The 144179-nt window shown below is 31.6% G+C and overlaps 3 protein-coding genes and 2 long non-coding RNA genes across 7 annotated transcripts; 4 read left to right on the top strand and 1 right to left on the bottom strand.

Moving 5' to 3' along the window:
* The first annotated feature begins 41475 nt into the window (after positions 1-41475).
* LOC143042422 (uncharacterized) lies at positions 41476-88868 on the top strand. The gene is made up of 3 exons (XR_012967983.1): positions 41476-42214; positions 86695-86809; positions 87300-88868. It is a non-coding gene; the product is annotated as an uncharacterized LOC143042422 (long non-coding RNA).
* Positions 61202-72490, top strand: LOC143043484 (heat shock 70 kDa protein 12A-like). Of its 3 annotated transcripts, none has more exons than XM_076215766.1 (10): positions 61202-61293; positions 62861-62948; positions 63576-63647; positions 64488-64580; positions 65683-65787; positions 66030-66137; positions 66829-67134; positions 69835-70062; positions 71276-71429; positions 71837-72490. In XM_076215766.1, the coding sequence occupies exons 2-10, from the start codon at positions 62931-62933 to the stop codon at positions 72433-72435; spliced, it is 1683 nt and encodes a 560-aa protein (XP_076071881.1). In that variant the 5' UTR covers positions 61202-61293; positions 62861-62930; the 3' UTR covers positions 72436-72490. The 3 variants fall into 3 exon arrangements, with proteins under 3 accessions (XP_076071881.1, XP_076071880.1, XP_076071883.1); XM_076215765.1 differs by having other exon boundaries at positions 64485-64580; XM_076215768.1 differs by lacking the exon at positions 64488-64580.
* Positions 88869-108474: 19606 nt separating the features above from the next.
* LOC143042421 (uncharacterized) lies at positions 108475-111081 on the bottom strand. The gene is made up of 2 exons (XR_012967982.1): positions 110866-111081; positions 108475-109362 (listed from the first exon to the last, which is right to left on the bottom strand). It is a non-coding gene; the product is annotated as an uncharacterized LOC143042421 (long non-coding RNA).
* Positions 111078-121074, top strand: LOC143042420 (heat shock 70 kDa protein 12A-like). The gene is made up of 10 exons (XM_076214706.1): positions 111078-111191; positions 111940-112016; positions 113660-113747; positions 114372-114410; positions 115094-115198; positions 115439-115543; positions 116270-116575; positions 117208-117435; positions 119719-119872; positions 120444-121074. Exons 3-10 carry the CDS (start codon positions 113730-113732, stop codon positions 121040-121042), a joined length of 1554 nt encoding a protein of 517 aa, XP_076070821.1. The 5' UTR covers positions 111078-111191; positions 111940-112016; positions 113660-113729; the 3' UTR covers positions 121043-121074.
* A 5726-nt stretch (positions 121075-126800) lies between these two features.
* On the top strand, positions 126801-141031 carry LOC143043483 (uncharacterized). Its single transcript, XM_076215764.1, has 16 exons — positions 126801-126883; positions 128891-128938; positions 129427-129509; positions 130400-130471; positions 130801-130930; positions 131361-131443; positions 131725-131796; positions 133272-133401; positions 134479-134601; positions 135251-135370; positions 136438-136557; positions 137235-137360; positions 138055-138170; positions 138471-138567; positions 139335-139499; positions 140787-141031. The coding sequence occupies exons 1-16, from the start codon at positions 126841-126843 to the stop codon at positions 141014-141016; spliced, it is 1758 nt and encodes a 585-aa protein (XP_076071879.1). The 5' UTR covers positions 126801-126840; the 3' UTR covers positions 141017-141031.
* Positions 141032-144179: the final 3148 nt, after the last annotated feature.

The following is a 144179-nucleotide window of genomic DNA, read 5'->3' as shown; positions in this document are numbered from 1 at the left end:
CACATATTCCAGTAGGTTTTAACAACGCTACTTTGTCCCGAGACATGACAAAAGGGAGGCTTCTCCACATGAGACTTAAGCATAGCTATAACAAATCTGCACGTTGGGCCTCATGGACTTCCTGTGTAGTGAATCCTTGTATTTGAATACTAGAAACTTTAGGATATCTAGAGAGGGCATCAGCATTCTGATGGTGGACCCCATGCCTGTATTCAAATTGAATATCATAGCTTGCTAAAAGTTTTATCCACCTAGCTACCTGACCATGAGGTTCTTTAAAGTTTCGCAACCAGGTAAGTGATTCATTGTCAGTTCTAACGATAAATATTTTACCATATAGATAATGCTTAAAATGTTTAATGGACTTAATCACAGCAAGTAGTTTCTTACGAGTTGTACTATAATTAATCTCTTGGGTTGTGCTATAAAATGCAACCACTCGCTCTAACCCATCCTCACAAAGCTGAGATAGAACTGCCCCCACTGCAGTGTCACTAGTATCAGTGTCTAAAACAAAGGGTTTAGAAAAATCTGGGTAGTTCAGAGCAGCTGAATCTATCAAACAATGCTTTAACTGATCAAAAGCAATCTGACATGTTTCATCCCAAAGAAATCTGCTATTCTTTTTGGTCAAATTAAAAAGAGAAGCAGCAATTTTTGAAAAATCTTTAATAAATCTCCTGTAATATGATGCCAACCCCCAAAATTACCGGACTTCCCTCAATCTCTTTGGAACAGGCCAATCCTGAACTTTAGCTACCTTTTTAGGGTCACACTTTTTCCCATCCCGAGAAACATAATGTCCCAAATATTTTACCTCGGACTGAAACAAGTGACACTTTTGAGGTTTTAATTTCAGACCAGCCTTTTGAAATTTATCAAATACACTATCTAAATCCTGAACATGCTTATCAAATGATTTTGAAAGAATAATGACATCGTGCAGGTAGATTAGGCAAATGCCCACTGTAAACCCGCTAGGATCTTTTCCATTAGGCTCTGAAAGAAACTAGGAGCATTTGTCAGCCCAAATGGCAAGGTATTAAATTCATACAGACCTTTGCCTGTACTAAAAGCAGTTTTCTCTCTACTATCTGGGTGTAACTCGGCTTGCCAGTAACCACTAGCCATATCAACGGTACTCATATACAAGGAACCGGACAATGCATCTATACTATCGTCTATTCGAGCAATCGGGTAGCTGTCGCCTTTTGTCACATCGTTCAATTGACGATAATCAATAACGAAGCGATAGGAGTAATCTGGGTTCATGTTTAGTAGTATGGTAAAGCTATAGGGGCTGTTAGAAGGACTGATTACCCATTGCTTCAACATATCTTGGACTTGTCTTTCAATTTCATCCTTTTTATAAATGGGAAGACGATAAGGTCTCAATTTTATAGGGGGAGAGTCTCCAGTATCAATTTCATGTTGTAATATATCAGTGTGGCCCAATTTGCCATCCTTATCAAGAAAAATGTCAGAATACTTTTTGTTTCTGTTCATCATCTATATTATAGATCTGTATGGGTTGGAGTGAAACTAAAACATTTCTAATAAACCTGGAGGTAAACCATAAATAAAGGGGCAGACGGACCGACGGACCAAATGTAAATAGCCCGACCCAACAGGTGTGATAGTTTCAAGTATGACACCACAAATATAACAGACTTTTCAAGCAAAACTAGTTAGAGAGCCGTGGTGTAGTGGTTAGTGCATCGGACTACTAACACAAAGGTTCCTGGTTCGATTCCCGCTTGGGATGAATATTTCAGGAACTCAATTTTCGGCTCTCCCTTGACACCATCTGCCAGTATGGTCTTGAGGAAACGATGATAGTCCGTCGGAAGGGGACGATAAATGGTTGACCCGTGTTAAGAGAGAGCCATATCTCTAGCACGTTTAAGACACCCTTGTAGATTTCGAAAAAGAGTAGGCTAGTGCCGCTACAAGGCAGCACCAGCACCCGCAAAGTGGAAAGGTATTAATATAAGTTGCAAAACTTGTTTCCCAATCCCCTATAAATAAATATGTTTAAATTAAAACTAGTTCAGGATTTCCAAACACGTAATTAGATTTATATACCAAATAGACAAGCAATAAAACCAGAAAATAAACACGTAAAGAGAATCTTAAACAACATAAGACTCGTTCTGTCCTGAATATGCTTTTACTTAAATAGTCTGTAATCAGGAAACCATGAAACGCAGACTCACGGGAGGGTCAAAATCTAGGTTGTTACCAATACCAAGGGAAGTAATCAGGATGAGTTTTAATCGAAGCATCAATTCAGGCCAGGGACAAGGCGTTTCTCTGTAATAAAACAATTCAGTAAGATACAACTTTTATTAAACACGCATATATGAATCAGCTGCACATTTAATTAGTTACAGTTTTGCGAGTCAATGGTCTATTTTTGCAGTCTATAACAAGATTTCTTAGACCAAACTAAATTCTTTCAGTATCGAACTTTCTTTAACGACCTACTCTGCCGTTCTGATCAGGGCTTGCATATGGATTTCGCTTGTTAACGCTTTAATATTTAAATTTAATTACCATTCTTAAGTTCAATTCATAGATTTGAGCATTCACGTGAATGTCAACAAATAATGACTCCAAACTTTTACTTGCTTTAACCCGCAAGTTATAAATAACTTTAACCTTATCAACAACTGACCCGCTGAACAGTTAACCGAATCTCGTTATTCGCCAACTGACAACTTTTATTCAGTTCAAAGAACTTTTCAAAAACTCAACTCATAATTTAACAAGCGAACCGCTTTCTAAATACATTAGGCCTCAACACGGATTCAAAGTTTCCCGCTAAATCTCCAATGCAAACCGTGATAAAAAAAACAGCCAGTTTTAGTCACTCAAAATATATACATGAAAATCATAGGAGGGGACACTTCATACCTAAAAAATGCTGTACAACACATTTTCTTCAATACACTAATTATAGTATATAAAATAGCGCGTGATTCCTACCGAGACCACTTCCAAAATATCGCGCACATGGTTGAAAATTCCCTTTTTACCTTACATCTATACACCTGGAAGTCTGGGCTAAGAATGATTTCTAGCAGACAATATCTGCACGAGTTAAATTTTCCCCGCGAATTCAATCGAGCTCGCTGATTGGTTGAGAAGGGAAAAATCTTTGTAATGCTAATGCGAGGTTCGTTACGTCACTAAAATTTAATGAATGAAAAAAAATCAGAAAGTAATAAAATAATAATAAGCAATCTTTCTAGGAAAATAATAAAGAATAGTAATAATGAAATAAATAAATGAACCAAATAAAGTGACCCACAAACGTTACATTATCTCTGATAACATGGAACAGATAATTCCTAAGAAGTTATCAAAGGTACCAGGATTATAATTTGATAGGCCTTTCGTTTACATAAGACTCATCAGTGACGGTCAGATCAAAATGAGCCAAAGAACCCAAAACTCCAAAACCTTGTGCCAAATACGGCTATGGTTATCTATTTATTGGATAAAAAATCCTTAAGTTTTTTTAGAAAATTCAAAGTTTTGTAGCAGGAAAATTAGAAAAAATTACCATATAATTGATATTCATGTCAACACCAAAGTGCTGACTACTGGGCTGGTGATACTCTTGGGACGAAACGTCCACCAGCAGTGGTGTAAGTAGTTATCAAAGGTACCAAGATTATAATCTAATCCGCCAATCGCGCGTTTTGTCTACAGACTCATCAGTGACGCTCAGTTCAAAATAGTTATAAAGCAAAACAAGTACAAAGTTGAAGAGCATTCCTAAAACAGGAAACGGAAATGGGATTTAATTTAGATTTTTGTGGTCAATATATCTCAAAATAATGTTTTTTTGTAATTACTCATAACAAACAATATGAATGATGCATTTCTGTTTTTGTTTCCATTTTGAAAAAAAACCATACTGAATTATCCAAAACTGGAAAGGTTCATTGAAATTATATCGAAATCTTTCGAAACATAGGAACAGTAAAGAAAAAGGATGGTGAAAAAACGTTTATATTTATACGAACTACTACATTTTGACATTTTAAGATGTATATATGCGCGGCAATGGCCATGTATCATTGCATTTTGTTTTCAATTTCTGACATGCATGAGTGCCCAACAGTTAATAAAATTATATGAACGAGTGAGCAACTTTTACACATAAACATCTTTTGAACTGCTTTATAAACCTTGCAAATGAAAAATAAGGGTCATTTGTAGCGCAGACATGTTTCTCTCGATGAGTTAATAGCATCGTGACCGCATTTTCACAGAACGACTAGATAATAAACGAGAGCGTTAGATTGTTATGAAAAACGATACTGATCACTTCGAATAAAATATATGTTTAAAAAATGTCCTTCGTCAGGAAGCGCAGCTTGATGTGCACATGTTTGTTTTATAGCTAAAATATACTTGAAAACCTGGATCCAAAAGTTTTTTCCAAGGGCCCTGTATGAATTTTTTTAGGCGCTACCAGGTTTTTTTGTTACGACAGGTACATATATACTTTAAAATAGTCTTTATGATCTTATAAAGCCAATTCTATATGTTTGAAATACTTTATACATGTAGCTTGTTTCTGATTATGATTGGAAATTAAAGTAAAGGAATTGATAAACAAATCGAGTTTTTCAGAATTAAAATCCATTTAACGATGTCTTTTTCAGACTGGTTAGCTTATATTTGTAATATTATGAAAAAAAATATAAAAAAAACCAGCCCCCTTTTCCATACCCCTAGATGTAGAGTATTAAAGTATTATCAGTTTCACCTCAAGAAATTATTAATTTTTCATGAATAAATCTTAGCAGTTAATTAAAATGAAATTCTTACAGTCTATTAATTACACTGGAATGTAACTGTTTTCTGTTAAGAGGTTTCCTGAATTTTCCGGCAAAAAAAGCACATGGCTTTCATCAATTGTAAACAAAGTATTCACGTTGTGATCATGGATTACAGCTTGAAATAATTTGATTTGGATATAGATATTCAACTTAAGGTACAGTCAAGCGAAGTTTTTACTTTCTTCTGGATTAAAACTAGTTTGAAAGATCAGTTTAAAAAATAAAATAATCTTTGACATCAAAACAACAGACGATATAAAATATATTGTGAATATTCAGTGACCTATATATATTTATTTTTTATCTCTGTTACTGAGGTCAAAGTTACATCATTTTTCAAACCAATGATGTGTATTCTCTGTTAAAACTAATCAACTGCGTTTTATATAAATATTTCAATAAAGTAACGATGTCAAACATACGATTTCAAAACGTAAAATTTATACTGCAAAAGGTTTACTTTTTGATTTTTCACGGAAAAAATATTTGGAAGCTGTGTCAGGCTGTAATATTTATCATTAAAACAATTTGAACTCCCGATTTCTATTATATAATCAAAGTCTTGAATGTTGTTCTATCTAATTAACGTGGTTGTTAAATCAAAGCGTTGCATCTAGTTATGATCAATAAATTATTAATTATCAGTCCAGTGAGTTTGAAACACCTGTAGAGTTTTGATATTTGTCACTTCACATTATAAGATAATAAAAATTGCACACATAGCGGGATGCATTGTGGCTATGATAAACGCATGGCGGCCGAATTATATGTGTAGCCGTACTGCAATGCAGGAAGAGCCTAGGGAAATACTATGTTAGTATCATAATTTGAAAGTACATCATTTGTTTTGTTTTTAAGTACCAGCTTTAAACATAATTTCTGCGTTAAATCAATATAGATGGAACTTTTTTAATACTATAATTTTCATGAAAATATTACTGTAAGTGGAATAATTTCAAAGCACTGAAGTTGTGCAAAATACTTTACTTACATGAAATGTTCAACATATAAAAAAGCTACAACAATTCAATGTTCAAACCCAGCACTGTCAAATTAGAATCAATGGTACACTAATTTTGAAGTACTGATATAAAACTACGTCCAAAACAATACGTTTTAATCACTTAGGAATTGTAGTATTTACATATAGTCACGACACAGTAGTTCTGTGGCGAGACAAATAGCATATTATATATTTATATCGGGTGAAATCTTTTGTTTTTAAATCAGTACACGATTAAAATTTCTTGCGGAAATCAAATCATAAAAGTCTTGCTCAAAATTACTTGCTTCGAATATTGAAAGTCCGGAGTTCGATGATCTTACATTAAGGATTTCTGAATCCTGAATGCTTTTCAACTTTGTGCTTTATATGCAATTAATATATGATAAACTCTTTTTTATTCCGAGCCTCATTAACGAGTCTTTTGTAGACGAAACGCGCCTCAGGCGTAGAAAATGTTTGTCCTGGTATTTATGATGAGGTTAGTAACACTGTTAAAGTACAAATTAATGTGTAGTTTAAGTGTCGAAGGGTTTTATTTTAATGAAATGGTCATTCAATACTTGCTACTTGACGTTAATTGCCATCATTCAATATACCATAATTATTAAGGAATAACATACCTTTTTTCAAAGCACAATAAACAATATATTTAGGACATTTAAGAATAAAGCTCTTTTTCCGTTTTTGCTCGCCTGGCCCGAAGGGCCAAGTGAGCTTTTCTCATCACTTGGCGTCCGTCGTCTGTCGTCCGTCGTCGTCGTGCGTCGTCGTCGTTTACTTTTTACATTTTGAACTTCTTCTAGAGAACCACTGATTGGAATGGAACCAAACATGGCATTACTGTTCCTTATGAGGTGCTGACCAAGTTTTGTTACTTTAATTTGTAGCCGATCCATCATCCAAGATGACCGCGAGCGGGGGACTTAGTTTAACATTGGACCATATGCGAAATGCATACAAATGACTGCTTTTAGAGAACTGATGAATGGAATGAAACAAAACATAGCATGAATGTTTCTTATGAGGGGCTGACCAAGTGTTGTTACTTTGTAGCCGATCCTTCATCCAAGATGGCCGCCAGCAGGAGACTTAGTTTAACATAGGACGCTAAGGGAAATGCATACAAATGACTTCTTTTAGAGAACTACTACATGGATTGAAACCAAACATAGCATGAATGATCCTTATGAGGTGCTGACTAAGTGTTGCTACTTTGTAGCCGATCTATCATCCAAGATAGCCGCCAGTAGGGGACTAAGGTTATCAAAGGACCCTTAGGGAAATGCATACAAATGACTTCTTTTAGAGAACCACTGAATGGAATGAAAGCAAACATCACATGAATGTTCCTGATCAGGTGCTGACCATGTGTTGATACTTTGTTTCCGATCAAATATCCAAGATGGCCGCCAGTGGGGGGACTTAGTTTAACACTGGACTCTATGGAAAATGCATACAGATGAATTCTTTTAGAGAACCACTAAATGGAATGAAACCAAAGATAGCATTGATGTTCCTTATGAGGTGCTGACCCAGTGTTGTTACTTTGTAGCTGATTCATCATCCAAGATGGCCGCCAGAGAGGGACTTAGTTTAACATGGGACTCTAAGGGAAATACAAACAAATGTCTTATTTTAGAAAACCACTGAATGGAATGAAACCAAACTTAGCATGAATGTTCCTTATTATATGTCAAACAAGCGTTGTTACTTTTTATTTAGCCGATCCAACATCAAAGATGGCCCCCAGTAGGGGACTTAGTTTAAGATAGGACCCTTAGGGAAATCCATCCATATGACTTCTTTTAGAGAACCACTGAATGTAATGAAACCAAAGATAGCAAGAATGTTCCTCATGAGAGGCTGGCCAAGTGTTGTTACTATGTAACCGATCCATCATTCAAGATGGCAGCCAGCGAGGGACTTTGTTTAAGATGGGACCCTATGGGAAATACATAAAAATGTTTTCTTTTAGAGATCCACTGAATGTAATGAAACCAAACATAGCATGAATATTCCTTATGAGGTGCTGACCAAGTGTTGTTACTTTGTCGCCGATCCAACTTGCAAGATGGCCGCCAGTGGGGAGACTTAGTTTAACATTGGACCCTATCGGATATACACAATGTACATACAATTTTCTTCTTTTAGAGAACCACAGAATTGAATAAAATTAAACATGGCATGAATGTTCCTTATGAGATGCTGACTAAGTGTTGTTATATTTGTACTTTATAGTCGATCCATCATCCAAGGTGGCCGCCAGTTGGGGACTTAGTTTAACATATGTCCCAACAGGAAATGCATACATGAGTCTTCTTCTAGAGAACCACAGAATGGAATGCAATATTAAACCAAATTTTAACTCTTTTTATATAATTTCAAAAACCCAAGTAGAGTCAGGTGAGCGATACAGGCTCTTGAGAGCCTTTAGTTTAAAACAAATGTCGTTGTTTTCATTCAAACCTTAAATTGTGCACAGTGTATACATATGAGAAAATCAGGAATAAAAAATCTCTTGTCTTAATAGATTATTGTTCTACAGGTATGTTTGATACATATGCCGATTGGCGTAACCCTTTCCATGGAATCATTTCATGCCAAACTTAAGAAATGTGAAATGATGTTTATCATTTTTTCAGAATGAAAACAAAGACAAAAAGATATTTGCTGCTATAGACTTTGGAACAAGATATTCTAGATATGCTTGTGGATTTATTACAAAAGATGAGCTTGAAAGTAATACAGAAGATATCTCTAAATTACATTGGTTATCTGATACACATGAAAAAGAGTGGCTGTACAAGGCACCGATGTCTGTTTTATTCCGTCCAGATAAAACATTTCACAGTTTCGGATGTGAAGCCAATTATTATTATAGGAACAATTCTGGTGGAATTGACTTTAAAGATTGGTACTTCTTTGAACAGGTCCAAATAAAACTCGACACTCATAAGGTAATTGTATTAAACATGTGATAAATTAGACCCTTATCTAGAATGCAAAGGCCCTATAGTTTTTTGCACTTGACTACCCGTCCGTCCATCCATCTGTCTATATATCAAGCAAAGTAAGAGAGAAGAAAGATACCAAAATGATATTTACACTTGTGAATCGAAAACAAACTTCCAATGTCAAGGCAAAAAACTGAACAAACAAACAAAAGACATGTATTCAAACAATAGTAGTTTACTGCTGTTCAAAGCAACAAGGAAGTGACAAATCAAAGTTTACATACAAACAATGAGGGAATCGCACACAATTTGAAAGGAGAGAGACCGGATAAGCTTCTGCTACTCATTCATTATCCGCCATACAAATTCACACGCATTACAACAGTCTACACTATACAACATTGAAAACAAGACTGATAAATACCCCCTCCCATATACTATCATACCCTTGAAGACAGTGAGGATATCAGTTTATGTGGTAGACATTTTGTTAAAAATGTGGCACACATCTTTTTAAGAAGTAAGTAAAAATTCTGTAAATTTAAATTAAAGATAGGATTGTTAAACTGACATTGGAACACTTCTGTCTTCCTTTGTGCAACAAATATTTCTTAACTGTCAACCAACTCTTGTTGGCATCCCCAAAATATTCGAAGGATGATTACGACTTTAAAATTTGAAATACTTCCTTGAAGCCAACTTGTCATAGATTCTGATACTGAGATGATCGCATATATCAAATTCGAGTTTTAAGTTTTCAATTGAGGTGGAGGAAGCACGTTTGTTGTCACTTTAATTTCTAATTTTTGGGGCTATATAATAATGAAAGCAATCAGAAAAGTATTGATTGTTTATAGTATGAACATCATCAATATATCTGATTGTGAAATTTTATGATCAGGCTTCTTTATTTTTTTTGACAAATGTCTGATATGAAAAACAGAACAAGTTGACAAGGAGTTGCGTACAATTTGTTCCCATAGGAATACCGACAATTGGTTTAAAAAATTAAAAATACTCCGATTGCAATATTACCTGAAATTCATTCCTTTTTATGCCAAGCAATCCGATCTGAGGTATTAAAAGTACTCAAATATCAGGCCAGTTCAAGAATCTTAAAAAACTTTTTTGCAAATGATAAGTGAATGAATATATATTGCTTCACAAGTTATGGAATTTAGAATGGAAATAGGAGTTGTATTGTAGAGACAACAACCTAACCAGAGAGCAGACAACAACCGAAGGCCACCAATGGGTCTTCAACACAGCTTGAAAACCGGCATCCTATAAGGCGTGCTTTAGCTGGCCCCAAAACATGTATGTAACTAAGGTATTCAGTGCAGTGAAGGATGATCATATTCTTCAGTTTTGGCTGACATATCGAAGAAACATATAACAGATCTATAGTAACTCAAAGGTTTTCTCATGGGTAGATATTTTGCGGTAAACGTTGAGTTTAAAAGTGACTTGTTGGTCAAATGTTGTATCAAACAGTGAATGTAATGTGATTTAAACAAAAATGCGATATCGTTCGTTGCTTTATCTGAGGAGACAACAACACTCACACGTAGCCTATCACTGTTGGCATTCTTTTTTGGATGAATAAAGAATAAAATGGAATTGAATCAAGTAATCCTTGTAATCAGTAATCTTTTAAAAACATTCTGAACAAATCATCTTATATTTGTACAGCAAACAAATATATATATAGAGACTAAAATTAAAAAAAAACCCGAATAAAGGCGTTAAACGGGACCATACCCAATGCGACGGAGTTCTTCACATTAGTGTATGATTTCTGTGATATGTTACCTAGCGAGTTCCTTAGTGAAGCTCGTTGAAAATTGAGTGAACTTTCTATTTTACAAAATTGGCATACCTCAAAATGTAAACTGGAATAACATAAAAAAGAATATACCCTAACTATTTTATTTAAAATATTGAATTGGTTTCATTTTCGATTTCGAAAAGTCTAAATCAATAAATTGTTCGCTTATACATTTATAAACTTTATAGACACTAAGGTTTCACCCCGTATAACCCCGATACAAATGAATCCGGACGTTGACGCATTCGAAGCGATAATCAGGATAAAATTTGGGATGACAACAATTTCAAATGCCTCTCTAGAACTTATTTGAGTATATATAAATATATCAATGTGCATGTTAGTTTATTATACAATTATACAATTGTTGTTAGTTTTATATATTGCATAGAACGTTTGATGAAACTGCTAGATGCAAAAAGCACAGACATGGTGCAATTTCATACGTGTTATGAGATAAACAATGCTGAATATCTTTTCGTGCATACACCTCTGCGTATTAATACCTTAAGCAATAATAAATAACTACTTGTATACGTTGAATTACTACGTATCTTCAAATGTTTCCTAGAACTAAGAATAAGCGCAATATCATACTAAATAAGTTATCTCTTACTGTATTGTTCGCTCCACCAAATGTGTCGCGTCCAGATTTCCAAATTTCGTTGGGCGTTTTTAAATGATCACTGTACAGTTCGTTCACAAAAACCGTCACAAATCACTTTCTTGTCAAGGTATTCGAGATGATGTCGGCTACCCTTTTTTCTGTATTTTATTGTACATGTTTATCCGTTAACTTAGTCAAAGTAGTTGAACTTAAATCATCAGTCACCCAAAGCCAAAATTGCATTGTTTAACCTGCATACATCTGATAGGAATTATTCTATTGAAAATTGGGACTTTCAACGTTATTCCAGATAAAATGAACATTTAATTAATATATTCCAGAGGAAATAAAGTTTCAAAAAGTATAGAACAGTCATTAAAATATTAATGACTTCCTCTTCACAATTTGAGGCTCTTCAAATGCCGATGTTGGTCCTAATTCGCATAGACGAAAGCAGACATAGGAGCTCGTTGAACTTAGTTTGCCGAGTGCAGATGGCATTCCAACTGCTTTATCTTTGTTATAAAGCTTTTTAGATGTGGTGTGATGGCCAGTGATACAACTTTCCACAAAAGTTTAAATGAAGTGGGTGTATAAAGCAATTATTATAGTCCAATGTTCAACATTTAACATTGAAGAAAAACCTATACCATATAGTCGGCTATAAAAGACACAAATATAAAATAAAATGTGAAAAAAAGAGAAAACTAACAGTTATTTATGTATAACTTATGAATTATTTATCAAAGAAGAAAAAAAAATATGACAGATCTATATAACCTATGTACTTCAGGCCCATGACGTAGGACCAACACGAAAAAAATGCGACAGGATTAAACATGTAAGCCCCCAAGGCGCTCCTTAACCTGGAACACTGGTGTAACAGCACAACTTATATAAAAAAAAACCTGTACAGTTGCAATTGGCTCAACTTAAAATGTCGGTAAAAGGCACAAAATCCATATACATAACATATCGACAAAGGAGTAATTGTAGTAACTGATATTTATTTCAAAGTGAAATACAACTAAGTGGTAAACCATGTATCTAAAGTATTAGTCAGTGTATATACAACTGTTTTAGGTAAAGACATAATAAAACGCAATAACTTGTGAATGCCAATTATAAGGAACAATATCGAGAGGATGTACGAAGTGTGCATATATTGTAATAATGTTAAGTGATGTTTTGATTTACCAGGTACAACAAAACTTTCTACATTGTAGCCAATGTTCTTTTTTTTTATTTATGAAAGAATTTTGTAAAGGGTGACTGGGACATATACTATTAGATATGGTCACTTTGGTCTTTTTCCGACCGGCAGTGAAAACCTGACCGAAGTTGGCCACCCGTTTAGTTGTGTGGGATGTAAAAGTTCGCAGTCACGTCCAGTCCGAATGGGAATATACGATCCAATGTCTCGTGTAGAGAGGGCATCACGCTAGCTTCACTGTACGAACCCTTGAAAAACTTTTTGAGAGGTCCATAAATGGCCTGTTGAAAGGCAATATACCTCGTTTTATCCGGTGGCAGTCCAAACTTCCCTGACGTAATTCCGGAGGGCCTCCTTCCAGGACCTACATGTATTTTTGCACAAAATAGTGAACACAAAAATGTATATAACCACTGATTACAAGCTCCTGGCTTTAGACAGGCACATACAGAATATGGCGGGATTAAACATGTAAGCGGGCACCCAACCCACCCCTAACCGTACATTGACTGCTGTATGGTAAACATTTTCAAAAATGCTATCAAATTAGATATTCGGACGTGTGTATCTGAATGCTTAGTCATATTTGCATCTGTCGAGTTATTGTATTACTACCAATTCAACTTTCGTATACATAAGGATTTTTTTACATGTACAAAATACCTCCAAGAGTGTTTCGACCATTCAACGGATATTATAAGTTGCTGTCTGCATGTTATGGTGGTAAATTATTTATTTTTGAACAGGCATATTGGTTATAATCATATCAAAGCATTATTTCATACACGCAAAATTCATTGACAAACGCAGTATTGTGGCAACGAAGCGTACAGTATAAAAAGGTGTTATGACAACGAAGCGTACACAACATGGAAATAAGGACATTTTAAAACGTGTATTTTTGTTTTGTTTCTAGACACAACACAAACATACGATCTTTATAAGTTTGTTAATTTTAACTATGAAATTTTCAAAAATGTATGTTATAAAAACTATGAGGTACAAGAAACATTAAGTTTTGAATATTTAAAGATACCAAGCACGTTTTATCATTGATATCGTCGTGCGTTTTTTGATGTTTGTATATAAAAATTCCACATATTTGAAAAACCTTTTAGTAACTAATGTGTATTATGGCAAAGAACATATTGGTGCAAAATATCCGAAGAAAAGATATTGGATTTTCTTTAAAAGTATTAATTTCTTACTGTCTGAACTCAGTGTCACACGGTGTGTTCGATTCGAACGCGTCAACCTCCGATTTCATCTGTATCGGGGTTATACAGGGTGGGTTTAAGTCGAGTGTTTTGGTTGATACACCTTCATTACTGTCGAATATTCTGTCTCGAGCGTTCCTGACGAAAGAAATCAAGAAAAGAGTTTCGGATGCAATTGATGATAAAGTGCTGTTTTAATTTAAATAGGTTAAGAAGTAAGCAAAAACACATTTTGAATAGTTTTATTTCAATGACAATATCCAAGTGAGCACCGAATCTTGACACATAACCTTTGATATATGGCCCATTTTTTTTATTTGTGACTTGTGGAAGCTGTCTCAGTAAATTCGGTCCAACATATCTCTTTTCATATTGTCAACATTTTGTGTCGTTCATTATAATGTATGTGTAAGTTCGTATTAATCTTTCTTTTAAATCCGTAGACATACATTATGAAGTGATACAAAATAACGTCACAAATACCTCAGGCAGAGTCGATTTTAGATGAATTTGACTATTCTCCACAGGTCCATTTAAGTCGATAGCTAAAGTTTGGCATTGTACAATGTCATTTAATTCTCTAACGTGTGTATACTAAATCCATCGAATGTGTAATGATTGATATTGTAGTCTTAGATACATGATTTATTGTTATTTGTTGTTATTGACTTTGAAATAACTGTCAGTAACTGTAGGGTACTCTCAGATTTGTACTTAGTGTCTTTGTGTTGTTGTTTGGTGTATTTCTATGTGTATCCCTCTGATGAGTTAATCCTCTTCAGCAGATTTTCATAGTTTGTTCTTATATTGTATTGTTACACCACTGTCCCAGGTTAAGGACGGGAAGGTTGGGCGCCCACAAACATGTTTAAAGCCACCACATTATGTATGTGCCTGTCAGAAGTGTGTATTTCTATGGTTGTCGTTGGTTCATATATGTCTTATTCTTTTTTCTTGAAATTGTTTTGTTATAATTAGGCCGTTAGTTTTTCTCAATTGAATTGTCTCATATTCTTCATGTCAGGGCCTTTAATAGCCGACCATACAGTATGGGGTTTTCTCATTGATGAAGGCCATTCGGTTGCCTAAATACCGATTCAACTTCATTTTTACTTTGGTTTTTAGCTGTCTCATCAGCAACTTTACGACATTTCCGTATTTGTATATATGAATTCTAAATAATCTTTGTAATTAACGGTTTACGTTTGCATGAGCTTTCCTGATGGAGGTAAATCTAAAATAAATCTCCTCAGATAAATACAATACGTTATTTCAATATAAACTTTATTATATTGAATATATGAAAATGTTTCTGTCTTAAAGGATAAGCTAACGCATGAAACAATCATTGGAGATAGTAGAAAAAATGGAAGTTACATGAAAGCGTTGGATGTATTTGCTAGTATCATACATTACTTGAAATATCGTCTTCTTAACGTATTAAATAAAGGAAAAAACGACGAACAACAGCGTTATACAAACTTCGACATACATTGGGTGCTGACGCTTCCTGACATCTCGGATTTGAATACTAAAATTGTGATGAAAGATGCCGCAACTAAGGTATATTTAATTGCAATGTTGTGTTTTTCAAAGATACCATCGCTCCGAAACAATTTAATATCAATCAATTGTAATTTTTACAAATATGGTAAAATTATATGTTTACATTTGTAGCTACAATTTGAATTTATAGGCATAAATACACTTCTTCATTCATTGTTTTTGCCGATAATAATAATTAAAATCGAATGGTTTATAAGGTCAACAGTAGTTAACCGATGTTAAAATATCATTAATTCATTTATGGGCGTTTTTCAATAAAAGCGTAACTTTCAGACTTCTAAACACACATATTTTTGCAATTTTAAATGTTTCCTATAGACATTTCAGTTTGTTTACTTGATATACTAGAAAAATCTCATTTTTTTCTGAATTTGAGAACCATTTTTAATCGATAAAGATTAGACAGTACTTCACATATGAAGGTACAACTCATGTTACGTAGTGGACATTTTGATGCGTTTCGTAGTTGACAAAAAGTTTCGTAGTTGACATCAACCCTATTCTATGTTAATAAAAACATAATAAAAATAACATGAAACTAACCCTTATTATTTGTTTTGCACGAATATAATTGAAAAAAGAGTAAAAAAAGACTGCATGGTAGTGGTAGTGTCCACTACGAAACGTTTTTCTCCCATACTTGTTTCGTAGAAGACCGTTTCGTAGGGAACATATTTACATGTTTTATTTTGTTTCCCCACAATCCTTATATTGCAAAAGTAACAAGACTGATTGTATTCATCAAAGCATGTATTAAGCTGTACACCGATATTTATTTTTTTCATAATTTCAAAATCAGATACTGAAGGAGATTTGACCCGTTTCGTAGTGATCATTAACAAAAATACGGTATCACTCTGGTCCATTTAATGTGCTCAATTTTTCTTACCAACAATTTAATTGCCGTTATAAAAACATGACTTCTTTTGTAAGACCCTTATGTTTATATCTCTTGCAAACAAAAATTACATTGATTTTATAAAACTGTTTATTAGCAAATTTTAATGACTTTTCGTAGTGGACATTTTGTCAGGGACACACCTTCTGAAATTAAAATCCTATTTTTAAAGCTGTTTATTAAAATATGTTGGCTCTAAACATACTTTTGAACTATTAAAGAACTTATATTAAGTAAAAATAACATTTATTTCTACATTTGTTTACGATATTTTAGAGTATGAATGTTGAAACGGCGGTCTAGGGACATGCCATTTTGGTTGTTTTGGACCATTCAGGAATCAATATCTTATCAATCCTCCTACAAAATAACCTGTTTCTTTGCTTAGAATTTTTAAATTTAATTCAATGTACTGACTGCACAAAAATTTACTTGCAAAGATCAAACAATTCTTTTAAAAAGTGGCTTGGACAAGAAAGTACGTTTTTATTGAAAAACGCCCTTATAAGACGAATTAAAGCTAACGAACAAAAAACGTAGGGAATCGCACCATAATCAAAAGCTGTGAGATCGGTTGCATCAACGGGATATATGGGTCATTATAAAAAAACCTGTGCCAAACTATGCTATTTGGTCTTTGTAAATCACAGACATAAAAATATATCAAAATAACACTTGCATAGGTTATATATACATGTTTTGTGATACACTATATAGAGTTTACAGTATGCAATGTTATAAAAACATCCTTAATGTTTTCCTAAACCAATGATATAGCCAGAAGTAACTGTTACTTTTTACTATAAATCCTGTCAGACCTGAAATAGGATTAGTAATCATATTATTAGGATTTATCACTTTTTATCGCATTTTGATACATACAAACATTTTTTTTTATGATTTGGGAGTTGTATGTTGGTTTTATAATAACAAAATTACCAAAAGGAAAAGTCTCGCAGAAAGCTCGACATAGGGATAGTGATCCAGCGGCGGCGGCGTTACCTAACTTCTTAAAAGCTTTATATTTTAGAAGGTGCTTCATACTTTGTATATGAATGCCTCATGTTACGAAGTTTCCGTCAGTCACATGTCCAATGCCCTTGACCTCATTTCCATGGTTCAGTGACTACTTGGAAAAAAAAATCAGATTTTTTGAAATGTTAATTTCTCTCTTATTATAAATGTATAAGTAATATGATAACTATATTTGGTATGTGCGTACCTCGCAAGGTCATCCTGCCTGTCAGATAGTTTTCACTTGACCTTGAACTCATTTCATGGATCAGTGAACAAGGTTATGTTTTGGTGGTCAAGTCCATATCTGAGATACTATAAGCAATAGGTCTTGTATATCCTTGGTGTAGGGAAGTAGTGTAAGGTGTTACTGTACATGTCCAACTGGCAGGTGTCATCTGACCTTGACCTCATTTTCTTGTACTGTATGCAATAGGTCTACTATATTTGGTGTATGGAATGATTGTAAGGTGTAAGTGTCTACCTGACAGGTGTCATCTGACCTTGACTTCAATTTCATGGTAACAGTGGTCAAAGTTAAGTTTTTGAGTTTCAGTCTTTTTTTTTCTAATACTATATGCAATAGGTCAACTATATTTGGTGTATGGAAATATTTTATGATCTTTATTTCAGTCATGCAGGTTTATTTGACCTTGACCTCATTTTCATGGTTCATTGCTCAGTGTAAAGTGTTTGCGTTCTGGTCAGTTTTTTTTAAAACTAAAAGCAATAGGTCAACTATATTTGTTGTATAGATTTATAGAAAAATTGTTACCTGTACATGCCTACCTGGCATGGTTCAACTGACTCATTTCTTGGTTCATTGGTCAAAATTTAGTTTTTTCTTGGTTTATGTTAAGTTTATGTGACAGTTGTAATAAAGCTTTATATTTAAGAATATCAACATAATATCAATGATTAGTAAAGAAGGCGAGACATATCAGTGTGTGCACTCTTGTTTAAGTCAGTGGTGTTACCAAAAAGACAAATTGGTAGGGTAAGAGTGATCTTTCGCAAGATTTCAGCATTTACAATAGTTTCTCCCTGAGCAATGTTACCCATAAGCATGTCATGCAAAACAAATACAAACATTTATGTTGAAAATTTTGTGAAAAAATCCTAAAAGTAAGTAAAAGCTATATCGTAAATGGAAATAGTGTCCATGGTGTACCCTCATAAAAATCATTTTGTGTTTTTAAATTTCCTGAACGTTGAATAATGATATATATTGATTGTAGAAAGATGCACCAGGAACAACATATAAGATAGGAGAATGGTGCACTTATTTTGTAACTAAATCTTAAAATACACCTGTAAATCATTGGTGTTCATGTCAATAGTGAGATCACTATGATAAAATAACACTATTGACCAGTTTAGTAACACCACTGAATATATTATGACAATCAGTCATTTATATGCCCAACCTTCCCACCTACGATAGTAGAGGGGCATTATGTTTTCTGGCCTGTGCCTCCGTTCGTTCGTCCGTTCGTTCGTCCGTGCGTCCGTTCCGGTTCTGGTTAAAGTTTTTGGTCAAGGTAGTTTTTGATGGATGAAGTTGAAGTCCAATCAACTTGAAACTTAGTACATTTGTACACATGTTTCCCATGATGTGATCTTTCTAATTTTAATTCCAAATTAAAGTTTTGACCCCAATATAACGGTCCACTGAACATAGAAAATGATAGTTAGAAGTTCAGGTTAAAGTTTTGGTTGAAGTTTTTGGTCAATGTAGTTTTTGATGAAGTTGAAGTCACATCAACTTGAAACTTAGTACACATGTTCCCTATGATATGATCTTTCCAATTTTAATTCCGAATTCCGAATTGACCCCAATTTCACGGTTCACTGAACATGGAAAAGTATAGTGCAAGTGGAGCATCCGTGTACTATGGACACATCCTTGTTTGTGTTTCTTTCATGTTTAACAAGCGAAACATTATATTAATTACGAAAAACAGTACTTATTTAACAATATCATGTATTACTACATATACAAAGTTTCAAAAACTGGTGTATCATGTGTATGCTGGTGAGACCAATGACACTCTTTAGTAACACTATTAACGTTTTTAGTTATTGATGTTATGTTATATAATTTGAGATTGTTTAGTCTAAGAAATATTTTTTCTTCTTTTTCTTTTGCTCAGTTTTCTTCGTTTTGTGTTCAGTATAATGAAAGTAAAGTTTGAAATGTTCTGTTAATGGGGATACTTTTGTTTCGTTGGAGTTACTAAAGGGTCAATGGTGTTACTATATAAAAAAATTCAATAGTTTTTATTTGTATGCCTAACCTACGATAGAAGAGGGGCATTATGTTTTCTGGTCTGTGCGTCCGTACGTTCTTTCGTTCGTCTATCCCGCTTCAGGTTAAAGGTTTTGGTCCAGGTAGTTTTTGATGAAGCTGCAGTCCAATAAACTTGAAACTTATGTTTTCTGGTCTATGGGTTCGTTCGTTCGTCCGTCCTATCGTCGTACCGTTCGTCCGTCCGTTCGTCCCGCTTCAGGTTAAAGTTTTTGGTCAACTTAGTTTTTGATAATTTGAAGTCCAATCCTCATGAACCTTAGAACACATGTTCTCTATGATATCAACTTTCTAATTTCAATGCCAAATTAGATTTTTGACCCAATTTTTACGGTCCACTGAACATAGAAAATGGTGCGAGTGGGGCATCCGTGTACTTGGGACAAATTCTTGTTTACCACATTTCACGTTCCATTGAACATAGAAAAGGATAGTGAAAGTGAGGCATCCGTGTACTTTGGATACATTCTTGTTGTTTAACAAATGAAAGTGTTTTCAGGTCGTATACGGAGGATAGGCATTAGCTAATTAATTCAGTCTTCAACGTTTTATAAATATTCAGTTTAAGGGTATTTTTGAATATAAAAAACGGCAATAATTAGGACAGCTAACTTTTATACAACAATTTATTCTGAGATTTATGTTTAAATATATTGCATAGCTATATGAATATTGTCAATAAGTAGTAATTTAAACCTAAACAACAAATTGGAACAGCTTTTTGATATTTAACAATAATCTTTAGTACATAAATGCATGTTTTAAATTGGTAACACCATTGACACGTACGATTCTATCAAACGAACTTTTCATTTTTCCCATTGCATATTTCTGAATATAGTTGTTTCCATACTATAGAATAGAGGGACACATTCAAATATTTTAAACAATGACATCATTTTTCCAAATATTACTTCATCGAAATTTTGCGTGTTTTTTTATAATGACCCATATATCTCTTGTTTAATGTTACTATCGGGACCAATTTGATAGAATTGCAGACTAATCAGGTGAATCTTAATATTAAAATACTACAACATGTCGCGAGTGATTATATGAACCGTTTGTGTTGTGTAACATTGCTATGAATAATTTCCAAAGAAGTAAGATACGTTCAGCTTATTTACCTAACACCAAAGAGACGAATAGTAAATATTTGCACATGTCGACCGTCGACCATCTTGCATGCTTACTCTTTGAACTAAACTGCTGGTCTCTATTTTCTTAATTAAACGCATTAACAAATACATATATGAAATAATGAAATAATTTATAAATGTTTTTAACTACTGCGTATTTGAATGTCCACGCTCTATTTGTTTTCATTCTTTACAGAAACAGCTCATGAATATTACATTCATTTTGATATACGACAAATTTGAAAAAAAATGGAATTGAATAATTGAAAATCCTTTCTGTAAGCTTTTTTTTTATTAAAGCAGGCACGTATATTATATTTGAATTCCTCACCAAAGCTACTATAATTACTTACATAACAAATGATTTCAACCATAGGCAGGAATATCAGATGACCAACTGACATTTGCCTTAAAGCCTGATGCAGTATCATTGTATTGTCTAGAATATTTGTTATCATCAGAGACAACACAGACTGACAGAAAATGTTTTACAGCATTGCCGCAAGGATTTCAATTCATACTCTACGACCAAGGAGGTATATACTTTTTTGTATAAATTCCTAATGACTTGCTGAAAGAATCATATTATACTACTTTTTTATAAATATTTCACATATAAAAAGTATCATTTGGCTACTAGACGCTGATCTTTTCGATGCTTATACCACATTTTAGTGTTAATTAAAGACTACTTATGGAAATCAAATAGTTCTCTGCTCATAATTTTTTTTGAACAAAATCATATATCCGATCACATCTAATTCAGATAATTCAGATACGTTTTCATATGCAATGGAATCTCTGACCTATTTTAAATCTTAAATATGTTTTATTGTAGAAGACACAACAGATATCACTGTGCTTGAAGTTACTGGTAAAAAAGAACTTAGGAAAATTTACCAGGCTCGGGAAGGACATTTGGGTGGCAATTTAGTGAATTCAGAATTTTTACAGTTTCTGTCCACTCTCTTCAGTGGTCCTGTAGTACACGAGATATTCACAAAATATCCCTCAGATTATTCTCAAATCCTGACGACATTCGAAAACATACATATACCATTAGGCGCTCGTGATTCAACCATGTTGATAATACGAATTCCTGATGTATGGCTGCAGGTATTTGAAACCCTAACTGGTGGAACCTTGCAGGAGGTTGTTCCGTGTACATCATATCGGGGAAGCATCGTCATAAATAGAGACAGCCTATGTATAACGTATCGCATTTATTGCAGATTTTTTAACAATTTAACTGACAGCGTAGTTAAAGTTATTAATGGTCTGGTTAAAAATGTTAAAATACCATCGGTAGCCAATATAAATACATTGATTGCAGTAGGCAACTTTTCCAAATCTAATATTATAGCACGATCCATACGAAAGAAGTTTCCAAATGTTGCAGTTATAGTGCCAAGGAACGCAGAAATTGTGGTGTTAAAAGGTGCTATATTGTGTGGATTCCAACCCCATTCAACTGTTGAAAAGGTAAGTTCAAATATAATGTTATTAATTTAATATTAACAACGTCCCCTTGATACATTTTTGATAATGTTACACATTTCAACCACGCCCTTCATCACTTCCAATTTAAAATTTAACAAAAATTATTAATTAATCGAAATACATTTAGAAAAATGTTTCCATTTGCAAAATGGCTATTAACGTAACATCAAGCTAGATATAGAATTGTTAATATTTAAACATTAAAGTTGTGATTTGTTTCGTATGAGACGTTTTAGGGAAGGAATTTAGATAATGTACTGTTTTTAAATAACACTACTGGTACAACTAACAGGTGTCGAATATGCATTTAAGGTAAAGAAGCGTACATGTAATGTAGTATGGTTTACCTATGTGGCAAATACATTTACTGGACCACTCAACGTTCCCATTATAATTTGTTTTTGTTCCGCTTTTTGTTGATTCCTTTTGAGTGTTTCGTTCTGTCTGAATTTTATTCATTTCATCAGCGTTCATTTCATGTATCATTAATTTTCACTCCGTTCATAAATGAAATTTACCGATAGCAAGCAAGTGCTTTTGTAAACTTGTGAAACTTGCAATCACGTGTATACAAGGTAATTACAGCGTGTGAAAATAATACTCACAACTATCACACTAGTTATTGTCTTTTATTTAATACATCACAGGAACGTTAACCTTTTTACGAACCTGCTCGTGAATTTTAATAATTATCTAAGATACCAGGGACAATCTCATTTCACGAACGATTTCTATTCTTTACTTATAATTATACCTAAAACTTATTTACCCGATGAAGGTCTTTAAGTTCAGATTCAATTAAAAAAAGTTAATCGGGCATGACTAATTAGAAATATGCCGAAATAGGATCGGGAAAAAAACACCAAGCAATATACAATAATTTAAAAGTTTAGATTTTTTTTATATTCAAAGTGCTTTTGGTTGCATTATCACATTTAATAAAATGGTACTTTAGTGGAAATACTAACCTGTCCCAAACCGAGAGATGTTGGCTACAATAGGAATTTATTTACAAATGAGTTTATGTATCATTTACTTAGAGCGGCCATTATTTGTTGTAAATTCATGTTGTTTTGTTTTTGGCATTTGCCTATCGTCGAGAAAAAAGGGGGAAGAAGGGCTTATAGCTAAGCTGACTACTTGGATCATCGTTCTACTGTTTTCCATTTCGGCGTAAGTAATACCTCAAGCGAACACTTAAGATCTCGTCGTAAATATACATGACATATTTACCACTGGACATAAATGGAGCAATTAATAAATCAGCTTCATTCAGTGATGTATACTCATTTGTTTGCAGTTGACAATCGTCTCAAACAGTTCGAATTCTTATATATTTCATTACTATTTTCTTATGAATTTTTAAGGGTAGATCTTAGCATTTCTCAGATATTTATTTTTTGTTTGCATTTAATCTTTTATTCTAAAGATTTATTGTTTTGTTGTGTTAGTACACAAACGGGGTTATACACTTTCCAGCAAAACTAATAAGAGATGGGATAAGAACATAAAAACAATCCTGATTGTGTGTCAATTAATCATACATTGAACCGTAAAATGAGGACTGTCTCGTCTAGGTGACAGCATTTGCTGTTTTGAGTTCATGTATATTTCAGACTATTATAATAGTAATCATATAAACTAAAATGAATAAAATTTTTTGACAACAATGTATCTAAGAATTCAATTTATGTTGCGTGTTTTATATATTTATTTCTAAATATGTCTTGCTAATCGGTTTGGTTATAAAAAAAATCATTTACAATAGTCCTAGCAAAAGTCGCAAAACATGTGACTTATTTGAAAAGATTTAGCTGACCTTTCTTGTTGTTTACACATTTCAATCGTTCAACTCGTGCATATATCGCATTTCCCTCTTATGATTTTTTAAAATATAGATAGCGTAAAATTCTCACTAGATTAGTCATCGGATATGCGTTCCTATTTCGATTGGACAAAACTGCGTAGTTATATATCAAATAAGCCAAACCAACGCTCCCATTTCATCAATGGCATATTGTAGGAGATACAGATATGTCAATATTTCTATACCCAAGTGAATCATTTGATTTTGATTAAAAGGAAAATAATTAAGGTTTACATTAATGACACCAACACAAAGACACAGACAAATCAAAAACTTTCAGTTTTTTTATATAGAAATTTCCGTATACAGAAAAATAATCTCAAAACCGCCCAATTACTATATAATAGTCATACCGATTTAAATCAGTAATATTTACAGTCAAATATTGTTATTGTTATCAAATACTAGTAAGAAATTGAACCTGCGAATATATATCATGGGACGAGTGAAACATAGTTGATAATATAGATGTTACATTTATGCTTTTTAATACGATTTTATTCATTGAAATTACCAAGCATAGTGTATAAAAAAACAACAACAAAGCAAGAGTATTAATTAATTGGACTGAACAGACAACACTAACTATTTTGTATTTGCAAGTTGTGTAGAAAAATTACAAAACGAAAAAAAAAAGAATGAATATTTACATGATATATATTGTGGAAGACCTTAATTATGCATCTAGGTCTGTTCAATAGAAGTTCTGAACCAAGCTGTTTAAATAGCCTATTGTTGGAAGAGTTAACTTCCTGTTTTTAAGGTATGGTCTTTATGAATCTATTTCCTGATTACAGAGAGATTAAAAACATTAAATATATTTAACCAGAAGTTTTGGTGCAGAATATTCATTGGTCAGTGATAATTGAAGTATGTATAGGGTTTTAGTTGTCTGACTCTCATTACTTAAATAAAAAAAATTATTGCTTTGAAAAGTTGGATTCAAAACTATGAATATACCCTTCTAATTTTGTAAAACTATCATTTAGCGGATTTCACAGCCCAGGAATAACCACCAATTGGTGGATTATACCTCAATTGACGTATAATCCACCAATTGACATATAATGGTATAGACCAATTGACGTACACATGTATAATTCTTTGTTTTTCAAAGCAAATGATTCAACCAAATGGAGCATTGTTTTCTAAAAACCATATTGGGGTATGAAAACATGTCAAACATTTCTAGTTTAGTATAGTGACATAACATTTTGCATTTAATCATTAATTGTGTTTACAGTTTCTTCTATTGTTATCTTGTCAATTTTTGACTGGCAAATTTACCACTAATCACCCGTCAATGGACATCAATACTGTCTGCAGTCATGTGGTTACGAGCACAACCCCACTGGTGAATAGAGCTGTTTATACTTAACTTTCATAATTAAGGTGGTACTCAACACCTTCACTAAAATTTATTTGGCTAGTTTAATTTTCCTAAAATTTTGACAGTATTTACTTTGACCCTTTGACAAAAATATAAAAAAATCAGAAAATTTGAACCAACCATTTTATCAGAAAAATTACACTGGTTATATTGCAGTTTGACAAACACTAATTTTGATCATTGAGAAGCTTGATATTCGCTTAACAACACAACGTAATAAAAACGTTAAGCTGATTTTACAGAGTTATCTCCCTGTAGTGTTAGGAACCACCTTAAAAGTCAATCATGGTCAATAGTACCGATGTTTCAACAAAATAATTGTTGTACACGTGCATTCCCAAGAGATGCAGCAGGCTTCGACAAAACTGAAACTTTCGGAGGACTCAATAATGGTAAACAATAGGTTGCAAGACGCAAAATGAAGCTCCTATCTCACACTAGCATTTTATTACATAAAAACTTGCATTATACGTTAATTGGTCTATGTCAATTGGTGGATTATACGTCAACTGAGCCATAATCCACCAATTGGTGGTTATTCCTGACCTGTAAGGGGCCCGATCCCCTTCTTGGGCTACATATAAGATAAATGCATAGACGATTTGCAAGTATCACACCAAATGTTAGCTTGCCTTGGGCAGGGTCCCCCTTTTTCAAAACCTTGTTCCGCACCTCTAGAAACAGATGTGTTGGTTCCGATTGTGAACACACAAAATAAATGCACAAGTTTCATCTTAAGAGATAAATCGTTCTTGCCAAGTGAGTATATATCGTGTAACAAACAATTTTCTTAGCTCTAGATCTCTTTGTTGATATTGATCTGTCTTAGTTTCAAAATCAATTGGTACCTTTGATAACTTTTCAATATCATTTTCGGTGATAAAACAAAAGTCGATTCTGGAAAAGCCGGGTTTCCGTTATGCATATACGAGATACAAAAATGAAACTTAGTACAGTTTTCATTTCTTAATTTCTAAAATATACAATAACGAAATGAATAAACATTAAAAAAAGATGATTGTTTATCAATACATTATTGCTTAATTTAATCATATTAAAGTTAACTCTTTTTTCATTTTTATTTTGATATAAGAAGATAAAAATCTGACTTTAAGATATCAAGGATTTCAACGGTATATAGTATCTTGCTTGTGATAATATTGATGAAATGTAGTACTATATCTTAACTTTAAAAAAAACGTTGTTTTTGGGGTTTTGAATTAAGTTTAAATAAAATTATTTTTTGATATCCACAAAATGTTGAATAAAATATGAATAAAATATCAGTAAATAGTAAAACTATATTTTCTGTAAAACAATTTTTGCAGAATGTTTTGAGGATATTTAGAAAATATTTACTTTAAATGTGTAACAATATGAAATACCAATTGAAGAACATTTTTTTTATTATAAAATATCTACGGAATATTTCAGAACAATGTTTGAGAACATGAATAAGAGATATGAGCAAATAATATTTTGTTAATGTTTTAAAAACATTTGACTTAAATCTTAGAAATAAAACATTTCAAAAACAATGAAATAAACATTATTTTATATGTTTAAATAATATCTTATTGTAGTATTTTGTGAGAGACGTTCATATGACATTTAAAATTTTTTTTAAAATGTTGTGTGTTTGCTGGGGGTGTATCATATCCACTTGTGATCCAATGAATGAATCTGTCGTCTTAGAGTTTTCACTTGTTAAGACATACTGTTCAAATGATTACTTTTGTGACTGCATCTTATGGTCCTTAACGACGACAAATAATGTAGCTAATCAGTAATCATTCTTTCATCAAGCCTTATATATCATGTACTATGTTACAATCTTAGGATTCTTCTGACAATGACTAGGCCACCGAAAGATGAACTTTTAGCTTAGTCTAGTAGGCCGAGTGGCCTAGAGCGCTCGGCACAGTATAGGAGGTGTTGTCTCGATATTTCAGTAGCATGAGTTCAAATCCCGTCGAGGGAAGAACAAGAATATTCTGCGCAAATTTGCAGTTAAAAAAAAGTTTTTGTGCAAATATGTAGAGTAATTTTAAATGGCACAGCATCACAGCAATAATTGTAAATTCATGAACAAATATTAAATATTTCTGATAACTAAAATCCTTCATCAATAAAATGACAAGTGATTCTTATCTTGATATGTAATAATCAAACTGAAATAATAAATTTAATCGTTTTTCCTGATGTTCATATGATGAAATCATAATCTTTCAGTCAGTTTAATTGAAGTCTGGAGCTGGCATGTCAGTTAACTGCTAGAAGTCTGTTGTCATTTATGTATTATTGTCATTTTGTTTATTTTCTTTGGTTACATCTTCAGACATCAGACTCAGACTTCTCTTGAACTGAATTTTAATGTGCGTATTGTTATGCGTTTACTTTTCTACATTGGCTAGAGGTATAGGGGGAGGGTTGAGATCTCACAAACATGTTTAACCCCGCCGCATTTTTGCGCCTGTCCCAATTCAGGAGCCTCTGGCCTTTGTTAGTCTTGTATTATTTTAATTTTAGTTTCTTGTGTACAATTTGGAAATTAGTATGGCGTTCATTATCACTGAACTAGTATATATTTGTTTAGGGGCCAGTTGAAGGACGCCTCCGGGTGCGGGAAATGATCGCTACATTGAAGACCTGTTGGTGACCTTCTGCTGTTGTTTTTTTCTATGGTCGGGTTGTTGTCTCTTTGGCACATTCCCCATTTCCATTCTCAATTTTATTACAAATTATCACGATCTATTTGCTGGTAATTTTTGTCATAACTGTTGTTTGGGAAGAGGAATACATTCCTTAAAACTGTGATAGTCTTGAACTGAAGCCCGAGTTACCGGAAACAGATGATCGTAATATAAGGACAAATTCTATGTTTTTCATTATTAAATCTCCTAAACAAAGTTTGGAGACTTATTGTTTTTGCTCAGTTCTTATAATTATGGCACCCTCAACGGAGTTGGGGTGACATATTGTTATTGTTCGTTTCTTTTTTTTTCTTATTATGTCACCCGATCGACAATGTCGGGTGACATATTGCTTTTCTTATGTTTCTTTGTTATGGCACCTTCAACGGAGTTGGGGTGACATATTGTTATTCTACGTTTCTTTTTTTTTTATTGCACCCTCAACGGAGTTGGGGTGACATATTGTTGAAACTTTACAGAAATGGTAACTGGCTTGGGCAGAGGTGCATTTTGGAGTTGGAATTATTAAAAATGGCCGCCGTAACCACGGAAACAGCAAAAATGCAAAATTTCAAAATGCTCTGAACTTTTAATGAAACTTTACAAAAATGAAAATTCGCACGTGTAGATGCACTCTTTGACTTTGGAATTTTCAAAATGGCTGTCGCTCGCCTGGCAATGGAGGAACGAGGGTGCCATCCGTTATTGCTAGCAATTACAAATCTAGTTTTTTCTTATTATTATGTCACCCTGACGGAGGTCGGGTGACATATTGTTATTGTTCCATTCTTTTTTTTATTATGTCACCCGATCGACAATGTCGGGTGACATATTGCTTTTCCTCTGTTTCTTTTTCCCTATTCTTATTATTATTTTTCTTCCACCTACTTTTGTCCGGCAGTTTCAGAGCCACTGGAACCAATCTCAATGATAGTTCACTATAACAAGGACCACTAACTTTAGAGTTGCAGTGCAACTTTGGAACTATAAAATGGCTGCCGTTACCATGGAAACAGCAAAAATGTGAAAAAAAAATCAAAATTGCAAATCCATTCAATCTTTCATTATAAGACCCACCTGGACGAAACTTTATGGGAATGTAGCCTGGCATGCCAAGATGTGTTTTCCATATTTATAAATTCCAAAATGGCTGCCAGTACCATGAAAACTGGATACACATTTAGACCCTTCTCAAAAGTAGCATTTACTCACTTATAATGGTAGGTCAAATCAATTGAAACTTTTATGGTATGTTCCCTCCAATGTACCAATGTTGCATCTGTGATAAAAAATTTTGGAATAGTCAGTTTTACCATGGAAATCAGCAAAAATGTTGAAAATTTCAAAAATTTCAAAATGCTCCAAAATTGATGAAACGTAATAGGATTGATGACTGTCAAGTCTGCATGAGACTTTTGAAGTTGGAATTTCCAAAATGCCACCGTTGCCATGCAACTGCAAACATGTCAAATATTTTCAAAATGCTCCAAATTTAATGAAACTTGATATTATTGTTAACTGGCAAGTGAAGATGAGACTTTTGACTTTGAAATTTTCAAAATGGCTGCCGTTGCAAAAAACAGCAGAAATGTGAAACTTTTAAAAACGCTCTCTATCTAAAAGTTTTTGGAATGGCTGCCGCTTAGTGGCAATGGGTGGAAGGGTGACATCCGCTATTGCTTGTAATAGCAATTCTAGTTATGTCACCCGATCGACAATGTCGGGTGACATAATGCTTTTCTTATGTTTCTTTGTTTATTATTTCACCCGATCGACAATGTCGGGTGACATATTGCTTTTCCTCTGTTTCTTTGTTATTATTATTATGTCACCCGATCGACAATGTCGGGTGACATATTGCTTTTCCTCTATTATTATTATTTTTCTTCCACCTAATTTTGTCCGGCATTTTTCTCAGAGCCAAAAAATGGTGAAAAAATATAATTTTGGAGAAAGGTGAATTGTTTGAGAATGCTTTACCTTAAAATCTTTAGATTTTAATACAATGTAGGTGCCCACTATATACTGCTTTGGGATGATTTTGGCAATCATTGGAACTGCTATGTTGCCATGGATACTACACCAAAAATTTCCAAAATATGGAAATGCTCCAAATTTTATAAAACTTCACAGTAACGATGAGCAACATTGGTACAGGTGGAATTTGGCGTTGGAATTTCGAAAATGTCTGCCGTTACCATGGAAACAATGCAAAACAGGTCAAAATGGTCTAAAAACCTTAAAGTGGCATTTACTTTCTTAAAATGGTAGGTCAAATTGATCGAAACTGTGATGGTATGGTCCCTCCCATGTACCAATGTGGTATATGCCATTAAATTTTGGGAATGGTCTCTGTTGCCATAGGAACCATCACAAATGTCAAAAATTTCAAAAATTTCAAAATGCTTCAAAATTGATGAAACTTCATATGATTGTAGACTGTCAAGTCTGCATGAGACTTTTGAAGTTGGAATTTCCAAAATGGCTACCGTTGCCATGGACACTGGAAAAATGTCAAATATATTCGAAATGCTCCAAACTTAATATAACTTAATATTATTGTAAACTGGCATGTATATATGAGACTTTTGAATTTGAAACTTTCAAAATGGCTGCCGTTGCCATGGAAACAGTAAATAAAGGCAACAGTAACATGTCATGTTTTAAAAAGTGATCTAAATGTACTGAAAATTTACAGAAAAATGTATAGCCATGCAAATATGTGCATTCACTGATAACATTTTTTGAAATGGCTGTCGCTTAGTGGCAATGGGGGGAAGGGTGACATCCGCTATTGCTTGCAATGGCAATTCTAGTTATTATTATTCTTCCACCTTTTTTTGTCCGACAGGTTTTTTGGAGTAAAATGGAACCAATCTTAATGATAGTTCACTCTAAGGAGGAACACAAAATTTCGGGTTGCAGTAGGGTCTAAGACCATAAAAAATGGCTGCCGTTTCCATGGAAACGGAACAATTGTGAAAAATTCCAGTTTTTGGTTTTTGTGAATGATTTGGAGATGCTTAAACTCAGAATCATCATATTTTAATATAATGTAGGTGCCAGTCATATACTGGTTTTGGATGATTTTGGCAATCATTGGAACCATTATGTTGCCATGGAAACTAACCAAAAAATTTCAAAAATATCAATATGCTCCAAATTTTTTGAAACTTCATAGTAACGATGAGCAACTTTGGTAGATGTGAAATTTGGCGTTGGAAGTTCCAAAATGTCTGCCGTTACCATGGAAACAGTGTATAAGTGTCAAAATGCTCTAAAAACTTCAGGGTTCTGTGAAAATTTTGGTATGCTTGAACATAAAATCATCAATTATTTATACAATATAGTTGTCCGCTATATACAGGTTTTGAATAATTTTGACAAACATTGGAAATACTATGTTACCATGGATATAGGATCAAATATTTCAAAAATTTCAAAATGCTCCAAAATTGATGAAAATTAATATGATTTTTTACTGGATGAAACTTTTTACTTTGGAATTTCCAAAATGGCCACATCATGGAAACTGCAAAAAAGTCAAAATTGTCAAAATGCTTTGAACTTAATGAAACTTGATATTATTTTTAACTGGCAAGTAAAGACGAGATTTTTGACTTTGAAATTTTCAAAATGGCTGCCGTTGCCATGGAAACAGCAGAAATGTGATGTTTTTAAAAATGCTCTCAATGTACTGAAAATTTACAGAAAGATGTATTGCCATGCATATATGTGCATTCACTGTTAAACAATTTTGAAATGGCTGCCGCTTAGTGGCAATTGGGGGAAGGGTGACATCCTCTATTGCTTGCAATGGCAATTCTAGTTATTATTATTCTTCCACCTATTTTGTCCAGCAGTTTTCTCGGAGCCAATGGAACCAATCTTAAGGATAGTTAACTATGATATGGAACACAAAATTTCGGGTTGCAGTAGGTCGTTAGACCATAAAAATGGCTTCCGTTACCATGGAAACGGAATAATTGTGAAAAATTCCATTTTTTGGTTTTAATGATTTATTTGGAGTTGCTTTAACTTAGAATCTTTATATTTTGATACAAAGTAGGTGCCGGGCATATACTGGTTTTGGATGATTTCGGCAATCATTGGAACTTTTATGTTGCCATGGAAACTACATCAAACATTTCCAAAATATAAAAATGCTCCACAAAACTCCACAGTAACGATGAGCAACATTGGTAGATGTGCAATTTGGCATTGGAATTTAAAAAAATGTTTGCCGTTACCATGGAAACAAGTCAAAAATGGCAAAAATGCTTCAAAAACATTAAAGTGGCATTTACTTTCTTGAAATGGTAGGTCAAATCCATTGAAACATTGATGGTATGTTCCCTCCCATGTACCAGTGTGGTATCTGTCATTAGAAATTTGGAATGGTATCTGTAACCATAGAAACCAGCCAAAATGTCAAAAATTTCAAAAATTTCAAAATGCTCCAAAATTACTGTAACTTAATATATTTGTTCACTGTCAAGTCTGCATGAGACTTTTGAAGTTTGAAATTCCGAAATGGCCACCATTGCCATGGAAACTGCAGAAATGTCAAATATTTTCAAAATTCTCCAAACTTAATGAAACTTGATTTTATTGTTAACTGGCATGTGTAGAGACTTTTGACTTCGGATTTTTCAAAAAGGCTTCCGTTGCCATGGAAACAGAAGAAATGTGAAACTTTTGACAATGCTCAAAATGTACTGAAAATTTACAGAAAGATATATCGCAATGTGTTGATCTGCATTCAATGTTAAATTGTTTTCAAATGGTTGCCGCTTAGTGGCAATAGGGGAGGGTGACATCCGCTATTGCTTGCAATGACAATTCTAGTTTTTATATATTATTCATGCAATATGTCGCTAAACAAATTAGCTTCAGCGGGCGTGTGCATCTATCTAGTTGAAATCGGATGCATGACAAAAAATATCTTTGTAGCTTGTAGCTCGTGTAAAAGTTTAACATATTGATTGATGGTCAACATATTGATATATTGTAGGTTGAATCAGAATCCCTTTTGTCTAGACTACCAAAGATGAATATGAGTGATTTCAAGAACCTAATGTCTAAGGGCGATTATGCTTCCTACGAAAACCGGGTTTTTTTGGCAGGAGCTTGCAATGTTGGCAAGTCTTGTTTGGCTAGCATTTTGATAGGTGAAGAGATACCTAAAAAATGGTATTCTACCGACGGTCTTACTATCTACTTCGGAAGAAATGGAATTCATCTTCGAGACAGGAAAATGATACCATTGAACAAATGTATGAAAAAGTTAATTTATATTAAATTTGTTTCATTAAATACCATTTAACTTATGGTTCCCTTACATGTACATATATGCTATCACAGGTTTTAACTTTGTTTTAAATTTAGACTTGTTTATATTTTTTCGTTTGAGGTTGTTTTATATTTTCCCTCGGGTTTATGTGATCCGTTCATCCAATGTCGACTTTTAAAAATTCATGAGTTTATTCTAATTTGATGTGAATGTTTGCCTATTTTCGCGGATAGAACAAACTCGCCAAAAATAAACTCCTCCAATTTTAAAGTCAACATGCAACGATACAGATAACAGTTTTGAATCCGCCAAAAGCGGTAAAAATATTTCGAATACCTTATTCACTGAAATTCGCGAAACAACCACGAAAATAACCGACTATACGGTATACTATGACTTTACCGGTTTAAGTTTATATTCACCGAGCCGAAGCTGGGACGGTCACATTGTATACCCTTTTTTTAACCTGATTTACACATATATTACGGATTACCACTGCCTTAATCATGTTGATGTACTTTCTGCATACGAAGAGGATTACATGTATATAACTTGGTGTGTAAATAAGTCTTTCGTGTAGGCGACAATTTGTAAAAATATTTGGGATAATCATTAAGAATTTGAGGTGTAAATCTGGTGATTATCAAATGGAAACGGATTGTTAACGAATACACATCATTATTTCCCTATTTGAGCATATGACGTACTTCAAGTGTTCTGTATAGCTTGAGATTTCATAGGTACCTTCGTTATGATTACGTTGTTAACGTTCTAAATGGGGGTAAATCACGCCGTATATACCTGGCAGTTTCCTGAATATATCACAACAAAAGAAAGTTTTTAACGACCTTGACTGGCTAAACAGCCCTTGCATGGTCGATAATACTGACATCTCTTTGTTTTTATACAATCACTAAACATGACACATTTTTAATCTGTATTGTATATATATATGTGCGCGTGCGTGCGTGTGGGCATTTTTTTTATGGTAAATATGAATTATTTTTAAGCTGGAACAAGTATAGTGAACAAGTTATTATCAGGAACTCCAGAAATGAAGTATGATGATAAACAAGTTTTTGAAATATTTGATACAACTCCTGACAATGTCAGCACATTGACAACAGAAAATGAAGCTGATGATACAGATCTATCTGAAGATAAGGACTTAAATGTTCATGACCAGTCTATCCTTAAAGACCAAATTCAAACGATGGAAGAACAACGAATATCGTTTGACAAGACAAAAAATGACAAAACTGAATTGCCACCTTTCACTCCAAATATTTTACAACAGACAGCTGCTTCAGTTCAGAGGGACATTTTACAAGAGATAAGAGAAGGAAAATACAAGGTTGAAATAGCACCGTCAGATCTTGTAGACTTTGGTGGTCAAAGATCCTACGATATGACACACCAACTGTTTGTTCAGCACAAAGGAACCTTTATTATAATGTTTGATGGGAGGTTTGGGTTACATAAACCACTTAAAGAATATCCCCAACAAGAAACAGCAGAAGGTATACACTATTCTATAATAAAGTATTTTATAATTTATTGCAATTTTAATAAAGTAAAATAACAAAGGTACCGCGAACTCAAGGAAAATTTCAAAACAGAAAATCCCTATCAAATGGCAAATTTAAAGCTCAAGTACATGAAACAAATGGAAAAACAACAGTCATATTCCTAATTTAGTACATATATTCCCTTATGTAAAAAATGGTGGATTAACCCTGGTGTTATATCAAGTGTTATGGATACCTTATTCTCTCACTTGTATGACAGTTGCACAAAATTCCGTTTTATTGACAACAATGTGTGAACAAAATAAACAGATGTAATGGCTAAAAATGTACAAAAAAGGAATACAGCGGTCAACATTTGGTAAAAATCTTGCTCACTATAATTATATCAACCAAGACCAATATAATTAGAATGGATTAAAGGAACAACTGAAAGACAAGAGTACAAAAAATGACAACAGCGTGGGATAGGCGGGATGCCTTTCTTACCGAGTCACGACATACGGATATTACAAAAAATAGACTAAACAGTAAAGGTAAAAACAGTTGTTGTCCATTCGTTTGATGTGGTTGATAATTTGATTTTGCCATTTGATCAAATTGCCCGTTTTGAATTTTTCTCGGAGTTCGGTATTTTTTGTGATTTTACTTTTTACAAAGACAAATATAACACGCAATAAAAAGAAAACAACAATATTACCTAGAACCTATATACTTCAAGATCATCATGTACAATTTGTGAAGTTGATACGATATATTAATCAACAAGGTCTTCGTGTTTTCCGATGAACCTTAAGCTTTACAGTAAAATGACGAGACGTTCTTTGATATTACCAAAGTTCATGATCTTTCTTCCTAGACAAAAGTGACGTTTTGTCAAGTTTGAGTAGCAGCTACAAGCTCTTTGATAGATAAGTTAATATATTGGTACTAAGGTGGGATGATGGATAAACTTAAATTTAAATCGTCCCTTTAGTCATTCTGGTATTTAGATGACCGCTTATGTCTTATTCGAGGTATAAGTCTAAAAATCAGGTAGAGGGAACCATGCATGGTGTTTCTTGTTATCATAGAACATAATTGGGAAAGTTGACATTTTTAAAATAAATAATACGTCAAAATGTCTGAATGTAAAATAGAGTGATCTGTTTTCTTTGATATTCCTGTTTTTGACAAGTGTCTGAAAAAACTGCGACTCATATAAAATTTAAAAAAGGTCGGCAGGAAGAGGCACACAGTTAGTTCCCATAGAATTGCCTCCAAATTCAACAAATATGTTGCCAATTTAAGAAGCTCCAGCATTCTGATCAATTGTTCCTCTGTGTAGCATGTTTTGACTTTATGTTAACTATTAACAAAATATGCTGTAAAACCAAAATAATAAATTTATAGCGAATGCTAACGTTTTTCTCTTCTTGAAAAGCCTTGTGGATTATTTGCTTTAAACGATTTTTCAATTTCATTTGGGGAACAATGGTATACACCTGATACAGTATAAATTTAATACAGTGAGGAATTAGAAAGTGATAAAACATTTTCACGGAAATTTTTTACTAAATGGGAAGGAAAATATCTGCAATTGGTGCAGTCGACTTGAGATCGTTAATTATACTTAGTACATTTACCAAAATGCGTATTTTTTTGGGGATTTTTTTTTTTAGTTTATCGTACTATCTTTTCGACATTTTTATCTATAGATATCCTTGTCCACTGGGTGAACTCAATTTTGCTATACTGCAAGGATGATGATGATATAATGCCTATGATATTGTTCGCTGCAACTCACAGTGACTTATTAAAAACAGTAAGTAAATTTATATTACCTCCTATACATTTCTAAGAATGTGATTGGTTAAAAGCGCCCTCGTGGAGACCGTGTATATTTCATATAAGTTAAGTAGGGATGCGGGGCTTATATCATACACGGTTAGTAGTGTATACTTTATAAAAACAAAACGGTACTGAGAAAAAATCTTAAAGATTTCAACAGACGAAAAAACTGATGATTACGATTAAAAGAAATTTATAAAACACATTTAAACCTAACAAGTTGTTATTGTTGGGATCTGTGTTTGTATGATCAATGGAAGTAGTTACTTAATGCTAACAGTATTGAAAACCTTCTCGTTTTAATAGGTCACTAGTCTAAATTTCACACGTTAAGATAGTCGGTAAGATAAATTCGTTACATAGTGTGCTAGTGACCTAATACGGCATATATGGGGTCAGTAAATTCCATATGGGGATTCGAGCTTAATTCGCTCTTACCCCATATGGAATTTACTGAATCTTCTTCCTGATATTGTTTTGACATTATATTAACCATATTGTTTATTATTCATTGATTTTACTTGAAACAAAATTGACACTTGGAAAATTCAAAGCGTCCGACATATAAAGTTATTTTCGGATATAATTAGTTTAGTATTTTATTCAAAACGAAACAACACCGCAATAAAGATTTTCATGAAAAATTCTCTGTAACACTCTTCATGCTCTTTGGAAAAAAGAAATGTCTAATAACGAATCATTTCAGATATACACTGATATAAGAGTAAGCATATAACTAACTTTGAATAAATCTATGGTAAACGGTAACAACTGTCTTTTTCTAGACTTAGATATTTTACTTTTAAACAAGAAAGTATATACTAAAATGTGCGACTACAGGGACGAATTTCCTGTTGTTAAATTGTAAATGTTCCCTTCACGGACGGTGATGTTCCTTTTGCATCAACTTACGGTGCTCGTGTTTGTTGCGACATTTTTGCTTTTAATTACCGTAAATTTGTTTTATTGCTTAATCACTAAGTCAGGGAAATCGTTACCACACAATACTTAAAACATTTACTAAATGTTTCAATAGATGCAAAGATTTGGTCTGATGTTTGGTTGTATCTGTAGAAAATACTTATTTCAAACTGCATAGCGCATCCTAATTTTACGAAGATGTTTTTACTGAGCCCGGAAATTTCAATACGACCCTGGTAAAGTTATTAATCCTTTGAATAATCTTATTCTAAGAGTTAACCAATTCAACACTGAAATTAGATCATTAAATAGAGTTTTTCTAATTTGGTTATCAGTAAACTTAAATCTTGCTTCCAATACATACTTATACTGATGAGAACAAACACCATGCAAACATTGCTTGAATGTGTTTTTATTGATCTTAATCAAACATATTGATGTTCACAAATAAGGACATGTGATATGATTGCCAATGAGACAACTACCAAACAAATTTTAATGTATGTAAACAATCATATGCAACCGTACGCCTTTCAGCTGTGAGATAACCCGTACCGTTCAGTCGGCTATAAAAGGCAACGACGATTTTTAAAAAAACTTCAATTAAGAACACGAATTATTGTGTGTAGATGTTTCAGTGTGAAACTGAAATATCAAAATATAGGAAAATATTATTTCTGTTTTTGTATTTAAATTATTAAAAGAAAGTTCCTTTATGTTGTCTTTTATTGTTTTAATAGGATATACTGGCAGAAACAAGAATTAAACTAACAAAGGAACTTGTACAGCTTTTTTCAACACATGTCAAAAGTAGACATATTATGTACAACAGGCTATTTTTTATCAATGCAACAAACCCAGACGATCCAGAAATAGAGTTGCTGAAGGACACACTGGTAGATATTGCTTTTTCGCAAACCAATTGGGGACAAAGAATGCCGCTTGCATGGGTTCCCATAGAAATACAGATTTCTGAAATGCGTCTGAAAGATGTCAGTGTGATAACAAAGGAGAGTATTCAAGAATTAAACAAATTAAACAAAGATTTCACATTGAGTGAATACAGCCTACAGGAATTTTTGAAGTTCCAACACTCTTTAGGGAAAATTCTTTACTTTGACACTGAAGGACTCGATGACTTTATTGTTGTACAGCCTACGGCCATGGTGAATATATTGAGATCCATTATTACTGATAAACTATTTTGGCCGGAACAGAAAGATCTCAGATGGATTTTAGAAAATATCTCTTCTACTGGTAAAGTTCAAAAGGAACACCTCTTTAAACTTTGGTCCCAACCACAATTTGAAGATATTCTTCCAACAAAGCAACACAAAGAATACATTGCTCAAGTTCTTGTTCACCTTGATATCCTAGTTGAGCCAAAACACAACGACAGATGTATAACAAATGATCATACATTTTTGGTGCCATGTGTAGTTCAGAGTAAATTACCGACTGAACTTTTGCCGGTTGACGAGCAGAAGACCATTTGCTTGGCGTATCATTTAAGAGAAAGCATAATGCCGTCTGCACTGACGTTTAAACTGATTGCTACACCAGTTACTATTTGGCCTCTGAGAGAAATTAGTGGACGGCTTTGTCTGTATTTCCAATCAGTCATTTTGAACGTTGATGACAGCAATCAACTTCTTATCTTGATTAAAGGTCAAAGGGTTCAGGTATATCTGAGTAACAACGTTTCGAGGCATCTTATTTCTCCAGATGTTGCTGCAAGTATTCAAGAATGTTTGACGGTTGCGTTACAGAAGGTTCTCCATTTTTACCATGACTGTTTTGGAAAGAGATTATTCCAAGCAAATGTTTCCAGTTTTTTTGATACAGAGGTTGGAATGCTATGCAACAAGGAAAATTGTTTAGTACCACTGAACGTTGCAAAAGAGAAAAAGACATGGGCGTGCAAAAAAGGAGCTGTACACGAATCGAAATGCTGCTTGTATTGGGTTTTTGACAAAGTAAGAACAAAAGAAAATAAAAACAAACTAAGTCATTCAAAGCTATTTATTTTGCTACATGTTACATACAAAAGTTCTTCACAGTTTGAAGCAAACATCAGCACAATAAATAAAAGGTTTACTTTCTTTATGTTGTTGGTAATCTTGAAATAATTTAATAAACCATTTAAAAATAAATATAACTAGGTGCTTATATACATTTTTTTGTTATTACATTTTGTACTATTGGTTAAAGAGACCATTGAAGACTATTCCAAACATTAGGTCAGAAAAAAGGTAGGTATTCGTCGTTGTTATTAGGAAAGTATTTATAAAATTCTCTCTCAAACATATCGAAAAAAGAGGGACGATAGATACCAAAGAGACAGTAAATCTCATCAATCGAAAAATAAACTGACAAAGCCATGGCTAAAATGAAAAAACCCCAACAATCAATAGTACACATGACATAATATAGAAAACTACAGAATAAGCAACACGAACCCCACTCATTTTGACTAAGATTCACATTAACGTTTTTCTTCTATAACATCTATTTCATTTAAATCTCTTCTCTCTTGTGTAAAATCAAATATTTCCATTTTGTTCTAATCATATTTAATAAATATAATTAAGTTGTTTTTATTTTAGGAAAAGAAAACATGTAACCCGGAGTGCAAAGGTAAAACACTTATAAATGTTGTGCGAACACAAGTCCTAAATACGTACATTTGATTCCACTTATTTCCTTTTTCTTCGGTTAATTCAGGTTCACGTGTCCTTTGTTCATGTAATTATACTATGGCTACAAACCAGTATCAAAGAGTAAGCTATAATTGTCTGTTTATGTTATACTAAATAGTAATTCTCTATAATAAGTAAACAGAGGTATTTCGCCGCAGCACCACTGTATCGATAGTAACTCATATTGCCAAATAGTTTTGTCTTGAAGTACTTCCCCAAGTTGTTAGTAGTTTGGTATTGGCAATACGTAAATGGAACACTTTAGTTGTATAGTCGAAAAACGAAAACGTAGCTCAAATGAAAGTTACAAACGTAAAGTGTCTTATCAAACGGCAAAATCAACGGCTCAATCATATCAAACGATTGCAAATGTCAAAGTGAAGATTATTACACCGGTTTAATCAAGTTGAATACAAACGGCAGTTTTCATATTTAAGGCTTTAAAATGTTAAATTTATTTCAAGAGCTTACAAGATGAAGCTTTTTGATAAGGGCGAGCAGCTAGCGCACAAACAAACCTATATATTTTATACATTAATACCATGTATGCAAGTACATTTTATTTGATTTCACGAATGTAAAATATATGAAAACGTATAAATTCGTAGATTTATTATCATACTTGACGTTTTTAGGACTTCAACTAGAAGTTTTGTCACTACATCCAAATGACAAACATATTGTAAGATTGGTGGAACAAATCGGTATCTCCATATTTGATCAATTTATTATTTATCTCGGTTTAACACGGGAGGAATGGGAAAACGTGGAATATCAGTACGGTCATACTGGAAAGCTTGGGGTACAATTAATGGCACTGAATGAGTGTGAAAAGAAGAAGCAGAAACTCCTTCAAACAATGAGTTTGGGTGACTTATTAGATGCACTGAAAGAAATAGATCGACCTCATTCCCTTTGTCAGGTAGGTATGAACTCAATTTATGGTATATGATTTTTTTTATCTGTTATTGTGAAATTTCAAAATAACATCGCGTCTTTTAATGACATATTCATGACATAAAATTTGACCGACGATTTAAAGATACCAGACACTACGGTTAAATAAAATTTAGAAACACAACGGTTCATCAATATCAAAACCGCAACTTTAACAATACGACAAAATGTCCCCACAGGCATTTGTTTCTATCCATAGGACGGTCGACTATCCATATAAATAGAAGAAGGTGGCTAACGAAATTTTTTTTAGGTCACGACAGTCTCCGCTTCGGACGCTTTTTCTACCCTTCAACTTAATGCTAAAAATCCCTACCTTATATGAATCGATTCAGTGAATATTTTCCTTCAACACTAAACTAATTTCATAATCCCCACAGTGTTCCTCTTCACGGTAATGTACTCTCAATTCACTAAACCATGTCGAAAACTTGAACTACCATCTTTTCAATGTATCTACTTCCGGTTGACATCGCAGTAAATTTATTTTGTTTTCATTGACTCAGTTTCTTTCCCCTAATTCTTATGAATCTGAGTACGTTTTTAACCTCCAAAATAAAAGATCGATGATAATCTTTAGAGTTACCATATACATTCGGAATTCTCTAGTATTATCGAATTCATTCAAATTAGTTTCTGACTTTCTGATTTTTTTAATAACAACGATAAATGTACTTATTTTGGTGAAATTCCATCTTTAAAAATATATTGATAATGAAAATAATAACCTGGTAATTTTACAGAATCATTTCGTTTTTAAAAAGATAGCATTCTGCCCACAACCGGAAGTAGATACATTGAAAAGATGGTAGTTCAAGTTTTCGACATGGTTTAGTGAATTGAGAGTAGATTACCGTGAAGAGGAACACTGTGGGGATTATGAAATTAGTTTAGTGTTAAAGGAAAATATTCACTGAATCGATTCATATAACGTAGGGATTTTTAGCATTAAGTTGAAGGGTAGAAAAAGCGTCCGAAGCGGAGACTGTCGTGACCTAAAAAAAATTCGTTAGCCACCTTCTTCTATTTATATGGATAGTACACCTTCCTATGGATAGAAACAAGTGCCTGTGAATGTCCCCCTGAATAGTAAACTCATTTATGCAACTCATTTATGTGTTTTAGTGGGTCGTTCTCATGTCTTATAAGCGTACATTTGTTTCTTGTAGGTCTTATTGATGTTTTTTATGCCCCACCTAGGATAGTATGGGGGCGTTATGTTTTCTTGTCTATACATCCGTTAGTTCGTCCGTCCGTCCGTCCGTTCGTTCGGTCGTCCGTCCGTTCGTTTCTTTCGTTCGTTCGTTCGTTCGTCTGTCCAGCATCGATATCAGGTTAAAGTGTTTGGTCAAGGTAGTTTTTGATGAAGTTGAAGTCCAATCGATTGAAACTCAGTACACATGTTCCCTATGATATGATAATTTTACTTTAATGTCAAATTAAAGTTTTTACCCCCAATTTCACGGTCCACTGAACATAGAAAATGATAGTGCGAGTGGGGCATCCGTGTACTGGAGACGCTTCTTGTTTGTGTATGTATTTTACTACCAACTTGAAGAGTCACAACATATCAATTTAATCTAATTCGAAGTAAGAGACGTTGTGGATATAGCTGATGTTGTTAGATATTTAACTTTGAAGTTAACAATGCATACTTTAGAGAAGTTGGTTTTGGTAACTGTGAATCATTATGTCAAAAAGATTTAAAAAAATATCATTATATACATGTATTACATATTACATATTACATATTATATACATGTATATGTTTCTTGTGGAGAGTTGTCTCATAGGCAATCATACCACATCTTTTTTTTATAATTACAGATAGTCAGAGAAGAAACTAATTTGATAGGTAAGTAAAATGTGTCGCGGAAAGCGAAATAATTCTTGATAGTTTTGACTGATCAGTGTTTTTAACATTAATCTGTAAATTTGTAAACTATAATATTAATCACAAAACAATCCTCCCTATAATCATAAAACATGTTTTTTCCTCAGTAATATTATACAGTTTCTGTTACTGGTTGCTGATATTGAGCAAAATCCAGGTCCAGATCAGAGTAACAAAAAAAATTTGAAAATAGTACACAATAATGTGTGTAGCTTACTTCCTAAGTGAGATCTCATTAACAATAAACTACATGAGTATGACATTATTTGTATATCAGAATCTCATCTTGACAAGTCAATTACTGATGACCAAATTAAATTAAATGGGTTTCATAAGCCTATTAGGTTAGATAGAAATAGACATGGTGCAGGTGTGACCATTTATGTGAAAAATAGTCTACATTTCATTATACAGAATGACATATTTGTAAGCAATCTTGAGTTGCATTGGGTTGAAGTGAGGAATTATAGTAATATAAAATTTTTAGTTGGTGTCTTATACCGGCCTCCAAGCTCAAATTCTAATATATGGGACTTATTTAATGAGTCAGTAGATAAAGCACTTGATTGTAATTTGCCAATTTTCCTTTATGGTGATTTCAATTTGCGATATGATGTCAAACACAAGTAACTTTTTTAAAAAGTTATTTAACCGTTTAAACTTAGAAAATGTTGTTTGGGAGCCTACCAACTTTACAACCCAAACTGGAATTGATTTATGTGTGACTAATCGCAAGACCTTAATTAAATCAGTAACTGTTCTTACACCGATATGCAGTTCTCATTCTCCTGTTTCAGTCGAAATTTCATTTAAAACTTTTAAACAACACTCGTTTAATAGACAAATTCGTGATTTTAAGCGTGCTGATTATGAAGGTCTTAAAAACCAGTTGAACAATACTGACTGGGATAATGTTGTTTTTAATTCAAATAATATAAATGATGTTTATATGAACTTTGTCAAAACATTCGAAAGTACTGTAAATAGATATATACCTACTAAAACTATTACAGTAAGACCAAATGATAAACCTTTTATGAACAACTTATAATTAATAAGAAACAAGATAAGACATCGTAGAATTCACCACAAAGCGAAAACTTCAAATAATCCAGATCACAGGAAAAAATTTAGAGAAATATTTAATGAAATTATCAGCTTAGTTAGAAAGGCAAAAGAAGATTATAATGCAAACTGACATCTCAACTTATTGACAAAAATATTCCTCCTGGTAAATGTTGGCGCATTGCCAAGTCTGTATCAAATTTTACTAAAAATAGAGAGTCCCCCCCTTTTTTGGAACATGATGGCCAAATTTTTATTCATCCATTGGACAAATCAGAGATCCTGAACAATCATTTTGCTAATATAGCTAATATTGATAAGAAATTCCTGATAATATCGAGCCCCCTCCATGTCATTTAAATAAATGTGTCATCACTGAGAAAGAAATTTTAGATCAGTTAAAAATCTTGAATGTTAACAAACCAGCTGGACCTGACTGTATCAGTCCTAGAATTTTAAAAGAGGTTGCTAGCTTTATTTCTAAACCATTAACAAAGTTATTTAATATGTCTCTATCAGTTAAACAGGTTCCACTGTTATGGAAAATCGCACATGTTAATCCTTTTTTTTAAAGGAAAAGGTCAGTCCACTTTCAGCTCTAAACTATCGACCAATATCTGTTACTTGTATTGTTTGTAAGATTATGGAAAAAGTTCTATTTAAACATTTGTATAATTATATGAGAAGTAATAACCTTTTGTCAAAGTTTCAATCTGGATTCCAGCCAGGTGACTCTACTGTTAATAAGTTAATTGAAATATATCATTACATTATTAGTAATATGGATAGTGGGAGGGATGTAAGGTTTGTATTTTGTGATGTTTCTAGAGCTTTCGATAAAGTTTGGCATAAAGGACTTTTATTTAAACTTAAACAATCTGGCATAAATGATCAGCTCTTATCTTGGATAGAAAGTTATATTTCAGATCGTCAACAAAAGGTCGTTTCAGAAGGTTTTTCGTCAACTCTAAGAAGTATACATGCAGGTGTCCCCCAGCGATCAGTTTTAGGACCCTTTCTGTTTCTTATTTATATAAATGATATAGTAAATGACATTTCTAATGATATTAGACTTTTTGCAGATGACACCTCTTTATTTGTTATAGTAGATGATGATCCTGCTGTAGCAGCTGCTTCTTTGACTGATGACTTGCATGTTATCTCAAATTGAGCAAAATCATGGGCTGTTCAATTTAGCTATAAGAAAACTAAAAATATTGTATTTACAAGAAGGGCAAGGGAACACCCACCTGTATTTTTTGGGATAAATGGGGAAGAGATTGAGAAAATAAATATTCACTGTCATCTTGGGATAACATTTTAGTCATCAGCTTCATGAAACTCACATATTGATATTATTTATAAAAAACATGCTCTCGTCTATTTGTTCTTCGTCAAGTTAAGCATTTATTAGATAGGAGTTCACTTATACGTATTTATTATGCTTTTATTAGACATATATTAGAGTATGGTGATGTTCATGGGGCAATTGCACCCAGCACGAGTTTGAGCTTTTTGAAAATATTCAGATAGAAGCTGCTAGAATTATTACAGGTTTACGACGTAATTCCTCCAGACAAAAACTTTATATTGAATTAGGTTTAGAAACTCTGGAGAATAGACGTAATAAACATAAGCTTATACTATTCTATAAAATATTAAATGGGATGACACCTGCATACTTATATGAGTTAGTCCAGCCCCTTATACTTTGAGGAATGAAAATAACACTTTTCATCCGCCTCTTGCTAGAACTAGCTCTTATTTCAATAGTTTCATTCCTTCCACTATAAGACTTTGGAATAGTCTTCCTTTGAGTTTACAAAAATCCCCAAGTTTGGGTATATTTAGAAGTGGACTGGACAAATTTTATAGGACTGATGATATATTTAAACCCTTCAACTATGGGATAAGGAAACTTAATATAAGTCATTGTCAACTCAGAAATAATGCTAGCAACCTAAAATCTCATCTGTTTAATCAATTCTTATCCGAGAACACTTTTTGTGCAACCTGTAATCACCCTGTTGAGGATAACAAACATTTCTTTTTCATTTGCCCTAAGTACAATAATGTAAGACAGATCCTTCTTGATTCCATTAACTCCATTCCTGATAATGTTGATATACATATTGAATTATTACTTTTTAGAAACAGATTATTTTCATATGATATGAATATTGCTATTCTTAAATTGTTCATAAATATACCAGTGACGCCCAACGTTTTGTTTGAAACTAACTTATTTTTTGTTTCATTTAGTTTTATTTTTTATTTTTTTCCCTCCACTTAAACATTAATTCATTTAATCCACTAAGCAAGCTTAGTGTCTCTTTTAAGCCATATATATATATTTCTAATGACTTATAAAGGATATTTGCATGTTTCAAGGTTCTTGAATATATGCTGAGTAATTGCCTATATACTTAAATATACTTTGCATTTAGTAAGTAACACTGTAAACATATATTTGCTCGTGTGTGCCCATAAGTAGCATGCATGTTCCACTATATTGCATTATTTTAATAAAGTTGTTATAATTGAATTATACCTTGAACATGTAATATGGAGAAAGCTTTAACAGGCTGTGCCTGTTGCTCAATCCTTTTCATATCTTAATGAATAAAATATGTTTAAAATAAAAAAAAAGAAAAAAAAAAAAAAGCGAAATAATTCTTTATGCGTGAACAAAACTTGTTTAATGATAGAGTAAAACACTATTTTAAGTTACGTCTGTTCAAAGTGTTTTTCTGGATTCACCTCCATTGGGAACACTGAAACATGAAAAGGGCACAGCTACGAGATATGTTAAAAATCTAAAATATAATTGTTTTTGTTCAATCATTAATAGCCATTTTAGCCGCAAGTATGGTTCAATTGTATCAAACTATAAAGCTAAAAAAACATTGATAATGAATTATTCACTTGCAAATGAATAATTCGACGTCTAGAATATGTACTCATGTGAACCTCAATATAACCCCTTAATTAGAGATGGATAACGTATGAATTGAGCGTGCTCGGATATTTAAAAGAATGTCAGTCAACATGGAAAGTTACACAAAGGTAAATCATTTGATTGACTGATTCGATCTACAAAAAATCATTCTCATACAGGTTAAAACGATGATTAACATATATCTTTAGTCTGTAATATATAACTAATTCCATGATTTACATAGTCAATAAGATAGGCTACATATTATCGTGCCAATGCCCTGTAAATTATTCATTTTACACTTATTATAAGTTAGATAAATGTTTTACATTGTTATAAATTAAATCAGTGAACATGCATTTGACAGATATTGCCCTTTGACATTTAATAAGCTGTACGACTAAAAACTACATGCATAGAAGAACCAAATTATTTCAAGGTTAATTGATGGAGATCGAACTTAATTTTCTTAACTGTTTCGTTACTTACAAACGGAATATGTTAATGCAGTTATTGCTATCAGTCAGAACCGAAGCACTACTTGAAAACTTTCAACTGTGTATGGCATTGCATATATATAAGAGCAAGTATAGATACGATACATGTCACAGTTTTTAGAAATACATCTAAACATTACCTTTTCCGTACCCTTTTACTTCTATCTGGTGTTATAAACTTAAATAGTTTAAGTATTAATACCGTTTAAACTGCAATGATTATTTTATTATATTCAGAGGAATTCTCATTGGGTTGTTCCGATCCCGGATCCCGCTTACTGTTTTGTCAGATTCCCATATCCTGCTTACACTATGTACGTAAGCAATTCTCATTTTTTTGTCATTTCCCGGGTCCCGCTAGACCCCATTTCCCGTTTTCACGACACAATAATTTGACTTTCACGTTTCACGCTTACAAAATATCGTCAATCCTGCGTCACGCTTAGACCCCAATGAGACCCACTTCAAAATTGACATCAATTCCATACGAATTTGTGTAAGAGGAGCTTGTTATTGACCTAGCTTGTTATTGGCCTAATGTATGTTAAAACTTCTGCAATGTCCAGCTCATAGACATCTGAAGAAGTATTCTACCATTTCATTTTTCACATTATAACGCATATATATGAACTACATTGTTTATGTGATCATGTGATTTTTACCAACTGTTTACCACTGTCCGAAGTTAAATCAACAATCTGCCAATATTTATTGTTGTGTATTTCTTTCTAAAGTAATATCAAACATTGAAAAAAAATGACAAAAATGACAAACTCTGATGTTAATTACTTTAAAGTATTGCCGCCTCTTGCAAAACGCCGATTTTTATGAAAGTTAAAACAATCTATTTGATAAAAGCTTTTGTTTACGATGTTTGTGGTTTTTGAATAGCAGCAATCAACCACAAGACGTGACTAATAAAGCTATTTCTAGGTATTAACGATCACTAGTCGACCTCTTTTTTTAAACAATGGATCGTCTATTATTTGCATGTTAGTCAGTGGCTACCTGTTGATAACTAGACTGTTTAGGTCTTTATGGGGTTTTCGTATCATACGTTGAATTCAATTGTGCTTTGATAAAGGTTTGACCTTTTTCGTGTACTTTGCGTGTATATGCATAAAATGTTTGATGTTACAATAATATGATAGTGTTTTATCTCAAAGGTATCGCCGATAGTGCATTACAAGAAACTCCATCGGATGATATGATGAAAAGATTGCCACGACAGCTAGGAAACTGTGTTATTCAACTCGGTATTGAATTAGGACTAAGCTTCGCCAGCATTGAAGAAACCATGTACAACTATCCAAAGGATATGTATAGTCAGTTATATGACATTCTCAAGAAATGGAAGCAATCAAGTAAACAGAAACCGTCGGTCTATATATTGATGAAAGCTCTACAGCGAACAGATTCTGGTGGACTAACATTCCTACGAAACGAGTTCAAACCTGCCTAAAACTGTTATTACTCTTCATTGTTCTGATTTGTCACAATAGCTTAGAGGACTTTTTTGGGGGAACAAAAGCTTAGAGGACTTATTTCATTTCGAAATGTCTACCATGGTCTCAATGTATCGAACTTTGTAGACGTATTTTGTTTTCTCTAAGTGTGTATTATTACTTGAATACTTGAACTATATTGTTTGCAGACTTTTTATGTTTTTGTGTAAATTATTTTACATTGCTTATTTAGTATTTCTTTCACAATATCAATTGCTATAAAAGCCAAATTAAAATTACACATTTACGTTTTGAAAAACCTTTATTAATCATTATTCCTTGTAAAGTAATAGTAATGTATTTCAATTCTGTTATGTTACATAACTGGTTTTGGATAGAAAGACAAATTTTTCTTTCATTGCTTTCACTTCATACTAAATATAACAATTTTTCCCTGAAGCAATAAGCTAAAAAGATTCACCAATTGGTCGATTTATAGAAGCGTTTCAAACTGCAATTCAATAAACATTTAGTAAGGAATTGGTACTGTGAAGGGTAAATAATAATGTAATTTTTATGTACATGTATTATATCTTGATGTAAATCTTTGTGAATCCTGGTATTATGTGTATTTATTTTATAAAAAACAGTTCATGATAGTTGGATTTTGATTTTGAATAATTTGGATTATGTTTTAGCAATTTATAATATTTCTTTTAATTTTTGTAATTACTTGGATAAATATTTATTCATTTTTGAATAATAAAGAAAGATGCAGAGAAAAAGGTTTTGAATATGATTTCCTTAAATAGTTATAATTTCAGCATAAACATGTTATAGCTACATTTTTTTCTTGTTTTTGATGCAAGTTTCAATTTGGTAAAATTTTATGGTGAGTCAAATAGGATCGTAACTTTACCTCAAGTTTTATATATTAGAAGCATGAGAAAAAAGTAAAAATTTAAACGTATCTTAAAAAAGAGGTCAAATTCATTTTGCTGAAAATGATGACAAAAGTCGGCACCTAATTTCGGAGATGAGAATAAAGACTTTAAATATCTGCAAAGGCATTCAAAATTCTAAGCGAACGAAGAGGGCAAAGTGTTAAGGAATATTATTGTTTTTTAATAATTAACGTAAAAATACGGATTTGGAAAGCAAAAAAAAAAAAAATTGCGTATTTGTTTTAAAAGTTGGTTTTGATGAGGTAAATAAAACTCGGAAAAAATAGACAAATTAAACAATTATTTACCTTGGTACAGTGTATCCAATTTCATTATGTCATTATATATGAAACGGAAAGTAACAATGTATTGGTTCGTTTTTTTGTTGTTGACTTGTATAGTACAATGAACATACCGTAATGATAATTCATTGACGCCAGCTATTAGATATTACTTTCTTGATGACAAATATCAAAGCGATCGGGTGCGCATTACAGGTGGTACCAATCGTATTTTATTGGATTATGTCCCTTTTTTTTTTAAAAGAACAGTAACGAAATTAAAATGATTTTGATAATATTTGCTAGTCTCTAACCGACTTACGTTCCTCAAATCGACGTCTGATGTGACGTCATGTTGTTAAATGAGTGTTTTATATCTGGTAATCCTATTTGACGGCCATGGACATACCCTTATATAATTTTTCAAATTACTTCACAATGTTCATTCATTCAGGAAGCATGTTAATGTCAAAGTCAAAAAAATGATCGATATTGTATCTAATACTCTTTCTAATTGATGAAGATATTGTTTACGTGGGTCGTCTCTGATGAAACTTTTGCAATAGGAACGCACTTTTTTACAAAATTTTGATTCTGGTATCAATCACGAATTCATTCTTTACTTTGATAGGTTTTATCCTGATCTTTAAGGAACGATATTACTATACTGAATGCTGATATAATCGACGTATAATTGAAATATAAACAAGACGGTTTATAACAGTCGACTTTATATTTTAATTTTACGTCGACATAGGCATGATAGGGCAGTATAAAGTTTGAAACAGAAAATTCATTTCTATAGAAGGTTAGTTGATCTATTCAATATATCTGTTGAAGTTATAAAATGAAGTTTTAAGTGTTCAAAGAAAGGGGCGAAAGATACCAGAGGGACAGTAAAACTCGTACATTAAAAAAAAAACTGACAATGCCATGGCAAAAATGAAAAAGACAAACAGACAAATAATAGTACACGAGACACAACATAGAAAACTAAAGACTAAGAAACACGAACCCCACCAAAAAATAGGGGTGATCTAAGCTGCACCGGAAGAGTAGTCAGATCCTGTTCCACATGTGGCACCCATCGTGTTCAAGGATTGTTAAAGGATTGTAAAGCTAAAAGCTCTCCCGAGCATTGATTACCCAACAGCACAATATATAAAAATTAAAAATAAGAAAGTGTATTTATATTTGTGGTATGCTTATTCTTGTTAAAAAGAGGCTATAACAGCATGTCAATGTTCTTGCATTTTTTGGTATTTTCCCTTTTCACACTAGCATGTTTTTAGCTATTTGATTATTAAGCTTAGTTATTTAACATGTTGTTGTGCAGATTTGATCAGTACACATACATGACATATGTATAATCACTGCGATCAGTAGTTGAAAAACAGTAATTCAGTAAAGTAAACTACCCCTTCGAGTACGCTTTATTTCATGGCATTGTTTACTATTACAAATTATTGTGTCATTGAGTGACAGAAGTCATTTACGAATTTATGTTGATCATTGCTTTTTTGCTTAGTTTCTTCTGCTACCTTTTCTAGCATCGGACTCGCATTTAGTTTTACAGTGCGTGGGTTTGTTGGTTTTCATTTGCTAGAAGTATAGGTGGAATCTCACTTAACATATTTAACCCCGTCGCACTTTAACGCCTGTCCCAAGTCAGGAAACTCTGGTCTTTGTTAGTCTTGTTGGTAATTTTATTTAATTTTGGTTAATTTATATGATTTTGGAGTTAGTCTGACGTCCAGTTTTGCTGAACAAGTACACATGTTTGTGTAGGATCCAGTTGAAGCTTGCCTCCAGGGGATGTATTTTTCTCGTTGTGTTTAAGACTCATTCATGGCCTTGTACTGTTGGCTTCTCTTTCGTCGGGTTGTTGTGTCTCTGATAAATTCTTAGTTTCTATTCTTAATGTTATTCATAACTTACTTGTATAACTAACGACTATACATTTACTTATTATTGATGTAAGAATGAATTATCATTGTACGACAAATTATTTCAAAATCTTGCAGATATCGAAGGAAAAACTTTACTGGATTAATAGTAATGGAAACATTAAATCAGCTCAATATAATGGTTCTGATGAAAACACGATCCTTTTGACAAATACTACTAGATACTACCAAGCTATTTGAGTTTCCGGAAGGGTCATTTAATATGCTAACCAACGTCAGTTGTTATTGATAAATGAAACACAAGGATCTATGCCGATTGTCCTATACAACGATACCGACATAATTTGGGGTATATTTGAGTTTAAAGAATTGAGTATGTACTCAAACATTTACGAAGATGTAGTATTGAAAACCAATAAATACATGTGTTATATGTTAAATAATCATACCAACATGCCATGAATGTTATTTGTATTTTTGTCGGACAAAACACTTTACTCAACGCTGGAACATAATTATAATTTCAAAATAAGGATCATCATAAACAACATGAACAATATTTTTTTTACATCCGTGAATAAGCACCAAATACACATATTTTCTAAATACTTAATATGCAAAAACATTGGCTTGCTATTATCTATAGGTGTTTGACTATTGTTTTTGCTTTTGTTTGTCATTGTCATTTTAATATTTATAATAGAAGGGAAAAACTATTAATTTTGAAAGGTATAATAGAAGGGAAATAAGTTATTTCGATATTTTTAATATTAGGCAAAAACTAGTAAATTACAATTCGGTTATGAAATTAAAAGTACTGCAACCACAGTTCAATTTTCAAATCTTTAACTGTCAATACTGTTAATATTCGGTGATTGGGACGTAATTAAAATAAATTTATACATTTGATTTATAGTCTTACATATACTAATAGTCTATCCCAAGTCACAAAACATGCACAATAAATCATATAAATATGTAAAACTGTAGACTTTGAACGTGACTCAATAATGGGCCTGACAAAAATGATTTGAAGAATTCTTGAATTTTGTTTTAAAAAATGATTCATAACACACACAGTACCTATATTTTAGTTATGTAAGTGTAATTTGTGAGAAAAAAAATCTGTTTTGAATGGAAATTGAATAAAAAATTTGTTTTATTATATTCAGGTACGCTGATGATGTATGCTTGTATTTTCATTTTCAGTTATCAATTTTGCGCCTGTCCCAAGTCAGGAACCTCTGGCCTTTGTTAGTCTTGTATGATTTTTAATTTTAGTTTCTTATGTATAATTCGGAGTTTAGTATGACGTCCATTATCACTGTACTAGTATACATATGTTTAGGGGCCAGCTGAAGGACACCTACGGGTGCGGGAATTCTCGCTACATTGAAGTAAAATTGAGAATGGAAATGGGGAATATTTCAAAGAGACAACAACCCGACCATAGAAAAAAAACAGCAGAAGGTCACCAATAGGTCTTCAATGTAGCGAGAAATTCCCGCACCCGGTGGCGTCCTTCAGCTGGCCCCTAAACAAATATATGCTAGTTCAGTGATAATGAACGCCATACTAATTTCCAAATTGTACACAAGAAACTAAAATCAAAAATAATACAAGACTAACAAAGGCCAGAGGCTCCTGACTTGGGACAGGCGCAAACATGCGGCGGGGTTAAACATGTTTGTGAGATCTCAACCCTCCCCCTATACCTCTAGCCAATGTAGAAAAGTAAACGCATAACAATACGCACATTAAAATTCAGTTCAAGAGAAGTCCGAGTCTGATGTCAGAAGATGTAACCAAAGAAAATAAACAAAATGACAATAATACATAAATAACAACAGACTACTAGCAGTTAACTGACATGCCAGCTCCAAACTTCAATTAAACTGACTGAAGACCCATTGGTGGCCTTCGGCTGTTGTCTGCTCTATGGTCGGGTTGTTGTCGTTTTGACACATTCCCCATTTCCTTTCTCAATTTTTTTCTCTTACGTAAATTTATATGCTGCGAATTGCTAGTTGCTGGTTGCCTGGTCATCAGTATATTCATTACATAAGATCATTTTATTTATATTGTTGTTTGCTTTCGTATATTTGTGTTAACTTTGCATTACTATTATTTTAGGTTCATTTTTCACAAATTACATAATCACTATCTACAACAAAGATATGTATTTAAATTATCTACGTAAACCATGTACTTTCTACCTTTCTGAACAATACTTTATATATAAGTTATGCTATTTTGTTTATAATAGATATCCTTTATATTCGATAGTCGTAAATACATGTCAATTAAATCTGTCGTTTAAAAGTATCATTGTTCACTAATATACACATGTTTTGACAATTTCTAAAAGTGTTTAATAATCTCAATTTTATACTTGACAAAAACGAGTAGTTTTACATACGGTAAGTACATTGTATGTTTTATGTTTTTTTAAGACGATATAAAATATATCATATAAGTAAGTATTTGATAAAAAAAAAAGAAAAGTGATCTTTTTCAAAACCAAATTCAACTTTTTTTGCCTCTTAAATATAGCTGATTTTTTTCAATTTTATTTAGGAAGTATTATTGATTATTGAAGTATGTGATGGCAAATGAGAACATATTATATTTTACATGCACCAGTCGCGGAAAAATATACTAAAGATCTTCTTCTCATGATGTTATTTTTCGACGGACCAGGAATGACATGACATTAATATAGACTACTGATAAAGCAATGCATCATTCCCACATACGGGAAAATTGAGAACAAGAATGGTATGATAATAATATCTTGAAACGTTTAACTAACGTGAAATCTATGTTAAAGAACTACACGATTCAAGAAACTGAAATTTTAAAGTCCCTTAACTGGTATTTTTCGCAAATACCCCTCCGGAGGATAACATGATATTTCAAACAATTTGATGTATATAGTAGCCATATAATTATTGTTGAAAACAGAAACCATCGTTGATGGTGACGGCACCCAATTTGTTAATGTTCATGGTTTTCGTAAAGTTTAAGAAAGAAGTGTAATATCAAGGTGACAATTAGTCTTATAACATAGGAGAACACGATGCAAAAAAAGAAAAAAAAACATTGTACAAAAGACCACACAGAAAAATATAAACTTAGCAACACGTTATCTGCCATATACCCGGATGACATTGTGTATTTTTGCTTAAATGCCTGTTTGGTTGATAATTGAAAATAATTTTTTTTAAATATTCGCGTTTGCCAATGTGACAATTGAGAGAAAGAGAGCTAAAAGATGTATCTAATACAATGTGTCATCTGTATTGCCTAATGGTCAAACGAACCACTATGGAGCCCATACAACGTTAAAAAGTTGAGGACTTTCTTATCATTCGAAACGCCAGTTTCAATGGTTGCTATGTAAGCAGCATTCCTGATTCTGATTTAATTGTCTGAAAAGTACCGAATCAACCAGAGTGTATATGTTTAAAAATTGATTGAAAGACTAAAAATATGAATATCCTAATTTTCAGACTTACATATGAAAACGTTAAAACTAGTGTTTCCAGTTTTTGCATTTTTTTTGTAGATTAGAACGTTGGTTTTCCTTTTATATACGTTTTACATTAGTCATTTTTGGGGCCCTTTATAGCTTGCTGTTCGGTGTAAGCCAAGGACCCGTTTTGAAGGCCGTACTTTGACCTATAATGGTTTAATTTTTCAAACTATGGCATGAATAGAGATGTGTCCTATTGACACTCATACCATATCTATTTATATTTATTCGCAGACGATGGTCCATGTACGATCACACTCTCTTGACATTCCTAGTTTCTTCTCATCATGATAAAATGGGTGTATCTTCATGAAAGAATGAGCTGTACACAAATGTGATACATGTAGCTGTTTAAAAAAAATCATCTTAAAATTGTGATTTTAAAGATTTAAACATCGGAGTGCAGATAATTTTTTTGTTTGTGTACTAAAAATTAGAAAATAATCATCCGGGTTCCTAAATGCCCAAGAATAAAATTGTACTAGTTTCCTGAAAATATTTGATAATTTTTTTTAGTATGTCAACCTACAAACATGAATGGAAAGCATTTTGAAAAGAATAGTGTATTACTTATCAGTTTTGATGTTGTAATTTCTATCTACTGAATGAAACAGTGTTAGGAATAATTGAGAAAACACTAAAATCGTAAACGTTGTGTAATTACCCCATAAAGGAGTCTTTTAATTTTGGTTTATATTGATAGTAAGTATATCATTTTTTGTTGTAATAAATCTGACAAATGCAAATACTTTTATTTGAACATTTTGTTTGACAATGATTTGCATTAAATATACAACATGTTTGCTCGGTTCACGTAGAAAATAACATTAAAGATATTTACAAAATTGCAAATCGTTGTTCTTTTAGGGCTTGTCAGGAGAACAAAAAAATACGTGCTGAATTTGTGCTGACGGTCTTCGACAACGAATCCATCGTTTGCTAATACATTTATGCATCGATAAAAATACGCTTTATAAAAAATATTGCCTTTTAACTTATAGATTGATAACCACCCATATTTATTTCACTTATCTATCATTTAAATAGTCTGTTTTCTGTGGTGTCGAAAGTTCTGTGGTGTCGAAAGTTGTTATAAAATGATGAACAAATTTGACCAGCAAGCATAGTAGCTTATTCAATCTTCTGTACCTGATGGTTTTTTTTAAGTTTTAGGTTTAAATGGCTTACACAATGCTTGACTGAAATTGTTCATTTGATAATAAAATATTAATAATTAACCTTCTTTGACATACATGTACTGTAGCTCAATAAATTGAATTATGGATAAAAAACTACAATATTTAGAGTCTTGAACTGACATAAAGTTACATGTAAAATGCAGTGATATTCATGAAAGTAAATATCCATCTAAATTGCATCAATTGAAAATTCAACATCACTTACCATTACCGAATTATTTAAATATACTGCAGAAATTCACCCAAAGGAATTTACTTTAAAGAAATCAAATATAAACGGAAATAATTGTTATTTGCTAGATTAAAAACTTTCAGTTTAACACGGAAAACTCTACACTAAAATTTATGACAAAACGGACGAATTGTGTTTCTTATTGTTAATTGTCCTGTTTTGGATGGCGATGTTCCTTTTGCACCATCTTACGGTATTTATATATCACAACTCGTTCGCTATGTGCGTGTCTATTGTGATGTTTTGGATTTTAACGGTTATCTTTGTTTTACTGGTAAATTATCAAGTCAGGAATTTCGTTACCACAGATTGCTTGAAACCTTTACCAAATTTGTCTATAGATATAAAAATTTAGTAAATGTTGGTTGTTCTTATAGAGAACTTATTTCAAGCGGTTCGATATAGTACATTCTCATTTGTACGGAGATATTTTTTTGAGCCAGGATTTTCAGAAAGGATCCGTGTAAACTTATGGATCCTCTAAATAAACTTATTCGAAAAGGTAACCAATTCAACACTGTAATTACAACTTTGAATATTGTTATATTGGTTTAATATTGATTTTGTTTTAAGTTAATTAAATCATATTAAGTGTTATTGTTATATACATTAGCATAGTCATGGTTTTAAAATCTGTTATTACATTTGTACCTTTATCTTGTTTAAGGTTATGTTTTTTTCTGACTGTATATGACATCTTTACATTAAATTGGCTGCTTTCTGCTCTTTAGTCAGGTTATTGTCTCTTATACACGATCTCCATTTCAAATCTCATTTTTTTTATAAAATGTTACAAATCAGATACAACATGTAGGTATTCTTTAGTACCAAAACGTTATATTTGAACAAACTGATAATATATTACATCAATCGTATCAACAACATGTTACAAAATGTAGTACAGCAACACTTTTAGTAATGTTTTAATGCCTAACTCGCCAATTGGTGGTTTTTAATTTTCAGCGCAATTCTTACTTCTAGTGTTTATTCAAATTTTTTTTTAGCAGAAGGCAAGTTATGGTTTGACATATTCAATATTTCAATTTGTCGATGTAATTATGGAATTACATTGAAAATGTCGTCATTAACATGATGTCGTAATATTTTGCAGACATAATCGATGCTGATGATTAGCAAAAGATGATTATTTGGTGCCTGTGTATTCTTCAACATAGAATCAATCAATTTTTGTTTTCCTATCACGATTTCCTTGATAGAGTGTTGCTGTTCACAAGGAATATATTTAAAAAATGTCCAAGTGGTGAAGTTGAAATGGTCACTTCGTAAATATTCCTGACACAATCACGAGTGTTATGGTATATCCGTGTCACAGATGACAGCAGACATGTTCAAAATTACTATCTACAATCCCGTTCCCTTTCTACCAAATGTGACCTATCGAATTAGACTTACCGAATTTGTCCAAAGATAGGATACACGATGGCTGCAACATCTGAGGCAATATCTCCTTATCCTTCTTGAATATATCCAGTTTTTGATGGAGTATTTAGTTTTACATTTGGTGATTAGTTTACTGTTTTTTGTCTGTAGGTATTATTTTTTGCCTTGGCGTTGTCAGTTTTTTCTTTCGACTTATGAGTTTGACTGTCCGTTTGGTATTTTTTGCCTCTCTTATACATGTTTGCTTTGATAAAACATGTGCTGTGACGAGAGATATGATCACATCTTCAAATAAGATAAAAACTATATCCTAGCAGTTGTCTGTTATTTACATCTTAGAAGGTCATTAAACAAATTAACTTTCTGCAGATATTATCAATTTTTGATGATGAATTGTTAAAGAATATCAAATATTTGTTTTGTTGAACCAGAGCCACAGTGGAAAAACGTTGATAGAATTCCGGGTTAAATGTTTAACGAAACAATGTCACAGTCGATAAGCAGGTTTTTAATACTTAAATGAAGTTCATATTGACTACACACGCATAATTGGTTGGTAAAACCATTGAATATTGTGTGTATTAGATATTGACGTATTTACGATAACAACACATTAAAATGAAAGCGGATTTTATAGTAAAGTAATATCAATGATACTCGAACACACCCACGAAATCGCGGGTATTTTGAGCTTGGTTGAAAGTATGATAACTATCGTAGGATGCATTTTGGTAAAAGATTTTATGTTTTGCGAATTTCAGAAAACATATCAAACTGAGTTATATGCACTTGGAAACTGAACAATTATCTTAAGCCCTCTCTTCTTCCATGGTCCGTTTTATTTTCTTTCTATTAAATTCCAAGATTTTTGCGTTTCTGTATACTATGAACATACATATAATATAGATAAAGTGCATTTTCTATTCACTATCAATTCAAAGTTTCTTCTCCATGGCGATCACTGGTATATTATATAGAGAGTTTCTATATAATATATAATTATAATCATAGTATACATGCAGTATAACGCGAAATTAATTGTCCTGCCCCAGGTCATTCACCCGTGATAATTTGTCTAAAAAGTCCTCATCCCGAATGCCAATAATCGTCTCCGTCATTTTTATAAATTTCCTGTCACAAAACTTTAAATGTTTCTAAGGATTTTCTTATCCCAGGAATAGATTACCTTAGCCGTATTTGACACAATTTTTTGGAATTTTGGGTTCTCAATGCTATTCAACATTTTACTTGTTTGGCCTTATGACTATTTTGATCTGAGCGTCACTGATGAGTCTTGTGTAGACGAATCGCGCTTCTGGCTTATTAAATTATTATCTTGGTACCTTTGAAAACTATTTATTATACTTGCATTTAGATAAATAATGGATTGACGATATTTTCCAACTTTTAATTTGTTCATTTCAAAAATAAAAATAATGTGAAACATGTCAACGGAAAGAAAAAAGACGATCATTTTTTTTTACTTTCACTTCAGATTTATTTCCAAAATCTTTAAGATTTCGATTTCGAGAAAGTTTATTGATGTTTTATAAATGTGTGTCAATATATTCCGAAACAGAATATATCAAATGTATTTGCCGTTCTCGTGATATTTAACAGAAATTAGTGTGTATGACGTAATTACGTAAGTAAACAATCACCGAATTCGGCCCCAAAGTATCATGGCGAATCTTTATGTTTTTTTGAGTAAAATATACTTACTGTTTTGTCCAATTTTTATATTTCATGAACAGCTTTTATTTTTTACAAAAATAATATGTGATGCCAGCGCTAGCTGTTGAGCTTGATGAAAACAAAATTGCACAGGCAGACAATCAATTGAGATGTATATATATTTTATAATTTAGAGTGACAGACGCGGGTTTTGTCGAGATGGGACCTATGACTGGCTCTCGATTCGAAAAAATAAATAAATTGAAAAGTATTACAAAATTAACACCTTGACTGTTGAAAAAATGAAATCGTTATGAGGATAGTTCAATTGGGTACATTTCCTCATTTCTTCTTGTAGTGCTTTGGTTGAAAGTGTTTTTGTCTTTCAATTTTCTAATGGCTATATCGTATAATACTGTCTTTCATACTTCTATTGTTGTTTGACATTTTATTTTATCCTTTGCCAAATTAAAATGCTGACATGTGTTTTTTGACAAATGAAATTGCTGACATGCATCCTTTAACAAAATAAATTGCTAGCGTCTTAAAAGAAGATTAAAAGTCCTAAGCTTCTCGTGCATATTATGTGGATAATAAAATATTTAATGTATAAATAAGTAATGATTTTTTACAGCACAAGATTGAATCTGCTTTTGCTATCATGTGTTTGTTCTTAAAACTATCTGTGTAATTACGTTATAAAGTTTTTTAAATGTTACAAATCATATTTTTAAATCACAATACATGGGAAAATCAATTTAACATTCTAGTCTTGTTGGCGTTTTGAAAAGCTAAAATTTAAATGAAGTTCGAATCAACTAAACAAATATACAGGTGTAACTGTTAAATGTTATGTACGTTAAAATATTTCATGTTATGTCTTGATAACGAATAATTCTATTATGTTCAGGTGTATATACATGATAGAAATCGCTAATACGAGACGTATATTAAAAAAACCACACATTGGAATGAAAGAAGATAGGATTATATAGCGAGGTAACTATACATGTATTATGTAAACAATGTAGTAACAAACTGATTTCTATCGTCTTTTGAAAAGGATGTGTAATTTAATTTACATTTGAAAACAATTTTTTTTCAAATGATAAGAAAATCGACAATAACAATTGTGTGTGTGCTCTCGGTGTGGTTTATAAAAATCCGGTTTATATCTTTATATTTTTATGTTTGAAACTGAAAGTAAAAATTAAAAATGTGTTGTGTTAAAGCTCTATTATAAATTAATTTCAAGCATCTCGAACGCTCGGTATTTTTACAAACAATCAAGATAATGATGTAAAAATAATTAAGGAGGTCTATGTTTATATGCCACAAGAGGGATAGTCTAACTAATGCACACTGATTCCCTTTTCTTTCTTTCTTTGGCTTTGACAGATGACATCCCTAGTCATTTGTATACTCGTATGTTGCAAGGTAGAGAATCATCCTTCCATTATATTAATTCTGATAGAGTATTTTTCCAATTAATTTAATCCTTAGTTTGTAACCACCGTTCCAATTTGTCAACAGTACCGTTGCACTTTCTATTGAACTTCTATCCTTTAAAGGTTTTTTTCACATGATGCCATCTAAACTTTAAAACATGACGTTTTCTCAGAGAAATCACTATCCTAAAATTAAAGTTATGTGTACTACCATATTTTGTATGAAAAGGAAAATGACAAAAATACTGAACTCCGAGGAAAATTTAAAATGTTTAAGTCCCTAATCAAATGACATAATCAAAAGCTCAAACACATCAAACGAATGGGTACAGCTGTCATATTCCTGACTTGGTACAGGCATTTTCTTTTGCAGAAAATGGGGAATTTCAAATCATTGAGATTGGACGATGATCACACTAAAAATGTGTTCCACAGAATAACAAAGTTAAATCTTTTACAGACAAACTTGCTTTATCTCTGTCAGCATCCACCACCAGCATTATAATTTATAGAATAACTAATCGACGAATTGAAATACCAAAACAAATTCTCGAATGAACGAACAACACATTAATTCACAAATGCGCGAAGCGCATAACTTAATTATTAGTGTTATGCAGTCACTTGCTAAATAATTTTCGATATGTGAACTTTGAATAGTTATACTTTATATTTCATGTGCAATGGTTTTTTTTAATTAAAGACAAAATGTGAGGAATTATATCTTATTCTACGCATTCACAAATCGTTTTGATGCAATGTCATTGACATTGCCTATTGATGTATGACGTCAGTTAACTAAAATATTCACGTTTTTTCATATTTGAAATAATCGGTTTTTATTTTTTCTCGATAATCAATGTATATCAGTGCAGCAAATACACTAACTATAAGTAATCATCAATTTATTTGTTTTTGCGTTTCTATTCGATGAAACCAATTAGGAAAAACTTGTCTAACTGTTATGTCTTTTTTTTTCAGTTTTCTATATAAACAAAGGCAAGTTATAAACTAACAAATCTGTGTAAATTTAGACGCGTTTTATTATGAAATTCAATATTCATACCTCCCTTTTAGCCGGAGCTCTAATGATTGTGAAATATTTTTTTATTTTGCAGGAAAGGAAAATGAAAACAATCATTGTGATAAATTATCCATGAGCAATAGGACTTGAATCATAACTTCAAAATGGGATCTTCAAATTCAGTAAGGCGTTAACTACCTTTTGATTTATAATCCATGTGATTGCTGATTCTGGTTACTGGATCTCAGACAAACAAAGCGTATTAACTGAAACAAACAGAATGCTAGGCCTTCAATGCTATTCAACTAAGAAAATTATTTGAAACGTCTTTTTTTTATTCGAGCGTCATTAATTAAACTTTTGTAGACGAAATACCAAGGATGGGTTTTAACGACCTTAACTTCCTATGATGGTATTGCACGGTCGGTAGACGAAATTCGTCTAATGTAAACAATTTGAATTGTTGTATATGAGATGAGTATTAATTGCATGTTCTTTACTTTTTTCTAGTATAAGGTCCATCTCAAAATACCTGGTTAAATATTTGTTAATCTACCTTCTGTGTCAACCAATTAAAAACACATTAACAATATTCAGAGGTGCATTGGTCAATTATATGCGGATGTTTACTAGTATTCCTTTGTAAAACAAACGAGTCGATTTGAACTAAATTAATGCACCAGCAATATCTATTAAGTGTGTATTTGTAAATACAAGTATTTCAACGCATTATGCAATCTATGTTAATTTGAAATGTTGAAAACATGTACATGAGTATTTAAAATGATTCATTCAATTGAATTTTTCAGAAAAAGACAAATGAAGCAATTAGAACTGGGGTAAAAGAACAAAGCAAATTGCCAGATGCGGCGATACCAGACGTGAGTATTCAAAAGTAAATTCATGTACTTGTTATGCTACATAGAATAAAAAGAATAAATCAACTGCATTTTCTTTTTCGATTTCTAAAACATCGGAACCATATCTTGTCGTAGTCATTGAAAACTTATACAAAGCTATCAGGATACAAAAATGTTATAAATTTATATTATAAAAAAAATTAAAAAACAATGATCAATTTTCTAGTTTTTTGATAATCAAATTCGATTAGTCAAGTTTTTTTTTTTATAATATATTATATATTTGACAATTCAATTGATGTAATGACGATATATTGTTCGACTTGTATTTCCCATTTACCAATACAAACTATTTATTGCATGAATTATGCCGTCTGCTTTCTCGTTTGAATTGTTTTACTTTTGTCATGTCGGGTCTTTTAATAGTTGACTATGCGATATGAGCTTTGATCTTGTTGATGGCAGATGGGTGACCTATAGTTGTTAATTTCTGTGTCGTTTGGTCTCTTGTGGAGAGTTTACTCGTTGGCAATTATACCATATCTGCTTTTGTATGGTTATAAATCAGGTGGAATTCTGTTTTTTTTTAAATTTAGGATTGACTCTGTAGTATAGGAAAACTTCAGTTAATCCATTACATTCACAGAATATCTTAGGTGAAGATGTTATCATTTGATATAAAGGATATATTGACAAGATATAAATTGCCATAATATCATATACGTTGACTTGCCAAACGAAAACCACTTTAGAACAACTAAATATACATCATGTTCCTACGCACGTAGAAACTTTAATTGTTCATTACATATATTTTACCATGTAATGTTGCTTATTTCTTTTTTATGGCATTATTAGCAGGTGCAACAAGACCCTACAAAGTTGAAAAAGGAGTCAACAAAATCTGTGATAATTACAAATCAAATCCACCATCAAACGACAGGCACTGTACAGGTATGTTCTTCAATTTGTTTTTAGAAATTTCGGATCACTTTGATTCATCGTAAATATAAATTCTTTCTATATTCTCTCCGAACGACAAATTAACAAGAACCGATTTCATGTTTTTTAATAGTTGTACAGTCATGTTACGGTACATACATCATTTAATTTGCTAATGCTGGAATTTACTTCAATCCTAAGTATTTACATGTAGCATATATATTAATTAAACAGTATCTTTTTTCTAAATCAGTCTTTGCAGAAGCAACGACAGCAATGCTACATAGAATAAAAAGAATAAATCAACTGCATTTTCTTTTTCGATTTCTAAAACATCGGAACAATATCTTGTCGTAGTCTTTGAAAACTTATACAAAGCTATCAGGATACAAAAATGTTATAAATTCAATGTTTTAGTTTTTTGATAATCAAATTCGATTAATCAAGTTTTTTTTTATAATATATTATATATTTGACAATTCGATTGATGTAATGACGATATATTGTTCGACTTGTATTTCCCATTTACCAATACAAACTATTTATTGCATGAATTGCTTTCTCGTTTGAATTGTTTTACTTTTGTCATGTCGGGTCTTTTAATAGTTGACTATGCGATATGGGCGTTGATCATTGTTGAAGGCAGATGTGTGACCTTTAGTTGTTAAATTAAATTCAATTAATCCATTACACTGACAGAGTATCTTAGGTCAAGGTGTTATCCTTTGATATAAAAGATATATTGACAAGATATAAATTGCCATAATATCATATACGTTGACTTGCCAAACGAAAACCTTTTTAGAACAACTAAATATACAGCATGTTTCTACGCACGTAGAAATTTTTGAAAAAACTAAGGATTTTCTTATTCAAGGCATTGATTACCTTAGCCGTATTTGGCACAACTTTTCGGAATTTTGGATCCTCAATGCTCTTCAACTTTGTACTTGTTTGCCTTTATAAATATTTTGATATGAGCGTCACTGATGAGTCTTATGTAGACGAAACGCGCGTCTGGCGTACAAAATTATAATCCTGGTACCATTGATAACTATTTAATTGTTTATTACATATATTTTACCACGTAATGTTGCTTATTTCTTTTTTATAGCATGATGAGCAGGTGCGACAAGACCCTACAAAGTTGAAAAAGGAGTCAACAAAATCTGTGATAATTACAAATCAGAGCCACCATCAAACGACAGGCACTGTACAGGTATGTTCTTCAATTTGTTTTTAGAAATTTCGGCTCACTTTGATTCATCGTAAATGTAATTTCGTTCTATATTCTCTTCGAACGACAAACTAACAAGAACCGATTTCATGTTTTTTAATAGTTGTAAAGTCATGTTACGGTACAAACATCATTTAATTTGTTAATGCTGGAATTTACTTCAATCGTAAGTATTTACATGTAGCATATATATTAATTAAATAGTATTTTTTTTTCTAAATCAGTCTTTGCAGAAGCAACGACAGCAAGGTGGCAAATCATTAAATGATGCACCAAAACCGTCAGTGGTATTTTCCAGTGAATATCGTTTTGGAAAAGCAAGCACTCTGAAGGTATGTTGTTATTTGACATACACAAACAATATGTAATGTTGTCTTAATGTTACTTGATTACACCTATTATAGCATTCTACGAAAGTAGTATATGATGCTATCAAAATCTGTGAAGTATCACTTGCTTTAAGTCCGAGAATGCATACTTATGATATCATATGTACATGTACATGTCTCTTTGAATGCTTTGCCAATTTATTATGACTAACAGTTCAGCCTTAAAAGGATAGTAACGATTTGTTTACACTTTCGGAAAACGTAACTTGTATGACAGAAAGACGAAGTAATTTGAAGATATGTATTAAAATCCAATTGGAAACATTTCATTTCACGTTTTTCTTGCACAGTGAGTTGACGAATTTAACTAATTAGATACAACAAAAAAAGCGTTTTTAACGTACATTAAAGTATATACCTCGATTTAACAGAGTTGCCATTGGTAAATACACTGAATTTTAACTCCTTTTGGTCGACAGCAGCAATACAGAAAAAACACTATTTACACAAGGAATTCAACGTATAAGGCAGTTTGCCATATATTTAGAACGTTTCATTAGCATCTAATTATCGCGACACAGTTACCGGACTATTTAGCTTACGAGATTGAGATAATTTAAAAACCATCAACTTAGACCGTCAATCGTGCAGACATTATTATATCGTTTTATCGATAATAAACCGTTTTTTGCAGACAAAACAAATAAAGAAACACGTTATTGCTGCCATTGAAATTGGATACACACATTCAGGATATGTATTTTGTTTGGGTAAACAGTTTGCGTTGGAGGGAGGAGGTCTATATTGTCCAAACTGGGAAGCAAAAGACAAAGGAGTAGTTACCTTCAAAACCTCCTCGGCGATTTTGTTCCGACCTGATAAATCTATTCATAGTATAGGTTACGAAGCAGAGGAACATGTCAGCAGAATTCAATGTGAACCAGATTCCGGAAAATGGTTCTTTTTCAAAAACTTCATGGTGGAGTTTAACAATCTCAAGGTAAATAAGTATATGTTGGTTTATGAATAGAAATACTAGTTTAATCTAAATAAATGTATGTTTTAAAATAAACTAAAATAAACTATTTGATTGGTAGAATGTATTCATAGCTATTTTTACTCAAATAATTGAGCTTGAAATACGTAGTTATACTTGTTTCAGATATAGCAGAGACAATACTAGTATCTTTCACCAGCAATTATTTTTTTATTTGAAATTTTTAAAGTTTCTGTATTAACTAGAGTATATAATGCACCTAGTCTACTATTGCAAATTAAAAACTCTTTCTTACGTTTAGGCCAATAAGATATTATAATTTGAATGTTCAACCCCCCGACCCCCCCCCCCCCAAAAAAAAAAGAATTAAAAAAAGATAAAAAAAAACAAATTAAAAAAAATTATGTTGTTCAGTGGTGTTTTCTGACGACTAAATCATTAAAGAATATCCAAATAAAGTAAACAGGCTTCCGATTTTCATAAATATGATAGATCATATAGATAACGTGTCCCTTACTGGTCTTATTTTATTATAACTAAAGTATTTGATAAAACTTTGCATTTTTTAAGGTTTTTTCAATTTTTCCCTCCTGTTACCACGAGTTTTTTTTTTCACCTGTGGAAAAATTTGAAAAATCAAGATTTGATTTCTTGTAATGTAATGCGAAGAGCATCATTTCCTGAATGTATGAATCCATATGTATAGCTGAATGGAAGCCAGTTTGAAAAATCCGAACTCCCCAAAGATTAGAATTTAAGAGAAATATAACTTGTTGTTCTCACCTATTACAGCCTTTTTGTGTACCTTCTGAGAATATTTCATTGTCAGCACTATAACTGTAAATTTCTTTTATAGTATCGTATTAAATTGGTGTGTAGATGGAAGTAAACTGCCACACAATTCGATTAAAAAGGCAAAGAGGTTTTTTACTTTTGATATCAACAGAAAGCATGGTGCAATCTAGTATTATAGTAGATGATAACAGAAAAGATTTTTTTTTTAAATTTGTCATTATCTACATTGTAGGTAGATTTTCATGGTGCAAATATAGTTTCAAAAGGTGAATGACATTGTTTGCTATTATCTTCCAATTGTGACCAATTTAAAACGATGTATTTTTCTTAAACTTTGAAATAAAGCAATTGATTTGAAAAAAAAAATCATTCCTGTTGCCAACTCTTTCTTGTTACTTGTCCTGTTACTCATGATTCTATCATGTTACCGACATAGTTTGGTTTAACCTTTTGTATTAAAAATGCTAAAATAAATAATTGGCATTTGATAAATTATTGTAGGATATACTAGTAAACCACAAATAGTATTTTTAACATATTCCTTATTCCCATTAGAAACTTTTTAAAATCGATTCACTTAGGTAACAGGAAAGAATTGGAATTGTTGATACCATTTCTAAAATTACCATTGTTACCATATTAGCAATTGTTTGAATTACAGACAACAGTTCCTAGCTCATAAATGTTAGATCTTCGATTTGAGCTATTAAATTACCGGTTCTAAAGACATTTATTTGTGGTTCGTCCTATTGACAAAAATAGATATTTTCAGATATTGTCTCAGTAACTCTAAGATGTTCCAGTTTTGTCAATACTATGTTTGGGTTTGTCACTGCTGGTGGAGATTTATTTCCCCGAGGGTATCACCAGCCCAGTAGTCAGCATTTTTTTGTGCTGACATGAATTATCATTAATATGGTTATATTTATAAATTAACTGTTTACAAAATTCGGAGTTTTTGAAATATTTAGGCTTTTCCACCTCAGGTATAGATTACCTTAGCTGTATTTGGCCAAACCTTTAGGAAATTTTGGTCCTTGATGCTCTTCAACGTTGTACATACTTTGGCTTTTTTACTTTTTTGGATTCGAGCGTCACTGATGAGTCTTTTGTAGATGAAACTCGCGTCTGGTGTATTTACAAAATTTAGTACTGGTATCTATGATGAGTTTATTTGATGTTTCTTTTAGCATACCATACATCTTCTTTTAATCATATTCATATTATGCCATTAGCTGACTCTGAAGCAGTGAAAAAAACAATAGCAAACACTTTAACATTGGAAAATGTTCAGCTATAAAAAATAGTTCATTTTATAATTTTATTGCGCACAATAACCGATAATCAGATTACTGAATAGTTAGCGTGTACATACTTTTCACATAGGCTTTTATCGGCTCTTTAGTGTTTTTTTTTACTTTGTATAAGATCTAGAGGCTTGATGAGATTGTTGTCGCCTTCAGGAAATAATGGAGTGGATGTATGTTCCTCTATTCAGTGAAACACAAGATTTTCGTCTATAACGTCATTAAAACTCATAATTAACAAAACGAGGTGATTAAACTTCCATAAAACGCATGCAAAGGTTGGCTGTGTTGAAGAAATGTTGAATACCTGAACAACATTCATCAGACGATCAAACCCGTTGCCCACGTGACGTTACCTTTATGATTCATGTGATATACTTACAAAGCCTTGTCTACCTTGAATGGAGACATTAACCGCGATGACTCGTGTAATGTTCGTGCTAAGCTTTCCACACAAAGACGAACTGCAGGTTTCCATACAAGGTTTATTTCTAGGAAAAATACTGAACAGCGTCAACACATACTTATAACCAATGGTAGTCTCAGTCCCTATTACTTTCATTTTTAAGTTGCTCTATTAATATGTTTCCTCTGTTTTAAGGGTACAGCTTTTGAAGATTTCAAGATAAAAGATTTTTGCCAACATAATGTTACAATGAAAGCAGTAGATGTGATATCTAGCTTCATTAATCAAATGAAAGACACACTGATCAATGAATTAGCAAGACGAAAACTAGGGTACAACGACAAAGATATACAGTGGATATTAACAACACCTGGGTCTTTGGAACCCTCACAACTCCAACTTATGAACACCGCAAGTATAAAGGTAACTATTGGATGTATCTAGCTTTTGAAATTGCAAAACGCCCTTTCTTCTTTAAGTTGCTATTGTGGAATGATTCATAGATTTAAGTACTACGTAATAAACATTGCTATTCTTTAGTGATGGTACTGCAGACTATTATCAAATCCTTTCACAGTTCTTCAAAACACTTATCGGCCTATTCAGCAAACGAGATTGAGAATAAAGAAAGACGTTATTGCCGCCATTGAAATTTGATATACCAATTCAAGATACATCTTTTGTTTGGGTGAAACGTTTGTTTTAAAGAGAGGAGGTCTATATTGTCCAAAATGGGAAGCAAAAGACAAAGGTATAGTTACCTTTAAACCTTCCACGGCGGTTTTGTTCCGACCTGATAAATCTGTTCATAGTATAGGTTACGAAGCAGAGGAACATGTCAGCAGAATTCTAAGTGAATCAGTTGCTTGAAAATGGTTCTTTACAAAATTTTCATGGTGGAGTATAACAATCTCAGTCATAAACATTAGTATCCTTTAGCGCTAGTACTCCAGATTATGTTTAAATCCATTCACATTTCTTAAACATGTTAAAAATGCGATTAGAACAATAATACACACGTAAGGTAATATTTTTCATTATCTAGCGGTATACATATTCCATAGAAAATGAAACATACACCAAAAGGGAGATACGATATGCGCGCATCATTGCTATTTTAAAACTGGTGTCGAGAGTGTTTCATATATTTGCTATCCCAATTCGTTGAAAAAAGAACAATAATTAAAAATACTTGTTAGCACTCATTATTTTAAAATACAGAAAATAAACTGGAAGTCGTAGGAATAAACATAAATTAATGCAATGCAAAGTCGTTGCTATCTTATAAGACGCTGAATATCCAATGGGGTTTATATATTGTACTATAAGATACTATAAGCATTTTATGACGTATTTTACAACACTGTTGTCTTTTTTTTAAACCAAATTGTTATATCAACAACAGTAAGATCGTGTCTTAAAATATGAGAACCATGTGACTGATTAACTTTGATGCGGTAAAATTCCAGTAGAAATTCATTTAGTTAACACCAGACATTAATCGATGTTGTTCCGAATATATGAATCCATTTGATTCCATGATTTGTATAGAATGGCATTTAAATAACAATTGGGATTGTTGGTTGTTGGTAAGATACGTGCCAATGGAATATTAATATGGATGATCATATTTCAGGCTGGTATCAAACAAGATCAGTTAACTTTTGTACAGGGACCCGAAGCCGAGCTAAAGTATCATCGAACATTTACAAGTTCACCATCTACATTTGGCGAAGAACAGATTGCGCCACTGTCAAAAAACTTCAGATCGCTATTAATACATTTAGGAGGTATGTATGATGCTATGCTAAGCATTATAGGTTTTTATTTCTTGTATTGTGTATTCAAATAAAAAGTTGTTGTATTCAAATGACAATTTTTCTTCACATATCTTAATATCTGTGTTGCTCAGCTTTTCTAATCAATGTCAGGGGTCACGCCTATATTTGAAGATATTTTTGCACATAACTACATCTTTTTAAAGACTGTTATAACTAATTGCTGCCAATAGACTGTATCAAATTTACAATTTTTATGTAGATGAGTTTTGATGGTAAAAATTGACAAATTGATGTCACTCGGTTGTAAATAAGAGCATTTGAACAATTATGTGAATACTGGTGTAATATTTTGATTAAAATGAATTGAACACCACTCACCGAAGCTGTTTAGTTCATAGTTTTCCTTTATCTTTTAGGGGTAGCTATTGACTTGACTGTGATAGAAGTGAACGAAAAGACAATAAATATCATTGAGAAAATTTTCAATACAAATGAAAGCGCAAAACAAGAGTTTATTAGATTTTTAAAACGCTTATTTGGAGGGGACGTTTTTAAGTTTTTAAAAGATTATCATCCATTGGAGTACTCTGAATTTTTAGATAATTTTGAAAAGAAACTGAAATATTTTGAGTCAGATAAAAAAGTGACTGTTCGTGTTCCTCCTAGATGGTACGATGCATATGAAGAACGTACAGGTGACACACTGACTAATACAATAAACCAAACAGCATTTAAAGAATCAGTGGAATTTAAGAATGATAAAATAAGGATGAGTCCAGAGTTGTTCAGAAAGTTTAACGAAAATGCAACAGAATTTACTACTGAAATGGTAGAAAAGACTTTAGCAAAGCATTCAGCATCAGGAATCGGCATTCTATTTATAGCAGGTGATCATGTAGACGACATGTTTGTAAATAAATTAAAGAAACAATATCCGAGTCATAGGATTATTGTTTCTAAGAATCCAGAACTTGTTGTTCTGAAAGGAGCTGTTTTGTGTGAGATAGTAGAATAAACGTAAATGTTACAGAATTAATTAATCACAAAAATAAATGAGTATTGTGTTTTATTCAGTTCTTTTTTCCAATTAATTGTTAATTTTCAAAGCACTATTCGAAAATTATTTTGAAAGATAGTCGGATTCTGTATCATTGAATAATCTAGCAAACATTCTAGCATCAACATTTTTTATTGTATCGTTGCAAAGTGAATATATTTATAACATCAACAGGGACAACCTAGAGTTTTATCAATCAAAATCGAAAATCACAATCAAACAGGATAATACTCAACATGAAACGAATAGTAACGGCAATATTCTCAATTGAAACCTACGGAAGTGGTTGAGACATATTAGTAATTATGACATTAACCTGCTGTAACCTCTACTGTTGTTATCTGAAATTAAGGAAACTCATTATACAACATGAACCAGTAAACACTTTTTGTATTATCTAAGTGTTCAGTTTATAGAGTGAAAAATATATCAAAAAGGTTTAAATCCTCATTACAATAAAAACACTAAGTAATTTTATAGATACAGTTTGCGTCTTATGTTTTAAGACAGAAAAATTTCAATATCCTTGTATTCATGACAAAAAATAACATGTATACATTAGAAAACAACGGATATGGTATCCATCAATGAAACAAAATAATTACGTGTGCAGCCGAAAACCACAAAAAGTCAAAGGAACGGCGCTTTTATTTCAATTATTCGTCTCTAATTTACATTGATGCCTTCAACACGAAGCAAAAAGTCTCTCACCTGACTGCAGAGTATTTCCTTGTGAAAGATAAATGATCCTAGATAGGTGGTAAATATATGGTTGCAAGAATAGCCTGACCGGAACAAGCTAATTTGATTAAATATGTACACTTCTCTGTACTCTACCGAAAAACTAAGGGAGAAGTATTTCCATAGAAAGACGTCTCACCTTACCCGGACACTTTATTTCAACCCCTAAACGACATAACTGATTTATTCATTATCTACCTTTTTTTTTTAAATGAATTTACAATACATTGCAATAACACCATAAGGTCTGAATAACTGATTATATATCATGTATCAAGAATATCAAGCGAGCCCGTCAGTTCCAGTGTCAAATGATGGCTCATTGAATGCTGATTCCAATAATATATGGTTTCAATGCAATTTGATTTCCTATAAGGGAGGTATTGTTACTTCCGGTCTACAAAATATCATTACCGGTATAATTTGACACTGTTTTCAAAAATATATTGTTCTTTTTACTTTTACACAAAAAAGGACAAAAAATAGCCTCTTTCGGTTGTCTCAATGTCATTTCTAGTTTGATTTAACAAGACCAATAAATGTGAATTTAGAAAACGGTCAAAATCTAGAACGTCGAGTTCACTTATGACCTGGACCTAAAGTTGAGGGTCATAAACCAAGCACTTTAAATCAAAAGACCCTAAGTCTGTAATATGTATGTTCAATGAGTTATATCATTATACGCATCTATACCATTAAACGAAAAGATCTCATTTGGTGTCGCTTCTCTTCCTCCCATAATAAATTAATTATCATGCCTTTGTCATGTTTGTGTCCTATATGTACCATGCATAGTCGCATTTGTCATCCATTCTTATGACTATTCAGTTTGGGTTATTTTGGGAGAAAAACAAAAATAAATGCGTCTGGATTTGGTTCCGTCATCAGACCGACTTTTAAGTCAGACATGACTACCGGTTTTAACATTGAGAACCAATCGTATGATAGATAACAAAAATGAAAAAAAAAAATAAGTCAATCAGAGTGTTGTCCATATCGTGGTTTTCAGATAGTAAGAACAACTACCATTATATCGCAGTTTTAACTTACACATAATTATCATACTTACTCGGACGGGGACAGGACAATTATGTTCGCGTTTACCTGCATGTATACTATGATTAATATACTACTATACTATGTAGAGACTCTCTATATAATATAACAGTGATCGTTACGGAGAAGTAACCTAGAATTAAAATCAAATACACTGTAATATCTATAATATAGATACGTATGCTCATACTATACAGAAACGCGAAAATTAAGGAATATAACAGAAAACAAAATCATAACGGACTTTGAAAAAAAGAGATAGGGCTTAAAAATGTTGTCCTGTCTCCATGTACCTATATAGCTTTTGATATCATTTCTTAAGTTCTCCAGACATAGTCTTTTACAAAAAGTTATCCTAAAATAGTTAACATACTTTCAACAAAGCTTAAAATGCCCGCGAATATGCTTTTAAGTTAAGCAGGACATCCGGTTTTAAACATGCACATACATTGTATAGGAGTTCTCGGGGATCTGACAAGACTAATCGCGTTGATAAAAACTATATAATATAGCAGTGATTGCATGGGAGAAGAAACTTGAAAAAGATTGTTGATAGCAAATACACTTTATTTATAGTATACATAACCCGAAAAAAATGGAATTTAACAGAGAGAAAAATAACGGACTTTGGAAACAAGTGAGAGGACTTAAACTGTTTCTATGTACCTATGAATTTTGATACCTTTTCTGAAATTCTCTTGACATGAACTCTTTAAATTTACTGAAATTCTCCAGACATGAAATCTTTAAATTTACTGAAATTCTCCAGACACAAAATCTTTACAAACATTCTCCCTCCAATAGATTTCATACTTTCAACCAAGCTCTAAATGACCGCGATTTCGCGGGTGTGTTCTAGTACTATTAGATATAGGAGGGCTGTAACTCCTAATCTTTGGTGATGCACCATTTCAACTAAAATTTTTAAGACCTTGACCTTAGACTTTGACAACAAAAAAATTATGTGGACCTATGTATTCAAATTAAAAGACCCTAGGTCTCTATCACTTATTAATCTTTACCTGTCAAACATGCATATCATGTTTGCGGAGGAGATCTCATTACATGAAAAACAGTGTTTGGAGAGATAACTCTCACACAGAAAAGTGTTCGATTGCACAGGGTCAGTTTTGAAAGCGTACTGTATGAAAAGATATACAAAAAAATCTAAGTGACATCAATTGAAACAAAAATACAGAGCAAGAAAAATATTTGGTGGTAAGAGAAAAAATAGAATATTCAGAAAACAACCATCATTTTGAACTAGTTGTTTTATATATATATATATATCTTTGAAATTGACAGAGAAGATCAAAGTAAAAGAAAAAGTAAAAATTTAGAATATGACCTTGACCATTGACCTTGACCTCAATTTCATTTCAATGAACCTAAGACCTCAAATCAACTATTTGAGATATATATCACTAACCATCCATGCTATACATTTATATAATCCTTATGTTAAACACAGAAGGTGAAATAACTCTCAGATGAAGTTTTTGTATCGCTTCGGTAAAAATTGGTCATAACATACTGAGGATATGACGAGCAATTAAATAAAATTGTCGCTTTCTTTGAAATTTATGGAGATGCAATTACAGTGTTTGGAAAGATAACTTATTCAAAGAAAAGTGTTCGGCTAAGCAGGGTCAATTTTATGGGCACATACACTGTCTGATATCATATACCAAACATCTAATCAACATTGGGAAACAATTTTTATACGAGACAAATAAAAGTGGCGGAAGAAGAAAATAAATAATCAGAAGAAAAACAATAGGTCTTTCCACTGAAAAGTGGAATGACCTTATAAAGAGAACATAATCAAAAGGTCTGTCCATGGAAAAGAGAAAGGACCTAATGTAATAATGAGGGTTTTTTCATGCGTCCAAAACGTTTGGTTCGTTGTCAGTTGTATGATGGAAGTCTCGTGCATTTCATTGACAAATTGAAGCGTTACGTCACTGGTACATAACGCCGTTGCCTAATACTTTCGAGTATCAAGTTCTATCCATGATCTTGAAAATATTAGGCAGAAATATTAAAGGACAAAATTTACAAATTGCCGATAAAAGCAAATATCATTCTGGTACATCGTTATGAGTCTCATTTTATTCCCATTTTATTATGAAGTTTAAATGATACCAAATGACACATTCCAACTCGTACGTCGAAAATAAATCAACAAGGCCAGGATAAAAAAAATATAAAAAAAATACAGCACATAAATCACATCACAGAATACTGAGCAACTCGAACCCTACCAAATCAGTGGTTGTTCCCATGCAACCCTGAAATGTGAGCTGATGCTTAAAGGTAGGTGAATGACTTTTAAAACAGAGTATGTTTTTTGTGTCTTAAAATTTGTGTCACTAATTTTTCACATGATTTGGTGAATACAAAAAATATAACAGCAAATATATTGCCTCTGAAAAAGTCATAGTTCAAGAAAGATGAATAGCATTTTATTATTTTGATATTATTTATAATAATAATTTTCATAAATTTGAATATTAGTCAATGATCATAAAACAAACCATCTATAAATTAAATAATCCAAATTCTATCAATATAAACCAGACTGATATCTTATTTTTTAGTGCATTTTCATTTTAGCTTATCAGTAGCCGAAATTAAGCGAAGAAAAGGAACATTAAAATAAAAAAAAAATATTTTCATTATCAAGATGCAATATTTATTAACAGAACTCCTATATCTTTTAAACATTTTGTTTGAGAAAATTTTTCTTCAAACCTACTGTCTTCCATTTCAGTCCATTAATTAAATAAGACTATTCATTTTCCTATGTAGTGGATTTAAGGATGTTGTTTTGATTGTTTTTTTTTTTGTTTAAAGTTTTGAAATGATCTCTTTTTCTACAAGTTGGTTCATGAGAACAACATGAACAACTTTATTTACATTTTTTTTATTTTTTTTATTTTTTGTTATTTTACCAATTTTGGTATGTTCTCAGTGACAACTAGCTTAAGGATGTACTTAGGTGAGGGTTTGTAATTCGTGTCAAGTTTTCGGACTCCTTGGGGGTTTTCCATACAAAACTAGGTAAAATATTTTGCCCTATAACACCCATTTATTTTTTCATACAAGACTAAATAGCTCATGAAAGGTCATTTGCCAAAATTTAAGAAGATTCTTAATTTTCTTTCATTTGTTTTGGGACCCAAAAAATACCAATGCAAACATAAGGTAAAAGTCCGAGTCAGCCTTTTCCCGCCATATTTTAAATCTCAAATACCTCGAAAAGGAGGTCCATGACCTATTAATATATTTAGCTTATTTTTATCCTTAAAGACTGCTCTACCAGCTTATAGTATCAATTTTAAATTCTTGATTAATTAATTTTCACCTAACCTCACCTAAGTACATCCTTAAGGAAGTTTGCTGATCACTTTCAAAATAAATAAATTTCCATAAGACTACATGTAGTATATATTGATAGGGGATTAATTGAGGAAACAAAAAATCAAAAAAAAAATATAGAGGTTAATTTGCTTGTTTTCGAAATATTAGCCATTGGGATTTTGGCGTGAAAATGTTCTCTCTTGATTTTTCATAGCTTTATCATTGCCCAGTTAAAGTTCTACAAACTATAAAAAAATAAATAAGATTTCATTTTTTTAAGGCATTCAAATGGATAAAACCAAAGGATTTCGAAAATCTGACAAAACTTCCAAAACATGACAAGCAAACATGTTTACATCTTTAAATTGAGATCAAATCATTACAAGTGTGTGTTTTATTTTATTTTTATTTTATACAGATGAATTTATATCTACGATAGTTAGAAAACAAATTAATTATTTGCAGAAGTAATTATTCGTGTTAAAATAGAAACACAGATATTTGTGTAACATATTTGTTTTGTTGAAACTAATTACAGTGCCAAATGTAAATTGATATCCGAGTTTAATGTATGACAACACAATATCCCAGTTGGATAAGTCTTTTAAAAATGTATGACAAGCTTAATGCTTGAATGAAATGCACACATATAATCGGCAGGTAAGACCGTTGAATATTGTGTAAAATATATATTGATTTCCAATTCCTTATGGTAGGATTTAAATAAATAAATATAACGAGACGTGAATTGAGAAACAACACATTAAAACGAAAGTTGATTTTATAGTAAGGTAAGATCATTCGTAATAAAACAGTAATACAAATTGTTCTACATGTATCATGCCAAAAACACTGCTGTTTTATCTTTTTAGTAATTACTAAGAACATGTTTGTGTGTAGATTATTTGTATGTGCTTTTGAATAAGGACACGACCATATGATTATGTCGTGTGTGTGTGTGTGTGTGTATGTGTGTGTGTGTGTGTATGTGTGTGTGTGTGTGTGTGTATGTGTGTGTGTGTGTGTGTGTGTGTGTAGATAAGATGACATTTCGCAACTGAGATAGTAATAGAACAACACATTAATTTCACGAATGAGTTATTTATCAGTGTTGTTTGTTCACGAGTTATATTATGTTCGATATTCTAATTCTTTGATTAGTTGTTCTTTTTATTACATTGGCAAAATACTTTTTTTTTATGAAATTGATGTAGAAAATGTAATAAACAATTTGTTTTGATCCGACGTTTTCGACATCTTGACTACGTCTATTGTTGTATGACTCCATAGAGTGAAATATAGGACTCAAATCTATGGTGGGTTCCAAATCTATGGCAAATGTGACGTCATGCAATCCTGATCTATTACAAGTTTTTGTAATTTCCTAAGCTATGGCGGATTTTTTGTTGGTCCAAATCTATGGCAAATTTTGTGCAAATAGAAAACAATACAGTATCTATACGACCAACGATTTGTCTTTAACAAGTGGACATGTACGACACCAGCATGTCTATAAACATTTGTGAAATAAACATTTCATAATGGTCAACCACATCGTGATGGAAATCCGCAAACAAAATCTTAAATGATGAATTCAAATACCTCCATACAGACTTTCAGATTGAAATGATGTGCACGTAAAAATAAACATGTTTTTATCTATGCATGTTATATAGATATAGGAAGATGTGGTATGAGTGCCTAAGAGACAACTCTCCATCCAAATAACAATTTATATAAGTTAACCATTATAGATCAAGGTACGGCCTTCAACACGAAGCCTTGGCTCACACCGAACAGCAAGCATGTTTAACCCATTTATTAAACTAACTAGTAAGTCCCCCAACAAACAAGAAGGTAAAACAAAAATGGTAAATAAAAATTAACAATTTTCAAACAGTATTTATTTCATCGTTTAGACATCTTTATTTTATATTTCACGACGTTTTAAATCAAATTGGTATCCGGTTATTTTATATTCCACTTTAAAAACTTTGCCAGCCGTAGACACTTAGACAGTAATTAAAATATTTACTATAGTATATCTCTTTTTCTAAAATATCCGGTACAAAGATCTGCCATAGATTTGGAACCCACCATAGAGTTGAGTCCTACATATATAACCACGTTTATTTCACATGTGACATTATCGGTTTTTATTTAACTTGGTTATGTAATTCATTGCAACCAATGTAATAATTATTTGTACTTGTTGCCAATTCAATGATTTTTGTCGTATTTAAGGTTGACAAAGGGAAGTAAAATAAATAAAAAAATATTTTCAGTGAGAAACTTCAGAATATTGATCCCTTTTGTTTCTGTGTATCAAGTTTATTATGCTGCTCATTTTTCTATAAAAATACCGAAAATGTGTAAGACGTCAATCAAGCTGTTACCGTAACTTTTGCATGTAAACTTATTATTGACAAAGTCATAACAACATCATGGGATATTTGATAATGAAAATGGAGTCTTTAATGCCTGCATCTATTATTATTTATTTTTAAAGAATTGACTAAAGGAGGGGTTATTATAACAATTTCCGGAAATGCTGCATACAAATACGGGGTAGCGCTATAAGAATTCAAAATATTTGCCACACATATTCTGTTGCAAATTTTCGCAATATTAAAAACGTAGCATTCATTTCGAAATTTATAGTATGTTTAAGTGTGCGATCCTATTTTGGAGAATAACTGCTATCGCAAATCACATTCCACTAAACGTTTTATTGTTCGATTGCTGTAATGTTGACGTATATTTACTTCTTTTAATAATTAGGATATCTTCGTGGTTCAATCTACCTAAGCACCGTTGTTGTTTAATAGCATTCTGCTATTACAGATAAATGAACCTAAAGACGGATGAAGTTTAATAAGATAACTTTCAATATTTCATTTAAGATTTAAATATCCATCAGGGAACAAAACATTAGAAAGAGTTATACAGACAACAAATCCAGTAGGTTTCTGTCAATGCCCATGTATACTGGGTTAGGTTTTATCAGGATAACACACTTTTAAGATGCAATTTGGACGGAACAAATGTGGTAGTTGTATCTACACCTCTACAAAATACTTTTGCGATACGCCTAGACCTCACCAGCAGGTATTGTATTTGCATATATATCCAAACTTTATTACGAAAAGCGCTTTAATTGACTTATGTCCTTTAAGGGTTATCAAATAGTAGAGAGGGACCTGCTTATCCTTCTGTAGCAACTTATATTTTGTAATATGAATTTATTGTCCAATCTGTAGTTGGTTGTTCAACATTTTAAAAACTTGTTTGTAGTTCGTTTGTTGTTACAGGAAAACTCTTACAATACTGAATGTGTATGTTGTTATTTATTGTAAAGAGATAAAACACAAAATATATATTACGAAAACATGTGGTGTTATTGTCATGACATGTTTATGACCCAATTAACACCTTTGATGGTCCTTAATCATTTGAGCACTCAATCGCGGGTTATTAGTGTCATCAGATTCACTTCTGATTACACGTGTGCAACAATTCAAATTTCCAAATTTCCGTAAGCAACTAGTTTATTTCAAAATTTGTTGAATGTTTTCAGTTTTTCAGGACGAATAGGTAAATGAAAATGAGAACCTTACTTGAAATGTCTACATTATAAAACAACATTTGATTATTATTAATAGTCTTCATTTCTGATCAGTAGAGGCTTCAATATTCAATCGATTTTTTCTTCTTGGGAAACTAAAATCCACGAATTAAAAACCCAAGAACATGTATCTTTTGCTAAAACCACAAAAATTGATACCACGAAAAAGTACTTTCACAATATGACTTATTTCCGGGTTAATAACCACACACATACAATGTACACACAATTAATCACTGAGTGATCAAGAGCTTCAATAGTCATAGTTTTGACTTTCTTTCAGTTGGTTATATATGGTTGATCGCAATTTAGGAATATCTAAGTCAAGATACGATTTAAATGAACACAAGACTATTGTGCATTTTACAGCAGGAGTCGACTGCATTGATTTAGGTATGTATGTTCAGACGAGTTATCATTTGATCGTTAAAAGATTATAATTTCAAACAAGTATCTTTCTTTGTATATATATATGCATTTATTTTATAAAAATGCATACACACTTTGACCGCCAATGACGTTAAAATACTAAATCCCTGGGATGTGTTTTAGTTGATTTTAGTCTCTGATGCATGATTTTTTAATATTAATTGTTTTGGCTTTTAACTAGCTTTCAGTAACTACGTGTACTCTCAAATCGTACTTTCTTGTTGATTTTACCTATTGATACTATTTGTAATGCCTTTTTGTTATTTAATTTTAACAAGTAACTGGATGTATACCAGCTTTGATTGTTTGGAATTACTATAAATTGTCACCTCTTCGTACTATGAATATCAAAATTATTTCCTTTCTCCTCAAGTACTGTTCCTGCATGTACATGAAGAACACGAAGTTTTATCGAGCACCAATTGTATTGTTTTATTGTTGATATTCACCCCACATATACAAAGTTTTGGATTAGTTTTTATTTACCTACACGAATTTTGTTAGTATTCCATACCGGAAGAATATATAGACAGAACAAGAAGTATACTTAGCAACAAAATTATTTTCATTAACCCTAATTTTTCAAAGTTGATGTTTTTCTAAAATTGTTTAACATTTCACAGCAGTTTTATGCTTTTACCCTAATAATTCATCCCTTATTTTTATTAACTCTGTATTCTCATTGTACCACAGATCAAATTTATTCGTTCATTGTGTGTTTATTTGTGTCACTTCGTTTTTTGATTGAGTTAAGTCATTTCAATTGATATTTTATAGTGTGTCTTTCTATGTTGTGATGTTATACTACTGTTTCAGAAAAAAGAGAAAGTTTGGTACCAAAGAAAACCAGGCAGAAGTTAGAAATTTTGTTCAACAACCTTTTTGAGATACATGTGTTTTTGTATTGTATCCACCTTGTTTTGTTGGGAAATGACATTTTTAAAAGTCATATTGGGTTATTATGTATAAAAAAATGAATTTGATTTTTCACTAAATTTGACTGCTTATAAAGGGAAAATAGGGGTATTAATTTCTCAACAAAAACAGCCTACAATATAACAATTGATATATATTCTAAAAGATGACCATGAATACAGCAGGAAATGATAATAACATCTCTGGTATCTGTTGATATGTAAATGTTCTAATGCAGTAAACTGTCAGGAAACAGCAGTTTATTTTCGACTTTTTGGTGTTTAGACATACCAAAAGTGATGCTCTTCAATTTAAAAACCGATAAAGGTTGTAATCAGCTGGTAATGTTTTGACAGTAAAATGAACTTCTGTTGTATGTTTTTATACATAATTGAACATTTTGATAAGATTTAATAAAACTACATAATTTTGTGGTGTTGGGAAACTTATTTTCCTCACCAGGAGATTGTTGCATACATGTACGGGTGATCACTTCCAGACAGAGGCAGTTACAAATTCTGTACGGGAATGAGGATTATTTATAACACTGAAATTATTGTATTATTTGCTGGAAATGTGGAATATGAGGAATTTAAAGCCATCCGTGAGTAGTTTTTGATGATTCAGCTGGACAAATGCTGGAAATCATACAGTTTTCTCCCACCTTAAAACAGTACATGGTATATCATGGACACCAAAAGCAAAGAAAGATCTAAATGCCATAATTTTGGGCATCTTGAAAACTGGAAAGGCGTATCACTTTGATGATAGTTATAGTGTATAAAAGAAATCTTTGCAACAGTTATACCAGTTGGAACAGGTAATAGTTTAAATTATGGAAGTTTAAAATTACTTCTCATGTTCAATAATTTTAATAAATCCCCCCTCTCCCCCATATTTTCAGTTACAATGTGAAATTATTCTCTGCAAATGTATGATCTATGCTGAAAGCAATTTTATACAATTTTATTCATCATGTTCAAGCATTATTTGAATAGGATAATAATTTAAAATAAAAAAAAATAAAACTATCAGACTCAAAAGTTACAAAAAAAAGAAGATTTGGTTATGATCATGATGATTGCCAATGAGAAAATCACATGTGCAACTATCCTCCATATACACAACAGACCATACATGTCTGTCACCTTATTTATTATGCTTAGGTAGCACTCCACAGTTAGAAAATAAAATAAAAAATGAGCCACAAAATGTTTTATCATCTCCTATTCCTGGATTTCTAATACATTAACCTAACTGTTTGTGTTGTACATGTGCATATGTATGTAATCAGTATATTCCATAGATTTGATTTTCAAAAGTTAAAAGAGTGAAAATTAATTCCTTTTATGTGTATCCATGGCAACATTCTGGATTTATTTACCATAAAATATTGCAAAAAGGGGGATGGACATGTCACATATCCCCCCAAAATTTTGATCAAACTAGAATTTCAATGCCTTTGAGTGATACCTTTTTAGAAACTGTTTTCATAAATCTTCCTAATGATCAAATAAAAAATGGGTGTCTTTCGCCTCATTTTTTCGTAAAATCCAATCACAAAGTTCGTGCGATAAAAAGTTGGAAAAAAACATTGCAATAATTGCCGGACCAATGTATGGTAGGGACATGCAAATACGGACTGTCATACAGAAAACAGCCTATATTACATACATTACATACTCTTGATGTTCATATAAACCCAATACACAGGCTATTTTAATACTCAGCTATCCAAAAATGAATTTTATTGCACACTAGCTCTCATATTTGAAAAATCCACAGGGGCCAAAATACGAAACTACAACCTAACTGTGGAGTGCTACCTTATCATTAATATGTACATGTCAGTAATGTATGTTCCAGAGTTGGGGTAATTATAATTGTAATCATTAATCAGCTGTAATTGATTACAATTTTTCAAGTAATCATTGTAATTATTAATCAGACTAAAATCTGATTACATGTAATTTAATTTAATCAATTACTTTTCAAAATACCCTGTAATCCTGATTACTTTTTGATTACATTTTGATTACAATGCAAAAATTCTAAAACTGTATTTGTGGTCATAAATTAACCTTTTAGGTATTTAAATTAAATGAATATTTAACATGTTGAAATAGTTTTGTCTTCTTTAAACATGTTAATTGATTTGTATAATTCAGTAAAAACTAAGCTCTCACAGTTTCTAAAAGTCATCATTAGCCTTAGCAGAAACATATATGTCTCTGGCCTTGGTAAAATATATTATACATATTCACAATTTAAAAGATTACTGTTATATTCAAGTAATATTTTTCATTAACCCTGAATTATAATCTTTTGTTAATATTGTGATTTTTGTCAACTTTGAATTGACAATTTGGAGACCAATTAAGGTTTGTTTTTATTGCAATTACCAACTCTATTGTGTATATAGCTGTTGGGCAATATAGATGATAAATCCTACATTTAAAAATTTATCTAATTAGCACAAACCAAATTAAAATGTTGTTTAAAATAAATAGATGTTGGTATGTATTTGGACTGGACATGTAAAATGCAATGTTTTTTAGTACTTATATTTTGTTTACAATATGATTAAACAATCACATTGAAAATTGACTTAGTTTTAAACTTGTAACTTTATTTCATCCATATTTTAACTTCCATAAACTGATCTTGAAATACATATAAAGTCTGGAAGAGATAAGAAGACAAACCTTTATTTGATTGAAGTCAACATAATTCAGAGATAAATGATGATAGAGTATAATTGGTCATAACCAATATGACCAGTGACACAATGTCCGTGTATATATGTCGGTGTTTGTAGTGAACTTTTGAGATTTATTAATTAGATGAAATTTTAAGTTATCATTTTATGATATATCAAATAAAATACTCTTAAAAATACTATAGTTATATATATATCAAAAACGTTTATGCATTAATCTCATACAAAATGTTTTTTTTTAATTCATTGTAATCAGATGTAATCATGATTACTTTGCAAATGTAATCATTAATTTAATCAGATACATGCAGAAATGATGTAATCATTAATTTAATTTAATCGTACAAATGACAAAGTAATTGTAATTTAATCAATTACATTGAAAGTAATCGGACCCATCTCTGGTATGTTCATGTGCCAAAATGAATGTACATGTAAGCAAAATGCAACTACAAATGAATACATTTGCATGTACATGTAGAATTGATAAATGTATAAAAAGATGTGGTATGAGTGTCAATGATACAACTCTCCATCCAAGTCACAATTTATACAAGTAAAGACAATCCTACAGTTATCAGGATAGTCATATATATGTTTATGTCAGATATACATGTAAACAGTAAGCTTAATTAGTTAAAAATCAGGAACGTCAAATTTAAATTTTCTGTAATTTTGATTGCTACATATACAGTGTACCTATATTTTATGACATATGAAAGACACACATATATTGAAAAGTGGTTATCATGCTTGCATATATATTTATTTATAAAAATAAAACTTGTATATCAAATCTTAAGATAATTAGATTCTTAATCCACTATTTAGATGGGATCTTTTGGGACGGCAATACCTTTGTTTCATAAATTTGTTGTTTATTGTCCTTCGTGTCCTTAGAAACTAAATGTAGACATATGATTTATACATGATACAATTGCAAGGATTTCAAACTTTTAACATTTAGTTCAAAACTGAAAAAAAAATTAAAAAAAGCTCATTTTGAGATCTTGTCATTATAATTTAGATACATTTGTACATGTACATGTGTGATCCTGAAGCGCATAGCATATAAGGTTAATTTGACTCAAATATATCAAGTAAACTTGTTTAGTAATAAGTTAATCACAATTTACCGTTCTGCTTTAAAGTGTTCATTTAGATCATTTCATACATTAACCTGTCCATTTAAAAGTCTTGTAACTTTGAATGTTTTAATGTAGTAAGATGCTAACAGCTCATTATATATTTTCCACTGGTTCTTAAGATAAGAAAATAACTAATTTGATTTTAAATACAATTTTCCAAATTCAATTCAAAGAATAATTGATCACCTTATAACAGTATAATCTGTTATTTCTTCAAACAGATAAAAGATACATCAGATGACAGACTTACATATAGAGGAGCCTATAGCTATAACTAGAGAAATGGATCAACTTGATTTTGAAGTTAACCTACTGCATTAATATGAAAATTCAAAAGTGAGTACCAGTATCTCTTAAAGTACATTTTTTACATGTTTATCTTTATTTAGATAAAGTACCGTATGGGATAAAGTATGTGAAATCTTAAATCCTGTTAATATACTAGACATTACATCAGTACATAATGTAAATCAGAATAAGAATGCATAACAAATGAATTGTTAAACATTTTAAGATGACCAGTGTCAGCTTAATTTAAGAACAAATTAAAACACAGATGACACACACATAAAAATTAATGAGACCAAGTATTTATTTTCCAGATATGCAAGAAGGGTTTTAATCTCTCACTACAAATGTATATGAAGTCCTGAGTGTGAAATCTTCTAAAAACTTATATTCAACTTCAAATATGTGTACTTGAATACATGTATATAATATTAAAAATCATCGTATTTAATATAATTAATTTAAAACATTTTCAAGCAAAAAACTGATGTATAAATGTATACATATGTAGCTTGACTATTCCTTCATTTTTTTTCAGGTGACTTAGCTTAAAGAAAAACACACATGAAACTGTAACCAGTTTGGGAGACTCAAAGTGACCAACAAAACATTTCAATACCTATTAAGTTTTTTAGCTCACCTGGCCCAAAGGGCCAAGTGAGCTTTTCTCATCACTTGGCGTCCGTCCTCGTCCGTCGTCTGTAAACTTTTACAAAAATCTTCTCCTCTGAAACTACTGCGCCAAATTTAACCAAACTAATCACAATCATCATTGGGGTATCTAGTTTAAAAATTGTGTCCGATAACCCGTCATATCAACCAAGATGGCCGCAACGGCTAAAAATAGAACATAGGGGTAAAATGCAGTTTTTGGCTTATAACTCAAAAACCAAAGCATTTAGAGCAAATCTGACAAAGGGTAAAATTGTATATCAGGTCAAGATCTATCTGATTTTCAGATGAATCAGACAATCCGTTGTTAGGTTGCTGCCCCTGAATTGGTAATTTTAAGGAAATTTTGCTGTTTTTGGTTATTTTCTTGAATATTATTATAGATAGAGATAAACTGTAAACAGCTAAAATGTTCAGCAAAGTAAAATCTACAAAAAAGTCACATGACCAAAATGGTCAATTGACCCCCTAAGGAGTTATTGCCCTTTATAGTCAATTTTTAACCATTTTTCATAAATCTTGGTAATCTTTTAGAAAAATCTTCTCCTCTGAAACTACTGGGACAAATAAAACCAAACTTGGCCACAATCATCATTGGAGTATTTTATTTAAAAATTGCGTCCGGTGACCCGGCGTACCAATTTTCGTAAAATTTGTAAATTTTCACTAACATTCTCCTCTGAAGCTATTGGGCCAAGTTCCTTATAGATAGAGATAATTGTAAGCAGCAAGAATGTTTAGAAAAGTAAGATCTACAAACACATCCCCATCACCAAAACACAATTTTGTCATAAATCCATCTGTGTCCTTTGTTTAATATTCACATAGACCAAGGTGAGGGACACAGGCTCTTTGGAGCCTCTACTTATGTATATGTTTGACTTTTGGTAATATTTTGGAAGTTACTTCAGTAATTGAGAGACCTCAATATTGAAAATGATAATTTTGATAGAGGACAATTTTAAGAATATCAACTTAGTTGTTTATGGATCTTTATCTTTTAAAATATTACTTGGTGTCTGAAAGAATATTTCAAATTTTTTTGAAACTATTTAGATATTTATCATGTTTCATGTGTTTATAGGCAAATATTTATACATGCCATTTATGTTAAGCAAGGGTTTATATGAATTTCTAAAAAGATGTATATGTGTTGATAAAATAAGTTCCAAATTATTACAAGGTAACAGAAAATAGGATCAATTTATATTAAAACAAATCTGTTAAAAGGAAATGATGTCAAAAAATGTATTTTTTTTTAATATATAATTGTGTTAACATTTCTGTGCTATTTAGAAATATGTACACCAAAAAAAATAAACTTTAATATAAGTATCAATGTAGTATGCCCTTGTTATTTTTTGTTTTGTGCAGTACATGCATTTGAATCTTGATCAAAATTTATGGATTGAATTAATAAACAGAATAAACTAATTGTTATGTTAACACTGTAGCTAAGTATATGTCACATTTAATCAGGCCAAGTTATCCTTCTTATTAACAAAGGAGATTTGATATGATTGCCAATTTCACGGCTACATTTAAAAAGTACCTATCATAGTTCTCTTTAGGCCCTAATCATTGTGACGTATGGTAAAAATTCTCTGTTGTCATATTCTGACTTTTATACAAACCAAGTGATGAAGATAAACGGTGCTTCTATTTCCAAAGGTTTTGAAGAAACTGCTATGGAACACAATAAAATCAGAAGATGTTGTATAACAGTGGCGGATCCAGAAATTGTCATAAGAGGGGGCTCACCGACTGACCTAAGGGGGCCCCGCTCCAGTCACACTTCAGTGATTCCCTTTATAAGCCCCCTGCCCCCCCCCCCCTAAATCCGCCTCTGCATAATTTTAATCAGACAACTCTCCATTAAGAGACCATACAATGTAAAAGTTTATAGTAATAGGTACAGCCTTCAACAAAGAACTAAACCACTCTGCATATCATATTTGATTTTGCAAAAACCAAGAGCATGCTTATTTATAGATTTTGTCAGTATCAATTATATACGTGCATGTACTAATGTATTCATGTGGTGTCCGTCCTTGATTTGAAATCCTCCCCCCCCCCCCAAAAAAAATAATATATAAATGGACAAGATCCATGGTCATGATGGTCATGCCAGTTGGGAGTTAGGAATATATAAGGTTGAGAAATGAGGATCTAATCATTTATTATTTTCGACCGCAAACAATTTTTGGGAATGTATAATGGTATGATGTCGTCATTGTTGTTGTCTGAAGACACATTGGTTTCCGGACAATAACTTTAGTTTAAATTAATGGATTTCTATGAAATTTTGTTATAAGGTTCACATGGTTCAATACCCCAAAGGAAGGTTTGGTGAATTTGGGGATAATGGTCCTTGGAACACAACAGATTGTCTTAAGGTGCTGCACACATGTTCCTAATATCAAAAGATTTTGTCAAAGGGCAAACAGATCATGCTCCCGACACAAAATTGTAAACAAAAGTCATCTTTTTACTTTGAGGTCTAAGGTCAAAGTACAGCAAAAATTGTATTGTAGGTATCTGTGGCATTGACTTATGATCTAATTGCCAATTCAATGAGAATTGTCTTGCATCATCCAACTAAGTACTTTCATGGTGAAAATTTGTACAAAAAAGGCCTACAGGAAATGAATAGTGTACATTTTATGGTTGCTATGCCTATGGCAACCAAAGGAACAAAGTGACGACAAGACTACAACGTTTTTTCTTTAATTTTTGTCATCAAAAACTATCACTAAAACATAATAAAGATGCAAAAGTTTATGGTATTTTGCAACTTAATCCATGTAATACCATGTTGGTTTGCCAAAGCATAATTTTCTCAATATTACAATTTTTTGCATTTTTTTACTGAATTGTTTGAAAAAGAGTAAAAAAGATACCAAAAATTGTACTTTCATTATTTTTTTAAACCAACTTAGTACTAGACTTCCATATCAGTAGTTAAGTCATAAGTGTTGTTTTCCTCTGGTGATGGATAATTGAAAACGGTCAAAAAACGGCTTTTCTCAAATTTTCTCAATTTTTCCTATTTTAGCATTTTTTTTTACCTTATTTCTTGAAAGAAATCAAAAAGATACCAAAAATTTTATTCTCATTATTTTTTACACCAGCATAGTACTAGACTTCCAAATAGATAGTTAAGTCATAAAGGCTGTTTTTCTCCAATGATGGATCATTGAAAACGGTTGGAAACTGGCAATTCCCAATTTTCCTTATTTTAGCATTTTTTTTACCTTACTTTTTGAAAAAAATCAAAAAGATACCAAAAATTTTATTTTCATTATTTTTTACACCAACATAGTTCTAAACTTCCATATAGGTAGTTTAGTCATAAGGGCTGTTTTTCTCCAATGATGGATCATTGAAAACGATTAGAAACTGGCATTTCTCAATTTTCCTTATTTTAGCATTTTTTTACCTCATTTTTTGAAAAAAATCAAAAAGATACCAAAAATTTTATTTTTATTATTTTTTACACCAACATAGTACTAGACTTCCATATAGGTAGTTTAGTCATAATTGCTGTTTTTCTCCTATGATGGATCATTGAAAACGGTTAGAAACTGGCTTTTCCCCCATACATTTCAATGAAAATTCGCAGTTTGAGCGCTTATATTGAATTTCATAAAAAAAAAGTCAAATTCACAAAAAATTAAAAAAAAATTATATATTCCCGGTCAGTATGTTATATTGAAAGGGTAAAATATATTTTTGACCAAATCAATTTTTTTTAGTTGAACAGTCCTGCCTGGTGCTCTCTGACATTGTCTCTTAATCACACTGCTATTGTTTGCACCTGTCCTAAGGCAGGAATCTGATGTTCAGTGGTTGTCGTCTGATTATGTGGTTCATAAGTGTTTCTACGGATGTACGGTTTGTTTCTGGAATTGTATTACGTGTATTATCAAACTTGTAGTTTTGACAATTTAGGACTGTTCACATCTGATTTAAATTCGTTTGTGCTAGCCACTAGAAATTAATATTTTGCCAGACGTTGAACACAAATGTAATGTGAAAATAGCTCCTCCAATTTGTATTTAACATCTATTGAACTTTGAGAATAAATACCAAGTTGTGAATCTGCTACATTACAATAAGGGAATGTTAGTTAGCGGAATTTTGATGTATTGTCTAAAAATTTAAATCACAAAAATACTGAAACCGTGGAAAATTCAAAAACTGAAAGTCACTAATCAAATGGAAAAATCAAAAGCTCAAACACACCAAATGAATGAACAACAACTGTCATACTCAGGACAAGGTGCAGGTTTTTTCCTATGTACATAATAGAGGATTAAATCTGGTTTTATAGCTAGCTAAATCTATCACTTGTATTACAGTCGCATCAAATTCCATTATATTGACAACGATTTGTGAACAAAACAAACAGACATAATATGTAAACATGTAAATAATTGGGATACATCAGTCAAGATAATGTTATTATCTTAATCACCATAAAACAAACAAACGTATTAACAAACATTAACCATTATGGCAAAATAATAACACACTGACGGGATGTATAAGTACTGAGCCACGTCATGTGTAATAGAGAAACACAACACTTCATATGCACAAATATGCACCATATGCTTACAATACAGTTTCATTATCATTTAAATAAAGGCAACAGTAGTATACCGATGTTCAAAACTCATAAATCGATAGACAAAAACAAATCCGGGTCATAAACCAAAACCAAGGGAAACGCATTAAATACAAGAAAATGACGATACAACGTTAAAATGTAGCACATAAGGAAACGAACTAAGCATTAGGCAAAATCCGATGCGAATAACAAATATAACATCAAAACTAAATACATGAATTTGGGATAGAAAAGTACTGTGACACGTCTTATAATAATGTGAATTCACACTCAAATATAAGAGGAAACAAACGACACAAAAGAAACACAACGTTAAAATGTAACACACACAGAAACGAACTATAATATAACAATGACCATATTCCTGACTTGGTACAGGACATTTTTAAAGAAAAATTTAATGCTAGTGTTGAAAGTACTATTATTTTATTTTACCAAAATTCTATTGTGTTGTGATTGATTCAAAATTATAAATTATAAAACTGTAATGCCAAAACTGAGATAATAAATTTTGTTTGTTCCTAATCAATCATTATGTACCAAAAACAGTTGGAAGTTCGAGGTGGTGATCCTTTTATTTTGATTTTTGATTTTCGAGAGCTATCGTCTCATATTTTAATTTGCAGTTTTACTGTACCTTTTCAACAATATCAATAAAAAATATAGTTCATTATGTACCACTACATAAATTCTTTGTTTTAAATTTATAAAATAAACATTTCATTATGCCAGTATTACTAATTTTTTATCCATTTGATTAAAGTAATGCATTTCTACATATATTAATAAATTTACTTTAGACTTTATTATTCATGTCAAACTTAGATATAAAACAGTTATTGAAAAATATTTTATAACTTTCATGGTGCTTGATGCCTTGAATGACAACATATGTGTAACATTCTAGCAACGTCTGCACACGGAATCGAGTAAAACACAATAAAGGGAACAGCAAGATTGCACTTGAGGTACAAAATAGAGGTCAACATAATTAAAAAAAAATTGCCTTGAATAAGCTATGCTTGAAAGTTGTAAAACTCATTTGGTAAGTGGAAAACCAATGAATGTTGTGTCTTCAATTGTGTGTGGGGTAAGGTAAGTTCGTGTTTTGGGCACTATATTTCAATGAAATCTATTAAAAAATACGCACCAACCCCAAACAAATCATAGGAGTTTATTTTTTGCATTCTGAAATAAACCACATATATTTCTTAATTAGCAAAACAAAGAAATGTATTCCTTACATAAATGGTATATAAAATAAACTCAGTATGTTAAATCAGGTATTGCCACTACATTTATGTTTATAATTTACTCGTTATGAAATACTTTTCATAGGTAACATATTAGGTACTTTTGTTTTAGTTTTTACGTTTTTTAACAATCGAATGGCCAATGATTGTAAATAATGTATGTAATTACAGTGATTTACAATATAAACATTCATGACAATGATGACATGTGACATGGATGGGACAAAGTTTATAATTTTAAATCTGAAGTAAAATCTTAGATAAATCTAAACAAAATAGGTGATATGCACTTTTAAAGAAATGAAAAAAAAAAATTAAAAGAAACTCTCAGGATTACATTTGTAAATCCGAAAAAAAGAAGATATTCTGATGGTTACGGACACTGACTATTTTTTTCCAACAATTTTCTGAATACAACATAATTTTTTGTAGATAAAATGGTAGTCATTTCTTTAGAACGTCATAAAATAAATGTGTTTATATCATAAGAAACTACTAGAATTGTAGATAAAACAAATATAACAGCATAACGCATACTTCAACTTCAAATATACTTGGGTTTAGTAAATTCACTTTTTAGTGTATTTTATAAATGTCACATTCTTATGTAAAGTACAGATCTTTTACAATCTACATGCTAGTATACATGGTATAAAGCAATTGCAGGAAGAAAAACAAGAAATTTTGAGAAAAAAAGTGTGTATAATCTTACACTTATTTTTTTATATAAGTATGAATTGTCATAGTAAGGCACATTATTTTGAAATATTCCAGATATTGACGAAAAAAAACTGTATTGGATTAATAATAATGGAAACATAAAATCAACAAAAGATGATGGTACTGATGTAAAAACGATCATTTCAATAAATACTACAACACCATACTATGCTATCAGTGTCTATAGAAGCGTCTTTTACTATGCAAGTGGAAGTCAATTATTATTGATGAGTAAACCACCAGGATCCCCGCCGACTGTTCTGTTTAAAGGTACCAGCAGAATTGGCAGTACATTCGTGTTTAATCAATTAGGTATGTAAGCAACCATTTTCTGAGACTATTTCCGTACATCCAATTCATTTTGATTTAAAGGGTAGTACTTTCATTTACTGTCATACAACATTTCCCAATTCTTATATTGGTATTTGAAACCGATACAGATAGTTTATATAAGTTATACTATTAAACAAACATGATAATAATGTTAATTGTATTGATCAGGTCATATACTTTACTCGCTGCTGCAATATATCCAAAATATGGGACATAAAAAACCAAAAATATATATAGCTTTTATCCGATATTACAATATTTTCAAAATACACAATGTGCAATAACGTGTCCTAAAAGTAAGCAGTTGAGTTTTTGAAAGTTTACTCATTGGTTACTAATGATCGTTTTCGTAGATTTACAATAGTTTGCAAATATTAGTAATTTACATATTCGATGTTAAGTCAATAACAGTTATTATTGTGTTTTGTAACTAATTTAAATAAAATGATTATATTGATTGCGGATTAAATTGATATATATGTGTCATATTTGTACAAATACTAACAGTCTTAAGTTTATTCCCAGTAACAAAACACACACATAATAAATAACGCAGATATGTAAAACTGTTAACATTCGTATTGTTTTACGTCTATAAACCCAACTCAACAATATGAACGAAAAAGAATTTACTCTTATTGTTTTATTGACTGTCATTGACTGTCATACAACATTTCCCAATTCTTATATTGGTATTTGAAACCGATACAGATAGTTTATAATATAATATTATAAGTTATACTATTAAACAAACATGATAATAATGTTAATTATATTGATCAGGTCATATACTTTACTCGCCGCTGCAATATATTCAAAATATGGGACATAAAAAAAACAAAAATATATATAGCTTTTATCCGATATTACAATATTTTCAAAATACACAATGTGCAATAACGTGTCCTGAAAGTAAGCAGTTGAGTTTTTGAAAGTTTACTCATTGGTTACTAATGATCGTTTTCGTAGATTTACAATAGTTTGCAAATATTAGTAATTTACATATTCGATGTTATGTCAATAACAGTTATTATTGTGTTTTGTAACTAATTTAAATAAAATGATTATATTGATTGCGGATTAAATTGATATATATGTGTCATATTTGTACAAATACTAACAGTCTTAAGTTTATTCCCAGTAACAAAACACACACATAATAAATAACGCAGATATGTAAAACTGTTAACATTCGTATTGTTTTACGTCTATAAACCCAACTCAACAATATGAACGAAAAAGAATTTACTCTTATTGTTTTATTTTAATTTATATATGTCGCAACACAAATATCTATGCTTCGGTTTGATGACTTAATGAAAAAAATTCAATCGGAATACATTTTATCGAATCAATGTTTTGTTTTTGTTATGTCAATTAAACTGATGCTGTATGTTTGTCTAACGTAAATTTGTACGTATTGTTAGCCGCTAATTGTGAGTTGCTAGCTGCTTTCTATTGCTATATTTATAACATATGTTTATATCATTAGGTCTTTCCACCTTTCCGTGGAAAGACCTATTGAATTTGTTCTGATTATTATTATTATTTTTTTTTTTTTTTTTTTTCTTCCGCCTAATTTTTTTTCTTGCGTATTATTGATGTTTCAAAAGATGTCGCTTAGATATTTGGAATATGGTATTGTATAGTTTATACGCTTTAAAACTTTACAACTGTGTAACAAAATACTTTACGTTGTAAGAGTTATCTCCCCAAACACTGTTTTTCTTGTGGCCACTACTCCTTCGCAACCGTTAAAGATTACGACAAATTTATTTTACCAAATTGCTCGTTACATCTTCAGGATTAGGATATTCATTTGGACCGAAGCTTTACGGAGACTCCATATGAGAGTTATTCCCCCTTTTCCATTTAATTAAGTGATATGCATTTCTAAATGGTAAACCATAAGTGATAAAGACATAGGGTCTTTAGATTTGGGGTCCTTGGTCGAAAATTATAAAAATGAGGTCAAGGTCAAAGGTCAAGGTCATATTCTAAATTTTGATTTTGGCTTATTTTCATTTATTTTCAAATACCTTATGACATATCGACAAATAATTTTTCATAAATTGTTAGTTGCGACATGTCCTTACTTGTATATTTTGATTGAAAGGGTGCGCAGACAATAAATGGGAGTTTTTGCCCATCTTACATTTAGAATTACGCGTAAAGTGATATCACTAATAAACCAAACATATTAAAGACCTTGGGTCTTTTGATTTAAGGTCCTTGGTTTGTGAACTTGAAATTGAGGTCAAGGTCATAGGTTGATATGACGTTCTAGATTTTGACCTTTGCTTTAAATTCATATAAATACATCATAAAGCCATAGGAACTAACATTTTAAACTGATTTTTAATATTTCAATATCAAAATAGATCTTTACTAGTGGAAAGACCTACAATTGTTCTCTGAACAATTGGTTTTTAATTTTTATTGATACTGTTGTATGCTTCTTATATTTCTGTTATCCTTGCATCAAAACTATTATGTTTAAATTTTATCTGTTTAATTTTACACATATTACAAATCTTACACACCTAACATATGAATTCAATATTTTAATTTAATCATGTTTGTTTCTACCTTTCTGACCTATGATTTATACGTCAGTCATGTTAAGTTAGTATTATAAATATATATATATTTAATATATACAACTCGTCTAAACATCAACCCAACAATGTTAGATCTGTATTATAACTCGTCTAAACATCAACCCAACAATGTTCACTGTTGGGTTGATGTTTAGACGAGTTGTATATACATTATGTACACAGCCATGTATCACCATCATTGGTGGCGATCCGATGGATACATCTGTTGTAGGGTTGTCACTGACTCAGACGTACTTATAAATTTAATTATTTTCTGTGACTGTATCTTACATTAATTTGTAGGATCCTTTACTATAGATAATTTAGCTGATCTGTAACAATAACATCTTCATGCCTTATATATCATGTACTGCAGTACGCCGCTAGATTAAAACTGACGTGAAAAGGTAACACACGGCCAGCGAAAGCTCTTTTTAAGAGAGCCCAGGTGGTCGTGTGGTCTAGCGGGACGGCTGCAATGCAGGCGATTTGGTGTCACGATATCACAGTAGCATGGGTTCGAATCCCGGCGAGGGAAGAACCAAAAATTTGCGAAAGCAAATTTACAAATCTAACATTGTTGGGTTGATGTTAAGACGAGTTGTGTATACATTATGTACACAGCCATGTATCACCATCATTGATGGCGATCCGATGGATACATCTGTTGTAGGGTTGTCACTGACTCAGACGTACTTATATATTTAATATATATATATATATATAGATTATAACATGGGGTTTTTCATATCATACCCCTTATCAGCCCGAGAGCCAATAATTCGAGAGATGATTTTGACCATGGGTTAATAAGGGATCTGATATGAAGAATGCATGTTTTGTTCTTTTTATCATATATTCAGCAGAAGTCATAGAGACAATTAACTATTTTAAAATTCATCAAATGCATTTATTGTATTATTTGTTTGGCATTTTTATTTCATTTATTGATACATATTTCCTATTTCCTAATACTCCTTCTTTATTATTCTTAGCAAAGTTTTTCATTAAAATGTACTACTGATGTTTATTTCCGGAATCTGCATAATGACGTCGAAGTGCTTTGCGATGACGGTAAAGAATATAACCTGAAGCAGTTTATATCAACCGGAAACAGTTGATAGATACCGGAAGCAGTTGATAACAAAGTCATATCACACGGCTAAAACAATACTTTAACTTTAATAAATAAATCTATGTTTGCATAAATTTTTCAAGGGGTACAATTAAACCATTACTTCTATTGAATCTGTCATTAAGCATGATCATTGTTAACTCAGAAAAAAACATGTTTTCACAAACTGTCAAGAATGTATATTAACTTCAATGCAATGACTAAGAATTTATTAACCTTGAGTAAAAATGAGTAGTTATACATAAGGCTTTTGTTTCTTTAACTTTCATATACAATATATCAATAAGCATTAAGTTTTTGATAAAAAAAAAATAGTGATATTTTTCAAAATCAGATTTAATTTTCTATAATGTATTAGTCAAAACATGTGATAAAAAACTAAAGAAATAATTAAAATTGTATATAAAGCTAACGCGAAAAGATACATGATGATCTTCTGTTCATGTTGTAATGTTTCACTGGATTTGGAATGAAACACAATAAACATTGAACTATTCTTAAAAAAATGCAAAAGAACTAGGATAATTCCAACTACCACACATGGGAAAATTACAACCACGAATGGTATGATAATAAGTTCTTTAAATGACATGAATCGAGTAATTGGTTTTGTGGAATAAACAACCAAATAAAAATGTGTGATCAAAAGCAACGCAACTGTTAACCAGAGATAAATGACGTATTAGTCATTTGTTGGGTCGAAACAACTAAATACTACGCAATAAACGTTTTTTCATGCAAATGGAAAATAATAGTTTAGAACAAATGCCGTTGACTTTGACATTCCCTGTAAGTAGTCTTAGAAAGTACACATATTCATGTTTAAAATGCCGCATGGCTCATATTTTCTTTCTTTTTATCAAAATCACACAACTTGATACGAATTGCTTTTGAAAAGAAATCATCGTTGGTGGAGATTGTGCCCTATTTTAACTTTTGTTTATTACAATGATTTGCAAAATTTATACAACATGTTTTGCACGGTTCGCATAGCAAATAGCAATCATAGATTTCTACTAAATAGCATAACGTGATATATGTTTTCAATCGTTGTACTTTCAGGACTTTCCAGAACACCAAAGTGCAGGTAAACTTTACAATCAGTATAGGGGTCATTTCCATGTAGGAACCAATGATGGTTACCCAACATTCATTAAACGTAAGTAAATTACAACTGCTGTTTTCAGTGTGACGAGTCAAAACTTTTGATGAAAATTTGAATCTTATCGAGGATTTGAAATTTGATTATTAAGCATTGAGACTAAATAACCAGATAATCAACGAGTAACAATGGGAGAATATGTTTCAATATGAATATCAAATATATGTTTTGTTTGGCTACAGCAAATCCCCTTCGAGCGCCCTCTACATTCTTCATTTCACAAGGTTGTCTATTTCATAAACACCTGTTAACACATATCTATTCATACAGTGTGTTGATAGAAATTTTGAGACATAAACTAAGCCAATCATTATATGCGCTCATCGAGAACCAAACATTGATTTTGTTTCATTCAATGTGTCCTGACAGTATAACAATTCCAAAACAATAGAAAAGTACTTTTATAATGATTTAAGGGTATATCTCAGAGGCGCATACAAAAACTACGATGTAATATGAGTACTAAAGTTTCTAACCCTTTCAAGAATCCGGAGGTTGTGGATGCTTTATCCTCTTTGCATGACAAATATGTCATTGTTCCAGCAGATAAAGCCTCCAATAATATTGTCTTCATATGTAAAAAACATTATTTGCAATGTCTCACTACAGAGCTTGGAATTGATCAAACTACTGGTAATCCTACATATTCTTTAACATCATTTACCAAGGACGAAATTTTACAAAATCATAAATCTGTCCTTCTTTCTTTTGGTATCAACATCAAAGAAAACGAAGAAAACTTGCCTTCATTATACTGGATACCCAAATTACACAAAACTCCATATAAAGAACGATACATAGCTGGGTCTTCAAAATGTTCAGCCAAACATCTTTCTAAAGTACTGACTACTATTCTTTCGACAGTTAAAGATGGGCTTCAAAAATATTGTGAGGAGATATATTCTACCAGTGGTGTTAACCAGATGTGGATTCTCAAAAATTCGAAAGATCTACTTACTTTCCGATATATTGATGATGTTCTATCATTGAATAACCCATATTTCAGCCAATACTTACATCTCATATATCCAAGTGAACTTGAAATTAAGGATACCACTGATACTAGAAGGACTGCTTCATACCTTGATCTTTTCCTCAATATTGACGTAGATGGACGACTTCACACGAAAATCTATGATAAACGGGACGATTTCAACTTCCCAATTATCAATTTCCAATTTCTCAGCAGTAACATACCCTCTGCCCCTTCGTATGGTGTTTACATATCACAATTGATACGTTATTCTCGTGCTTGTTCACACTATACGGACTTCATATACAGGAGTGTGCTCCTTACGCAGAAACTGCTCCAACAAAGTTATGAGGAGGACAGATTAAAATTGACACTCCGTAAATTTTATGGACACCATCACGATTTGGTGGATCCATACGATGTTTCGTTGACCAAACTAGCTAAGGACATTTTTACCACATGGTAGATTGTGTTTTGTCATAATGTCGTCTAATCTTTTAATTACCAAACGTGACTTATTCCCGATTGTGACTGTTTTGCCGAGTGTGAACTCGCATTACTATAAGACGTGGTACGGTACTTATCCATCCCAAATTCATGTATATAGTTTAAATGTTTAATGTTATATTTGTAATTCTCATCGGATTTTGTCAAATGTGTTGACGTCTTTTCTATTATATTTATGTGTTATGGTAAAGAAAATTAATCACCGCCTTCATTTATCGGATTTGATTTCGTTCAAAGTAATCAGTACGATATTTTACGTTTGAAGTTAGATTCATAGCAAACCGGACATAGTTTTATAAAATAGTTAATTGCTACCTCAGTTTTATATAAATAAGAATTAAAATGTGCTTTGTTATTAAATGCAATATCAGTATTTAGTTCAAATATATAATCTTAAATTAATCCTAATTCTATCTTATTCATTCTTATGTGACGTCATTTTTCATTTTTTGATGCTCTGTTTTACTAAGGGAGCTACCATTTGATTTTAATGGGGGGGCTAGGATGAAAAATTTTGTCCTGCTTTTTTTTTTAGTTGTAATCTCTGTCCTGCTTTTTTATTTTTTACTCTATTCGGTCCTGCCTTTTTTTTATTAGTTTATCCTGACTTTTTTTACACAAATTGTCATCCTGCCTTTTTTTTTTACCAAGTTGCTCATCCTGCCTTTTTTTTTTACTCAAAACTCCTGTCCTGCCTATTTTTTTTCAAATTTCATCCTAGCCCCCCCCCCCCCCCCCCCCCATAAAAATCAAATGGTAGCTCCCTAATTCAAATGACGTCATTTTTTCGTCATTTTTCAGTTTGAAATAGGACGTCACTTGGCGTAGAGGTTTAAACGTATTCGGATGTGTCTACTTTTGTGTTTCAAATGTCTGGTTATGTAAATGTATTTCAGTTGTTTCCTGTAATTAGTTAATACTTCAGCTTTATCATGTACATCTTTTGAATATTCATTTTATTAAATTTACTGTTTGCAAAAGTATAAATTACTCTAAATTATAGGGCTTTTCTGGTAACTTAACATAAAACCCTAGCCGTTTTTGGCACAACCTTTTTGATCTTTTGGTCCTCGATGCTGTTCAACTTTGTACTCGTTTCGGCTTTCAAACTTTTGTATCTGTGCATCACACATAGGTCTTGTGTGAACAAAATACACTTCTGGCGTATTAAAATTTTGAACTTGTTGCCTTTTGTTGGCTATTGTTCGTGTGATTCTTTGTTAATTGTGTTCTCCAATTTATTTATATTGTAGTCCTGTGTTGTCATTTTGATGTTATATTTCACATGGCCATAATAGTGCGAGGTTTGGCATGCCACAAAACCAGGTTCAACCCACCATTTTTTCCTTTAAAAATGCCCTGTACCAAGTCAGGAATATGGTCATTGTTATATTATAGTTCGTTTCTGTGTGTATTACATTATAACGTTGTGTCGTTTGTTTTCTCTTATTTTTGAGTGTAAATTCACATTGCGATAAGACGTGTCACGGTACTTGTCTATCCCAAACTCATGTATTTGGTTTTGATGTTATATATATTATTCTCGTGAGATTTTGTCTATGTGTGTTACATTTTAGTGTTATGTCGTTGTTCTCCTCTTATATTTAATGCGTTTCCCTCGGTTTTAGTTTGTTATCCCGATTTTGTTTTTTGTCCATGGATTTATGAGTTTTGAACAGCGGTATACTACTGTTGCCTTTATTATTCAGCATTAAATGTTTTAGGGTATTATTCTAGCATTAAATGTTTTTAGGGTATTATACTAGCATTAAATTGGGGAATATATTTTAGCGAGCTAGTAGGAAAAGTGTTTCATCATAAAGAAGACAAAGATACCAGAGGGACAGCTTACTGCTTCTTATTTGTAATCATCTCTGTTCTAAGCTTTATTCATCAACATTCGTTGTCACTCGGTATTTTCCGGAAATAAACACGAACGTTACGTTTTCAATAAAGGAAACATCCAACACAGTATCAAGACTCGGATTAAACATTTAGAAAAAAAGCCGTGAAAACTATATTCTCAATGTTTTTCAAGATGTTTGCTTTTTTGATGACTTAAATAACTATTCATATTTTGTTAACTCTTTGAATTATATTAAAATAAAATATAAAATTACAAAAATATTGAACTTTAAATTGAAACAAAAAAAGTCCCTAAATAAATGGCAAAATCAAAGACTTTAAACAAATCAAACGAATGGACAACATCTGTTCCCTATTCCTGACTTGGTAAAGGCTATATATTGATAGCAGATTAACAAAATGCACTCTAATCTATTACATTTTTAAAATCAGCCAAGTACATAAAGTACACATACACGTTTTAGAACAATAAAGTTCACCAGTCAATCGATAGTTTAATTGATTTATCAACACTTGTAAACATTAAAGATGTATGATAAGAATTTGACACACATATATAACGACAAAACAGTTTACAAATATCTCAAAATTGACAATGTTAAAGTCATATGAAACGAGTGAGTGGTGAAAAATAATGTTTATCCAATTCTCGAACCAATGCATGTATATATCATAAACTTAGTCCTCTGTGCACGATTTTATCATTATTTTCACAAATATATCATATAATCGTCAATTTTTTTTCTCTTTGTTTGTTATGATTTAACAAATATGGCTGCTCATTAAATGCCGTGTTTTGAAGCCGAGTTTTACCGATTGTCACCTTATAGTAAACAAATCACAAAAAGCATGGGTATTGAGAACGTGTTTAACATGTATAATCATATATTTGTTTATTTCAATGACGGATCCATGCGTATTGCGATCACCGGATTTTTACGAGGAGTGTTACGCTCGGGTCACTATGCATACGGAAAATATGTCGGCGAATTGCTTCCTGGAAGCAAGCAATTAAAAAAAAGTAAACTTCTTCTAAATGTGGACAAATTAAAGAATTTTCCTCAGAAAAAAGTATATGTACATAAGTTGTATAATGAAAACTATCCATTTTGTTATAAAAAACATATGCATATTTTTTTTTAATTTAAGGTTTCTTATGACTTTAAGATATCAGAAATCCCCTGTCATTTATATTGATGAAACTATATAACAAAGGACGCCACGTCTGCTCATTCTTTGGCTGTCAACTGTATGTTATGGATGTTATTGTAATCAATTAATTACTGAAAGCGCGACATATTTACTCGATAAGGTTAAATAATATATTCGCGATAAGAATACTAAAAAACGGTCATTAACTTAAAAACATACTTGTTGACTGATATCTCCCGTCTAATTAGAAATTTTCATCTGACTTGCATGTTCTGTTTACGAATAAATATTAAATAACTAGTATATCTCGCGCGTAAGCGACTTTTATCCCATTTGTTTCTATAAAACATCACGTTTGTCAATAATATAAGTGTTAAGAATAATGTGGAAAAAAATCTAGATGAAAGTACTTTCAAAAATACGTGCTGAATTTGTGTCGGCAATCTTCGGCAGCGAATACATTGATCCATAATAAATGTGTGCATCGATGAAAATATGCTTTATACACATTGGTGTTTACTACCAGATGATAACCACCCATATCTTTTTTACCTTAATATCAGTTATAATGTATTAGCTTTAGTGACGAATGTTATTTTGGTTCTCTTTATCATGTTATATTTTAGAATGAAGAAAAACTGTATTGTGGATGAAGAACTAATATATTTAGATAAACTGACATAAAGTTTCGTGTAAAATGTGGTAATATTTAGCAAAAGTAATGATCCGTCTATATTATTCTAAAGGAAAATTTAACAACACTTACCGTTACCGAACTATCTAAAATATGCTGTCAAAATTCAAGCATGTAAATTTACTTTAAAAATAAACGGAAATAATTGTCATGCATTTGCTAAATTAAGATATCTTAGTTAAACACGATAAAACCTACACTAAAATAGAAGAATTGCGTTCCCTATTATTAATTTTCCTGTTTTTATGGTGATGTTCATTGGGCACCATCTTACGGTATTTTTATATCACAACACGCTCGCTATATACGTGTATGTTGTGACGTTTTGAAATTTAATGATTACCAATGTTTTACCGGTAAATTATCAAGTTGGGGATTTCGTAAAACAAATTACTAAAAACCTTTACCAAATTTTTCCATGGATATCAAGATTAAATTTTGAAGTTGGATTGTTCTTATAGAGAATTTATTTCAAACGGTTCGGGATAGCACATTCTAATTTGTACGGAGATCTTTTTTTGAGCCAGGATTTTCAGAAAGGATCCGGGTAAACTTATGGATCCTCTAAATAAACTTATTCGAAAAGGTAACCAATTCAACACTGTAATTACAACTTTGAATATTGTTATATTGGTATTAATATTGATTTTGTTTTAAGTTAATTAAATTATATTAAGTATTATTGTTATATACATTAGCATAGTCATGGTTTGAAAATGTGTTTACTTATTACATTTGTACCTTTATCTTGTTTAAGGATAATGTTTTTTTTCTGACTGTGTATGACATCTTTACATTAAATTTGCTGCTTTCTGCCCTTAAGTCAGGTTATTGTCTCTTTGACACGATCTCCATTTCAAGTCTCATTTTTTTTTTATTATAAAATGTTACAAATCAGATACAACATGTAGGTATTCTTTGGTACCAAAACGTTATATTTGAACAAACTGATAATATATTACGTCAATCGTATCAACAACATGTTACAATATGTAGTACAGCAACACTGTAAGTAATGTTTTTATGCCTAACTCGCCAATTGTTGGTTTTTAATTTTCAGTGCAATTCTTACGTCTAGTGTTTATTCAAAAATTTTCAGCAGAAGGCAAGTTATGGTTTGACATATTAAATATTTCAATTTGTCGATGTAATTATGGAATTACATTGAAAATGTCTTCATTAACTGGATGTCGTAATATTTTGCAGACATAATCGATGCTGATGATTAGCATAATATGATTAGTTGGTGCCTGTGTATTCTTCAAGTGAACATAGAATCAATCAATTTTTGTTTTCCTATCACGATATCCTTGATAGAGTGTTGCGGTTGACAAGGAACACATTTAAAAAATGTCCAAGTGGTGAAGTTGAAATGGTCACTTCGTCAATATTCCTGACACAATCACGAGTGTTATGCTATATCCGTGTCACAGATGACAGCAGACATGTTCAAAATTCCTTCTACAATCCCGTTCCCTTTCTACCAAATGTGACCTATCGAATAAGACTTACCGAATTTGTCCAAAGATAGGATACACGATGGCTGCAACATCTGATGCAATATATCCTTATCCTTCTTGAATATATCCAGTTTTTGATGGAGTATTTAGTTTTACATTTTGTGATTAGTTTACTGTTTTTTCTGTATTTTTTGCCTTGGCGTTGTCAGTTTTTTCTTTCGACTTATGAGTTTGACTGTCCGTTTGGTATTTTTTGCCTCTCTTATACATGTTTGCTTTGATGAAACACTGTGCTGTGACGAGAGATATTATCACATCTTCAAATGTGATCAAAACTCTATCCTAGCAGTTGTCTGTTATTTACATCTTAGTCAGTCATAAAACAAATTAACTTTCTGCAGATTATAATCTTGGTACCTTTGATAACTAATTATTGTACTTGCATTTGGATAAATAATGGATTGACGATATCTTTACTCTTTCAATTTGTTTCATTTCAAAGATAAAAATATGTGAAACATGTCAAAGGAAAGAAAAAAGGACGATCCTTTTTTTTTACTTTCGTTTCAGATTTATTTCTAAAATCTTTAAAAAGATTTCCATTTCCAGAAAGTTTATTGATATTTTGTGTGTCAATATATTCCGAAAAGAATATATCAAATGTATTTGCCCTTCTTGGGATATTTAACAGAAATGAGTGTGTGTGACTAATTACGTAAGTAAAAAATCACTGAATTTGGACCCAATGTATCATGGCGAATCTTGATGATTTTTGAGTACAATATACTTACTGTTTTGTCCAATTTCTATATTTCATCAGAGACATATAATACAAGAGATTGGCAACTCGGCGAAATCCCGTAATATCACACGGCCACATTTAAACCTCTTTGGGTAATAGAGTTATTATCAAAGTATTAAAAGTACTCGAGGTAATGGTGAATGTTTAAGCATAAATTAACTGTTTCAGTGTTAAATTTAACATAATTAATTAATTTGAGTTCATACATTCATAATTATTTATTTCAATGTCCTTTTAATTTTTATTTGTATTATTTGTATTATTGAATAAGAGACATAATTTGATATTGAATTTAAAAAAAAACATTATTAAATGATTAACACTTAATAAATTGTATCAGAGTTCATTTTATTTGATACTTTCACAATGGGTTTCTATTAAATATACACCTGTCTCGGAGACATAATTTCACAGTGTAACATGTATATTAGGCTTGAATTATTCGATGGTCAGGTAAATCACAACCTGTTAAAACTGAGTTTTATTTGACACCTGGTACACAAGAAGTTTACACCACAGGTGTCCACACTATTTCCGAAAATACTATTTACAAAATATATAAAATTAATTAATGTGTAGAAAAAAATAATTAATTTGATTGTTTATCGTTAATCATGATCGACTTCGTCTTATATTCATAATTTGTATAGATCATTAAAAATTGAATACTTATTGTGTTCATTATTAATTGGGCTTGTATTAAGTTTTTTTTCTATGATTGTCGGTAAATTGTTTTCTAAGTGTTTTTTTCAAAATTTACATTATGAGCTTGCATTGAGGTTTTTTTTTTATGATTGTCGGTTTATTTATGGTTTCTCCTTTTCAGGATTGTGTATTTAGGACTTACATTTAATGATCATTTAATAGAAAATGGCAATATAAGTCTCACTTTTGACCTCGAATAGAAAGAGATTAAACCATATTTTAAGTGTAAGGAACTCATAAATATACGATAAAGACTCAGAGCAGCAGGTATTGCTGCCTTTTCAGGTAACAATTTTTGTAAGAAGAAACATTTTACTATGTTATACTTCTGTCAGCTTGGTAAGTTGACTTCAAAGCATACACCAGTTTTAATGCCACATTGATATCTAAATGTTTCTAAATGTACACGTTTCCCTTCTTTCTTTTTAACTTTTGGACTAGTTAAAATCTCCTTTTAGTTTTGAAACGGACATGCACATGTGTAAATAGTTTTACAACTATTTGACTTGATTTGTAAGTCAAAACCTTTTTGTTTTACTTAATACAAACTGCACGAAAATGCGCCTACCTTTGTTGTTGATCAGGCTGATTTAATTGATGGTTGCCTAACGTCCAGTGGAAAATATTTCATGGCATATTTTTAATATATTGATGTGCGAGTGTATGACATTTCTTTTCTGTACAGTATATGCAATATAATATTGAACTCTCCACAAGAAACCAAATGATACAGACATTAACAACTGTAGGTAACCATAAGGCTCTTAGCAATGAGTAAAATTCATACTGCACTGCGAACTATACAAGGTCTATTTATATGTATGAAAAAGGTTTAACAATTCAAACAAGAAAACGAACTGCCCGATTTATGTACAAAAAAAATCCAAATATGATATACAGCAACAAACCACAAGTGAATTACAGGCTTCTTACTTTGGAAAGACACAACGATAATAAAGGCATGATAATATATTTCACCATTATCACAAGCCGTACAATTTTATGGTTTTGTTTGTTTTTTGTTTGTTATGTCCCCCCCCCCCCCCCCCCCCACAGTAAGCATATCTATAAATCATATAAACCAATTAATTTGGTGTGGCTTTTGGATAAACCAAATTACATCATTCTGTAAAAAAAAACACTGTCATACATCCCATTATTCTGAAATGAAAAGGACCAGTCAGAGTGAGAATCAGAACAAGTATTTATGTATACAATATATCTAGACTATCACTACACATCATTCCATCCTTTTTCAATAATTAAACCAAGATATAAGAGAACAAAACTCATTCCAGGTATAAATAATATTTTATTATCAAACATTCACTTATAATGTTACTGTCAATGATAACTGAGAGCTTCGTACTAATTTCCCTGCAACTGATCTGGTACAGTTCAACTGTATGCAAATTTCGGTATCTGTACAGCTAAGGATATATGTACATGTATCATTGATGCTAACTTGTAATAAATTGCATAAAGTCTGAAAGGGAGAATGGGAGAAAGGCAAGGTTCTTCATGTTCATTGTGTGTCTCCTTCACTGCAAATATCTCAATTACAAATGTATTGTGTAATCAGTTGCTCTGTGCCTTCCAGTGGTGCAAGAAAAAAATCAGCATGGCAATCAAATTCAAGCGTACATATTTTTTCATTCTCAAATGGCTGTTCTTTTGCTGCATAACTGTGGTCTGAATGTTAATCTAACAAGAGTTCTCCTTTGACTTCTTCTGATTTAATAGAAATTTCCTCAGAACGTACAAACTCGACCAGAGATATGTCATAATTGGATGATCCTTTTCATCTTCAGTGTGGATTAAAACTGCAACAGATATCTCCTCCATAATGGTACCAACAGCTGTCCATGGTTGAGGATTACCTTTCGTTTTAACTCCTTTTGTTAACTTACTACATCTTTTCCTCTTTTGGCATTCTAAATTAAAAAAAAATAATATCTTAGAGTTGAAAAGAAATTTGAATTTGTAGAGCCTATTATACAACATCTATTTGTCTTACTTTTAAACTTTACTTCCTACATGTATGTCATACAACATTCTGCAGTTTTTTATTATGCTAAATCTATTTTAAATTTCATTTTGTCATGTATGGACCTTTCAAGCTTGCTATTAGGAACAAATATTTGATATATTGTCAATTGTTAAACATCGTACAGTGAACATACAACATAAGTTGCTGACATCAACTTTACTTAGTCTCTGCTTCTATCTCATGAGGGTCTGGAAGCAGGGGCGGATCAACCCAGGATAAAGGGGGGTTCCAACCACATGTCCCCATTCAAATTCATTGATCATCCAAAAAAAGGGGCTGGATCCGCCAATGGGAAGGTGTTTACAAAAGGTAAACGGACAGAAAGTCACAGAACATAAAGTCACAAATTTGGTAGGACAAAAAGTCACAAATGATCTGTGGACAATTGTTTGTATATATAAGAGAAATATCTTTAAATATTTACTTTTTAATACATATATTCATATTAAAGTTTAATAAATGTGTCATTATATTTGAAAAATGAAGATTTATTTAATTTTAATCATGCAAAAGAAAGATTTCTTGGCACCATGAAGCCATTTAATTTAAGTGCCAAACCAGTTTGACATTTTGTTTTTTCAACAATTATTTGATCATTTTTTAATTGTTTTTGATAATTTTTGTTTACAAAGTTGGTTTATATACAATTGTTCAAGAATAGAAATAAGCATTTTTTGTTCAAAGAAATAATCAGAAAAAATGAATTGTGACTTTTGCCCTGTGACTTTCTGACACTGTCCTACATTCATACAATAGGAGTATTGGAATAACTGCATAAATTGAAATCCGAAAAGTAAAGACAAGAGGAAACATTTTATCAAAATATCAAGATTGGAGAATGATGGGGTGCTAAAATAAATAAAGAATAGAGAATAATGGGCAAAATTTATAAAGAAAAGGAGAATATATTGGGAATGTGTACATGTCAATGGTATACACATATATGCCCCGCTGATCTTATTTTAACAAGATAACATTTGGAATTTATACAGGCTCATTAAATTGCATATTTATTCGATAATTTCTAAGTTTTATGAAAAAAAGGTAATTCTCGCATAGCTTCACTTGGGTATCAATGTGAAAAAAAAAATCACCTTTGATGGTATTTTATGAAAACACTATTCGATCAAAATATACGAAAATAGTATCATTTTAACGGGATAACAATCGGGAGTAGAATAACACTATAAAATTGTATATAAAATCGTAAATTTTAAAGTTTTATGGAAAAAAATGGTTGGCCACACCGGTTCTACAGCAATAAAGAGGGGAAGCTGAATGGACCGAATTTAAATTGGTCTGCATTTGATTATTATCATCATCTCAGCACATTATAGTATAAACAAATTGGTAGAACTAGTTAAATGTATCTTTTGAATATACTTACATGCTTTAGATGTGAAAGCAATCAACATAAACGAGAAAACAAATCTGTAAGCGTATCGTCTCTTTTAACAACAATGGCGGAATTTTCTCATCTCGATCCTCCTTCATCCCAGGTCACATCATAATCCCAAGCACTTCCGGTGGCCAAGTGATTTCATTGGCCGTTATATAGAGTCTACTAGAGTTGCCAATCTCTTGTATTATATGTCTCTGATTTCATGAACAGCTTTTATTTTTTCATGTTTTTACAAACATAATATGTGATGCAAGTACTAGCTGTTGAGCTTGGTGAAAACAAAATTCCACAGGCAGAAAATCAATCAAAAGGTATATATTATAATTTAGAGTGACAGACGCGCGTTTTGTCGAGATATGATCTATGAATGGCTCTCAATTTGAAAAAAAAATAAATTGAAAAGTATTACAAAATTAACACCTTGACTGTTGAAAAAATGAAATCGTTATGAGGATAGTTCAATTGGGTACATTTCCTCATTTCTCCTTGTAGTGCTTTGGTTGACAGTGTTGTTGTCTTTCAATTTGCTATGGATGGCTATATTGTATAATACTGTCTTTTATACACATTTTGACTGCAAGTCCTTCTTCTATTGTTGTTTGACATTTTATTTTATCCTTTTCCAAATTAAATTGGTGACATGTGTTTTTTGACAAATGAAATTGCTGACATGCATCCTTTGACAAATTGAATTGCTAGCGTCTAAAAGAAGATTAGAAGTCCTAAGCTTGTCGTGTATAATATGTGGTTAATAAAAGATTTAATGTATAAATAAATTATGATTTTTTTACAGCACAAGATTGAATCTGCTTTTGCTACCATGTGTTTGTTCTTAAACTATTTGTGTAATTACGTTATAAAGTTTTTTAAATGTTACAAATCATATTTTTAAAACACATAACAATGGAAAAATCGATTTAACATTCTAGTCTGGTTGGCTTTTTGAAAAGCTAAAATTTAAATGAAGTTCAAATCAACTAAACAAATATACAGGTGTAACTGTTAAATGTTATGTACGTTAAAATATTTCATGATAACGATTAATTCTATTATGTTCAGGTATATATAAATCGCTGATACGAGACGTATATCCAAAAACCACATTGAAATGAATGAAGATAGGATTATATAGCAAGGTAGGTATACATGTATTATTTGAACAATGTAGTACAATGTAACAAACTGATTTCTATTGTCTTTTTAAAAGGATTTGTAATTTAATTTATATTTGAAAACAACTATATCGGTATAGGTTATTTTTATGTTTGAAATTGAAAGTAAAAATTTAAAATGTGTTAAAGCTCTATTATAAATTAATTTCAAGCATCTTGAACGCTCGGTATTTTTACAAACGATCAAGATAATGATGTAAAAATAATTAAGGAGCTCTATGTGTATATGCCACCAGAGGAATAGTCTTACTAGTGCACACTGATTCCCTTTTCTTTCTTTCTTTTGCTATGGCAGATGACATCCCGAGTCACTTGTATACTCGAATGTTGCAAGGGAGAGAATCAGCCTTCCATTATATATTAAATCTGATAAAGTAGTTTCAATTAATTAGATCCTTAGGTTGTAACTACCGTTTCAAGTCATCAACAGTTCCGTCGTACTTTATACTGAACTTCTATTCTTAAAATGTATTTTTTTTCACATGCTCCATCTAAACTTCAAAAGATTACGTTTTTCTCAGAGAAATCACTATCCTCAAATTAAAGTTATGTGTACTACCATATTTTGTATGAAAAGTAAAATCACAAAAATACTGAACTCCGAGGAAAATTTAAAATGTTTAAGTCATTAATCAATTTATAGAATAACTAATCGAAGATTTGAAATACAAAAACAAATTCTCGAATGACTGAACAACACATTAATTCACAAATGCACGAAGCGCATAACTTAATTATTAGTGTTATGTAGTCACTAGTTAAATAATTTTCGATATGTGAACGTTTTGATTAGTTAAACTAACTTTATATTTCATGCGCAATAGTTTTTTTTTAAATTAAAGACAAAATGGGAGAAATTATATCTTATTCTATTGATGTATGACGTTAGTTGATTAAAATATTCACGTTTATTTCATATTTGAAATTATCGGTTTTTATTTTACTCGAAAATTAATGCATATCAGTGCAGCAAATTCAATAACTGTAAGTAACTCATTAATTTATTTGTTTTTGCGTTTCTTTTCGATGACGCCAATTAGGCTTACTGTTTTGTCTTTTATTTTATTTCAGTTTTCAATATAAACGAAGACAAGTAATAAACATATATGTGTAAATTTAGATGCGTTTTATTATGAAATTCAATATTCATATAAAAAAGAAGATGTGGTATGATTGCCAATGAGACAAATGTCCACAAGATACCAAAATGACACAGATATTAACAACCAAAGGTCACCGACAATGAGCAAAGCCCATACCGCATAGTCAGCTATAAAATGCCTCGATAAGACAATGTAAAACAATTTAAACGAGAAAACTAACGGCCTTATTTATATAAAAGAAAATGAACGAAAAACAAATATGTAACACTTAAACAAACGACAACCACTGAATTACAGGTTCCTGACTTGGGACAGGAACATACTTAAATAATGTGGCGGGGTTAAACATGTTAGCGGGATCCCCCATAACCTAGGACAGTGGTATAACAGTACAACATAAGAACAAACTATAAAAATCAGTTGAAAAAGGCTTAACTCATCAGATGGACAACTTCCCTTTTAGCCGGATATGTAATGATTGTGAAATTTTTTTTTTATTTGTAGGGAAAAAAAATGAAAACAATCATTGTGATAAATAATCCATGAGCAAAAGGAATTGAAGCATTACTTCAAAATGGGAACTTCAAATTCAGTAAGGCATTAACTACTTTTTGATTATAATAACTGGAACTCAGAGAAGCAAAGAGTATCAACTGAAACAAACGGAATTCCAGGCCTTCAATGCTCTTCAACTCAGAAAATCATTTAAACTTTTTTTATTTGAGCGTCACTGATGGGGCTTTTGTAAACGAAATGACGAAAAAGATAGGTTTTAACGACCTTGACTACCCATGATGGTTTTACACGGTCGGAAGACGAAATGCTTTATAATGTACACAATTTAAATTGGTGTATATAAGATGAGTTTTTATTGCTTTTTCTGTACTTTATTTTCTAGTATAATGTCTATCTGAAGATGCTTGGTTAAATATTTGTTAATCTTCCTTTCTGTGTCAACCAATTAAAACATATAAACGATTTCCAGTGGTATATTGTTGAGTTATAGTGGTAACACGGTCAGTATGTGCGGATGACATCCTTTCCTTTATATGAATACGGAATCGCTTTGTACTAAATTGAAGAATCAGAAATATCTATTCAGTGAGTAACATCTTAAAAAAGTATTTCAAAGCATTATGCAATCTCTGTTAATTTAAATAATGTTGAAAAAGTGTTTTTGAATATTCAAAATGATTGATTTGATTAAAATTTTCAGAAAAAAACCAATGACGCAAATACAACTGTGATACCAGACGTGAGTATTCAAAAATAATTTCATGTAATTGTTCTGCTATGTGTAAATGTACCAGTCAGCAATCAATTAAAATTGAGAATGGAAATGGGGAATGTATTTGTCTTTTCCAATTTCTACTCCACCGATACCATATATTGTCTATCCGCTGAAATCGTATTACAAAGCTAAAGAGATAAAAAAAAAAGAGAGAATTTAAAATATTGATAATAAATACAATAAATATTGAAATCGATTGTCAAGTTTTCCATATACTATGTTTGACAATTCTAATTAGGATAAATATTTATGGAAGTCAATCTCTACTGAATAATCTTACCAAAAGTCATGTGATGGTGGTATATTGTTTCGACTTGCTTTTCCAATTTACGAATAAAAACAAAGTCCTTTGAATCAGGTGGAATACTTTTTTTTTAATTAAGGGTGCACTCTGTTTATAATTAAAAATGAATGTATCCATTACTCTGGCAGATTTAGAAATGTTTTGATTTGATTTACAGAATATTTCGACAAGGTACGAATTGTCATATTGTCATAAACGTTTACTTACCTAACGATAAACACTTTGATACGCCATGATGTACAGCAGGTTTCTTAGAGCATATATACATTATATTGATGGTTTTAATGATATTTTGGTACATTCATTTTGATTGTTACGTAAGTTTGCTTATTTCATCTTAAAGCACCATGAACAGCAGCAAAAAGACAACGCACAATTAAAAAAGGAATCAAGACAGCCGGTGAAAGTTACAAATCAAACCCACCATCAAACGACAGGCACTTTACAGGTATATAGTCTTCAAGAATTTTATTTCACATTAATTTATCGTAAATTCAATTTTATTATGTAATTCTCTCAATTATCCATTGATGTTTTCTCTCTCTCAAAAAGTTGAAAAGTAATGTTACGGTACATGAATCATTCAATTACTTCGTCGATGTTAATCATGCTAATGCTAAAAGGTGATTTAATTACTCAATACATAGAATATACATCTTTAATCAAATTATAACTTTTTCTTAATCAGTCTTTGCAGAAGCAACAGCAAGACCGCACATCATTAAATAATGCACCAAAACCGTCAGTGGTATATACAAGTGGACATCGTCCTGGAAAAGCAAGCAGTCTGAAGGTAAGTTGTTAATAGAGACATACACAGAGTACAAAGCGTTGTCCTTACGTTGCTCTTCGAATGTAGTAGATGAGATTATCAACAAGTGTTGAGCATGACATTTAATTAGTCAGATTTGTGCTACCTTAATATATGATGTTCATCTATATACATGTATCTTCGAACATGTTGACCATTAACAATTCCCGACAGCTCAGCAAGTGGATAACACCTATCGCTTAACCCTTTCGGAAAATCTTACTTTCATGAAAGACAGACGAGATATAGCTGGACCTAACGTATGCAAAGTAATTTGAACATGTGTATTTGAACTTATTCCAATGTTTTCATAATATATTTTTCTGAATAGTGTGTTTACTAGTTTCATTTCAAACACTAAAAAATGTATATTAATACAACAATAATATCACTTTGAACGCCTATACATTAAATCATAAACATTAATTGAAAATAGCTGATTTTCGCAAGTACACTTATGTGTGCCTTCCTTTGATCAACAGCTGCCGTAATAATATAACAAGCTACATGTATTGCCATGAGGAATTCGCCAAATAAACCAGTTTAGACATATCTAAGGTTTCATTAACCTCTTAATATCGCGAAACAGTTATCGGAATATTCTGCAGTTACGAAATAAAGATACGTTAAAACCAATAAATAAGACGGAAAATCGTACAGGCTTTTGCATATGTTTTTTTTTTTATCGTTGATGGACCTTCTTTGCAGACAAAACAATTAAAGAGAGAAGTTATTGTTGCCATTGAAATTGGATACTCCCATTCAGGATATGTCTTTTGTTTGGGTGAAAAGTATGCGTTAGAGGGCGTAGGTCTATATTGCCCGAACTGGGAAGCAAAAGACAAAAGGGGAGTTAATTTCAAAACATCCACGGCGATTTTATTCCGACCTAACAAATCTATCCATAGTATAGGTTACGAAGCAGAGGAACATGTCAGCAGAATTCAAGGTGAACCAGATGCTGGAAAATGGTTCTTTTTCAAAAACTTCATGGTTGAGTTTAACAATCTGAAGGTAAATAAGTATATCGATATAGGAAGATATGGTCTGCGTGCCAATAAGACAACTCTCCATCCAAGCCACAGTTTATAAAGGTAAACCATTACAGGTCAATGTACGGTCTGCAACACTGAACCTAGACTCACATCGAACAGCAAGTTAAAGAGCCCAAAAAATTACTAGTGTAAAACCATTCAGACGGGAAAACCACATGACCATTGATCTATTCCATATAAAAAACGAGAAACGAGAAACACTTCTGAACCACATAAACAGATGACAACCACTGAACATCAGATTAGTTTGTGAATAGAAATACAAGTTAAAGCTTATTGAATGTATGCTTTAGAAAAAACAGTTTCTTTGGTAGTCATTCTAGTAAGTCAACTCAGAATGTACTCATAGTTTTTTTTTTACTCTATTCAATTGGCGTTGGAATCATGTGATACTTACAAAGCCGTGTCTATCTTACATGGAGACATAACTATCGATGACTCTTGCTATGATTTATATATAACTAAGAAATGTAGGTTTATTTGAAGGAAAAACATTGATGGCATCAACACATACTCATAACCAGCGGTAGTTACAGTATCAACTCCTTTCAATTTTTAGTTGCTCCATTGATATTTTCTCTCTCTGTGAAGGGCAAAGCTGTTGAAGATTTCAAGATAAAAGATTTCTGCCAAAATAAAGTTACAATGAAAGCGGTCGATGTAATATCCAGCTTTATTAGTCAAATGAAAGACGAACTGAGGAATGAATTATCAAGACATCAATTGGGGTATAACGACAATGATATACAATGGATGTTAACAACACCAGGGAAATTGGAACCCTCACAGCTGCAACTTATGAACACCGCTGCTATAAAGGTAATTATTGGATGTATTGAGTCTTTGAAATTACAAAAAGCTCTTTCATCTTGAAGTTGATGTTGTGGAATGATTCATAGATTTAACTACTACGACATAAATATTAGTATTCCTTACCGCTGGTATTCTAGACTATGTTCAATCTATATAGGAAGATATAGTATGAGTGCCAATGAGACAACATTCCATATAAGTCCCAATTTATAAAAGTAAACCATTACAGGTCAATGTACGGTCTGCAACACGGAATCTAGACTCACATCAAAGAGCAACTTTTAACGAGCCCCATATTCTGACTATATTATTTATCGTGTCTGTTTAGTTAACGCATCAATGTAAATATAACGGAAATTGATGAGACTGTCAACAAAGTGAGAGGGTTAACGCTATAAAACCAGGTTTAATCCACCATTTTTTACATTTGAAACTGCCTGTACCAAGTTAGGAATATGACAGTTCTTGTCCATTCGTTTTTGATGCGTTTTGTTTTTTGCTTTTGCCATATGATTATGGACTTTCCGAAATTGATTTTCCTCTAAGTTCAGTATTTTTGTGATTTTACTTTTTTCCATACAAATTTCTTAAATTTAAAAAAAAAAATGTTACAATTTATGACAAAATTAGCAAAGACCCATCGAAACAACATCTGATAAACAAGTTTCATAATACTTTTAGATATTTGGATGATATTTTGGCTCTGAATAATGACGACTTCAGTATGTATACTAAAGAAATCCTGTTGAACTTACTTTAAATAAAGCTAATATTAACAATGACCACTGCCCTTTCCTCGATCTTGATATCTATATCACCAACGAAAAGCTCAATACTACAATTTATGATAAATGAGATATTTTTTCATTTCCTATAGTTAATTGACCATTTTTAGATGGTGACTTTCCCTTGTCACCATCTTACGGTGTTTATATATCTCAACTTGTACGATTCGCTCGTGTATGTAACAATGTTTCAGATTTTAGATTTTAACTAGAGAAATTTATGTATTACTATAAAAATTATTACACCAGGGTTTTCGATATCACAAACTAGTCAAAACATTTACTAAATTTTATCATCGGTATAAGTACATCATTCATAAATATAGCTCAACATGCAGACATCTTATACGTTCAGGTATTTTACATCCAATTTTTTATGGAAATATTCTTTATAAAGCACAAAAATGTCATTATTCACCTCAGAAACTAATAAAACCTTTAAATAGACTTATTAAGAAGGGATATAGTTCCGATACTGTTGTCAGGTCATTAAAGATTGCATATTTTGGCGTTAATATTGATTCACTCATAGGGTCTTTGCATCGGAACTAAACACATTTATTCAAAAACCAGTTGTTGGAATGAGACGGGCTATGTTCTGTTCATATATGTTATGATGGTATGATACTAAACCCCTAATGGGAAGGATTGTGCCTGATATTCATATGATGAAGACATAATCTTTCAATCAGTTTAATTGAAGTCTGGAGCTGGCATGTCAGTTAACTGCTAGTAGTCTGTTGTTATTTGTGTATTATTGTCATTTTGTTTATTTTCTTTGGTTACATCTTCTGACATCAGACTCGGACTTCTTTTGAACTGAATTTTAAGTGTGCGTATTGTTATGCGTTTACTTTTCTACATTGGCTAAAGGTATAGGGGAGGGTTGAGATTGCATAAACATGTCAAACCTCGCCGCATTTTTGCGCCTGTCCCAAGTCAGGAGCCTCTTGTCTTTGTGAGTCTTGTATTTTTTTAATTTTAGTTTCTTGTGTACAATTTGGAAATTAGTTTGGCGTTCATTATCACTGAACTAGTATATATTTGTTTAGGGGCCAGCCGAAGGGCGCCTCCGGGTGCGGGAATTTCTGGCTACATTGAAGTCCTGTTGGTGACCTTTTGCTGTTGTTTTTTCTATGGTCGGGTTGTTGTCTCTTTGACACATTCCCCATTTCCATTCTCAATTTTATGAGAACAATTACATATAAGTTAGGTAATCTCTTTTTTATTATCTGGCGGTATACATATTCCATAGAAAAAGAAATACACCTAAACAAAAATACGACGTGCATCAATATTATTTTAAAAATCTTGTTGAGAGTGTTTCATATATTTATTTGGTGTTCAAATTCGTTGAGATTTTTCTTTTATTAAAAATACTCCAAATATATGATTCTATATTATTCCTGATTTGTGTAGAATGGCGTTTGGATAAAAATTTGAATTTCGGGTAGTTTGTATAATACGTGCCAATGGAATTTTAAAGATGATGATTATATTACAGGCTGGTATCAAAAATGATCAGTTAACTCTTGTACAAGGACCCGAAGCCGAACTAATGTATAATCGGACATTTACAAGATCCCCATCTACATTTGGTGAATATGAGATATCGCCACTTCCAAAAAACTACAGATCGATATTAGTACATCTAGGAGGTCAGTACGATGTTATCCTATTCTTAGCATTATTTGTTCACATTTCGAATATTGCGACTTCAAATATATACCATGTATACAAAAGATGTTTCCTAATCACTTTTCAACAAACATCTCTTTATGTTGCATAGCGTTGATAAAAAGTATTTTGTATTCAATTGCAGGGGTTGCACCTATATTTCTATGTTGTTTGCACATAATTACATCTATTTAAAGACTTGTATAACTAATTGATAAACCTAGACTGTATAACTTTTATAATATTTATATGACATGTATGAAGAGTAGATGCAAATTGATTGTAAAACGATTAAAGTAGTTATCCTGACAACATCAATGATGCACATTTGCACACACATATGTGTACTTGAAAGGTTGTTAATAAGCGTAGTTTCACGTTTGTTTAAACACTGGTGTTACATATTGAAAAAACGAATTGTACATCATTAAGTGAGTATCACCCATTAGACAATTTTGAACTTCTTTACAATTTTGAAAAGAAACCTAGTTATTTTGAGTCAATATGTAGTCACGGGAGGAGTTTAGTTCATATTAGTACTTCTTATTTCAGGTGTCGCTATGAGTTTGACTGTTGTAGATGTTAACGAAACGAAAACAAAAATTCTTGAGACAATTTTCAATACAAATGAAAGCGCAAAAGACGAGTTCTTAAAATTCTTAACGCGCTTATTTGGAGGGGACGTTTTGACGTTTTTAAGAGAGTATCATCCATTGGACTATTCGGAACTTCTATATAATTTTGAAAAGAAAATGAGATATTTTCAGTCAGATAAAGTAGTAACAGTTCGAGTTCCTCCTGGATGGTATGATGCATACAAAGAATTTACGGGTGACACACTGACTAATACAATTAACCAAACAACATTCAGCGAAGCAGTTACATTTCAGAATGATAAAATCAGGATAAGTCCAGAGTTTTTCCGCAAGTTTTACGAAAATGCTACACAATGCATTATGGAAGAGGTAGAAACAACTTTAGAAAAACAACCAGCATTAGAAATCGGCATTGTATTTGTAGCAGGTGATCATGTAGACCGGGTGTTTGTAAATACATTGAAAGAACGATATCCGGCTCTTAGGGTTATTGTTTCAATTAATCCAGAACTTGTTGTACTGAAGGGATCTGTTTTATATGAGATCATGGAATAACAAAAATCTAAATAAATACGATAAAAAAATATTACTTTAATTCATTTTAAAAGTAAGGCACATACAGAATGTTGCAGGGGGTAAACATGTTTGCGGAAGCTGATACTTTATCCTTAATTAAAATTTATTAAATACAAACAGGCCGTTAACAGAGAAAAACTTAATATTGTGCAACGCCTGAGTTTAAGTATAGACATAGTGTTGGACTGTATGCATAGATGTAAAGTAATACTGTTTAGTTCTGTTATGATAAATTTATGTTTGTGTTGATAAGATCAATAGTAACATGAATCTGAAAATAATATCACCGAGAAAAAAAAGGAAATGCTAGCCCGTATGAAGGCAAATAGGTTTTGTATGATACAACTATCTACTCGATTTCAAATGACGTGGATGTAAACAATTTTATGCAACCGTTCAGACTGCAACATCAAAAAAATCATATACCACACGTACATAATCGGCTACATGATATAAAGGCTCCGACATTAAATCTTGAAAAAAAAATATAAGAAAACCAACGGCCCAATCTATTACAAATCAATTTACGAAAAACCAAGAACAGAAGACATATACCAACACGAACCACTGAACTACATACACCCTATATGACACCGACAGTAGTTTACTCGCACAACCTAAGATAAGAACAAACTCGAAAAAAGAGCTACAACGCTCAACCTATTAAATCGATATAAAGCAGGAAAACATCAAAATGAAACACTTACTGTGATTTCATATATATTTGTTGGATACCAATTTTCATGGATTTCGTGTGAATTACAAATTTAGATGTTCACCGAATAACACATTTTATAAAGTAATGAATGCAGACTTTTCCAAAACCACGCAATGAAATATCCGCGAATATGCGAAGTTTTCCTCAAACCACTAAAACTTGTATTCAGGAAAAAAATGTATCCACAGCAAGACAGACCTGAGAGCACTCCCAGTTACTGACAGCAACTAATGAAAAGAAACCATACACATTGTATGTAATACTAAAATGTCAACTTACATCCAATAGTTTTAGTGTAAAAAGGTCATTAACAATCAGAGTAAAACATGATATTATCCTATGCTAAATATAAAATATGGGTTTCCACAGAATGTAGCACCGTGAAAGTACTATTTAGTATGATTTAGTTTACTGATAACCTAATCAATATGTTTAATGAATGGCTATTATTTATTTTGAATTTATTGAACCTTAAAATTATTGTTTTACTTCTCACATTGAATAATCCGCAAAGCGGATTATGTAAAATGTGAAGAGTCAAAAAATAATTTTATGGTTCAATAAATTCAAAATAAATTACTGCCATTCATTATAAATAAATTTCTATCAAAAATAAGACTCAAAGAACTTTTTAATATTGTTTATATTAACAATAACGACGTACATATGCAACAGATTGGTCCGGTAGTAAAATCTGTCCGCCAGAGTTTTTTTCCTAGGAAATCAAGTCCATGATCATTATTTTACTAGGAACGTAAGTCCCAGGACAAATTTTCCAAGGAAAATAAGTCCATAGGTAGTAAAATATGTCTCGAACTTTTTTTCCAAGGTAAAATTGTCCTAAGACGTTATACTAGTAATTTATATCATGTTAAAACAATTATTGAAAATAAAAACAGATCATATTTTTAGTTAAGATTTAAAAGTTTCATTTTTTTTCCATTTTAAAATAAAGGAAAGTGGCGTTTTAACCTAGGAATGTTAATGACATGGACATGATGTCCTAGGAAAATAAGTCTGGGGACATAGATTTTAATAAAATATTAATACACAACTTTATAAACCGAATATTGAAACATGACATTTATATTATCTTTTAAAATAAAGCTCATGGACGATTTTACCTAGGAAAATTATTGACATGGACATGATTTGTCTAAGAAAATTAGTCTGAGGACATCAATTGTATTGATATATTATAACACAACTCTAAAACTGAATATTGAAACATAACATTTATATTTATCTTTTAAAATAAAGGTCTGACATTTTACTTAGCAATATTATTGACATGGACATGATTTCCTAGGAAAATTAGTCTGGGGACATACATTTTATTGCCCGAGCTCTTGATCCGAACAATTTTTTAAAACATAAAAATTGCATTTCCATGTAAATAATTTGTTTCATTAAAACATTCCTTTTAGAATAGAGGACATGGACGAATTTACCTAGGAATATTAATGACATGGAAAAAATTTCCTGGGAAATGTAGTCTGGGAACATAAACTTTATTAAAAGAATTTATATACAACTCTTTTTAACAATATTAAAATTTAACATTTTTATTCACTTTTAAAAACAAAATGGCATGGACGATTGACATAACATGATTTCCTAGGAAAATTAGTCTGGGGACATACATTTTATTAAAAATATAAATACAAAACATACGTTTTCATTGTTTAAACGTAAATGATTTGATTCATTAATATTTTTCCTATAAAGAGCACATGGACGTTTTTACTTAGGAATATTAATGACATGGACTAGAATTCCTAGGAAAACTAGTCTGAGGACATAAATTACTAACATCGGACAAAAAATACTAGTAAATTTTGTAACCATGGACTCTTTCTACTACTTATATGTGTCCGCCCAGCCATATTTTACATTGACAAATGTATCTCTTACACATACATGTTGGGATATGAATACACAACGTCAGAGTGGGCGTGTCGCCATAAAAAATTGACAACATTGAAAATGAAAGTATTACTTTTAACCAATTAGACAAATACACAAAATTTATTTATTTACAAATAAAACAAACTGTTCAATGATTTGATAAGAGTGGTGAAGTGTTAAGAATAAGATTATTCAACGGATTGATAAATGTTCTCTGATTGTATCTAAATTTTAAGGCTCGTTTAACAACATCAACATAACATTTCGGATGTTCTATTTCGTTTGAAAAAATTGGAAACAAAATGTTTGTTATCATGGAGAACTCGATAAATGGTAACGGAATTCTCTAATACTTAATTAATCAGTGACAATGAAATATATAACCATAAATGTTATTTACGTATTAATCCTTGATCGAACATTTTTTATGTATAAGCTGAGTTTGAATACACAGTACTGGGTTGTGCGTCAGTCAAAACCCGTTATCATACAACAGCCATCTTATACAGTAAATTTCAGTTATACAAACAAAGACAAACAAAAACAAACAGTTCAATTTTCAGATATCCTGACTTGGTTCAGGAAAATATATTGGATTATTCCGTATTTTTTGTCTCATTATTTGTGAACTTTACCAGTTCTCCTTATTTCTATGTAAACGGAAGCTTTCGCGACCAGAGAGTGAACATCTTTATATTATAAACATTATTCACAGATAGCAACAAGAACTAACTGAAGATGCTTCACACGTGCAAATTACATGTACTCTTAGAATAAGGTTATGTTATTCAACTTAGTGTGTTGCAAAAACACATCAATAAATGAACTGTGTACAAATGGTTTAGACTAGAAATTAGTATGGTGTCTTTTGATTTTGAACCTGCCGCAGAGTGCATTTTTGACTGTCGAGATTTCTATATTCGAAAAACGTTGACCTACATTACACTACGTACATAATATGAATTATCATGTCATCCCCATTTGCGTAAATTGATTTATACGCAGAAACTACTGAATGATGAGTTTTACAGAGAAACCTCGATAAGAATTTGTATGCACTTCATGTAAGGCTGAGTAAGCATTTGTGTATTACGTGTTTATATTCGTAGTTGAAGATGTGTACGTATCATAGATTAAACATGTTCATATGTCGATAAAGTAACACAAAGTTCATAAATCATTATATGTCTTATATTCAAAAAGATCTGACGTGTGAATAATGTATTATCTTACCTCCTATACATTTCCAGGAATATGATTGGTTAAAAGCGTCCGCGTGCAAACCGTGTATATTTGATATTAGGTTAGTAGGGAGACGGGGCTTATCTCATACACGGTTAGTAGTGGAGTTACGTCCCTTTATATTCCATATTAGGTAAGAAGGGGGCGGGGCTTGTTTCATACACGGTTATTAATGGTGTTATGTCCCTTTATAAAAACAAAACGGTACTGATAAAAAATCTTAAAGGTTCAAACAGTCGAAGAAATTGATGATTAAGATTGAAATAAATTCATAAAACACATTTAAACCTTACAAGTCGTTTTTGTTGGCATCTGTTTTTGTAGGATCAATGGAAGTATTTTCTTAATGCTAACAGTATTCAAGACTTGCTCTTTTTGAGAATCACCATTCTTAATTTCACATGTTAAGATAGTCGGTAAGATGAATTCGTTACATAGTGTGCTAGTGACGTAATACGGTATATATGGGGTCAGTAAATTCCATATGAGGATTCGAGCTTCGCTCTCACCTCATATGGAATTTACTGACCCCATATATACCGTATTAGGTCACTAGCACACTATGTAACTAATAATAGGTGATACATATCCTTACGTACACAAGACAAAAAGACAAAAATTATAGATTTCGACTAGGGGGCTTAATATCGCTACTTTGGGACTCACATTATCCGAGCATATTGATTCTGTCAGTAAACTCGTAAGTGCAGGTAGTAGATCAATGGGATCATTGATATCTAAATTCTGTAATATGGGTAATATGGACTACGACATATTCACGAAAATTTAGGAAATCACTTTTATTCCTGTACTTGATTTTGCATCCGGTGTATGAAGAGCAAAGCAATATGACAATATCGAACGCTTACATTATAGATCTAGAGCTATCAGAACTTTTCTTGGCGTCGGCAAAACAACACTAATTCCAGCATTATTTGCAGACATGGGATGGCATCCAGTTTTTATTCACAACTAGTGTAACGTTGTCCGCTTATGGTGTCGTCTTATGAACATGCGTGGTGACAAAATTTGCCGAAAAGTGTTTGTTTGGGATCGTGAAATGTCGAGACGTTACCAAAACACGTGGTTTAGCAGCGCAAAAACTCTTCTGGACAAATGCAATCTTTCACACCTTACTGACAACGATCCCGATGTCTAAACAAGATTCGTCCTAGACTCTGTAAAAAGTAAACATTTAGCTGGTTTTAAAGACAAGTGGTTTAACGAAATGAAAAATATGCCAAAGTTGAGGACATATAAACATTTAAAAACCGATTTATTTGCCGAGCCGTACGTATAAAGTCATTTAACAAGGACGCAATGATCTGCACGCTAAAATTTGCTGTTGACGCTATAGAAACATTCCAATCGAACAACGAGTATGTAAAATGTGCAATTCTGGATCTATTGAAAATGAGCAACACTTCATTGTATACTGTGATCGTTACTCGGTTCTGAGAAATAAACTATTTACTGCAATATCACCAGATCCCGCGTATCCTCTACGCATAAATACACTTCCTCCAAATGTTGCCTTGAATGACCTGTTATCTAACAACAACAGATGTATAGCGAACTTTATCTTGAACCGTGATCGTATCAGAAGAGAAATTCTCTAATTGTTTTACTTTAACTGTTGAATTTTCTAATAACTTTAGACATTCGTCCATACCTATGTGTTATCTATTTTTCAAAAATTCTAGCTTTAATTTGTCAGTCCATCGTAAGCCTATCTTGCTGGCTGTAATGTTATCTTTTGTATATATACAGGTTGCACTATAATAAATTAAAGCATTCATTCATTCGTTCATAGATTAAATATGTTCATATGAAGATAATAGAACACAAAGTTCATAGATCATTATATGTCTTATCTTCAAAAAGATCTGACTTGTGAATCATGTAATATATGATACATATCCTTACGTACACAAGGGTGAACATGACTTCTGGTAGGTAATTTAAATTTGATGTCACAAACTATATATACTTATAGTTGTCATTTTGATCTAACGATCTATGTTACAGGATGAAAAACGGTTTGAATCTTCTGTGGTTAAAAGTACTCGGGCACGGGAACATACAATGAATCGAACAGTTATTAGATTCAAAAACATGTATTTATTCATACCTCCTTTAACTACTGTTCCTCAAGAAGACGGAGTTTAAACTAAATGTATGTTTCTGTTTAATCTACTCCTCTTTTTATTGCTTTTTTCAAATGTCTTGAACACTTGTCATTACAAGGCGTATACAAAATGGTGAAACATCAGTTGTTGCGTCAATAATACTGCCGTCTGCCTATGGTATCTTTCGTTATGCTTTTGGAATTTGAAGTATTTAATCTGACTTATTTTCTGTTTGTCTATATATATACGAAGATGTGGTGTGCGTGCCAATGAGACAACTCTCTATCCAAGTCACAATTTATAAAAGTAAACCATTACAGATCAATGTACGGTCTGCAACACGGAATCTAGACTCACATCGAACAGCAACTTTTAACGAGCCCCATATTCTGACTATATTATTTATTGTGTCTGTTTAGTTAACGCATCAATGTAAATATAACGGAAATTGATGAGACTGTCATCAAAGTGAGAGGGTTAGCGCTATAAAACCAGGTTTAATCCACCATTTTTACATTTGAAAATGCCTGTACCAAGTCAGGAATATGACAGTTCTTGTCCATTCGTTTTTGATGCGTTTTGTTTTTTGATTTTGCCATATGATTATGGACTTTCCGAAATTGATTTTCCTCTAAGTTCAGTATTTTTGTGATTTTACTTTTTTCCATACAAATTTCTTAAATTTTTAAAAACGTCTTAAAAATGTTACAATTTATGACAAAAATCAGCAAAGACCCATCGAAACAACATCTGATAAACAAGTTTGATAATACTTTTAGATATTTGGATGATATTTTGGCTCTCAATAATGACGACTTCAGTATGTATACTAAAAAAATCCTGTTGAACTAACTTTAAATAAAGCTAATATTAACAATGACCACTGCCCTTTCCTCGATCTTGATATCTTTATCACTAACGAAAATCTCAATACTAAAATTTATGATAAATGAGATAATTTTTCATTTCCTATCGTTAATTATCCATTTTTAGATGGTGACGTTTCCTTGTCACCATCTTACGGTGTTTATATATCTCAACTTGTACGATTCGCTCGTTTATGTAACAATGTTTTAGATTTTAACGAGAGAAATTTATGTATTACTATAAAAATTATTACACCAGGGTTTTCGATATCACAAACTAGTTAAAACATTTACTAAATTTTATCATCGTATAAGTACATCATTCATAAATATAGCTCAACATGCAGACATCTTATACGTTCAGGTATTTTACATCCAATTTTTTATGGAAATATTCTTTATAAAGCACAACCATTATAGGTAAATGTGCGGCCTTAAACACGAAGCCTTGGCTCACACCGAACAATAAGCTATAAAGAGCCTCAAAATTACTAGTGTAAAACCATATGTACTTTTTATGGTAGGTAAACCATTAATAACATAATCCCAGCCACATCCTTCCACGGATATCAGCAATATACACTATCATGATATGTGTAATATGTCAAAATATGTTATAAGTGTGTTTTGGTTATCTTTTCTATGTATTAATTTTGATAAGAAAAACGGCTATTACATAATTCTTTCATTTATCTAAATGTGATCAATAACTTAAGTGTGGGATGCTTTTGTCTGCACTTGGGTTTCCTGGAATATGTTTTAATTTCTATGTTTTACATGAAAAATTACTGCACTAAGTAATATATTTTTTAATCTATTCATTTGCTTATACTTTTATGATTCTTTGTTTACTTTTTGATATGCCAAAGAGTTGAGAATTGCTTGTTTCTATACTTGCATTTAGATGAGTAAAGCATGTACATTAAATAACCATTCAAATATGACGTGCTTTATTTTCGATCAGGTATACCAGCACTATTATTGGTTTTACTTTGTAATTTTGCACAGTTGGGTAAGTTATATCTCCCTATCTATTACAATAATATGTACTTAGAGACATATTTAAAAAAAAATGTACTAATAACATTTACATGTACACATAACAACAAACGACGATTTATTATTGATTTGTCTTTTTTGGTTTTTGTTTTACATGTAAGTGGAAAGACGTTTGGAAACTAGGAGAAGAAAAATGCATTTTACGACTAAGCGTGGGAAAGTGATATACCATAAAAAATGTATACTCCTCAATAGAGAATACGATTTGAATACAGGTTAAATAATTTGAGCAAACTTTCAAAATTTACTTTACATGATATCAAATCAGAAATCAGAAATAGAAAAACTACACAATTTAAAAAAAAAAGGAACGAATCGGACACACTTATAAAACACACGAACGTACTATATTCTCAATATACTATAAAACATGTACAAAGACGTGTGTTTGCATTTCAGTCGAATGCATACTTGATTAACAATGTGTCGGTTTCTTAACAGAATGTAGAATCATTTGCCTTTCCTGTACTGGTTTATCTGAGGGAGAACAGTGTCACAATGTTGTATCCTGTGAACAAAACGAGGTATTATACAACATTTAAATTTGGACTTCATGATTTGTATGTTGCGCATATCTGTTTGTCTAATTTTGATATACATTAAAGACTACATAAATGAGCAGCGTGTACCAAATTGTTCGACACTTTAAGCTTGTTTTAAGTATATGACATAGATTTAAGAATTTAGCATTGGATTTGGAAACATGTATCATACGCATTTTTATGTAGTTATATTCATTTCTTAATTTTATAAGTAGCTGATAGTTGGATGTTCACAAATTCTGGCGTATTAAATCTTAAACCTTGTACCTTTTGTTAGCTATTATTCGTGTGTTTCTCTATCCTATATGTTCTCCCATTTTTTTTAGTCCTGTAATGTAATGATGTCATTTTAATGTCATATTTAACATTGCCATAAAAGCAAGAGGTTTGTCATGCCACAAAACCAGGTTCAACGCACCATTTCTTTTTCTTAAAATGTCCTGTACCAAGTCAGGAAAATGACAATTGTTATATTATACTAGTAGTTCTTTTCTCTCTGTGTTACATTGTGTTTCTGTTGTGTCATAGTTCTCCTCTTATATTTGATGCGTTTCCCTCAGTTTTAGTGTGTAACACGAATTTGTTTTTTTTCTCAATTGATTGATGAATTTTGAACAGCAGTATACTACTGTTGCCTTTTTTTATTATCTTTTTTCGAACCTTGAAGAACCTAAATTGATTTATAATGTTTTGTAACAAAAGTGTTGTTGGGGCGCTGTCTCATTGATGAATATTTCATTTTCACCTTAAAGTTTTATAATGCTAGTAGAATGAAGATGATAATCACGTATTTAGAGAGCAAAAACGAACATTTTGAGTTTTAATCACCACTATATTTTTAAACCTCTACTGTTTTTCTTTATAATTTTCAGGTTTGTTTTACGCAAAAGTACAGAACTAAAGATAACGTCACTAAATATGATGTAGGATGCTCTTACCCAGAGGTGACAAAATATTATCATTATATAGTTGTTTATTGACTTTTGTAAGATGAAAATACTGCAAGGTGTACATGACATTCAAGCATAGTAAATCTGAACCTTTTATGATTCATTTGACATGTCGTGGTATTCAACTAACAATTTACAGTACAGCAACACCCGACTACTCTAAAACAATAGCCGAACATTAAACGATGAAAATCAACGGATACCACTTAATTGTTTCATTAAAGTTAACTCTGTATAGACTAATCGATAGAAACCATAGTAAAATGTTTTTTCATAATTAAATGCATATTCATCTTTAAATAACTATATAATATTTTTTACAGCTTTGTCGAAAAGATAGCACGGGAGTTGTATTTGGAAAACGCATAGTCGAACATGGCCATGTAGTGTGTCATCACTGTTGCCAGGACAACGTTTGTAACTCCGTCATCACATGTAGCGACAACTACAAAGGTCAGGGAAGAAAGAACGCTATAATGCGTTTTAAAAAAATAGTGAAATATAAAAGAAAGGAAAACTACTTCTTTCTTACAGAAGTTTGTTAAAATACAAGAAATTTCACATATTAATAGATGTGATATCATTTTCAATACAGAATAACTTCATTTTGGCACATCACATGACATATGAAGAAGTATTTGTGCTGTCACATCAGATTTGGTTTAATGTTCAATAATTCGCAACCGTTTTCGCATTATTTACTTTAACCGCTATCCCTGATCCAGATACATACTAACCTACGATAACAAACACAATAATTTTTAAAATTTGATAAGAATACATCTGTTCTTTATTTTGCAATTTGATACATAATAATAATAACAGATTTACTCTGATCATCTTACATAGTTAGTGTTTAATAAATGCATGTACTTATTTAAAGCTCCAAGACTGAGTTGTGTGTCCTGTAGTGGCGTTACAAGAATAGATAAATGCAACAGCACCATTACTTGTAATGATTATGAGGTATATAATGTTATCCACATTATCCATAATTGTAATCTTTATATTTTCCTATATGTTTAGTTGTTAGCTTGATTTGATAGGTGGCCACTAAATAACAACTGATACGGAAAATTAATTTGATATTTCATAAAACATTTTATACATCAATTATGTGTAAATCTTTTAAAGTTTAAAATTAACACTCAACTAAATCATTGAACATATTTGGAAAATTTATTAACTTCATATAATAACAGTATCGTAGAAAATGCTAAAATACAATTTTCGTTTATTTCGAATAGGTTTGCTTTATACAAAAATATCTGACAGGACTAGATCAAGAACATTTCGATCTCGGATGTAAAAGTTCAACTGTAAGTTTTTTAAAACAAAACTGTAAAATATAAAAATGAGAAGATGTGGAATAACAGTTAGTGAAACAGTTTTTATACATGAGATCACATGACGTATCAGCTTACTATTTACAGGTTTGATATAACATGAGCAACACGACGGTTGCCACATGTGGAACTCGGTCTCCTTGCCCTTCCGGAGCACCTGAGATCACCCTAGTTTGTGTTTGGGTTCGTGTTGCTCAGTCTTTAGTTTTCTATGTTGCATCTTGTGTACTATTATTTGTCTGTTCGTCCTTTTCAGTTTTAGACATGGTGTTGTCAGTTTATTTTCGATTTATGAGTTCGACTGTTCCTCTGATATCTTTTGCCCCTCTATTACAGCTATAAATCACCATATTCCAATTAGCAAAACCCATACTCATATTCAGCTTTAAAATACCCCCAAAATTACAGATGCAAAACAATGCAAAGAAGAGAAAAAACTAACGGCTTTATGTATTTACAAAGCAATAAACGAAAAACAAAAATGATATACAGTAGCACACAACAACTACTGAATTGCAAGCATCTGACAAGGGACAGGGACTTACAGAATGCTGGCACCAAAATAATAATAAATAATAATAATAATAATTAAAAAAAAAAATACTTGAAAGGTTTTCTTATCATCAAAAAGTTTTTATGATATGAAACTTTACAAAGTTTTATTATATGAAAATGTAAAAGTTTAATGATATAAAACTGTTCAATATTTTCATGATACAAAACTGTAATTTTGCATGATATAAAACTGTTGGATCTATCAATCAAGCTGTTCCTTGATAACGTCATTAAGAGGTTATCTCATGGGTATTGAAATTTTATATTTTAATACTTAAGATATTATTGACGATAAACATTTGCTTCCCTCTTTTAAAACAGATACATGAAAGGGAAAACATTTTAAACGATAGGCGGTATGATGGCTGCTGGACAATTTCATAATATTCTTCTTTTCCTTGAGATTTTTGTCATAACTATAATGTAATTACTGAATCGACACAGATTTTTTTGTAATTGGTTGTGGTAAAAGAGCAAATGTCAACACAAACACACTCTACAGAGATAGAAACATGTTTTATGTACTTGCATCCTGTATAGTACACAAAATCTGAATAACATGTCCCTATGTCACATTAAAAACCCAGAAATAGAGCTGCCAGATGTTGGTGTCATGCTAACCAATGGACTGGTACTGACAAGTAAAAAATACTAGTATGAACATACAAGAGGGACGAAAGATACCAGAGGGACAGTCAAACTCACAAATCGAAAACAAACTGACAACGCCATGGCTAAAAATGAAAAGGGCAAACAGACAAACAATAATACACATGACACCACATGAAAAACTAAAGAATAAACAACACGAACCCCACCAAGATTTTCAATACATTCTAGAAAATCCTACACACGTGCACGTAGCATAAATTTATGAAAGATTGTATATTTAGATTTGTATGAACGGGTTTTATTCTAACATATTTGGTCGAAGATCTGAGGGCGAGAGACATCTCCTCTGTGAAACATGCTGTGGAGGGAACTCTTTCTGTAATCGTAACCTTGTATGTAATCACTATAACCGTAAGTACAAAACAAAATGTTTGTGTTTATAAACAAATCGAAAATTTGAAGTGTAACAGAAAAGCTACTGTTAACAATAAGATAATAATGATATAATAATGTTTTTAACGCCACAGTCATTTCGAATACGATTTCTTGAATAGTTTATTATACCAAATAAATTTAAGTAAAATAGATAAAACGAGGTTTTTGATAGATTATATGTACAATATATATCAATGTTTAAAATGTAAAAGGGTTTTCATTCAGTAATATTTTTTAACCATGATCACAGTTGCTGTTCGTTGCCAATTGCAGTTCCAAACAGTAAAATAGAAAAAAGAAGAAAAACTCCATAAAACATGTTGCCATCAATACTTCAGGCATGATATCATGGTCAAACAATATAGCATTTTCTAAGGTAGCTAATAGTGATCATCGTATTTGAAACTCAAAATCATATGAAATCAACCACATTGACTTCAGCGTACATCATATAGCATACTTCATGAAACATACTGCAAACTTTACACGGGTTGATAACGTATAGAGTTGGAAAAAGAGATATGTTATATCAATTAGAGAGCCTTTAAAACGAATCAGTATATCGATATTCAAAAATAATAAATTAATATTTAAAAGATACAAAAACAAGGAGACGAAGCTAAAAAAATCACATTTAGATTCAAGATGTATTTCAACTAGAGACTGTTGTCAAATCTATGTTTGAATTGGAAAACATGATAATTTTAAAGAACTGTTGGTACATTTTTTTTTCGATTTCAAGCGTACATGTTGTTAAACTTGTTAAGAAAAGTTATTGTATTTACTGCAATTACAAGTCTATGTATTGAACAACTTAATTTCTGGTTCAAAATTAAAATGAAACCATGCTATACGATTATTATAACTTGCCCCTGGCATGAATATATCAGAAAAATAAATTTGATACTTTTTTTAAAGTAAATGCCGTTGTTAACAGGATTTTTTTTCGGGTCAATGATTTGTTTCATTGATTCATTTATATTTTGTATGACTGATTATTTTAAAGTTCAAACATTATCGTAATATCTTCGTCACTCAACATTTATGTTGCAGAATCATCTGTTAACGGATCATGCACATCAACAAGTGGGTGTGAGAGCAATTTGATTTGCCTATCTGGTAAATGCCAATGTCCGACTAATGACTATTACTGGTCGATAAATTCTTGCACATTACGTAAGTTCATAAATATTGACTTTTGTACGAGGTAATATGATTTATCTTGTGTTTGTTTCCTACAAACAGAAAAAAGCGTGATCACAACAAATGATGGTCTTCCGAGCTGGTTATAATCATTCTACTCAAAATAGAAACAACATTGAGGTTGAGAACAATAAAAGCGCTTCTTTTTACAAATTTTTTAGTTTTCGTTCTGATGTCTTTTTTTGAATTAATTAATCATAAATACAATGATTCACATCAGAGGAGCGATTTATGCACTCGTTTGTATATTTAGACCACATGTCATTTATAAAAATATGGAAATATAGTGATCTCGAAAACATATTTTTATAAAAATGAGATGTGGTATGATTCCAAATAGACAACTTTCCACCAAACTAAAAATAAAGTGGATGTTGACAATTATAGGTGCATGCTTTATTCCGTATCGTACGTTATAGCAAGACCTGCCATTTTCTACATTAAACGTTAAAAATACTAGTTGTTAAAGATATTATACCAACTAATCAATTTACGAAGTATATTATTATAATTCATAATACTTACAATTTCTTTGCAGAATTTAACTTTAATAAAAAGTGATTTACATTACGAAATACATCAGATCACTTATACATTTGAATATTTGTTTCAAATTTTACAGCCAAAGGAATTAATCATGTATGTGCATCTTCAAATGAATGCAAAATACCGTTGTTGTGCTTGGTAAATACGTGCAAATGTCCAATAGATAAATACTGGGATGGTTTCAGGTGTAATTCAAGTAAGATTTTTCTAACATTATTTCCACTTCAAGAATATTTTTTGAAATTCGTATAAAACATGCTTAACTAGTTTATTCAGACAACACAAGCTATTTAAAAAGCAGTCAAACATGAAACAGGTTAAATAAGTAAATATACAATTAATAAAAAATGAAATGGAATTGGTTATAATTTATTAACACATCATTTGAAAGAGAATCTCGAAAAACAACTTATATAAAACCGTTTTCAACGCGTAATAAAGGTTTGTTATAGTTTATGAAGAGATTTGAAGTTTACAAGATGAAGGATATAAATAAAATATACCAAAATACTTCTCTTGTTTCCTTGGTTTTTTTTCATATATTCGGAATTATCTAGATGTATCTACATATAGTGTCAATAAAATTTGTGTCCACTAACACATACTTTTCTCTTAAAATTTTTATAACATATAGTTTAAATGGCTATCTTTTAAAATCATATGACAACCTTGTTGTTTTTCATTGTTTTGAATGTATGAAAAATCTAGAGAGAATCATTTTTCTATCACATTTTCAATCGATTATATCTTTAAAAACGAGAACATAGACCTTTTTGTTTTTTTTAAAAGATAAACTATGTATGTACCATCAATTTCTAAATATAGCCTTTTAAAAAGGCTTGTTATTGGAAACAGAGGAGCCAATATTCTATTTCGAGATTTCATTGATTGTCTACGAAATGATAATGAGCAGATATCGAAATAACCTTGTGCTTCTTGTTCTTATATTTAAGTAAATATTGATGAATGCCTTGATAACATGTGTTTATATTAACCAATAAGAGGAATACGGAGAACTCAAAAGTTGAAAACAAATAAACAGTCAGAAATGCACAGTTAAGACAACTGACAGTGTACACCGTCTGGGGAAGAGGAAGCCAATTTGGACAAACTGATACATGAAAAATAAGGTAGCAAAATACATTAATGAATAAAATCAAGGCCTGTCTCCAAAAAAGTTTAGTTACCTTTTTATATGGCAAACTTATTTATAATTGTATGTTCTGTTAGGCTGTTCTATCAGAAGACTGATATTTATTTTAGGAAAGATGCATAATGCTCCTTGCAATATATCAGCAGAGTGTTCAGAGACTCTGTTCTGTACTCATGGAATATGTAAATGCGATAGAATTGATTACTGGACAGGGAACAACTGCACTGCAAGTAAGATATATCTCTACAAAGTCAATTTGACAAATACTACAGTTTAATTTACCTATAAGAGTTTAAAACTGTATTTCCATTTATACCTTATTTCATGGTGTTAACAACCCTTGAAAGAAAAAGTTACAGAAAATGCGCATTTCGTTAAATACTTTAATTCGTAGTTCACATTCATCCACAAAATCAACGAGCACTAGTAACTAAGAAAAAAGGATGAATGTACGTGTGTGTTAAAGCATACACCAATAAGATTCATCTACTGCATTTATGTAAACGTAGTTGATGTTTTAAGTTTTATAAAGAAAAGTAAGTTAAAACAGTACGTTATTTCTTTAATTGAAACAGCAAATAACAGAACAATCGAGAGATAATTTGCATTCAAATGATCACGACCGGCTTTGTATCATAGAATCCGCATATAGCACGATACCATTTGTAATGCGTTTGCATGTATTACATAACCTTTAATAATAACTTATTCCTCATTTTAACTAAAATACATAACATATTATATGCCAAGTAAACTTACATATTTAACTGTGAAACTTAGAAAATAGCTGGAGAAGTAACTTTACAGATTTAATCTTTTAGTCTTCATTTTTTAATGATTGAATGTATTTGTTTAAAATTTATGCTACACGTATTGTTAACTAATTTTAAATTCATTATTTGTATAGAAACCACTTATGGTCATTCATGTCTTTCAAATGATGATTGTAAATCACAACAAATTTGTGTTGATAATAAGTGTACTTGCCCTATAACTGAAGTATGGAATGGAACATCATGTACAACATCACCACGTAAGAAATCTTGAACAATATTGTTATTCGGAATATGCATTAACTTTCTTTTCCGAACCATTTAATTTTTAAACAGATAATGCATTTTGCTTTTGATTAAAGCACCAAATTTCAAGGAAAATAATAGTTTCATAAAATTCTCACGTTTTTTTTTTTTGGTTTCAAATCTTGTGTTAATTTAACTGTTATCCTATTATACTTTAAATACCAGATGTCACGTATTTTTAAATATAGTATATTTCCGAGAATGATCTAAACAATTGTTAAATTATTAGCACATTCGTATACAAATACGTTTGTACTTTGTTGTCAATTTGATAAAATTCATGCAAAGGGCTATAATATTTGAAAAGGAATCACTTAAACCATGGTGAATTGATCCGACAATACAACAATTGTATATTGTGGTAACAGCATACTTTACACATTTATGGTAACGTGAGATTTTAAATACATGAAGTTGATAACGGAATGAAAATTCACATAAGCTGACCTATATCAAAAACATAAAAACAATTATACACTGCCAGGTAAACACTATAATCAACCTAGTGTTGTCTCCTTTGGAAAAAAATCTTAAAATAGTAATGGGGACATTGTCTGTTAAAATAAATCCAAATTACATTATTACAAGAATGAAGATACAAATTGCTTTACACTGCATACGGACATTTACTTACACCATATATTGCAGCAAAGGAATGCTGTGACATCAATTTCAAGGTTAATGACGTCTTCACAATATATCCAACTGATGCATTGCATCCAAAGCCTGTCTACTGTGTTATTCAAAACGGAACTAGATGGACGGTACGTTCACTGTACAAATATTATTTTCATGTATTTATCCATAGTGGAGAGTTGTCTCAATGTAAATTATAACATTTATTCTTGTTTATACGTTATCCCTATGACAATATATTTGCATCTTTGAATATATGGAGGTTTAAACGATTTATGAAATAGAACAAGATTTTAACAAGCTTCAAATATTAATACGAAATATTATGTAATAGTGAAACTGCTCTTTTGAAAAAATCCTTTAAATCTATTTTAGTACATGTACACGGACTATTGAATTGCATTTGAGTCTTGTATATTTGTTTCCAGGTCATTCAAAGACGGTTTAACGGATCACTTGATTTTTATAAAAATTGGACAAGCTATAAAAATGGATTTGGTAATGTACACGGTGAATACTGGTTAGGTAAATACATGTATATATAGGCATAAAATTTATGTATGAAACGTTATCCCATGGTACGTAGTGCTGCTTTTTGTGTCTCTTTTAATCTTTTAAACAATTAGCCCTGTAGAGGTTGTCATACGATGTTGCGTTATTCGTTATTCATTTTGATTTACTTACTAGTATTATTGGATTTCTCTTATAACACATTTGTTTTTTAAAAGACATTGGTAACTTGTAAAGACACAAACGCAAATGCACTGTGATATTTATAATTTTTTAAAAGTAATTTATTTTTTGGCATGTGTTATTAAAGCAAGATAAAGTGTGGGACTTTCTATCAAATAGATCTAGTTGATCTTAAATTGCCAACTATGACTTCGCGTTGGTTTCATTGTGTTGTGTGTATACGCCCGGTGCCGATCTGATTCATTCTGCCCTATGGAGCTGACATTTACAGTTGATATTATAGTGTTGATGTTTTTCCGTGTAACATTCTTTGCTTTCTGTTTTTTTTTTTGTTGTTTATTGTTTTTTCTCTTTTGCATTGTTTAAAATCTCATGGTTTTTTATTATTGCTTACTCTGATGTGTGCGTTCAGTGTACAGTTACTTTTTTTTTTACATCTGTGTCCTTTTGTTGGAAGTTGTCTCATTGTTGAAATCATTCTAAATCGTCTTTATTGTATATACAAGAAGGACATAAGAAACTGTATGAATAAGATGCCATCTGAAATGACGAGTAGTAGGTTGTAAACGCGTAGGTTAAATTGGTCTTCTCTTTTCTAGGGAATGAACTTATTTATATGCTTTCGTCAAATGGTCGACACAAAATACGCGTCCAGCTAGAGAAGGTAGATAGTACCAACAAGTATGCAGATTACTCAACATTTAGTATTGGAAATGAGGCTAACAAATATCTACTCACAGTAAATGGCTACAGTGGAACAGCAGGTAATAATTTGATGACTTTGTGGTTGTCTCAAAATCAGAGACAAGAAGATCAAGCATCATCTGTAATCGGACACAATAATTATATTTTTTAAACTTACATCTGGATGTATTCGACTGACCAATCTTAAACTCTCTCCTATTTGATTTAATTTTGGTTTTTGGTATTTTGTCGCCACTTTTAAGCACCACATTTAGGTTATTTTGGGGCTGCCAGTTTTTATTTGTAGTGCCGGTATTAAACCACCGACCTTCGATAGAGAAACTGACAATCATAGTCAATTAAGATTGGAGTCGAGTGCACCGACACGAGCGGGGTATCGTTCTAGCTGGTGAACGTAGACCCTTTATGAACTAGTGTAGCTTTTAAAAAACTACTTCTCGGATACAGTTTGTCCGAAACGCTATCATTTGACCTCATGCCCGAGATATTATTTTTGTGAGTATGTTTGTCATCATGTGGAGTTAGTTTACATCGCAATACCAGTATATTTTGATTTGATTTGTTTGAGCGATTTTTTCTATCTACCTTTGAGCGATCTTTTAGTGTCTTTTTATTATAATGACATTCTTAGAATTTTTATGTTCCTACACAATCGCGTTGTTCTTTTACGGACATGCAACTAAACCCAAAATGATGCGTACCTTTGACCGTGACAAATGTCGACCGTCTGATATCCGGTCAGAATAACGACCTTATATCCAATATCTTGTTTTTGAGAGAACGCCACGATATCTACATGTTAAAAAGTCTTTACAAGAAATCGTTTAGGGGTCTGTTAGTGACAAATTGCAAGTTTGTTTGCACCCACCACTCCCTCTTTTTCAAGTGGAAGTCAAATTTACGGTCGTGTCGTTGGACAAATACTTTTAAAAAAACCTCCACGTTGTATTTATTAATAATTTGTTTCTCCCTGAACTTACTTAAATTATGTGTCAAACAAAACAGAAATTAAACAGAAATCAATAATTTTTATAATTCTCCTTACCCCTGAAATCTGACAATTTGATCACCGCTCCGTAATATTTTGCATCTGTAATTACAAAATGTTCACAGCAGCTCTTAAAAGTTCAGAAAAATGCCAACAATTTTCATAAAGAATAATGCTTGTAATATTATAATTATAACCACAGGTCATCAGTTCACTGTTGAGACTATTATTTGATAGAGAGAAAACGTATTATTTACATCTCAGTAAGAACTACAAAATGTTAAGCATTGTTATAAACTATTGCATACTATATTGTATTTCCTTATAACACTTGTGATTGTCACTTGATGTTTTACAGGGGATGGCTTATTAAATGTACGTAATCAAGGAAAAGCTGCCGGAAAAAAATTCTCAACATATGATTCTGATAATGATATAACTTCAAGGAATTGTGCTACTATTTTGCATGGTGGTTGGTGGTACAGTGAGTGTGAATATTCCGACCTAAATCAGCATTACAACGGCATGCGTTGGAATGAAGGGGGAGGCCTAAAAGAAACAATGATAATGATTTCAAGAGAAATATGAAATACAATTCAATAAAATATCTAGTGTCGTTGTTTTGTTGAAGAATATAAATCATAAATCGGATGAAAATTATGATTATTTTCTTCTGATATCCGTCATCGCTTCAAGATGTTAAATTAAATGTCTTATCTACTACTATGACGTTATTATCCTTTTTATAATATAATTGATACATAAATAAGATAGTAAATTGTAATATCTTATAAACAAACTCCTAGGTGCCTCTCATAAACAAGTATGTATCGCAGTATACTTCTACAAGTTTTTTTTTGTATCTGTGTTTAACACGTTCATGAAGTTTATCGGCTTTAAAATCGTGTGTCAGATAATTAAAATTTACATCGGTTTTTCAAATATGTATTGATTTTTTTTACCAGATACTTGAAAACGTGCCACTTCAATTACTTCGAGTTACTGTCACATAAACATAATATGTATCAACAAGTTGAGAGGCTAAATTAATGTGAGGCTAACTTAATCTGAATCGGTCAATGTTCATTTTTCACATGTCAAAGAAATGATAAATGTGGTTACATTGTTTATTTGAATGCATCATGTACATAACTTGTATAAGTTTTAACGCCAGTATGTTATTTGGTGTGTTCAAGTTGAGCTAAATATAAATTGAAATTACGTGTAAAATATACATGTGTCCTATACATGTAATACTCCTATTCATTACTATAGCTGTAACATTGGTGTTGTCCATAGCCAATCTGAGTCACTCATTGTAACGGTTATCGTGCACCACTTGTTTGTTTCACCGCTATGATCCGTGTTGTCATGTTATTATGCAATAGGGAATTTATCTAACCCCTTAATACATATAAATTCAAATAATTTTTAAAGTATTATTCTTGATTATAAACACTTTTTTTGCACATGCATGTGAATGACCGTCTGTATATTTACATTGTATCTATGTATTTCTATAACCAAAAACTGCATCACATACGGTTTTAACATGTGTTTTTTCATCCAATTACCGTTGTGAAGAAGTCATGTTTCACACTCATTATGATTTCACCAGTGTATGCTCTTACTTGGTGTTCCAAATTATAGTTGAATACAAATCCTTTTTTGCAAGCATCACATCATAAGATCGTTCAACAGAAGCTAGCTCACTCTTTTGTTGTTTCTCTGTTGGTCGTACCAAAAGAAAAGCCTCTACTTAATGTATGTGCATAATACATTATTGCATTACGCTTAAAAAACAAGTAGAAGATACATATAGGACAAAAACACACAACTCGGAGAAAAACACCTTCGGCACAACTAAAAAAGCAGACCAAGAGATTAACAAACGTAAAACACCGCTGTACAGAAAACTAAAGACTGACCAGCAAAAGCAACCCAAAATAAATAATTCTTTCATCTGAGACGACCTTCATAGGTAGATATATCTTGTTCCAATAGATTTTCCCGTCTTGTAGCGCTGTACAAGTAAACATTTTGGCGATAATCGATAAAGAGAGAACTAGATTGTGACTACGACAATAGGAACGCATTTGTAAGGCTTATATATGATATATGACATCGCTGGCGAAATCTCTGTACAAACAAGTTCAACACTTTTTTATAACAAGGCTTACTGCCTGCTTGTGTTGTGTTGTTAGTCAAGTATATCTGTCGGTACATTTTGTACAACATACAATGTACGTATCACTCAAGGTTGTTCAACATATATTTTATCATTTAACATTTAATAACCGTTTTTAAATGGCACAGTAAATCATTTCCACCAGACTTATCCGAGATGCTCCGGAAACCATAGCTTTACTTGAACAATATAGCAGTATGTGTCTGTGTGCATGTGTTAATGCAAGATTTGTTATACATATGTTAGAATCTACCACAAAAGTTTATTTCCATAATCGAATCTGATTAAAAACATTATTGAAGATAAACTACAGTTATTTGTTATAGTTTTTTGTATTTATATAAACAAACTTGTCTCATTCTTTATGGATAAAAAACCGAACATCGTTAATATTAAATTCATCGATGCGAATAAAATTGAGAATGGAAATGGGGAATATATCAAAGAGACAACAACCCGATCATAGAACAGAAAACAGCAGAAGGTCACAACAGGTCTTCAATCTAGCGAGAAATTCTCACACTCGTAGGCGTCCTTCAGCTGGCCCCTAATACAATAAATATACTAGTTCAGTAATAATGAACGCCATACTAAACTCCAAATTGTAGACAAGAAACCAAAATTAAAAATAATACAAGACTAGCAAAGGCAACAGGCTCCTGACTTGGGACAGGTGCAAAAATGCGGCGGGGTTAAACATGTTTATGAGATCTATACCTCTAGCAAATGTAGAAAAGTAAAAGCATAACAATACGCACATTACAATTCAGTTCAAGAGTCCGAGTCTGATGTCAGAAGATGTAACCAAAGAAAATAAACAAAATGACAATAATACATAAATAACAACAGACTACTAGCAGTTAACTGACATGCCAGCTCCAGACTTCATTTAAACTGGTTGAAAGATTATGTCTTCATCATAGGAATATCAGGCACAATCCTTCCCGTTAGGGGTTTAGTATCATACCATCATAACATATATGAGAAGACCATAACCCGTGTCATGCCAACAACTGGTTTTTAAAATAAATGTGTTTAGTCACGATGCAAGGACCCTATAAGTGAATCAATATTAACGCCAAAATATGCAATCTTTAATGACCTGACAACAGTATCGTAACTATATCCCTTCTTAATAAGTCTATGCAAAGGTTTTGTTAGTTTTTGAGGTGAATACTGACATTTTTGTGCTTTTTAAAGAATATTTCCATAAAAGATTGGATGTGAAATACCTAAGGTATAAGAAGTCTGCATGTTGAGCTATATTTAAGAATGATACCTTTATACCGATGATAAAATTTAGTAAATGTTTTGACTAATTAATGATATCGAAAACCCTGGTGTAATAATTTTTCAGTAATACATAAATTTCTCTCGTTAAAATCTAAAACGTTGTTACATACACGAGCGAATCGTACAATTTGAGATATATAAACACCGTAAGATGGTGACCATTGAACGTCACCATCTAAAAATGGATAATTAACGATAGGAAATGAAAAATTATATTTTTTTATCATAAATTTTATTATTAAGCTTTCTTCTGCCCGACTAGGTGAGTGT

Source organism: Mytilus galloprovincialis, chromosome 8 (genome assembly GCF_965363235.1).
Source record: "Mytilus galloprovincialis chromosome 8, xbMytGall1.hap1.1, whole genome shotgun sequence".
Taxonomy (NCBI): Eukaryota; Metazoa; Mollusca; class Bivalvia; order Mytilida; family Mytilidae; genus Mytilus; species Mytilus galloprovincialis.
This window is presented reverse-complemented; position numbering and strand designations above follow the sequence as displayed.

Coding starts and splice junctions, on each gene's coding strand:
- LOC143043483 (XM_076215764.1), top strand. CDS start 126,841: ATGATACATATCCTTACGTACACAAGGGTGAACATGACTTCTG. Junction 131,797..133,271: donor TCGGATGTAAAAGTTCAACT/GTAAGTTTTTTA, acceptor TTGTATATTTAG/ATTTGTATGAACGGGTTTTA. Junction 134,602..135,250: donor GATAAATTCTTGCACATTAC/GTAAGTTCATAA, acceptor CAAATTTTACAG/CCAAAGGAATTAATCATGTA.
- LOC143043484 (XM_076215765.1), top strand. Junction 65,788..66,029: donor AAACGACAGGCACTGTACAG/GTATGTTCTTCA, acceptor TTTCTAAATCAG/TCTTTGCAGAAGCAACGACA. Junction 67,135..69,834: donor TGGAGTTTAACAATCTCAAG/GTAAATAAGTAT, acceptor CTCTGTTTTAAG/GGTACAGCTTTTGAAGATTT.
- LOC143042420 (XM_076214706.1), top strand. Junction 115,199..115,438: donor AAACGACAGGCACTTTACAG/GTATATAGTCTT, acceptor TTTCTTAATCAG/TCTTTGCAGAAGCAACAGCA. Junction 117,436..119,718: donor TGAACACCGCTGCTATAAAG/GTAATTATTGGA, acceptor ATTATATTACAG/GCTGGTATCAAAAATGATCA.